Genomic DNA, 142,084 nt, shown 5'->3' with positions numbered 1-142,084 from the left:
CGAGCAAGCTTGGTTAATAAGAGATTTATTATACGACTTAAGTTCAAAGGGACACAAGTGCGGTATTATTCGGGACTATTCGGGACAGTGCCCGGTCCAATACTGAGAGCATATTCACCGGCAATAGAGCATTTTGATTGGTTGATTTTAGTTATTGGCCCTCTGACTGCCCGAGTCGTGTAGTAAAAGATGTTAAAAAAAAAGAGATCATTAACCTCAAAAAAAGCTGCCGACCTCTACATGATATGTTGGACTCACTTGACAGTAAAATTGAAAGTTTTAAGGATCTCTTGATTCGGGAGTGACGTCGCCAGTAGATAACGATTAAAACAGCTACAGTAATAAGCACGGATGCTGAAACGATTCCAGGGACGAGAGCATCATAAGTCTTCTTACCTGATGAATGACAATACGTTACAAAATTATCATATCTTATCGTCAAAGAAATCTTGAACAATACAAGTCAAGATAAACTTGACAGAAAAATTAACGATAAAACTGAGTGCTTGGAGATGGGCTTACTTCGAATTCCTCATAAACAGCAGGTTTTTAACATGAGAGATAAAAACGTTAGTCCGTAAGGAATTGTAAATAGGAGCATGTCCCTCACATTTCTCGGGGGAGGGGGGGAGTTGTAGCACGGTTAATGCTTGACGCACATATAGTTTCCAGGAGCTTAAACATTTGGTTATTTGAAAACGCATTATTTACCATTTCCAGTGGGATCGAAAAGGTATTCTTTTTCAGTAGAAAGAGTGCCCCTAGGGTCACGTGTCGAATATGACTCCTCGATCTTGTCGTGGGTGCTGTCCTGGGTAAAACCACACACTGTTCCGCTAAGGTCGCAACTGGATGGGGCTGAAAATTTGGGGAAACAATTAAGCCAAGACCAGCACTGGTAACATAAACAGATTTCATATCGACGGTTCTGAATGAAATAATAGGAAGTATTTTAAGAGAATTTCCCCTTCTCACTCAATAAGATCACAATACTGCGATGGTCCAGGTACTGAACGCATTTTACAAGCAGTGATATGCATTGTACTTACTACCTAGCAAACTGTAAATATAGAAATAGTTCTGAGGTTCCATTAAGAAAAGTGCAGGTACCCTGTTTCCCGAATTCCGTTGACTCCGATTTTTTGGATATCCCATAACTCCTGTATTAGAGATTTCACATCCCTGAAATGATAATGCTCCAGTTACACAACCGACTATGCAGGGACTGCATGGCAAGAACCGTTTGGATACCGTATCTGCCACTCAATATTGATACTTCAGTTGAGCCAATCCATTCCCTGTCGTTTCCTAACTCTTTTAAAAGAGAATCTTCGAGTAGTTTTCTAATGTAACGTAATCCCTTTGCCCCAGCATGCTCGCTCAATCGCTTCTTACCTTTAGATGGTGTAATGAGCCTTGTTGTTACATTAAGATAGGTCTCACGTTGATCAGTTCCAGCAAAGTTTTCAGCCTGACATGAATATGAACCCGTATCAGCCACAGAAAGGTTTTTCAAATTCAGGACTAACTTCCATTTTAGCCGCGAACTATCACTATTGGGCGATGTCTCCAGATGACTTTTAAACAAAGTTCGGTTGATTAAAGTGCCTTGGTTGTCTTCATCTTGAAAAAAGCTGTTGCTGAAATACCAACGGAATTTCGTCTCGATATCTTTCAGAGACAATACAGTGCAGTACAGCTGCAAATCGGTCCCAGCATAAATGGTTCCTCTCTGTTCCCAAATGATTGATATCTGGGGAACTCTGCGAATTTTCTCTAAAGAAAAAGACGCAACAGAGCGAATGTCAGATAAATGCCTCTACTCTAATAAGCGCTATGCATCACTATTTTGCGTCAGCGATGGTATTGTTAGACTTCATGTACATTAAGATCAACTGTTGTTCATCTTCTTTTAATTGTTCGCTTAAAGCTTCATTAAAAAAGCAGTAGTGTTCCTCTCATTCTCTTAACTATTATGTCCAAGTGAGTGCACAGTTTCTTCAAAAGAATGATATCGTCTAAAAATGTTTCGCGATCGCTGGGCAGGTCGTCTCTTTTAGCCAGGAATGATCCAGGGATAACAAGCCTCTCTCCCGTTTTTCTTGATCCTTCTCAATAGATATCAATATCAAATAGATGTGAATTCTGACTATTCACCTAACATCACCCCAGCAATTTAAAGTAATTACTAGTGGTTTCAACTCTATCGGAGACGTACCCATTGGCTGCCTATGTTTAGATATAAAGTGTATGTTTTCATAAAAAGAAATTTAAATTTCTTCAAAACCTATTCAAACGTAGTATATCCACGACTCATTAACAGTTTCCTTTAATTTCGTACAGACTCGCTGGGCTTGGTCTGTGCAGCTACGACCTCGGCCCATTATAGCCTGGTACGGCCCTCACGCTCTCTTAGTAAGAAGTTAATATCTACAGTTATTGTATTCTTTGTATTACCATAAGCATCTACTTTGAATGTACGGTAAATCCATCCAAATCGGTTGCTCACATTACATGAGTATGACCCGGTGTCAGACGGAACCAGGTCCTTCAATCTTAACACGGTTCTCTCACTTCTCCAACGGATTTTTTTGCCACTTTTCCTATCCTTAAACAATATTCCGTCCTTGTACCACGTCGTAGTAGGACGGGGATATCCATCGGCAGAACAGTCTAGGGTTACAGAGTTGCCAATGATCACTGCGATGGCTTTCTGTCCTGTACCATCTTGTGATACTCTAAATTGTGGAGCAGCTAAGGAGCAGAGAACAGCCACTGAATTTCAGTACTGACTCTATAAACAGCCCCACCCATCTGGCCAGTAACCAATCTATATGCATACAACTCCACATTCCAGAATTTCCGTTTTTGAGAGCTCCTTCGCCAATCCCCCCTCCTTTTTTTTTTCAGAGATATAGAGGAAGTCTTAACATAATTCTATTACAAAATATTTGTTATCCACAAGTGTCAATCACACTGAAATAAGCACCATCGCTTGCATGCTATTCGCGGGAAAGGTTACATGACATTTTTTCCAAAATAAACAAAAATTTTCCCAGTGCGTCCGGGCCCATACTGACAAAGAAATTGACCTCGTTAAACCGGACGTGAAAGTTTTAAATAAGCTTGCCGCAAAAATCAAATCACACGTTTTAAACGTGATTAAAATTAAAATTGTGATCATGCAGCTGTGAAATCCCAATCAGAAGTGAGAAACGTGCATCGGCTAATTACTCATTGTTCTGCCAATACTGAAAAATCTAAAGTCGACCGTTGTGCCGCTGTTGTTGGGTTGAATGAATGACAACAATAGGGGTCAGGTTAATAGACTGTCATGTTGCGGGTGAAATCACTTGCGAAAACAAACGAAGTGGCAAACATCACTATGTCTGAGAGACCAGCGAAACGCCAGAGAATCGAGTTATCGTTAGAGAAGAGAATTGAGTTGATCAAATGTGCGGAATCAGCACCTAAACCAACACTGAAGGCTCCAAGCGGTAAATTTAGTATCGGTAAATCTACTCTAGGTGATCATATTACCCTCTGAGTAACACTGAATTTTTTTGTAAATTAAATAAAATGGCGTTGAAAAGCTTCCTTGTGGTCCATGTTCTTTTTTCCTTTACTGATGGGCTTTATTAGTACTCGTGTACCATATACTGGTACTTAAAGTCAGACAATACGTTATGCTGCATAAAATTGCCTTATATTGGTAAAACCTCAGTACACCAGACACCCCTCTAAACCGGACATTTCCTCCAGTTCCAAGGGTGTTCGATTTAGAGGGGTTCCACTGTAAAAGCATTCCACAGTATGGATTTTATGGTGATATTTTATCCTGGTCTCCTTACCTTAAATGGATTATGAGCACACATGAAAACCATGACAAGATTCTCGATCATAATTGGTTATAACTATGCTTATTTAAGCACTAGTGGGACAGTACTTTTTTTGTACAGACCTCGCTGCACTTGGTCCGTACTGCCACGACCTCGGAGCAATATACCCCGGTAAGGCCCCAGCGCTGTCTTAGTAAGAGGTAAATCTTTACAGTTACTGTATTCTCTGTATTACCGTACATATCTACTTCGAATGCGCGGTTAATCCATCCGTTTCGGTTGCTCACAATACACGAGTATGACCCAGTGTCAGACGGAATCAGGTCCTTCAAAGTGATCGCGGTTGCCTTTCGTCTCAGATGGAATATTTTGCCACTTTTCCTATACTTGAACAATATTCCGTCTTTGTTCCACGTCGCAGTAGGACGGAGATATAATTCGGCAGAACAGTCCAGCTTTACAAAGTTGCCATTGAGTACTACGTGTACTAACGGAGTAGGGAAGGAGTAAGCAACCCTGAATCAAAAACGAGTGAACTAACCGTAATAACGAAGTGGCCGTAACGCGTAACTCTAGTGCACCAATCAACTGAACCTTTGATATTTCATAGAACATAAGGCTTACATACCTTTGACAAGGAGGAGCATTTTATAACTTTTATGTCCGCAGTTGTTCACCGCAACACAGGTGTACCAGCCTTTGTCTTCTCTCTTTACCCCTTTTATCTCGAGGGGTATTTTGCGGTTTCCCTCCACTTCACGCTGAAAAAAAGCGAACCTCTTGTAGTTCTTGAGCCAGAAATACTGAATTTTTGTGCTCTGACCACTGGTTCTGATCGGGCAACTGAGTTTCACATTCTCACCGCTGGTCACTTTGATGATCTTTCTCTTGTTTCCATCCTTTTCAAGGAGGTAAGGAGCTGAATAGGGAAAGTTATTTTTGTACATTACAGCAGTGGATCGGTCGTGGTACGTGCCATGTTATGTAATCAACCTCGTTCATATCGCTCATGAATGATAGCGGAAAATATTTAAGGTGGATTGACACTAACCTGAACACGCACGGGTTTGCCTTAAACTATCCAGAGAGCCCAGAACACCAAGAAGAAACGCTGTAATTATGAGTGAGCCGAGTTTCATGGTTGCGAGCTGATTTCTACTTTCGACTGATTCCGCTTGAACGGCTTCGATTATAATCATTGTGTAAGAATGTTATGAAATTAGTAACATATAACCGAGGAAGTTGTTGGCAAACAGGAAGATTGATACTTGAAACCGTCGACATCCATCATAAAACACCTTTGGGGGATGAAGAAAATTTCCGTTTGATACAAGGAAGCGCTCGCTGAGCGCACAGCCTGCTTTTGATCTCAGCAGGATTTTGTCAAGTCCATTTTACATTTTGCAAGCGGAGTAGTCACATAGAACAAAAAATTGATAGAGCTTTTTGCTCATGCAAAACACGTTTTGCTGTGTAAGCTCCGCATAAACTTTAACATTCACAACACCACGTTATTCGATTCGGATATTACATAGCTAAAATGCATGCTAGACCTTAACATCTCCAAAGATTTGGAATGGAACTGCTACACTGACTTTATTATCAGGATAGCCAAGAAGCCCTTGAATGTAGAGTTTATCTCAGCTTAAACGCTCTGGTCTTGGTACCTGTGAGTTAGTTCAATTTTTCTGCAATTACATTCGTCCGATCACAGAGTATACATGTCCCGTTGTCTTTCATGACGGCGGTCTCCCCATGTATCTCTCCAACGAGCTTGAACGAGTACAAAAGCGTTCTATGCGCATCATCTCATCCTTTTGCTCGTATAACAAGGCATTGCCTGAATCAAACCATAAATAAAACTTTCAAACCGCCATCAGGAACTAGTTGATAAACTGTTGGGAAACTAATTCAGAACGAACAGAACAAGCTCCATGACCTTCTTGCTACTCGTGACACATGTACTTTGAAACATACGGAAATTCTGGCTCGTCTTTAAGACAAACAGATTTCGTATCAGTTTTATCACCTTCAATACCCTTGATAAGGCCTGAAATATTTTACTAGACTTTTATATTTCTTCGACATATTTTATTTACACACATAACATATGTACAAACAGATTTTTACATTGATTTGTTTTAAACCACTAGTAGTTCTTTTATTGTATTTTTTTTAATTTATATTTTGTAGTGATCGTATCATTCAAGTTTTAGTTGCAAAATGGTTGTAAACAAACCATCTAACTATCTAACTTTTTATCTGTTATCTAAGATTTACAATTGGAGAGTCCCGGCCGATATATCGACTGGCCGCTACTCGACCGATAAATACCTAGCTTAGGTACACACGGTTACCATGCGAGACGGATACACTCTTTGGTTTGGTGTGAGACCCCATGCGGGTTTGGACCACGTCAAATTAGGTTATAAAATTCCACTCATTTTGATCATTAAATGAACAGAAACGCCAGTAAATTAACAGTTTACAACAGAATGAAAATTAAGACCAAATCAAACGGGCTTGAATATTGAGGAGGGTGGATAAGATTGCAAAGAACCGAGTATGACAGTTCAATAAAATTCGGCTTCGTTTTCCGTGACAGGGTCAAACACCACTTGGTTTAACTGATGTAAGCAAGGGTTCGAGTCCCGGCCGGACCAACACTCAAGGTCTTAAAAATTACTGAGGAAAATCTGCTACCTTTCTATGATATCAGGAACTGGATAGACATTCTAGTCTTCTCGGATAAGGACGAATAAACCGTAGGTCCCGTCTCCTGCAGGGTTAGGGGTAGGAGACGTTAATTTCCCACGCACGAGATCACTGTGTGATGGATGTCCTCCCCTGGGGTGGGATGGGTGGGTTGCAGTCCGTAATGCTCTGTTGAGAGTGAGGACTTAAACTTGTAAATAAATAAATAAATAAATAAATAAAGGAGCTACAGGAAGCTATATGGCAAGATGCAGGCGAAACGCGTAAAAGCGGGAAAGTGTATCAACGACTGACTGAAAGAAAAGCCACAGTACCATTTAATTAAGAGCCAAATAATAAAAATGGACGAAAGAGATAGAAAAAGCTGAAAACACGACAGTTTTAGGAAAAAACTTACTCACTGCTTTTTGAGGGCAGACAGTCACTTTGCTCCATGGTTAGATCGCTCCAAGTTCACTACAACCAAAAGCTAGAGCGCTCAACAACAGAAGTTAACTAGCTCTATACAAAAGTGACCTCACTCCATTTAAGAAATTAGTGAAATATTGGTGTGAAATTTTTATTATATTTGGTCGATGATCGACTGATTGAGAGAAGGCTAAATTTATATCATTTCAGCTTCCATTCGCGTTCGCTTACACTTGGTTAAACTAAATATCATTTCGTTCGATCACGCTTTGACTTTCCTTGACACGAATTCTTGTGAGTGTTAATCCCCAAAAAGCGGTGTTATTTCATTGGAGGAATACTTCAAGCGCCTTTCTTAAATCAAATTGGTATCTCGATCGACCCTATAGCTTTGCTTACGGGAGAGACGACATTATAACCTCATTTTTTTATAGCAGGGTCATATCGTATCACTTTTGCCGTGCGTGATTGGTTGAAAACTTTCCACGACAACCAACGTACACGTGCACTTCAAATTCCAGGACTTCTCAGTGACGAACTTCCTTCTTCTTTTACTGTACACAAATTCATCTTTATGAGCTATTTAATGTAAAAAGGGTGCTTTACGTAGGCGATGAAAGGCAGGTAACTGGTTTTAATGATTGAACAGTAATCGGTTGTTGAGTCACAGAGGTATTCAAGTACTAGGATTTATATTGCGGTAAATGGTTTGAACCCGGGGGTAACATGTGGAGGTGTAGTCTGATCGTCCGGGTGAGTGTAGTCCTGAGAAGGACTGTTGTCGGTGGCAGTGACTGACGTTTCGACAACCTGCGCGGAAGTCATCATCAGAGTCAAGTGAATGATTGTTGTCAGTAGAATGTTCTTATTCCAGTTCGTGTGAAATGATCGGTTGGTTTTGCCGTGATGTTATTGGCTGTAATTTGAGTCTTACAGCCAATAACATCACGGCAAAACCAACCGATCATTTCACACGAACTGGAATAAGAACATTCTACTGACAACAATCATTCACTTGACTCTGATGATGACTTCCGCACAGGTTGTCGAAACGTCAGTCACTGCCACCGACAACAGTCCTTCTCAGGACTACACTCACCTGGACGATCAGACTACACCTTCACAGGATTTATATTATAATCAAAATAAGATTCACGATATTATTTTTCTCAAAGAATAAAACTGTAAAAATCTTCAACCGTTTTTTTCTATTAAGTAATTGCTCTCATCTCTTTTGTTTGTGTGGTTCTGTTTACCCTAATTGTGTTTCCAACGCCTCAGTTAGCCGGATGTTGTTGTTTTCCATAAGCGTGTATCCCAGGGCTTGGATTTTAAGGCCCCTCCTTTTTAATGTTTCTTAACGTCTCTTCTATTTCATTAATCCTGCTACTTTAAATTGTCCAGCTATGCTGATGATAATTAAATTTATTTTAGTGATCACGATCCTGAGGTGGTTAAGTCCGAAATCAATGGCGATCTCGCTATCGCAAGTTGTATAATAATAAGCTAACGCTCAATTCCGAGATATGTAAATGCGGTATTCCTCCAAAAATCTATCCTAGTGATCTTTCCTTTAGTATTAATGATGCGCAGGTTCCAAAAGTAGATGATTTAGAACTTTTAGGGGTAACTATCGATGACTCACCCACCGCTGCATAATTATCAGGAAATTAATCTGATGAGCTGTATAATTGACTTGGCGGACTCTTTCTTGGAGAGTTTTCCGGACGGTTTGCTCGTCTGTGGAGGAGATCTTAATCAGATGGACATTAGCCGTTTTAAATCGCTCTCGGGCTGGCGTCCTTTGGTCGGTTTTCCTACAAGAGGAGAATCGAGCCTGGACAACTTTTTCACCAATAATCCAGACCTGTTCAATTTTTGCTAACCTATACAAATGCTGACGAAGACCGATCATAAGGAGGTGATATTACCACCGGGCATAAAGCTTAAGCCACTTCGATATAAATTTCAACTTAGAGATTGCAGGGAACATCGCAAGGCCAATCTTTACCCTGAACTTGACCAAGTGGATTGGGGGTTTGTACTGGAGGACAACAATGTCGAGAGCGCGGTGACAAGTCTCGAGACAAAAATTCTGGATCTTATCAACGCTTGTATGCCTTTAAGAACAGTTAAAATGTCGTCACGTGATCCTTCTTGGATGAACCCACTTATCAAATATTTGTTGAAGATCAAGGCCAAAGTAACAAGTACTCAAAAAGACCGATTGAAACTTATTAATCAGTGAATTTCTAAAGCTATCATGGATAATAGAGTCCGTTTAAATTCTTCATGTGGTACTATCGGAAGTTCTGAGTGGTGGAAAAAAACAAATACCATCTGTAGCTACAAAACTCCTTCTCGTTGCACACTAAGCGAAACAGAGATTGAGGATCTCAATTGCTTTTTCGGTCATTTGTGCACTGACAAAGACTATCACAAACCAGAGTTCATACCCATTCCATCTGACGCCGAAACACCACGCGTAAGCGAAATGCAGGTGTGGAGATCACTCTTGGGTTTAAAGAAGACCGCCACTGGCCCAGATCAGATCCCTTTCTGGATATGGAGGGACCATGCAGAAATTCTTACTCCCGTGGTAACCAAAATATGGAAGCTGTCACTTGAAACCCACGTTTGGCCGGGTTCGTGGAAGAGTGCCAATATAACCCCCATTCGCAAGATCGAAATACCCAAGGAAAATGGTGACTTTAGAGGAATAAACATAACCCCGGTTATTGCCAGAGCATTCGAAAAGGTTGTTTATAAGTCTTAAGTCAAGAACATTGTCGAGAGTAGTTTAAGCCCTACAAAGTTTGCTTATAGAGAAGGTGGCAGCTGTACTGGTGCTCTGTTAACAATGCAATATCATATTCTTAGGACTCTGGATCAAAGGAATGCGATGCAGTTAGGATGTTTGCAATGGATTTTAGTAAGGCCTTCGATACCGTCAAACATGATCTTTTATTTTGTAAACTGAAACTCTTACCACTTAATCCGTATATTTTGAATTGGTATTTAAGCTTTCTTACTGATAGGAGACAACGGGTTGTCTGCAATAGAATTGCTTGTGATTGGATCTGCGTGAACAAAGGCACTACACAAGGAAGCGTCAGTGGCCCCTATTTATTTAATATATTCATGAATGATCTGCAAACAGATCCGGACTCTGACTCCTTGTTGTTCAAGTATGCAGATGACTCCACTCTAATCATTCCGGTTTGGAAGGGTGATAGTGATGGTAATACTGCTGCTCGTGTAGTTAATAACTTTACAGAATGGTCTGAACGATAATTCCATGAAGTGTAATTTCTCTAAATGTAAAGAAATGGTTTTCCGAAAGAAGGGCTACAAAAATGTATTAGACACAGTACAGAATATCCCCCAACATTCGCATCTATGTATTTAGGGGGTTGCATTTCATGAAAATTGTAGGTTCTCTATTCACATCAAGAATAAGTTGGCCGCAGCTAATAAATGCCTATATGTTCTTAGAACTCTTAGGAGGGAGGGTTATTGTTAGGCAGAGTTGGACAAATTATTCAGCGCTCTGGTTCTGCCTAAACGGAATATCAGTATATGGTTCATCTCCACCAGAACTTACTACCATACAATGCTTCCTGGATCGTTGTTACAAACGTAGATACACGTATTTTCCGGTTTCTTTAATCAATTGCTTAGATAAATTCGATATAGGTATCTTCAAAAAATTAAGTGCGTGGGAACATCATCCATTGCACCACTCCCTTCCCAGGATTAACTCTGGTAACCGTAGGCTTAGGCAAGTTAAGCCAATATATCCACTTTGCAATACTGAGCGTTTTAAAATTCTTTTATTAATAGACTTAGTTTTAAGCATAACTTAGCTGTAAGTAATTAATACCTATTTTAGCCCATTACACTTTATATGTAACACTTGATATGTATTTTATCAGTGAAATAAAGACTATTTTTATTATTATTATTTTTTTTATTTTACTAAGAAAGTTCGAAAGCAGTTAGATATTTTAAACCGGAAAAAGAATATCCAATCAACTTCTTCAAAAATGTGCCTCTACAACTCGTTCGCAATGTCTTACACCACTTGCTGTTCTGCTATTTGGCACAACTGTAATGAGTCTGATAACCAGTCGGATTCTCTTAAGTTTTCCTACAGAAACAAGGCGGATCTACAGGGTTGAATCAGTGGGTAAAGGGACAGCTGTGCACGTCCAAGAGGCTCCTTACAGAATTCACTTTTGTATGGAGCGAAGTAACTTTTATTGGGAGCTGATCTAACTTTTGGCTGGAGCGAACTGACTTTAGCGAACTGACCTTGGAGCGAAGTGAACGGATACCCTTTCTAAGCGCACTAAAGAAACATGATTTAGAGGGTTTCAATTTAAACTTTAAGGATGAATCGTAGCTGATAGTTTTTCTTTTCAAATTAGGAGTTGGGAAGCAGTCAGTTATTATTGCCTGGGGGAGAGGTGGTTGAAGGATGTTTCATTCCGTTGTTACGTTAGTATCTCGCGCACTTTAGGACTCTTTTTCATTCGATTATTACGTTAGTTCTGGCACACTTTAGAAATCTTTTTCATTCTATTGTTGCGTTAGTATCACGCGCACTTTAAGATTGTCTTTCATTCTAGTGCTAGTTTAATATCTCGCGCACTTCAAGATTCTTTTTCATTCGATTGTTACATTATTATCTCGTGCGCTTTGGGATTCTTTTTTATTCGATTGTTACGTTAGCTTCTCGCGCACTTTTAAGATTCTCTTTAATTCAAAACTTATGTTAGTAACCCGGTTAGCTCAATTGGTTGAGCGCCGGACTGTTGTGCGGGAGGTCGAGGGTTCAAGCCCCGGCCGGACCAACACTCAGGGTCTTAAAATAACTGAGGAGAATGTGCTACTTTTCTATAACATCAAGAAATGGATAGACATTAAAGTCTTCTCGGATAAGGACGAATAAACCGGAGGTCCCGTCTCCTGCATCCATTGATTAGTTAATTTGGTCAGGCAGGGAACGTTTATTGGGAATTGGGGGGAGGGGGCATCTGTTAGATTCGCCTTTATTTGATTGTAAACTGCTTAGCAGTCTGGTAAAGTCCCCTGCACAGTGGTGTAAAGCGCCATGAGCTCAGGATATGAGCGCTATATAAATAAAAGTTATTAGTATTTTGCGCACTTTCGGCATTCTCTTTCATTCGATTATTAGGTAAGCTTTTCGCGCACTTTCAGGATTCTCTTTTATTCTATAGTATCTAGTTAGTATCTCGTGCATTTAGGTTTCTCTTTTATTTGGTTTTTACGATAGTATCTAGCGCAGTTTGGGATTATCTTGCATTCGATTATTACGATAGTATCTCGTGTACTTTAGGAATCTTTTACATTCAATTCTTACGTTAGCATCTCGCGCCTTTTAGGATTGTTTTTCATTCGATTGTTACAGTAGTATCTCGCGCACTACGGGTTTCTCTTTCATTCGATTGCTACATTAGTATCTCGTACACCTTAGGATTCTCTTTCATTCGATTGTTACGTTAGTATCTCGTGCATTTTAGGATTCTCTTTTAATCGATTGTTACGATAGTATCTTGCGAAATTTAGGATATTTTTACATTCGATTGTTACGATAGTATCCCGCGCACTTAGGATTCTTTTTCATTCTTTTGTTACATCAGTATATCGAGCACTGTAGGATTATTTGTCATTCTTTTGTTACATTAGTATATCGAGCACTGTAGGATTATTTGTCATTCTTTTGTTACATTAGTATATCGAGCACTGTAGGATTATTTGTCATTCTTTTGTTACATTAGTATATCGAGCACTGTAGGATTCTTTTCCATTCTTTTGTTACATTAGTATATCGAGCACTGTAGGATTCTTTTTCATTCTTTTGTTACATTAGTATATCGAGCACTGTAGGATTCTTTTTCATTCTTTTGTTACATTAGTATATCGAGCACTGTAGGATTATTTGTCATTCGATTGTTACATTAGTATATCGAGCACTGTAGGATTATTTGTCATTCGATTGTTACATTAGTATATCGAGCACTGTAGGATTATTTGTCATTCGATTGTTACATTAGTATATCGAGCACTGTAGGATTATTTGTCATTCGATTGTTACATTAGTATATCGAGCACTGTAGGATTATTTGTCATTCTTTTGTTACATTAGTATATCGAGCACTGTAGGATTCTTTTTCATTCTTTTGTTACATTAGTATATCGAGCACTGTAGGATTATTTGTCATTCGATTGTTACGTTACGATCTCGCGCACTTTAGGACTATTTTTCATTCGATTGTTACGTTACTATCTCGTGCACTTTAGGACTCTTTTTCATTCGACTGTTACGTTAGTATGTCTCGTACTTTTAGGCCTCTCTTTCGTTTGAAAGTTACGTTACAATAGTATTTCGCACACTTGAGGACTCTTTTTTTATTAGATTGTTACGTTATAATCGTGGACACGTATAGGATTTAGGATTCAATTGTTTTGTTAGCTTTCGCACACTTTGGGATTGTCTTTCATTAGATTGCTACATAGGCATCTCACGCAGGTTTAAACTTTTCTCCATTGGATTACTACGCTAATACCTGGCGCAATTCTAGACTTCCTTTTCATTCGAATTTTGCTTTCGCATCTCATACGCCATTAGGATTATCTTTCGTTCATTATAACATTATTCTTTCTTGCATTCTTAGGATTTTCTTTATTTGATTGTTACGTCAGCATCTCACGACCTTTTAGGATATTTTTCAAATTGAATTGTTTATGTTAGTATCGCACTTGCCCTTAGGACTCTTCTTTATGCGTTAATAGCGTTATCCCTTGGCGCCCTTTGGACTCTATTTCATGCGATTCGAACCTGTTTTCCCTACGCTCACTTTTGGGATTCCATTGTGGTCAAGTTTGATGTTTACAAACATAAATGTCAAATTCTATCACACACACGAAGTAGGCTCGCATTCCCTATAAATTTCTAATATTTGCAGAACGGTCAATTGAAGAAATTGGTCTAGTCCTAGGAAACTTCGCCAGCTAGATTAGGTTGAAATCACAGCTTGCCCAATGAAACGCCTTGAGACGCCCCCGGGGAGTGCAGGGGGCCCGGGAGGGGGGCGGGATGGGCTCCTAATCTCTCGGGCCTCCAGGATATCGCTCGTTTTTATCAATAAATGCTCCAGGATATTGGAAAGAAATGGCTCAATTAACTACCCTGGGAGCTAAATGCGTGTATTTCCTTTACCTCTGACCTGCCATCTGACAAGAAAGAACACTGAAAAATGCTGAATACTGTATGCACCTCTCTGGTTGAAAAACTTACGGTATTTGCGCGGAGACTACTCAGGCTTTTGATTCAAGTATACTTTGTAATGAAACGCATCTTACCCCAAAGGAATGCCAATACCACGCTATGAAAATTTTCATTGCCTGTGCAAAAAATGACAAGGGCATGCAGTTATAAATTAGAGGTTTTGTTCAGGAATGGGTGTAAGTGCATGTAATTTTTTGTGATGAACTGAAAATCATTGTCCAAAATGTTTCATGTTAGCTTTTCCTTACTCGGAACTCAGGCGGTGTGCGTCACAGGTGGGCATAGGATCATGGGTAAAAATGCGAATTGGCTCATTTTATCCTCGACACGGTCGCGTGGACATCCTCGAGTGTTGCATAATACACAAGAGTTAGTATGTTCCAGTAGTTTTGGAATGGGAATTAAAAGCCTTCTACCATTTTTGAAAGAGTGACAGAAGAAACAAATTTGCAGTCTTTAGATGGCCTCGTCGCCGCAGTCGAGGCCTCTTGTTGGCTTTACAAGGCAATTTCTTTGAGTTATTACAACATGGTGACGATCGACGGTCTGGACATGGCTTCTGTTGCCAAAACTGTCCGGGGTAGACCCGGGTAGACCCCAGAAATTTAAAAGGTGAAGGGTTGAATTCTTCTCTCATCCATATCAAACAGCTCAAAGTGACCAGAATAACGATCGCCGAGCGAATGAAAAGGTGTGAAATTTAGAAATATAACAACATGGCGGTTGATCCAACCACATCAACTTTGAGAGTTCGTATAACATTCACGGAGCTCCAACGCAGTAACAGCCAAAACGACGTATATGTAACTATCTTCGTTTTCCAATTGTCGATTTTCCCAAGAATCACAACACGTTGCAGGGAATAGACTTTTCTCGAGAAGTCTTCCCTCCGAAGTACACTGTTCTTTACCGCGAAGGCTATTGTTCAAATGGAGCTTACCGATTGGCCGAAATTTGTGACGCACACCGCCTGCTCGGAACTGGTAAGCTCAAATGACCATCACAAACCGCATAATATCAAGCCAAGCTTTAATAATTATTCACTCTAAAAGTAATACATTTATAGTTCGTAATCAGAGCAGACGCAAATCAAGTCTTAATCTCGTAGCTAAATTCAGAAAACTTCAATGTAAACTCACTTCTGTGGTGGGTCGTTACAACAGTCTCACTTTACAGGTTAGCAGATTCTTCAGGTAAGCGGATTTATGGACAGACCATATGAAATTACTTCTTTCTTCTTTCTTTATCTCCTTCTAAAAACTGGTTTGAAACATAATAACCTAGTGCTTTTAAATCAGTGTACAGAATTAATGTCAATCACGATTCTTGTCATCTAATAAATCTGTCCTTAAGAGGCAACGCCTATTTGATAAACAAACTGCTAGGACAACTGTGATTGAACTGAGAGATAAGAAAGAACTCACAGCTGGAATGAAATTAAGCCCCTCAGTCACATCCTTGCCTTTCTCAATATCTCTTCGAAACTTTTCGCGACCCGGCAAAGTTAAAATAAAAGTAAATTATCTTTACCATCTAGGTGTTAATTTTCTTTCTTCTGTTTTACTATCATTTCACTCCTAAAATCAGTAATTCTTAAAGAACTACAACCTGTTAGTCTCGAGCCTAAAAGCATGATGAGAACCTATCTTTGGTACAAAGAAGTTTAGGTTTTAATCCAACAATATTAAAATAGATAGGGTCTGTGCGAGGTAACCAAAAAAGCATTGGCCCTAATGAAAATTAAGAAGTTAATGACATTCTTAATATGAACACTTCGTAAAGGGTCTCATAAGATCTTAGGAATTAAAAAGTTCAAATTCACTTAGCAAACGGTTGATACATGATTAAAAAGATTCATTTCCTTCCAAGTCCCAATACAAATTCGTTACAATCATTCTCTCTTATTACAATACGAGATTCTTCAATTTTTCTACAAGACTGGTTCATAACACTTAAAATGTTAAACTTTTTACCCACTCGATGCCAAAATTATATGATTCTGGGAAGCCCAAGCGTAGGCAAGCAAGCGATGTCTCGCTTGAGAAAACAAGGAGTTGAAAGGAAAGTAATAAGCAAATTGATTCAGCGACAATAAAAAATGTCACTTATCTATTTATACACCGCCAATGTTCCGAGTAGGTGACCGCATAGACAAAGTAAGATTCTTACAAAATCTGTTCCTCTGGCTGATTGTTTGGGATCTTTAAACAATTAACCAGTTTTCTTTCCCAGTGATCCTTTTCAACATTCTTTTGATAATCTATATAGCTCCTTTTTCGCAATTCCTTAGGAAGTTTTCCTCTGTCGACGTCATCAATTATGATGACCACTACACTATCGTCTTTCCTTTCCATAAGTCGATGAAGGGCATATTCCATCTCAGAACCACAATAATTGCTATTGAAAAAGTTCTTAGACACGACAGCTATTGTTTTTCTGGACTTATAAACACTGTTGACCATATTTTCACGAAAAGGTACTCCAACAACGAAATCTCTGTAGTGTACACAACATTTAAAATGGTGTTTTTCCTCAAGAGTTGGAATTAGAGTTTTAATCACCCAATCCGAGTCTTGGGAGCTGAAAATAACGAACGCATCGTATTCAAATTCATGTTCTGAAAGAAGAAAATAAGGATATAATATTAGCATAGAGGCTCAGATTTAAAAATCATCAAAGCAACATTTTGAATCAAACTCACTGAAAACAATACCAGCATGAGGACTAGCTGGCTAGCTTATAATGACAAGAAAGGAAAAGGTTTTCTAGTTAATTTTTTCTCCCTAAAAAATGCAAGCTTTGTCTTTTTTCAATCCAAAGCAAAAGACTATAAATAACTTGGTCCAAAGCCTCTACAAAAAAAAAATGTTAAGAAAAGAGATCAAAAAAAGTCTCCCGACTTCGACATTTCAAACTAGACTTACGTGACAGTAAAACTGAAAGCTTTAAGGATCTCTTGATTCTGGACCGACGGCGCCGGCAGATAACAATTAAAACAGCTACAGTAATCAGCACGCAGGCTGAAACGATGCCAGGGATAGGAGCATTATAAGTCTTCTTCCCTGATGAACGATAATACATTACACAGTTAGAATATCTCACCATCAAAAACATCATGAACAATACAAGTCAAGATAAACCTGACAAAAAAATTAAATATAAAACTGATTGCTTGAGTTGGTGTTTTCTTAGTTCAAGAGGCGGGAGATGGGCGTACTTCGGATTCCTCGCTTCTAATCACTTGCATTATGCGTCTATTTCCCATCATTTTTGTGGCTACTGCCTCCTATATAATAGGAGGCAAGGCCACCACATTACCTGGATGAGTGTGCGAGTGAGTGAGTAAAGGACAATAACCATAAAATGCCGAACTTCACCCAATTTCGACACGATGTCACTTATTGTTTGTATCTTCGTAGTTCGACATTAGCGCTAGAGATTATTGGGCGCAGCATGAATTAAAGAAGGAAGAATGCGTTTGAAACAAATTATTTTGTGCCTAACAACACTCAAGATATGATTTCCTCAGTGGTTACCATGACGCTACATTCCAAATCATTTCATCATGGCCCCTCAACGCATAACAGAAAAAATCTGAAACTTTTCCTTGTAGAGGAAACAAGAAAATGTGACCAGCGTATCACAGCAGTTAATGCTTAACGCACAAAGAGTTTCTAGGAGCTTCAACATTTCGCTATTTGAAAACGTGTAGAGACTAAAGAAGCAGATACTCAACTTGCCCTCCCTGCAAGTGTTTTTTAAGAATTTTATCTCATGTTTATCACAGTAAGATGCACTGGAACATTCCTTACCAGTGAGAACATCAGGGCGTTCTTTGTTACAAGGAAGAGTGCCCCCTGGCTCATGTGTCCGATTTAAATCCTTCTGGGCGCTGGTGTGGGTAAAATCACACGTTACTCCGTTGGGGTCGCAACTAGAAGGGACTGAAAATTTGGGGAAATAAATAAGCCAAGACCAGCACTGATTAACATACACAGATTTCATATCCACGGTTCTGGATGAAATAATAGGTATTTTTTGAGGGAATTTGCCTTTCTTAGGCAATCCGATACTGCGATGGTCTTGGCCTAAGGGACCTCACAACTATGTAGTGGACGCAGTTTACAAGCACTGTACTCACTAACGATCTGTAACTGTACAAAAAGTTCTGAGGCTCCATAATAAAGGTGTAGGTATCTTCTCTCCCGAATTCCGTTTATTCCGTCGTTTTGGATTTCTCATAACTCTTGTATTAATGGTTTCACATCTCTAAAATAATAATTCTCCAGTTCTACAACCGACCATGCAGGAAACCATTACACGAACTGTTGGGCTACCGTATCTGCCACTGAACTTTGGTACTTCAGTTGAGTCAATCCATTCCCTGTCGCTTGCTAACACTTTTAACAGAGAATCTTCAAGTAGTTTTCTATCGTAACTTATAATCCCTTTGCCCCAGCATACTTTGCTCAATCGCTTCTTACCTGTAGGAGATGATGTAATGGGTCGTGTAGTCACATTAAGATAGGTGTGACGTTGATCAGTTTCGTCATAATTTTCAGCTTGACATGAATAGGAACCCGAATCAGCTACAGAAACGTCCTTCAAATTCAGGAATAACGTCCATTTATGCGACCAACTAGTGCTATTAGGCGATGTCTCCAGGTGACTTTTACACAAAGTTTGGTTGATGAGAGTGCCCAGTTTGTTTTCATTTTGAAAAAACCTCTCGCTGAAATACCAACGGATTTTCGGCTTGAAATCTTTCCGAGACGATACAATGCAGTACAGCCGCAAATTGGTTCCAGCATAAATGGTTCCTCTCTGTTTCCAAATATTTAATATCTGAGGAGCACTGCGAATTTTCTCTAAAGAAAAAGACACAACAGAGTAAATGTAAGGTAAACGCCCCACTCCTCAAAGCGCTAAGCACCACTATTTTGTGTGAGAGATGGCACTGTTAGAGTTCATTTATATTAAGATCAACCGTGGTTCATCTTCTTTCAATTGCTCATTTAAAGCTTCATTGAAAATTAGTAGTCTTCCTCTCACTCTCTCAATTATTATTAGTTATTATTATTATTATTATTAATTATTAGTTATTATTGCTCATTTAAAGCTTCATTGAAAATTAGTAGTCTTCCTCTCACTCTCTCAATTATTATGTCCAAGTGAGTCAGTTTCTTTAAAAGAAAATATCGTCTAAAAATGTTTCAGCGACTGCTTGCCTGGTCGTCTTTTTTAACAAGGAATGATCCAGGGACAACAATGATCCTTTTCAAATAAATATCAATACTCTGTCAGTGCACAGTTGTTTTGCTGTTTGTTAAAAAAATTAATAAACCCCCTTACTTAATAGGCGCCCTGTTTCGCATAAAGCCCCGGGCGCTAAATCGAATCATAAAGGTGAGAAATCTTCTAAAGGAACTGCGTAACTTTGATTACTGTCACAATCTAGTGTTTTATATCAAAAAGCTTTTAAAAGGTTACCTAGTCTCCTTATCATAAATGGATTATGAGGGCTCATAAAAACTATAGCAAGATTCTCCATCATAATTGGTTACAACCGGCCAGATTTGAGCACTAATAGGAGTTCATTTTTAGTCATGGGAGGCGAAGCGCTAGCGTGGGACGACCATTGTGAGGGAAAGAATATACAAATTTGTCACTCACTCGGGTGTAAGAAAATCGATAGGTCAACGTCAGACCAAATAATATTGACCTTCCGAAATTATATCGAAACGCCTAGGGCTATCAACTTTCAGAAGTAATGTTGCGACGTTAAAATATAACTCGACTTTTCTTCGAGGGAGTTTCGGTTAATACTCATCGCATTCAGCACTTGTGTAACCGAGTGAAAGCTCTTGAAAGTCTTAAGGTGTAACTAAGAGTGAAGGCGCTAAATGCAATCGCTTTTCCGCGATCATCTTTCACCGCATCGTTCGCATTATTGTGGAATATTCCTTGCTGTTCCCAGGTATATTTTGTTTTTAAACAAAGCGTTCAGGCCATAATCGTTTTTAAATACAATTCGGGCCTTCAGTCTTCTCACTGCGAGCTGTCATTATTTATATTGTTACAAGCTAAAATGAATAACTGGCGAATGTTTATAGGGGAAGGTGAAGCGTTATTTTCGTGACTAACCATTTGTTTACCTTTCTGGTGGTTTTACCTCTCCTCTGTTTGTAGACTATGCAAATATTAATACCGGTATGTGAAAATCAGTGTGTGTACACCCCTGAACGTTGAAAATATGTTGGAACAGCGTTGGTCTCGGTCCAAATTTTTGTCAAAAAAATGAAAACATACACATATCGGTTTTAAAGGTGAAGAGTACGAACAAGTACAAAAGCTGTCATTCGTTCCAGCACGTACTGAAATCTCGCGCGCGAAATGACAAGATCTAGACTATAAAGGGCTTGGAATTCTCTTCAGTTGAGAACGATTGTGGTCGCTTCGTTAAAAACTGAATACAATGGTCGCTTTTTTTAGAAAAAAGGAACTTAATTTTCTTCAAAACCCATTCAAACGTAATGTATCCACGACTCATTCACAGTTTTCTCTGATTTTGTACAGACCTCGCTGTGCTTGGTCCGTACTGCTACGAGCTCGGCCCAATATACCCCGGTAGGCCCTCACGTTCTCTTAGTAAGAAGTTAATAATATTTACAGTTACTGTGTTCTTTGTATTACCATTATCTACTTTGAATGTACGGTAAATCCATCCATATCGGTTGCTCACATTACACGAGTATGACCCAATATCAGACGCAATCAGCCTCTTCAATGTAAACCCGGTTTTCCTATCTTCCCAATCGGTTTTTTTGCCACTTTTCCTTTCCTTAAACAACTTTCCGTCCTTGTACCACGTCGTAGTAGGACGGGGATATCCATCGGCAGAACAGTTTAGGGTTACAGATTTGCCAATGATCACTGTGATGACTTTCTGTCCTGGGCTATCTTGTGATACTCTAAATTGTGGAGCAGCTAAGGAGCAGAAAACAGCCACTGAATTTCAGTACTGACCTTATCAACAGCCCCACCCATCTGGCCTGTAACCAATCTATATGCGTACAACACCACATTCCAGAATGTCCGTTTATGAGAGCCTCCCGCCTCCCCCTTTTTTTTGCTGACCATCATAACGTACATCAGAGATGTAGATGAAGTCTTTGTAACGATGTTGTGATGTCATAGGCCCTTCGGGCATGCGCGTAGAATGAAATGTATTCCGGGTTGTTGTTGTTGTTGTTGTATTACGCCTAGTAATGGCGGGCTTTTATGAGACTTATTGAAACCGTTGCGTTATCATCGTTTGCACTCGTTTGGACTACGTTACAGTCTTCACATAATTCTACTATAGGCATTCCACAGTATTGATTTTATGGTGATATTTTATCCTAATCTCCTTACCTTAAATGGATTACGAGCTCACATGAAAACCATGACAAGATTCCCGATCATAATTGGTCACGACTATTTCGATTTAAGAACGTGTCTCTGTAAGAATCAAACATCTTGGGAAATGAAAATTTTCAACCCCTTCAAATTTTGCATAAAGTTAGGCACTCCGGGGGGATGCACGAAAATGCTCTTTTTAAAGGTTGCAGCACTCTTGTTGTCATGGTAACAACGGCTGCTTGTTCGAGGTCTGGGGCCTCATTTTCAGACAAAAACGTCGCAAAAGAAGTGTTAAATGTTTATTTCTCTAGCTCAAGCTAAATACAACATTTCAGATTGGTACTTCTAGCATACATAGTCACATCATTCGTCTTTACTTTGATGCATTCAATTTTCCCTGGGAGTGAATGTGAACACACTAATAGATTATTTATCCTGGTACAGTTTCGGTCATTTTTGCTGTAGGGTAAAACTGGGAAAACGCTTGTCTAAATTTCTCCAAAAGTACACCGATTCTTGAGCTGAAACTACTCACTTAGTTGTTTATAATATTCTGGTTTTAAATATGTAAAAATCTCTGCGGCTCGGCCTCTACTTTTCCTGGTGGCAATTCGCGAACGAAGCTCAAAAACAGATATTGCATAAATTGGCAATATTTACATCTAATGTTCTCAACAAAAGACGTTTCAGACAAATGAAAAGTGCAAGACTTTGAAAGAATGTTATCTTCTAAGCAAGATCCCGAAGAGCTAAGAGAAATCTCGCCTCTAGCTTTAATATTTTAAAAAATTGTTCAACTTTCATGGAGGACTACCCGAAGTAACTACAAAAATGTACCTTAAATCGTGTGCATAACATACAGATTCCGAGTACTGTACCTTCTTTCAAGGGAATTTGAGCAATCCGAAATCATCTGACGAAACACCGTTAGACTTGTCTGTCATTTGAAACATGCTAAAGTTCGCTGATCTACACCAAACTATTGGCGTAACACCGGTCATTTGTCATAAACAGTGTATGTTATCACGATGGCGTGACGCTGGATTTCTTCATGAAGTTTCCGCTCCAAAGAAGACGAGAAATGGACTTTTCCCGAAATCTCAGCAGATTTCCGCGCATTCCGAAGTAAAAGCAACCAAGAAAAAAAAAGAGAGGAAAACCTTGATTGAACGTTCGTAAACACTGAGAGTGAGAGTATAATCGCAACTTGTCAGCGGTAGAATATTATAAACAACTAAGTACGTAGTTTCAGCTCCAGAATCGGTGTACTTTTTGAGAAATTTAGACAAACATTTTCCAGTTTTACCTTACAGTAAAAATTACCGAAACTGTACCCAGATAAATAATCTATTGGCGTGTTCACATTCCCTCCCAGGAAAAATTGGATGCATGAAAGTAAAGACGAATGATGTCACGATGTATGCTAGAAATACCAATCTGTAATGTTGTATTTATCTTGAGATAGAGAAATAAATCTTTAACACTTTTTTTTGCGATGTTTTTGTTTGAAAATGAGGCCCCAGGCCTCGAACAAGCAGCCGTTGCTACCATGACAACAAGAGTGCTGCAACCTTTAAAAAGGGCATTTTCGTGCATCCCCCTGAGTGTCTAACTGCCTGCAAAATTTGAAGGAGGGTTGAAATTTTTCATTTCTCCAGATGTTTGATTCTTACAGAGACTCGTTCTTAAGCACTAGTGGGACAGTACTTTTTTGTACAGACCTTGCTGCACTCGGTCCGTAATGCCACGACCTCGGCCCAATATAACCCGGTACGGCCCTCACACTCTCTTGGTAAGAAGTAAATCTTTACAGTTACTGTATTCTCTGTTTTACCATAAACATCTACTTAAAATGTGCGGTTAATCTATCCGTTTCGGTCGCTCACAATACACGAGTATGACCCAGTGTCAGACGGAATCAGGTCCTTCAAAATTACCACGGTTACCTTTCTTCTCCAATGGATTGTTTTGCTACTTTTCCTATCCTTGAATAATATTCCGCGCAGTAGGACAGAGACATTATTCGGCAAAACAGTCCAGCTTTACAAAGTCGCCAATAAGTACTGCATGTACTAACCGAGAGGGGAGGAGTAAGCAACCCTGAATCAAAAACGAGTCAACTAACCGTGACAACGAAGTGGCCGTAACGCGTAGCTCTAATACACCTATCAACTGAATCTTTGATATTTCATAGAATATAAAGCTTGCATACCTCTGACAAGGAGCTTCATTGAACTACGTTTTTCTCCGCAGTTGTTCCCCACAACACAGGTGTAGAGGCCGGCGTCTTTTGTCTTTACCGCTCTTATCTTAAGGAATGTGCTCATGACTTTTCTTTGTTTCTCGCCTATGAGCCAGTAATGATAAACTTTTGTGCTCTGACCACTGGTTCTGATCGGGCAACTGAGTATCACATTCTCCCCGCTAGTCATCTCAATGACCTTTGTCTTGTTACCATTCCTTCTATCCAGGTAAGGAGCTGAATAGGGAGAGTTATTTCTGTACATTACAGTTTTCCAATAATAGAAAATTTGTAAATCTTGTTGTAATTTATAAAAATTTCAATACGCGTAGGACTTATCTTTATTCCATGAGCTCGAGCAATCTCTGAACAACAGTCCCAGCTTTCATCCATTTAAAGCCTGCAAGCAGACTAAGTGATAGTTCTCACGCAATAGCTATCGTCCGCGGTGAAAATCGAGAAGTTGAGACGTACCTGCATTTTTTTTTTTTTTTGACTGACAGGAACTAGCTCACTATCCATACGCAGTTATTTAATGTCTCTTATTTGCGCTCCAATTAATCTTAAAATACTTCTCAAAAATAAGTATCTTAATTTCCAAGCTTAATATTCGTAGAACAAATCTCTTTCAGAACTCAAATCATCGGGGTATTTATTTGTAGTTGACCTCTTCTCAGCCGTTCCTGTTAAAGTTGAAAATGTCATGGTGAACTGGTTAACATTGCCCTGATGGGGAAATTTCCGACAGCAATCATGGAAATGTTGCGAGTAATCAGTTTGATTTAAGTCCAGCCACAAGCAGCCTAAGCGTATTATGTGTGAATTTGGGGTATTAAGGTCGTTAACGGGAACACCCTACATAATAAGATTATAAGCGTGTGCCGTAAAAAAAGGGAACATTCTAAAAAAAAAAAAAAAAAAAGGATATTAAAAGCGAGGAATATAACGTGTTAAGTCTGCTTACCTTTATTCCGTAGCTGCCTTGTCACTTACTGTCGTTTGAACGCTATTTTGGCGACTTTCTCAGTACTTCGTGTTGTACTATACATCTATACTTTACACTAGTAGTAGTTGTCACTAAAGCTGTCCCCTCTATTTTGATATTATACTGTGTAGAATATCTTTTGAAGTGGAACTTTGTACAGGGAAGGACCTTTTTTTCTTCAAAGCCTTGTCCTTATCTTACAGCTGGCTTATTTGAAGATATCGGGAAAGTGAAAGATGAGAAGTTTTATATCATCATATGCTATCGGCCGGTGATCTCTGTTTAGACGCACAGATATTAAGAAGCACGTAACACGTTCTATGCGATCTGATAAATTTAAATACAGTCGACCCTCTCTACAACGGCCACCCCTCCGCAACAGCCATTCTTTTTTTTGTTCCCGGGGGGCTGTCCATACATTCACCCCTACCTTTCCATAAAAGCCACCTCTCCGCAAAGGCCACTTTCTTTTGTCCTAAAGGTGGCCGCTGTGGAGAGGTTCAACTTAATCAAAGATACGTCACACTGACATGTAGGATTGCGTGACATTAGTAATGATTACTACAGTCACACAAACCTACATGTCTAAATCCCTTTTGAAATGTATTTCAGTGAGTCGATCAAGAACAAAAGTTCACCGATAATAATTTACTACGTATTGTTGTAAAAGTTCTTCGCTACGTTATCAAACTACAAAAATGTTGATAGCGCAGCATACTTCCATTGACAGAAATCTATTTTTGCGACGGTTAGTCTGATTTCGAAGGTCATTCAGTCGGTAAAAGCGATGAAATATTAGCTAATCTTCTGTTGATTGACTGTTGCCACTTACTGTAAATGTCAATCCATATGAACACGTCTGATTAAAACATAACAAGACTGGATTGACTGTGTGTAGATCGGCTGAAACAATAACAAAAAACGAAGTTCACAACCACAAATCGGTCAAAAATTTAACAGTTGTGTGGATTCAAATACCTTTTTGGTTTCGTATCGATTGTACTAGACTACAATGTTAGTGAAATTCTTCTCTTTCTCTCTCCAATTTCATGAAAGTTACAATTGAAAGTTACAATTGAAAGTTCACCGTAAAAAAATGCAGATGGTGATAAATTGTCAGTTGAATTTCCCAGCTTGCCAAACGACTAAAGAAGGTTATGTCCTCTTTCAGCTATGTTTGAATGTCACGAAGTTACACATATAGTTCCTATAGGAGGAACCGAAAGAGTCGTTTTAACCTCCGTTACAGTGTTACTGAATACTTGGAACCCTTCATCGTTATTCGGTATTTCGATGGGAATAATGCAGCGAAAACTTAAAGAAAAAATATCTAAAAGAGGAAGCAAGTTAACGGATAGAAATAAGATAATGAAATTCTACCTAAGAGACTTGTCGAAAGAGGATCCTTCACACTCACAATTATACAAAAGTTTATGCAATTGTGTTTCTTATAATTTGGTCGCATCCGGAGAGACAGATGGCTACTCTGCGGCATTCACAAAGTAAAAACTAATGATACGAGTACTTAGAGAGAAATAGAAACAAACTGACCAGCTACACAAAACAGGACTTTTCAAAGCGACCTCTGGACCTCTATAACTCTGAAAATATGCCAATATCACAACCCATGAGTTGCTAAACCAGTTCTTTGTTCTTTTTTCAACCAGTTCCAACCAGTTCTAAACTAGTTCTTTGTTCATTTCTCAACCACGGAATATACTTTTGGATTGTGGTGCGAGTCTTTCGCGTCCAATTAGGCGGTTTGATTTGTGTCTGGCAAATCCAAGTGGGACCGTGTCTTTCGGTCAAAGAGATCGATGACCAATGCGAGTTTCCTCAAAGTCCTCGCGGAGCAATGCGAGTTTCCACAATTTTGACTTTAGATCGAATAGACTTCGATGCGATCGACTAGACTTCGGATGCGATCGAACAGACTTCGAAGGACTTTGACTTTGGAAGACACTTCGTAGCGCGGCAAAGATTACGCTCCCAGATTCCTTCGCGTGTTTATTCTACCCCCAGCGAACTTTCGGCAATCCTTTGCGTACTTCTATGAAACTCATGGGGGTACAAATAGTCTTAACATGAATATAGTGACCACGCCCACTTCAACGCCCCACTCACTGATCGAGTGTTTTAACATCGTGCGCATTCTCTTCGCAAAAAGCACTCAATGCACCTCTGAAATATTAAACTATAATATTGTGGCTTTCTATTTCGCTCATTTCCTAACTTGAAGGTAAAGTTTTTCCCTCGTCATTTTTACTTTTTCTCTGAGCGGTTGCGTGAAATTAACAAGGCGTTTTTGATCAAAACCCGACCGAGCGAAGGGTCTCGGGCGATATCTCTTTTAAGCAGGCGCAAATTAAAAGTGTACCGCCAGAATCAAAAAGAGGAACAAATTACCTTTGTTTTGATATGTAAAGGGTCAACAAAAAGCAGATTTATCCTCGTCAAATGGCGTTTCAAAATAGCTGTATCTTCCTACTTTTTGTTTATATCAGGGTCCTCTCGCCGTCCAGACCAAAGCTTTTCAGTTTATTTCACGAGCAAGTTGGCCATGGAACGATTCTTTTCTATCCTCTAGAGAGTTTTCCGATGGAATAAACAGCTTTTCGCTGCGAACAAACGGAAAATATCCAGATCCTCCATCGGCCCTAAAGGGTCTCCATTCATCGAAGCATGTGCTATAGCCAACGTAATTAATTTTCAACCTCTTGCTGATTTTGTCAACCTCCCTGATCTCAATATCATACCGTTTTGTGTCTTTCTTCCGGGGATTCACCTTTCTAACTGGGGTGTATGTTGAGTATTCATTACAAAATCGCTTTGTTTTTTTTTATTTCCCTCTTTGGCCTGTCTACCATATTGAAAATTCGCAACTGAGAGCAAGCGCATTACGTGGGGTAAGTGGTAGTGTACACCTAGAACAGAGATAAACGTGGAGATGTTCGTCGCGCTTGGGAAAGAGTTTGATGTGCGGCGGCAATCTTTTGTTAGACGTGGTCTCAATAATCGAGATTTTCCCTATTACGGCGAAATTTTCCTCCCCTTATAAGCGAGGATTTCTAGGATGCCTCCTTGGGTTTTGGCCGTCTGGGGCCAAAACCTTGCGGTAGCCGAATGATTATATATTGAACAACAACAAACATATGAAACATATGAGTGAACTGCGGTTATGAGACGTATATAAGAACGATCCTTCGCAGTAGAGCACTATTTGAGCAATAGTGGAAATCAGACCTGAAAAAAATTTCAGGCCTGTACGGGATTCGAACCACTGACCTCTGCGATACTAGTGCAGCGCTGTTCGATTTATCATCTACGGGTTTATATCGAATTAATTTGATGGCCTGCTCCCAGTTGGCTTGTTAGCTCAATTGGTAGAGCGCTGCACTAGTATCGCAGAGGTCAGTGGTTCGAGTCCCGTACAGGCCTGAAATTTTTTTCAGGTCTGATTTCCACTATTGCTCAAATAGTGCTCTACTGTGATTATATATTGTAGCACACTGACGCCATACAAAGACAGTCGCGAAAATAGCGTTAAAACGACCGTAAGTGACAAAGTGGCTACGGAATAATAGTAAGGAGACTTTAAACGATATATTCCTTGCTTATATTACCCTTTTTATTTTTTTTATATATTTTTTTATAATTTTCCTTTTTTTATGGCCAATGCCTACCCCAAAATCACCCACAATACGCTTGGACCGCCTGTAGTCCAGCATGCACCGCAAAAGTGAGAATAGAGAAGAGGTTGGTTTGATTCACATACTGGTCCGCGTTTGTGGGTTCGTACTCTTTGATGTAAGTTATCTGACGTAAATATAGACTCTTTCGCGTGTTGTACCTTCTGCTTTGACGACTCGCTATAGAGAGGAAATTTCTAAGGTTACGGCTTTGCGTCTTGTTCGCAGTAACTGGATCGCGTCACGGGACATGTTATCTAATCAACCTCGTCCATTTTGCTTATAACTGATAGTGGAAAATATCTAAGGTGGATTGACACTTACCTGAACACGTACGGGTTTGACTTTCACTATCCATAGAGCCCAGAACACCAAGGAGAAACGCTGTTAATAGGAGTGAGCTGAGTATCATGGTTATGCGCTGATCTCTACTTTCGACTGATTCCACTTGGACGGCGACTTCGATTGCATTTATGACTTGGACATGGCTTCCGACATAATTGAGGAAGTTGTTAGTAAACTAACCAATTAGCCATATTCACGGTCAGATTGGATTTTACTGGTAAGGTCTAAAAATAAAAACGGTAACACGACTCTAGTTGAAATTTTCTGAAACCAGGTTACATGCAGTTTTCATGTGGGCTTCCTGTTGTTATTTTCTGCTCGGGGAACTCGTTTATCATAAAAGCTTTCAGCTTTAATTCAAAAGCTTTACTGACAGTACAATGTCTGAGCGCCATTACAAGATAATTTTGTTTTATCGACTGAGTTGATATTTTAAAATGTCCATTGTAATTCTGTAGTTGACGTTTCAAGCTTTAAGGGCCATTATTCCGTTTGCGCAATTGGAGTCAAACTCTGTGCCAGATGATTTGAAGGTGGAAGTTAAAAATTTCCGTTCAATGTTGACCCTGCCGCAGTCTACGACCCCTACAAACAGATAACGTGAAAAGATCCTTGCTCGTTCACGCAAACAATCAGATGATGATCAACCTAATAACAGCTCAACTACGGTTTGACAAGCTTTTGAATTTGTCCGCGGTGATATCTTAAAAAAAATTATGAATAAAATCCCAAAAAGTGCTTAGTGACCTTAGTGGATCGTAAACTTCAGTACAATCGAACAAATTTCCAATGGGAACACCTGACAAACCTGGCTGAGCGTGTTTGCACAAAAACAGGAAGATCGATATTTGAAACCGTCGACACCCACCACAAAATACCTCTTGAGAATGAAAAAAACTTCTGTTTGATACAAGGAAGCGCTCGCTGAGCGCACAGCCTGCTTTTGATCTCGGTAGGATTTTGCCAAGTCCATAATACATAGGACAAAAAAATGATAGAGCTTCTTGTTCGTATAAAATAGATTTTACTGTTTAAAGGCAGCTATCCTGTGTGTCCTTCCTGTGTATGGTTCTGGAGGTCAAAAGCTTGGTTTTACAATCGCGTGAGACACGTCTTCGGTCTCGTCACGATTTTTTATACAGTTTGGTCTAATATATTCAATTTTTCAAAACGGGAATAGAGGTAAAGGCAGACCTGCAAGGACTCCCCATGTGGCTTTTGTGATCGCGTCGCATAATCGCCTTCAAATTGTAATTTTTGCTCTCACAAGTGTGTCGTGCGAGACAGATACATTCTTTGGTTGGGAGACCCTATGTAGGTTCCGACCACGACTTAATTAAACGGGCTTAATGATTGGGGAGGATGAATAAGATTGCGAAAGACTCAGGATGACAGTCCAAATAATTGCACAGGAAGTCAAGTGAAAACATGAAATAAATATCATTTAGTTCGGTTACGCTTTGACTTTCCTCAAAACGAATTCTGTGCGTTTAAATCTCCCAAAAAGCCGTGTTATTTCATTGAAGGAATACTTCAAGCGTTTTTCTTTAATCAACTTGGTGTCACAATCGGCCCCATCGTATTGCTTACGAGAGAGACGACATTCTAACTTCATCATGACACGGTCACGTTGTTTCTCTTATGCTGCGCGTGATTGGTTGAAAATTTGCAAAGAAAACTAACGCACACCTACGCTTCAAATTTCAGGAATTTTACAGCCTGACAATACTAACAATGGAAGTGCCTGGGGGGAGGGGTGGTCGAAGGATTTAGGGGGTCGCATGGTTTTAAGGCGTGGTTCGGACTGGGCCTGAGATTAACGTTGACTAACGGCGCTTTTATTCAAAGGGATGATGCAGATGTTTTCTTTCACTTGTCAAAAACGGTGTCTTATGAACCGTCCCAAACGTTTTATTTACTAATGGGATAAGGAAATCTCTCACTCATGGGTAACAAAAATGACCAACGCCCTCTTCTCTCGTTTTCCTCATTTGAATTGCAGATATATCATTAGAATTAAATTATGCAGAGTTTTTCGTCAGCTTTGGAGGGTTTGAAATGACATTCAAATGGCAACATGGCCGAATGTCGTTTTCTAGTCGATCTTTGACCGGAAATTCTTAAAATAAACTACGAAGACCTTGTGAATCACCCATGCGTTTACGATAGATATTCGGTTGTGCGATGGTGGACTAAACATGCCTTGGTTTTTCCTTTGTCAGACTTGACGTCGCTTCCATGATCATGAACACGTGGATTTTCATCGTCGAGGACATGGGAAAGTTAACTCGGTACGGCCCTCAACAGGTATTTAACGACTGTTTTATTATTACTCTGTAATACGTTTGAATTATGCTTTGAAATAAATATGAAAACGATATTTTTTCTTGGGATGTCGAGTCCGTTATTTATGAAATTGAATTAAACATGGATATCGCATGTGTGATAAATTTGAATAACATGGCATTATTTCATTCGTGGTAACTGTCTGATAACGATGAAGAACAAAATTAATAATTTTTTTCACTTAATCAAGCTTTGAGAATTTTGGTTTACACAAGTATCGTCAGTACTATTTAACAATTATTCCACGAGCGCGCGCTGGATATGAGATGATAGATAGCCAACGAGGGGCGTAGCGCCGAGTTGGCTACAATCATCTCATATCCAACAAGCACGAGTGGAATAATTGTTTTATTAAAAAAAAAAAACGCCTCCAAGATATTAGACAAATCTTCTCGACTTTATTTTGCAAGAAGAAACCGAATGTTACAATGTACAGATATTAGATTATGGTATATTGGCTCATATACCATAATGGCTAAGCCAATAAAAAGTCTTGAATTGCATTACCCAATGTTCCAGTTTTTAATAATAACATTTTTGAACAAATTGTGAGATCTCTGTAGGTTGAAAGTTCGAAAAAGAATATCTTTGAATGTGATCAGAGATAACGTAAATGCTTGAGAGGAACTTTGTGAACTGACGTTTGTACCCGTGTGCAAGATTCTATGGGATTCAATACATATATATATGTACATCCAATTCTTGGATGAAAAAACTAAAGGCAAAACAACAGATTACCTTTGGGATGGGGCTATTCGGAAATCTTTCCTTAGAATGCTTACTTTCATATGATTATTTGTTGATATATGAATTCTTGTCTGTTTTTAGGCATTTTACAGCATGGGTGGGACAAGACCACAACAAAATGATCACTTATGACAGCGAGAAAACTACTCAAGGATTACATTTCGTTTGCACGAGGCGAGTTAAACTAGCCTTGATACCATTGAAACAGTCTAATTGATTTATTTCCAATAAATCAATAAACTTGGTTTGGGACTCCTTAGAATCCAGACGTTTGCTGGCCTAAGTGACTCTTTTCTATAAAATCAAAAACAATCTCATAGATCTTGAATTCCTTTCTCCTATCCAACCAGCTCCTAGACCAAGGACCCAACATGCCATGCTCCAGCCCCACTCAAGTGTTTTGGCGCACAGTTATTCTCCGTTTATACAAACTGTTCGGGTATGGAATAAACTGTCAACTCAAACAGCCCAAGCTGAGAACATTACTTCTTTTAAATCATAAGCCATAAGGGACATTCAGAACATGAAGACCCCGAACCACCTGAAAATATTTTGAACTATTTACATTTATTGTTTCTTTTAGACTTTACATATTTACTTATATATTTATTGTAGATTATTAGCATTATTAATTAGTTATTCTATATCTCCCAGCGTTAGCCCAGCTATTTGGAAGTATAAGTTCCAAGTTCCAAGTTCTAAAAACTGCTGAAAAATGTTAAAGGTACAAGCCGCATGTTGACGTTTTTGACCCAACTCCAAATTCTCCTAAGGAATCAATAAGAGATTAAATAATTTTTGCAGACTGTAGAGCCCTTCGGAGACTAATTGGTATTTAACGACTGACTTAAAAATAGAGACATTTCATATAGGATGTAGATATATTTGTACTTTCGAAATGGTCTTTAAATTTTAAAGGTTTAATTCAATAACTGGGGGAGATGTTAGTGCCACTTAAAGCAGCGTCTAACCCCTGTGTTTTACTAACAGACAACGAAAGATAAAACTGGAAACAGATTTCCAGAGATCGCCTAACAAGCCCCTTGGACAGGAAGAGAGTAAGAGATAAAGATCTTCATAAAACTTCGGGTAATTATTTTTTGTGATAAAGATTCCTTCCTGTATACTAAACGAGTTATAAATACATATAGATATTGCAGATAGATATAGTGTGGTCTGTTTTACTTTAGAAGGGAAAATACACTGGAATTATACGTCAGATGCTGAGTTTTCTCTCTGATATCAGGCAGTACAGTTTGAATCCTTTCTCCCCATCTTCTTTCCCTACAGGGAAGCGAGGGAGACTGGGGTGGTTCGTCCCCCAGGGGTAAGGTATAGGTATTTTGCTGGTACACATTACCTAATGTCATTATTATTACAAGAGTTCTTAAGTTGTATCAGAAATGTATCAGCTGGTAACGGCGAACTGTAAAAGTGTAGAGAGGGGAGTGGGGCCGGGGGGCTGGGGGGGGGGGGAAAGACGTAGTAGGGGGTAACTTGCAATGGACTTGGATAAGTAGCACCCTTAAACGCTTTACCATACTGAAACGGCGGTAACCCATGGGAGGGGGAGGGGGAGGGGGAGGGGGAAGATTTGCTGTTAATCGCTGTGTCACAGTTTTCCGAGATATGAGCCACCCGGCTGTGAGACTTTGCACCAGCCCCCTTATTTGCCCTTGTGCCCTCGTGCCCTCGTGTAAAAGTACTTACAAAATAATTTTCTTTCTCACCAGGATTAACAATTGAAGGAAGAATCACGAAAAGCTTGGCAAAGCTCAGTGAATCACAACATGGCGATATGGCTGGCTGGCTGGCTGGCTGGCTGGCTAAGGATAAATGGACAAATTCAGGATGATGGTGAGTTGATTACTTGAGGATTAACGTACTTGACAAGGCTTAGTGGGGGGGGGGGGTTGGCTTAGGGAAGTAGAATATATTACTCAAAGGCTACTCCAAGATGAGGAATTTACTTTGTTTTGCGAAGTATAATTTTTACGTTGTCCAGGGGTGTTTTTGTTCGAACAAATTTCATTTTAAAGGTGAAATGTTTGAAAACTTTCGGCACTCCTGGTATTCTGGGTTTGGCATCTTAGACCTATCGTGTAACCCTTATTCAGAAAAATGTAGTTTTGAAAAGTAAAACATTTATAATCGATCGAGTTAAACACGTGTTACCATGGAAACTACCAGGGAAGTTTGTTGTTCCCTATTGCTGACCAGTTTAAGCAGACAACTAAAGCAAAATCTTGTGAAGGTTTCTTTCGTCATGAGTTTCAATGTTAGCAAAGGTTCGCACGAAAAACATTTTGAAGTTACCGTGAGATCATGCAAAGAAATGGATCGCCTTATAGCCACATCACTGAAAACTTTTTCCATCTACCTATTAAGACTTGTTAAGCCTTACTTGATATTGAATACTTATAGCAGTCAATCTATCGTAAAGATATCTTTATTTTAGCCGAGTGAATTCAGAAAATCGAATCGGAATCTCTATATATTACATAGACAAGTCGTTGTGTTGATGTATTCAGAGTAGTTAATGTTTCTGTCTTCTAAAATATGTTAACATGCAGAAAATGTGGGTTTTCTCTAACCGGCTCTTCTACTTCGTTGACACGATCCTTTTTTATTTTCTCTAAACTTCTTTACAACTAAGCAGTCAGGAAGCCCGCTAGCTCGGATTTTTCAGGCATTAAAGTTACAGTGCCTTTAAAAGTGCCACTAGTTGGGCTGTCAATTAAATACTTTTCAGGGTAAATGACACCCAGCAAACGAATTAAATTTAACGACGTGCATTAAATCCTATTCTAAAAATATATTCCTTCGAGGTATTTGCTCTTTAGTAAACGTCTTCCTCCTCAATTTTTCGTGTAATTCTAGTCGATATTCAATTGAAATCAGCCATAGGAACCTTGTAAGGAACATGTGAGTGGACTTAAAAATGAATTCACCACAGGTTTACGAAGAAATCACCCCATAAATGTTGTAATAGAACGACAGACTCAACATAAAAGTTGGAGAAGAAAGGGCGTACCTATGGTACCACCAGTCGAGTTATGTGCTCTCCGAACTAATCCCCTTATTATATACTCAGTGCGGCAGATGAAAAACAGAAACTGTTTACAGGTACAACCACCTTGAAAGACTGAAAAAGGCTTTAAACGCGCTAAATCTGAAATTCAACATGGGATTTGTCCAAAACAAGACTAGGATGAATCGAAAGTATAAGATGGGTAATTTCTAGGAAATTACTCAATACAAAAGATTATGTGAAGATGGGGCTCGGATTTTTTCTATTACAAAAGATTATAATCTCAGAAATCAGTTTGGATCAGAAAAATTACTTTCTCCACTATGTAGTAGATTGACATTGTTTCAATAGGTATGGTTGGAATACAACTTACTAAAAGAGCAAGTTACCGTGGGAACTGAATACTTGTTTTCACGCTGAATTCACGATAGGAGAATGTCTTTCTAAGTAAAATTAATATCAGCTTATAATCAGTAATGGAAAAGCTATTTTATCACAGTCAGAGAGGCTATCAAGGAATCTAAGCTTTAAAATAAAGGCGTTCAGAGAGTAAAAGATCATCAAGTACTAGTACCTTCACATTTAGTTCAATCGCTTGTGATATATTTTATTCCCATTCATATTCCCAACAAGATAAAGAGTTAAAATGATGTTGAATGTTATATACTTTCAAATCCACCAATTTTTTTCGTTTAACGATCAGTTATAATTAATGCTGTTGGTAAAACTAAATTACACCAAACTAAATCAACTATGAACGAAACTTAAATCCCGGTCAAACGCACGCAACATTTCAATGCAACGTCTTGCAACACTGTTCTGCTTAACGTGTCACACACATTTGGCCGCCGTGTAGCAAAATGTTACAATTAACACGTGTTGTATCAAGTTTAAAATAGTCAAATTTTTGTCGCAACATTTTACGATGTTGCAAGGTGTTGCGTGCGTCTGGCCAGCTCCTTCACAACATCCACAACACGATCCAACAATGTTACCAGATGTTGCATTAAAATACTGCGTGCGTTTGGTCGGGCCTTTAGTCTGTATACCAAACAAAACCAACTGCATCACCCGATCAGAAACCTTCACCAAGCTCCCCAACCACATCAAAGTGTACTCCAAACTAGAACAGCAGACTACACCAATAGCTCTTAACTAGACCAAATACATTGTATATCAAATCCCCTCTATTAACTATGATCAAATACATTTGTTTTTTGAGATTGAGAAATTGAGAGTACATTCTTTATTTTCGTGACGAAATTTCTTTCCGTTTCTTAGACATTATTTTTTCAGCAATGAACTTCAAAGCCCACAATGACTTTTTCTGGTCATGAGGAACACTTGAATGCGAATCGTTTTTTTGTTGTTGTTGTCTTCTTCTTTCGCGCACGACATATGTGATCTGCTGTGATGCTCAGATAAGACCGTACGAAGTTTCGAAAACTAGAAGCTAAAAGACTAGAAAATGAAATAATGGAAGAAAGACAAATCCCTTATTCGATGGTTTAACATGTGATATGGGCGGACATTTTGCTCATAGCTCGTATTTTTCCTTGCCCCTTTAGGGCTCGGTAAAATACTACGTAACTCGCAAAATATCCTCATGCATTATATGTTAGACCATCGAAAAAGGTGTACATCTTCAATTTTTAGCTATTAAATTTCCGCCTTCCAAATGGAATAATTGGCCGATAATTTGTCCATTCGCCAGTTTAACGTTAATGTTCAACAAGAAACCGATGGATGCAATATACAATAAGACAAATCTGAGCGTGCAATCAGAGTAAATTTTCGGAAGTAGAGAAACCATCATCCTAATTCATAGAATTCACCCTTTTAACTCTAACGAGTGACCGAGATAGATTTTCTCCTTACAGTATCAATACAATATCAAGCAGACCAGTGATGAGAATAAAGAAAAATTTGAGATTACGAGATTGTCAGTTGACCCAATAACAAATTATCCAAACTAAAATCATAAGAACTGTTGGGCAGACAGCAAAGAGAATTGCTTAATATGATCTTTGAAGTGAAAGGGTGAGGTAATTGGTGCTGTGTCTAAAAGTTCCAATAGCTTCCATAATTTTAATAGTTTAACGTCGTCCTATTTTTGTTCGGTTGGAGTACGCTTTTTTCAAAGCTTTCTCATTGAATAACCATGTGGCACATGATTTTTCCAGTGTGTGTGTTTAATGCTCGTGACTAAGGGAAAATCTTCGATAAAAATTGTCGTTGGTGATGCACTACTGGAACGCCAAATACACTAATGAGACCACCAAAACTGACCAAGCTTTGAACAATCGACATAATGAAAATTCTTTGGAAATTCATAATGTGTTTTTCATACAAACCGAATTTCAACTGTGTTAGAGTAGCTCTGACTAAATTTTAGGTAGTGTCAGAAATTAAATTCAACTTGCTTATTAAATTATATCGAGGTGAGAGGAAATTCGCTCGATTGCAATTTCTTTGATTACCGACAAATTAGTTCGTGAAGGCAAAATGTACAGTTTCATAGCTAACATATATCCTTTTTGTGTTGACTTTTCAAGACAACATTTCATTTTTTATTTTCACGCCCATCTCAGTCTCAAAGCCAAATTTCACATCGACATCTCCGGTCACCTCACTGAGTCTCATTTGCTTTAAGTTCTTTCTCTCATCTAAACTAGTGGAGCAAATGTTTAATAATTTACCGATTTGCCTGATGGAAGGCGTTCCTGGGGTTTAAGGTCCGGTAATACGGGCAATATTTTCCTTCAACTTGTCTTGGAACATTATTGCATTGCAAGTTGAAACCTTTTGTTGCGCGTATTACCACGTTCGTGACCAACTTGTCTCGCAACAAAATATAGTGTTGCAAGTTGAGGCAACGTGTTGTGCAAAGTAGACTCGAGTTCTACTTTCTGCAACAAATTTTCAACAAAGAGTTTCAACTTGCAATGCAACAATGTTGCAAGACAAGTTGAAGAAAAATGTTGCCTGTATTAGCGGACCTATAATAGTTATTAAAAGACATTGTTAAGCTCTTCAAAGTACAGTTTGTAGCGTCCGCAATTCCTTTGTAATCAAATGACATCAATCAACTACAGGAAAACGTTCCTACAACTACTCACAACTTTCATTCTAAGTTTAAGTGAAGGAAAAACTTCTGTTTAACACCATACGATTCTAAAACAAAGTATTAGTCCCAAAAGTTATTGTCCTCTTTTTATCAAATAACTGCATGTATGATGAAATTTGGGGTGATACGGAAATCTTAAGCTTGCTGCAGAGACAAACAATTCGAATTAGACAACTTGTGTGCCAACACAGCAGTCCCGAGATATCGTTACATAGGAAATCTTTCTGCTAAGTCAAATTCACCTTAATTATGTTTCCTATCTACAAGGTTCAGGTAACTGAGCTGATAGTATGTAAAGTTTTTGAAAGGAATTGTTACCGCCGCAGAACTATGTTTTCTGAATTATTAATTATTAATTATTATTAATTATGTTTCCTATCTGCAAGGTTCATGTAACTGAGCTGATAGTATGTAAAGTTTTTGAAAGGAATTGTTACCGCCGCAGAACTATGTTTTCTGAATTATTAATTATTAATTATTATTAATTATGTTTCCTATCTGCAAGGTTCAGGTAACTGAACAGATAGTATGTAAAGTTTTTGAAAGGAATTGTTACCGCCGCAGAACTATGTTTTCTGAATTATTAATTATTAATTATTATTAATTATGTTTCCTATCTGCAAGGTTCAGGTAACTGAACTGATAGTATGTAAAGTTTTTGAAAGGAATTGTTACCGCCGCAGAACTATGTTTTCTGAATTATTAATTATTAATTATTATTAATTATGTTTCCTATCTGCAAGGTTCAGGTAACTGAGCTGATAGTATGTAAAGTTTTTGAAAGGAATTGTTACCGCCGCAGAACTATGTTTTCTGAATTTGAACGGGTTAGACATTGCGTTGTCATTATATCAAGTGCGAAGTGAAAAGTTTGGGGCTCGGATGGGAGCACATGGTTTTGAGTTAAAGTTTCGGCAACAAGAAACAGTTTAGTTTTAAGTTACTGTTGAATTTGTAACCAGTTGGTAATATGGAAAATGTGGTAGAATAAAAACAGAACGGGAATACTCACGCTTGACGGAAAATGCAAATCGTTCGCATAAAAATTTTTTTTTTCCTTTTCTTGGCGTACATTAATAATTGTTATTTATTTTTGAGTTATCAAGATATCCCTGAAAAATTTTTCTTTTGAGAGAAACGCGCGTGAAACTTATCAATTGACTGGTTTATGGTTTCCACATGAGTTTCTTGTGACGGCGCAAAGGCTGCATAAATTTGTGAGAGAAAGCACAAAGTAATATTCCCGAGTCATCTTTTGCATGTTAAATTTAAAGAAGAATATATAATTTTGTTGCAAAATTCTCAAAGATAGTACGTACACAGCCGCTAGTAGCAGTATGACAAACACAACAATTGAAAAACAACGGAACCACTATAAAAATGTTTCCTAAACAAGAACTCTTAAATGAATTTGCTAGTATTATTTGAACCATGGGGGCAAGATTTTAATTTGGACTGCACCTACAACGTAGTAAGCTTTTTTTTAATCTCAGTAATTCTAAAAGCGTTTGTACCATAAAATTTCTGATTTACCATTTCATGTTTTCTTGCAGGTCGATGCTCGCCTTTCAAGTTGAAAATTCTTCGAATCAAGAACAGGGAGGCAAGAGGGATTTTCACTCAGTTTACTAGTGAAACTTAATCGCGAATATATTTCTTAGATTTTTTTGTCAGCAGAAATGTTTTCAACTGCATGATGTTTTCTTTGAAAATTATTTGCTAGCAAATGGCGGTTCAAAACTTTTATTTTTCCCCCTAAAAAACTTAGAAAAAATACAGGGGTTTGTAACGCGCATGCTCAGTTTGTTTAATGATTGCTTCTGTTTAAAAATTGTTAAATTTTCCCGCCAAAAGACGTGGAAAAATACGCATGCGCCGTGTTTTTTTTTCTTTCAATGGGAAAGTTTATTTTAAAGATCTTTGCTTCTTGTAATTGAATAAAAGATATTTATTTTGGTTTTCTATCGTATTTTTTGTTCTGTAATCAAAATTCAATAAACAAAACATTTCTCTGTGATCTTTAATTTTCTCTCTAATGTCTCAAGCAAAGCAATATACAACAATTGTTTTTCATTTCAATAAGCTTTTATTAAATTCAAAATAGTTTAATTAGCTAAAAGGTGTCAAGAAAAACTACTTTTCGTGTATATACCAAGACTTTTAGCGGGAAAATTTGGTCCAGTTTGCACAGAGTTTCCCCTAACAATATTCTCAGCACAAATTATTAAAAGGGTCTAACTTGAAATTTTCCGCCAAAGTTCATATGAACAACACCTCGTGCATTTTTTTCCAATTTCAAATTATTTTTCTGCAATTCTTAAATTTCTTTGAAACAACATTTTGTAGGCGAAAAAATAAAACTGATTTTGTCTTTTTTTTTCTTGCACGAGACGTTGTACACATTACTTTTATAATAATAAGCAACATGGCAAGTTATACTCAATCTTCATGAAATGACATCCCAAAGCCTAAAGCACGCGATAGGAAATTCTTTTTGTAATTCCAATCCAATTCATAAGCGCAAACTGTTCCATGTGTAGCCGCAGAGGACAGACAAAACGGAAATGTTAAATTGAAGTCTTGGTATCTTTTTTTTTTTCAGAAGAAGCATTTGCATCTATAACGAAATACAGCTTAAGAATTTGTGATCGAGCAGTGAGGTCTGAACGGGGAGATAACCTTTCAAAATCGTTTTTCTTAGTGTTCCACTCCATGTAGTAGTTGACTTGCAATTAAGTATTTTCGATTAAAATGTAAGTCCAATTTTGTATGAAAAATTTTTTTTTGTCACTAATAAAATCAATGGTGAAGAAAGGTTTTGGAGCAAAAATTCTAAATTTGAGTTTTCTCAAAAGCTGAAGTCTCTTTCAATTAATCTATTCCACGTCGTTTGTTTCAAATTTGCTTAAATCAGTCAAAATCTTTACCGAAAATTAAGAACTATACTGTTAGAAAGCGTTTTATTTTTCTCTTACTGTCCTCTGATACAACGAAAGCAGGCAGAAAAGACGCTCTCTCAAAATCAAAACTAACGTCTAGATAATGCCTGACCATTGGTTTTTATTTTCAATCCACCTTTCAGTTTTAAGATTGCTTTAACTTGCCATGTTGCATTTTAAGAGAAACCTTTTAAATACTATTTTCATATGTAACACAGGAATAGATGAAACCTAAGCACTTTGAAAATTTTCTAATTGCAATTTCAGTTCCTGTTTCCAGAACAATTATTGACACTGAGAACGAAATCCGTCTGTGTCAAGAGTTCTAGTTCTGGAGCAAATCTAGCAGAATTTGGTTTAATTTAGCTACAGCAGCCAAGAATTCTCACAATTTATTCCTTGTTGCACCATGTCTTTAATCTTGGGTTAATCTAGGCTGAGCTTCAAATTTCATAACGATCTTAGTTTCTCTTTGGGAAAAAATCATCTTGTTGAAAATATAATATTAATTTGGAATAATTAATTTCATCACTTGCTTTAGCTTTAAGAGCTAAAACATCTCACAGCTTTATGGCTTATTGCTCCATAGTTTTTGTTAGCCGATTTCAGAACAGTTTTTTAACAGCTTCTCGACACTCATCATTTGACTTTTTCGCACTGTCCTGTGTTACAACGAAAGCAGGAGGAAAAAGGCGTTCTCTTAAGATAATATTACATATATACATACTTTATTTATTCCAGAAGCAGACTATGTATACACTAAGAGGAAATGGAAAATATGCTTCCAGAAAAGGAAGTTAAGAGGTTATTCCTATGTGAAAACTCCCTAAAAAATAAGTCTAGATGAAAATAAAATACTTAGTTATAATTAAATATTTAAATACAATTTAAGCTGAGATTTAAAATGCTGAAGATTATCAGCTTCCACTATGTTTCTTGGTAATTCATTCCATAATTTAACAATCCTAATGAAGAACGAATGTTTATAACAATTAAGTCTTGCTGGTTTGACGTAAAGTTTGTACTGATGATTTGCTCTCGTACATCTAGTTGTGGCAAAATCAAAAAAGTTTCCAAAATCTAAATGGTAAAAACCAAAAATAATTTTATAACACTCAATTAAAGATAGATAAGTTCTACGGTCGGAAAGAGTAGGCCATTTTAGCAATTTGCATCGGTCTTCGTAGGACATGTCTCCTTTGCGTTGATTTAAAGCAAGTCTTGAAGCTCTTCGCTGTACATTCTCAAGAGCATGGATGTCCTTGACGAGGTAAGGACACCAGACAGGTACCACATATTCCAAAATTGGCCGTACAAGAGATTTGTAGAGCATAGAAAAAATATTTGCATTAGCGGTGCCTATCGAGCGTTTAATAGAACCCAGGACTTTATTCGCTTTGTTCACAGTTATACCAATGTGGTTACTCCATGAGAGGTCCTTAGTTATTATAACACCGAGATCTTTAAATTTATCTACGTCTTTCAAGGGCTGTCCAAAGAAATAATTGGTCACTGACTTATCACGTGAATGTGTAATTCGCATAGATTCACATTTATCCGCGTTAAAACGTAGTTGCCATTTACAAGCCCATTCGCCAATATTGGTAAGATCTTCCTGAAGACGCTGACAATCTGTGATCGGGTCAATTATCTCTCTATAGATCTTCGTATCGTCTGCATATAATTTGATTGTGGACGATACACATTCTGTTATGTCATTAATATACAGCAAAAACAATAAAGGCCCAAGGATGGTCCCCTGTGGAGTGCCGGAGGTTACATACGACCAATCAGAGCAAGATCCCCTAATAACTACACGTTGTTTGCGACCAACCAGAAAATGTCTGAGCCAGTTAAGCAGACAACCGTCGATGCCATTACTTTTTAATTTTAAAAGCAGCCGCTCGTGAGGGACACTGTCAAAGGCTTTAGCAAGATCGAGAAAGACGACGTCGGTAGGAGTGGAGAGATTTCGTGATTTCGCCCAGTCATGAAACGTTGATAATAATTGAGTTGCAGTAGATCTTCCTCGCAGAAAGCCGAATTGATTGTTGTTGATAAGGTCAATTTCACGCCAGAAATTAAACATCCTGTCGAAAACAATTTTTTCACCGATCTTACAAGGGATTGAAGTAAGGGAAATTGGGCGGTAGTTTTCTCTCGAAGACTTAGGACCCTTCTTGTGTAGAGGTGTAATATCTGCGTGTTTCCATTCATCAGGTAGGAGGCCAGCAGAGAACGATTTGTTTAGCATATAGGTCAACGAAGGTGCTAATTCCGATGCACACGATTTTAAGATGCACGGCGCGATAAGGTCAGGCCCAGGGGACTTGTTGGGCTTGAGTTTTAGGAGGAGGCGGCTTACCTCATCAACACAACAATCAATGTTTGCAAGCTTCTTGTCGACAATACAATCCTGTATAGGGAAATTTACATAATCTTCAGTGGTAAATACCGAAGAGAAATATGAGTTCATGCTTTGAGCAATACCAGAGTCGTCTGTTAGAACAGATCCATCAACTTTCAAGGAGATAAGAGTGTTAGTACCTCTTCTCTTAGACTTGACAAAATTCCAGAAAGGCTTAGGGTTTTCATTTTCCTGCAGATCAAGCGCTAGTTTCTTTATATGTGACCACCGCGCTGTGTTACAAAGTCTCTTAACTGAGTTGTTGAGTTGCCGATACTTTTCCCAAATAACAATTTTGTTACTTCTGCGCGCTCTGTGATACAACGATTTCTTCTTTTTACACAAAACAATAAGCTCCTTGGTAATCCAAGGGACATTCAATCTCGTTTTGCTCTTGCGTTTGGGAATACACTCGTCGACTGCTGCGAATAATAAATCTTTCCAGCAAGCCCAGTTATGATTGATATCGCTGTCGAAGAAAGCGCAATGCCATGGAATGTAGGACAGCAATGATCTTAGGTGATCCCAGTCAGCTTTACCATAGCAATACAACAGCTTTTGTGATCTGCGCTGGATATAAGGAATACCAGATAACAAAAAAGAGATAGAATTGTGATCCGAGAAGGGTTCCCCAACTGCCAAATTGTCTACGAGGTCGGGCGAAGTAGTGAGAACTAGGTCTAGGATGTTGGACTCTCTAGTAGGTTGATTTATTAACTGTGTCAGAAAATTATCCTGGACGACGTCCATCATCAGCGTGTAAATGTCAGAGTGCCGTAAAGCTCTGTTATTCAACCAATCAATCTCCGGAAGATTAAAATCGTCAAGAAGAATCAACTCGTTTGTCGAAAGCTCTTGCAAAGCAGCTTGCAGGTCCTCTAAAGGCTTGGGATCATTATTAGGCGGTCGATAGAAAACTCCCAAGATAATTTTTCGGTTGTGCGAGAGCAGAAGATCGACGAAGATGAACTCTGAGTCCTTCGATCTGTAGAGTGTCACGAGGAACCGCTTTGATATAATCTCGCGTAGCAATCAATACCCCGCCTCCATGGCGTCCATTGAGCTTTCGGTCCCGTCTAAAAACCGTGTAATTAGCTGGAAATATTTCACCGTCTGGAATTGAGCTGTCCAGATGAGTTTCAGTTAAAACAATTATATCGTAGCCCAGAGCAGCGATGGCCAAATCAAGCTTACCCGTTTTATTTACAATGCTTCGTGCATTAGCGTAAAATGTTAGAAGACAAGTAGACTTTGGCTTTTCTATAGCATTATGCTGTTGGTTACCATTTGGACCAGGATTCGGGTTTATATCGCCGCTCAACTGGAGAAGAATTATTCGATATCTTGCAACGGAGTTAGGATAATAACTAATTCTCGACGAAGAAAAGCCCTTGCTGAGAATTGATGAAACAATATGGCGCCTATCCCAAGACGTTGTGATGAAATTAAAGTTCTTTAAAACTATAGCATCATCTTGCGGGGCCAAGACGAAGTCGTCAGCTAAATGCGAAAACACTTGGGATTGGCCTAAATCAGCCGCTATTCCGCAGTATAGGAGAAGTAAACCCAATATAAAACATGAAAGAACGGAGCGTCGAAATGGACGACCGACCGCCATGACACACATCCCAATTATTACCTCTAAATAAATACAAATAAATATAGTGAGAAAAAGTTAAGGTGGCACTGTGGTCATCACTTTAACTTTAGGATAGTTTGAATTGAAATATTTTTATGTAACTTTGGTAACAATTTGTCATGAATCCATTGGCGAAACTGCTAAAAAGGAAACTTCCAAACCATGAACATTTTAAACATTCATTTTGAAGATCTCTTAATAAACGGGAATTAAACTTGATAAAGTTGTATTTGTTTAAAATCTAACAAACGAGTTAAACAAAATTTGGAAAAAATTCACTCTAAGTAATCAGTGAAATTAAAAAAAAATGGACTCTGAAAACGTTTTTTTTATTTTTCAACAGTATTTCAAAGAAATTAATGTTACATTTCAGAATTTTATGAAATCGTATCCATTACTTCGCATTTCATTTTGATAAGAAAATGACTACTAAAACAAACGAAATAACTATAGTTGAGGTGATTCTTCAGTATTGCAAAGTTGCGCATTAAAATCACGTAATCATACTAATAAGCGCGCGTGCATTCTAAGAACGCGGTAATTAACAATTGGTTCATGCTTTGGCGTGCACTATCGAGTTATGGAGCACGCGGGAAGTTTGGAGAGCACGAAAGAAGCGTAAGAGTTGCCCGGGGCAATAGCCGAGGGCAACTCTAGCTTCTTGAGTGCTCTCCAAACTTCCCACGTGCTCCATAACTCGATAGTGCACAGCTGAAAGCATGAACTAGTTGTTTTAGAACATAGCCGGTGGAATTGTGTATCAAATCCGACGCGAAAAATGGACAAACAATATGACGTAAAGACAGCAGAGTGACAATAACTCTCAAAAAAGAAACAACAACTTTGACTTTAAAGTTACAAGACATGTCTCGACATTCTCATGTCATCTTCAATTGCAAATGAGCATTTAACTGTTGTACATTTGTATGACCCAAGATGGAAAACAATTTTTCCGCAGCAAGAAAATAAGTTTCTTGACATCCAGATGAAAACCAACCCAGGAATTATTGATCTTATATGCTCTGTCAATAAACGTTCTGACTAAACCTAATTTGTAAATCAAAGAGGCGAAGCTGAAATAATTAGTAAGAAGACCAGTAAACGTCTTCTTGCGATATACACTAGTGATGATGGATGTATGATTGTTGTCAAACAATATGTCTAGAAACGATAATTTCTTATCAATTTCCTTTTCCATTGTGAAACGAATACTAGGATGCCTGGCGTTGATAAGATCAATAATTCCAGGGTTGGTTTTCATCTGGATGTCAAGAAACTTATTTTCTTGCTGCGGAAAAATTGTTTTCCATCTTGGGTCATAGACAAGATCATTTACAGGTATCTAGCGAAGAAAAACAATCCTTCTCCAACTGGGCAGAACGCCTCTTCTAACTCCGGTAAACCTTCTGCGCACTATTATAAACTTCCCTATGTTGGTCGGTTTTCGAACATCGCTCAGACTAAGTTAAGACAACTACTCAAACGTTATTGTAGAGCTTATTTAGATGTTAAGTTAGTCTTCAGTACGTTTAAACTCAGAAACATGTTCAGTGTGAAAGATTCAGTACCGCTAGGTCTACGTTCGCGTGTCATATATAAATTTTCATGTGCTGGCTGTAATGTCAGTCATATTGGTGAGACCACTCGCCACATTTGTACACGAGTTCGTGGGCACCTCTTGTCGGACAAAACTTCGCATATTTACAAGCACCTGCAATCATCAAGGGCTTGTCTTGACTCTTGTGATACTGAATGTTTCACGATCTTAGATTCTGTCGCTTCAAAATACCAAATTAAGATCAAAGAGGCATTGCATATTAAGTGGGAAAAACCTATCCTTAATCAGCAATTGAAACATCTAGAATTGTCTCTTTCCTTTTAATTATGTTGTTCCTTGGTCTTTTATTTATTTTATTATTTATTTATTTATTTATTTATTGATCTAGTCGAGCGCGCGCTATTTACATTTTTCGCGTTTTTAACATTCAAATGTAAAGTAAGCCCGGACACGTAGTTTGTAACGTACCTTAATATAAATTCAAATGTACAACAGTTAAATGCTCATTTGCAACTGAAGATGACATGAGAATGTCGAAACATGTCTTGTAAATTTAAACTCAAAGTTTTGGTTCTTTTTTGAGAGACAAACAATATCCATTGAAGCGAATCGTGACGGCGCTGATGCCGAGTCTCCTCTTCCGTTGTTTTCTTCTTTTTCTGCCTCATTTAAGAACTCTAACCCAAGGGAAAAAGTCGAGAAATTTTCTTCGTTTTGGGACTAGTAGGCCGAGTCTCTGTTTGTACCTATTATTGTCGCGAAATATACTATTTTTCCTCGCGCTAACAATGGCCGCTAGCGCGAAAAAATAACATTTCTAGCGAAGCGTGCACTATCAGCGTGCACTATCCGGATTTTAAGTACGTTTACGTACACTGAATTGGATTGCGCAGCTTTGCTGGCTATACGATGAATATATGAAGTTCATATATTTTGAACTGCGGTTATAGATACGTATGATGCACGATCCTCGCAGTAGAGAGCGCTATTTATGCAATAGCGAAAATCAGACCTGAAAAAAATCGGGCCTGCACGGGATTCGAACCACTGACCTCTACGATACTAGTGCAGCAGCTCTCTACCAATTGAGCTAACCAGCCAACCGGGAGCAGGCCGTTAAGTTGATTCGTAATAAATCCGTGAAGATAAATCAGATACGATGAATATATGAAGTTCATATATTTTGAACTGCGGTTATAGATACGTATGATGCACGATCCTCGCAGTAGAGAGCGCTATTTATGCTCTTAAATGGTTCGAATCTCGTACGGACCTGATTTTTTTCAGGTCTGATTTTCGCTATTGCATAAATAGCACTCTCTACTGCGAGGATCGTGCATCATACGTATCTATAACCGCAGTTCAAAATATATGAACTTCATATATTCATCGTATCTGATTTATCATCACGGGTTTATTACGAATCAACTTAACGGCCTGCTCCCATTTGGCCTGTTAGCTCAATTGGTAGTACCGCAGAGGTCAGTGGTTCGAATCCTGTACAGGCCTTATTTTTTTCAGGTCTGATTTTCGCTATTGCATAAATAGCGCTCTCTACTGCGAGGATCGTGCATCATACGTATCTATAACCGCAGTTCAAAATATATGAACTTCATATATTCATCCTATCTGATTTAACATCACGGGTTTATAACGAATCAACTTAACGGCCTGCTCCCAGCTGGCTTGTTAGCTCAATTGATAGAGAGCGGAACTAGTATCGCAGAGGTCAGTTGTTTGAATCCCGTACAGGCCTGATATTTTTTCGGATCTGATTTTCGCTATTGCATAAATAGCGCTCTCTACTGCGAGGATCGTGCATCATACGTATCTGCTAGCTATGTTCTAATGTTTCTTAATCAATGGACCAGGTAGAAAGGTACGATGGTTTTTAGCTCTTGAACGAGCACGGTGACCTATAGTTTTCATTGCATAATTTTGATGTACAAATTATCTCGTTTAAATTGGAGAAATTAAAAGAATATTAATCGAAGGAAAAAAAAAGGATATGGTTAAAAGTGTGCACAAAGCTCGTTACTCGATGATGCAAATTATGACCTTGAAAGTAACGACTAGAGGAACGTTTCGAGTCGATGTCGTTTAAAATTGCGTAATGTTTTCATAAATTTAATATCAAATTTTATTACACGACTCGGGCAGTCAGAGGGCCAATAACTAAAATCAACCAATCAAAATGCTCAATTGCCGGTCCAATATTCTCTAAGTATTGGACCGGGCACTGTCCCGAATGGTCCCGAATGATACCGCACTTGTGTCCCTTTGAACTTCAGTCGTATAATAAATCTCTTATTAACCAAGCTTGCTCGGGACCGTACTAGAAGAATATCGGCCCTCGGTCTTTTTTGTACGGACCTCGCTGCGCTCGGTCCGTACTGTCAAGACCTCGGGCCGATATTCTCCCAGTAAGGCCCTCGCGCTTGGTTAATAAGATATATGTTTCATACGCTCGAGACTTCCCACCTATCAAGTTTTTTTTCAAGTGTTGATTTAAAACCCCTTGGTTCCAGCTACCGCAAAATGTACCGTCAACCGATGAAATGACGCGCGTGAGTAGGGCTAGTACAGGCATAAATGGGGCGAAATTGGCCATAATATCTCTTAAACGAGTACGGTGACCTATCTTTTTTTTATTGTATTTTTTGGAAACAGACATTGGTCGGGAACAAAGAAAAGCTTAAAAAATCTTTTCGATAGCTTTTTTTCTGAGGAATCACCTAACTTAATCTCCTGAGCGGCGCACGATTCTCTGATTTGATTTTTTTACATTCTCTAGCGCCAAAAATGAAATTTCTCAGCCTTGGTGAGAAATTTAGGGTAAATTAAACGATTTTAAGGGGAAAAGCCTATTCAAATTTTGCGAAACAGCACATTTAATTTACTTTAAAATGGAACAAGCTTTCGGTTCTGTCTTCTCGAATTTCAGTTTGTTGTTCTACAGTGCCACCTTAAAAATACCTCCTCCTTAAATTTCATTGTAGTGGTGTGGTGTTGCGACAAAATGCGTGTATACCCAAGACGACGAGCGATCAAGGAGAGAAAATGGTACCGCCCGAGTTTTTAGATTGTTCTTACGAGAATTTTATTTGCCAAATTCAATTTAATTTTGTTTCCAAATTTGACCTACTAATCTTTTCGAAAACCCGACACTGTGTTTAACTCGATCGCTCAGCGCCTACAATCCTTCTTGCAAGTCGCCTGTAATGTTTATGGGCTAGTCTAAAAAATGCTGGCTGACATCAAGTGCTTTCAAAGCTTCGTTCGGTGTCATTCATTCTTTTGTTTTTGGTCCAAAATCGATATATAAAAACAAACAATTGGAGTGAAAAAAGCCAAACTAATAAAGATCCCGTTGGAATTTAGTTCCTTTTGCAGCCAGCATTTTTATTAGGTTGTTTGAAAGAGTTTAAAGGTTCTTATCTTTGGCGACTGATGTTTTCATTCTTTACTGCTTCCAGTTTCTTCTCTTGACCATACTGTCTTGTCTCTCCTTTCTCTTCACAAAAGTAACTTTCCTGTAAATAAAGGAGAAAAATCCAAAGATCAGTAATTGAATAAATTCCATAGCTAACTAAGAGTGAACATTATGTTTACATTCTGTATAACGAGCGTTCGTTCAGCTAAAGACTGGACGCTAACGCCTCCCGGTTAGCTCAATGGATAGAGCGCTGGACTGTTGTGCGGGAGGTCGAGGGTTCGAGCCCCGGCCGGACCAACACTCAGGGTCTTAAAATGATTGAGAAGAATTTGCTGCCTTTCTATAACATCAAGAAATGGTTAGATATTCTAGTCTTCTCGGATAGGGACGAATAAATGGAGGTCCCGTCTCCTGCAGGGTTGGGGTAGGAGACGTTAATTTCCCACACACGAGATTACTGTGTGATGGATGTCCTCCCCTGGGGTGGGATGGGTGGGAGGGTGGACTAGCACGAATGGTTCCTATGTTCCTTTCTAGTCCTTCCCCACTGCAAAACTTAATGCAGTGAAAATGGACTAAATTAAAAACTAAATTAAAAAAATTAAATTAACGAATATTGTCCTAATAGTCAGAGTTTATAATTCTACTCATAGCAGGGAGGCAATTAATCGCTTTGGTAAGATAGTAACGAATGAGTAGATCTGACTAAAAAAGCTGTCGCAACGTGCACGAATTTTGCGAACTGAGTTCAAAACGTTTCGGTCAACAGTGTTTCGACATTAGTATAACTTTTAATGTAGGTTATTTTTCCTAACAAATGTAGTCTTAGGCTGGGCAATCAATTCTAATTTTGTGTGAACAATGAACTGCCCAAAGCTTGGTATGACATACGTTAACTCTTAGTCGACTGAATTCCTTCTCCAATCTCATTCAACAAACCCTTACGGCGTTCTAGACAAAATAAAAGTCACCGTTATCTTTAACGATGCTTACCTTCGGTAGTAACCGTAACTTCAAGTTTCAATCCAGAAATCCATCTTCTTGCTGAGGAGTGCATAGAAGTCTTCAGCGGCAGAAACATACGTCTCCACACAGCGACCACTAAAAGAATGGTTTGTTGTGATTTCTTGAATTTGCATATATGTGGTTCAGCAGCAACAGCCAATCAGTGAGGAATACATCACAAAATTTATTCCCGCGCTTTTAAACAAAAGAATGGCGTTGAGCATAGACCACTTTCATAAATGGCTGCCGGATTAATATTCTTTTGTTTAAAGTTAAATTAGCCCTACTGGCCTCGTTCTCCAGTACAAAATTCAAAAGAATACATTGTCTCAAGCGAAGCCAGAAGGGCTAATTCAAATTTAAACAAAAGAATATTAATATGGCAGCCATTTACGAAAGTGGTCTACGTTAGATTGCTTTTTGCGTGTGAGTTTTTATTGGAAAGATATGGTGATGTGAATTTCTTAAAAGAAAAAAAAAACAGAAAAGAATAGGTAAAAAATTAATGTAAAGTAAAAGAAGAATTGAGCCAAAGAGACTAAGAAGAGAATAAGAGCAATATCTTAAAGATGTCCAATCACTGCAAAGAGTTTCAATGTCGTGCGAAGTTATGCTAAAATCTTCAATTTTTTTTAACGAAGTTTATTCAATTCAAATTTTTATTGTCATTTTAACGGTGCAACCAAACGAACTCGAATCACCTTGGAGGCGGCAACTTTGATTCTGAATTTGTATTTCTTACAAGTTCGAAATAGTGTTGTTCAAAATCTAGGGTCACTGCAATTCCATGGATGAAATCGTCGTTTAGAACATGATCTGGTAATGGCACACAGTTCAATCGAGAAAGTGTTGCTTAAAACAACCAGACTTGGTTTTGAGATTGAGACGCAAAAATGGCATGATACAACTTTTACTAAAAATATAATCCTCAGTCAAGTGGCAACAAGAACGACATCTTTGAAGGAGCAGACTTAGAAAAGATTATTCACAAACAAATCTATAAACCAAACAAAAATTAAAGGAAAAAAAAAACTTTCAAACGTACTCCAATTCGAGACCTTCGCGATATTCTTGGTATGTTACACCCATCTGACAAGGGGAAGTTGCATTTGTCTACGTGACTACCCTTACGAAAGTTATGGTGTAAATGTTCCATAGCATTTTCGAGGGTCTCATCGTGTGACAAACGGAACATCGGTAGCTCGAAAATGAGAAAAAAAAATTAGTTGCAAAGAGGGAGCTGTGACACTCTTATTATCCCTGGGAAGTACAAGAAGACAGAGCCACTGGCTGTGTGGAGCTTGCAAGAGCTATTTGACACGATCCAGCAGGTATTGTGGAACCTTCAGTACTGACGTGTACAGGGTCGGACGGGTACGTTGTCGTAAGCGGGAAAAAGCCGTCCGACCCTGCACTCGCACAACACAGTGGTCAAACTAAGGGCATGCGTAAAGGGAACAATTTGGGTCAGCTACGGGCCAATTTCCTGCGCGAAATTTCAAAGCTAAGAAAATAGAAATAAGAAACCGCTTTATCGCCAATAAAGTGAAAAAAAAAAAAAAAAACAGTGATGCATTCGTGAAAATCTGTAAAAGGAAACAAAAGTGGGGAAAGGTAAATAAAGTACGAGACTTTTTGCACACAATTTATTTAAATACGTGTTTGCTCCTAATTTATCAATTTGCTTTGAGCCTTATCATAAACGCTAAATGGTTTTCAAACGCCGCGACTCACTCGCTGGCGAGGTTATTTGTTAGACAAGTTGGTCCCTGAAAGCGCGCGCAGATCCTCTACAAAATTCGCACATCCGCAGACGTTTCACCGCTGTATTCACTCGCACTGCTATGTTTTATTTTCAAAGAACATGAATAATATTCTTAGACTTAACCTAAAATAAAGCGGAAATGGGAAAATAACTCTTCAATGAATTTCGAATTCCTTGTGTTAACTCGGAGAAATAAACGAAAAGGTTTTTATTGTTTAATCTAAATGGCGTCTCAGTTAGGTTCAAGCACAATTTGGGGCCGAATGGTAAACGAGGGATGACCCCAAGAAAGTTAACAAACGAAACAAAGAAAAATTTCGAATTTGATTAGGTTTTGTGACTTGCATGACGAGAGAATTCTTACCTGACGCGAGTGGTTTTCGCGTACGTGGTACCAGCTGGACTATTAACACTCAGGTAACACTAGCGAAAGTGTTGTACTATTAAAAATATGAGATAAAGGCAACGATTGTAAGTAAATCAAAAGTAAATCAAAGATTTCTTCCTCTGGTTATTCTTCTGCTGTTACCGAAAAGCCAGTCTCAGGGGATTACTTAGTAAAGCCTAGCTTAAAAAGCAAACGGCACGCTAGAAACGGCGGAGTGAAAGAACGAGAGAAGTTTGGGTCGGGTCTCACAATAAACGCCGTTCTTCACGTGACCCGACCCAGGCCTCAATCGTTTTCTTACTCCACCGCTAGCGTCCTGCCGTTTATTATCGCGCTTCATCTTACTAGGTTAACACCTGCAACAGGATAGTTACCGAAATAGAAAGACTACTCTAGAGGAATCTTCAGACAAGCACAGGGCAAAAGAACATGTTTCCCTGCATGTATCAATCTGAATGAGCATGGCGAGTAATGAAAAGATACTTTTCTCATCAACAAAAAGAACTGGTTGGCTACCACGAATAAAAAGAGCTTGATGAAATTAAGTTGACGATTTCAACAAAATTCAAACTCACAAGTGAACCGGAGTGATAAACTATTGAAAAAACAAACAAAAATAAAACTAAAAGTGTTATTTCAATCTTGGAGACTTGACAACACAGTGTTCAACGCCTATTCACCAAAATCATAATTTGTGAAAATTATACCGCCTCGTTGTTTTAAGTCCTTTGTAGACTGCGAGCAATTCCTCCTTTTCGGCGAAACTCATTGCATGAGCCATAAAAATTCGTTGAAAAAAGTGAGACACATAAAAAAGGTCTCCCCTAGAATTCCGTGCGGAGCGCTAACATTAATTTTTTTTATCACTGATTTTCTTTTACTTGTGCGACGGACTTCGCCGAAAAGGATGACCTGCTCGTAGTCTTAACTCCTTGAAACAGGCGAGACAAACTAATCTCCAAAAACTAATCGAGTACACCATTCTGTCAAGATTAAATGTTTCTTTTTATGTATCCAAAATCTTTTTTGTACCTCAAAACCACGTTTCACAGCATCAAGAAACAAAACTTAACTTTCACTGCTCGTCAGAATTACACGACACACAAGAAAATAGAAAGTTGAAATGAGGTTCTTAATTCTTAAAGTTCTAAACATTAAGAAAATCTAAGAAATAGAAAAAGTTGTTCATTTAGCAGTCTTTTCAGTCAAAAAACTCGTGAGCATGCACCGTCTTTTTATGAACACGAAGAGAACTGGGTTGTGTGAAAGTCTTGTTGCACAAATCGCACACGAATGGTCTCTCTCCTGTATGTGTTCTGATGTGCGACTTCAAAGCACCGCGGTCAGCAAAGGCCGAGGGGCATGCTGGACATGGATACGGCTTCTCACCGGTGTGACATCTCACGTGACGCTTTAAACCGCTGGAATGCGTGAACTTTTTGAAGCAGTGACTACAGGAGTAAGGCCGCTGACCAGTGTGTATGCGGACGTGAACGTGAAGGCTGCTGTACGAGCTAAAGTTTTTGTGACAGTGTTTACAGAGATATTTCTTTCTTTTAGTCTTTGGGGCAGATTCTTCAGATGAGTCTGGGGTCGTTTCTTTCTTGACCTCTGTCGCAGTGTCATTGTCTTTAACGAAATTATTATCTGTGTTTTGCGGAAAATTGTTTTCTTCTGGTGTTCCGTTAGTGTTAGGTATACTATCGAGTTCAAGTGATCGATCTATACTCGGAGATCCTCCAACTTCTGAGGACTCGTTTGGCCTTGTTTCGCTACGCATCTCTTTTTCAGTCTCGGATTGTTTCGGTGAACTTTGCTCTCTTGATCCAACTCTACTACTTTGCTTAAAACTACACAAAATTCTCGCTGTATCGTGCTCCTCTAAATCCCTATCGGGTGCAACACTTGGTTGATCGACAGGTTGGGTGTCAATCTTCGTTTCAATCTCGTTCAACGGAGATGTCGTTGTCTCAACTTTTTCGCTCGTCTCCATTTGCTCGGGTTTTTCTTCGTTTGGCTCCTCGTCACTTGCCCATCCATTTTGATCTTTGTGCGTCTTCATGTGAGAGCGCAGATATCTCGTCTGAATGAATCCCTTGCCACATACTCCACACTTGTGCGGTCGGTCCTCAGTGTGGGTCATCTTGTGGTAGTAATACGAGCTGTAATAAGGAAAACACCGACCACAAAGCTCGCATTTGTGAGGCTTAAAACCCGTATGGCTCCGAGTGTGGATTTCTAGTTTGCGGTGATGATCAAACGTTTTGCTGCACAAGGAGCAGCAGTAGCGGCCTTCTTTGTCAACCACGGCGTGCGAGGAGATATGATGCTCGAGTTTCTTGCCATTACTAAACGACTGGCCACACACGAAGCAGAAATTTGCACCATCGGGTTCCTCGCCTCTCTCGCCACTGGGTTTAGCATTGTTTATACCGCGTTGATGTTTCAAGTCGTTGTTTAGCTGGTCTTGCTGATGGGAGGTTTCACGATGTAACTTCGCGACCCCCTGAGTTAATTCTTCCGGGAGGGAATGGAGAAATTCTTCTCGGATATTCCTTCCATTGGGGTTAACCCTTCGGGTTGTTTCCTTAGTCGAAGTAGTGTCCTGCGCAACTACAGTTACATTCAGCTCACGTCGAATAACAGTCTCACCCTCGTAAGAGGTAAGCGGCACGCTGTTACGGGCGGTTAACTTAAGACGTTTTCTCTGTATCGCCAACAATTCGTCTCCTCCTTCGTGAGACATCAAGTGTTCCAGAAACTCTGAGCGACTGGAAAAATTCTTTTCGCAACGAAGACACTGGAGCTCCTGCGATGAACCATGATAGCAGTCTAGATGAATCTTAAGCAGTTTCTTGTGACCGAAGTAAATGCCACAGTGATGGCACGAGAAGTCACGTGGGTGCCTTCGCCTTGGTCGATACGCTTCATTAAGCTGGCGGGAGCGCCCTGGGGAAGTGACAGGATGATCTGCATTTTCAGCTTTTGGAGAACTTTTCTTTACAAGATTTGAAATTTTTGGAGTCTCCGACATCAACTGCTGGTGTTCCTGTGGTGTCAGTTGAGTCCCAAGTTCAGGCGCACTGGCCCTTCTTTTGAGAGACAGGGAATGAAGCAGTGCCTCTTTGGTAATGTTGTTGATGCTCTCGCGAGTTGGTAGCTCTCGATGGCCCTGAGCGCTGTCTTGTAATGGGCCTGGAGGAGCTGTTCTTTCCACCGGCTCTTGTGCTCTATTAGGGGTCAACGCAGGGAAAGGTGTCCGGTGATATCCGAAGGCTGCATTAGCAGACGTTGTACGAGTAACAGGCTGATGAGCTCTCTTGAATTGGACACCTGGATGCTGGAGGGCTGAATTCAGTGACGATGTGCGAGTGACGGGCGGATGAGCCCGCCTTGCGCTTACGTCTGACTGTAGGAGGGCTGAATTAGCTGATGCTGTGCGAGACAGGGGCGGGTGAACTCTTCTAAAACTTACATCTGATGGTAGGAGGGCTGTGTTATCAGACGCTGTACGAGAAAGGGGCGGGTGAAGTCTTCTTAAGCTCACTTCTGACGGAAGAAGAGCTGAATTAGCCGAGGCTGTGCGGGAAAGGGGCTGGTGAACCCTCCTATATCCCGATTCTGACTGCCGCGAGAAATTTGACGCGAATCTTGGATGCACCACAGGGATGAGTGGTGGGGGACCCCCCATGGGCAGGCCTTCTCTCTTACCTCTGCTTAACCCCAGGAATATATTTTTGGTGAGGTCGTAGGCTCTGTTGGTCCTTTCAAACGTTGAGAAAGCGGACAACCGACTGTTTAGAGAATCTGTTTTGCGCATCCTCTCCACTGCATCGTGGTTTAGTTTTGCGGCTGTTGAGAAGGCTTCTAATTCTTTTGGAACACGTCGTTGATCGCGTAAATTTTCCTCTCGTTCCATTGTCTCGCGGGATTTCGGAAGGAAGATCCTTGTTTTCGACTCTGGACCCATTAGGAAAGGTTTTTCGTCTTCGTGCGAATCTGTTGGGGAACTAGTTTCCTTTTTGTGATGGCGAAATGGGCCTAACGTTGTGGGAAACCGTTGTTCCGCATACAAACGCAAATCATCCACTCGACTTTTCATCGAGTCTTCGTAAGAGGAAACATCTCCTTGCTGTTTTGTCTCACATTTGTCCTCCGAAACTTCACTGTTACGCCCATAGTCAGATTCCAAATGATTATCTTTTTTCGAGCGGTCTTCACAAGCAGTTTCCTCAGTAGTCACGCCACTTGGAGTTCGTCGGAGACTATTCGGTTTCCTTCGTTCGTCTTTGGAATTTACGAGTGAGGTTTCGTGTGATGTTACATGGCTAACGAATTCCGGGCGGTTGTCGAACGATTTTCCACAGTAGTAGCACTGTAGCAAGTCTAACGAACTGTGGTAAGAGTTCATGTGAATTTTCAACAAGTTCTTATGTTCAAAATGCAGTCCACATTCACTGCAATGAGGTTTCTTATGACAAGTGTTCATATGAGCTCTAAGCTCTCGCGAGTCGGGGAATTTCTCGCTACACATCGTACACGGGACGGCCACATCACGAACACAATCTTCGTCACGAGACGGACTTGTTCGATTAGATTCGGAGACGGTGTTATCGTCTGTCAAACATTTATCTTGTCGGAAACTAACGACTTCCTTATCATCTCGGACAGTGTCTCTTTTCCTTGCTTCCATTTTAATAAGCAAGCTGGATTTCAGCTTATCAACCACATGATTTTCTGAACTCGTTTTGTCGCTGTCTCCTTTTTGGTGGGAGATCAAATGATGCAAGTACTCCATTTTAGTCGAAAATTCCTCCTGGCACCGATTACACCGTAGCGTTGGGCGCTTTGTTGAGTTAGCTCTGTGAATACTTGACTCAGAGTCACCGCTCTCGTCCCCAGACAGAGTGGACGAGTACGATCCGGTGGGTGATTCTGGGCTTCCTTCGAGACCATCATCCAAATCGGGCAAGCCAGTACGTTCAGCAACATAAGACGGATCTGGTTCGACAAGAGCATCTTCAAGATCTTCCGCTTTTCGCTTTACATTTTTTTGTGGAAATGTAAAAGGTAGTGGAATACCAGAGAAGCTTTTGGTTGTAACGATGACCGAAGACCGCCTCGGTTGATTTGGCATCTGATGATAATCAACAGCTGAAGTAAACAATCCATTGACCACGTCTTTCGTGGGCGGCGAAGCTGTTCGATTTTCGGGAGAAGATGGCGGCGTTTTCTGTTGAAGCTCAGGTTGGGAGTTTTCTTGTGACACTGAAGTTTTTGTTTCTATTGCCTCAATTTCCATCGCCTTGTCGGAGTCACTGTCTCGTGTATCACTCTCTGTAATACCGTCTTCTTTTATATCATCTCTACCGAGAGAAGTTGCTTCGTCATCGCTCTCCAGACACTGGCTGTCATCCTCCCATTCATTGGCAACAAAACCATTAGTCTGTTCGTGTCCAGTCTCTACATCAGCATGCTCAGCCTCCACTGCAGTATTTTTCAATTCCATATCCGCATCCTCAACTTTCATTTCTTCATCAATCAGCTGATGAGGCGAAGTAACAGCCAACTTTGTCCCTTTGCTCTCGACCTTGTGATAATGCTCCATATGTAAGCGCAATAGTTTGTCGTGGTCGAATTTGAGCCCGCAAGCCACACAAACCGGTTCAGAGTGATGCGCTTTGATGTGAAGTTTCAAAACATTAGGGTGTTCAAATATGTCTTTGCACCTCGGACAGCGTACCTTTACATTGTGATGAACCCGCATGTGAATGTGGAGGAGGTTCGCGTGCTCGAATTCCTCGTGGCACGTGCCGCATTTGAGGACGTGGCGAGCGGCGTTTTCGTGCTGCTTGACTTCGTGGATCTTAAGAGCGCGTGACGAGGCGAAGCTCTTACTGCAGTGAGCGCACATCCACATTCTAAAGAGAAAAAGTGACAGACAAATGTGAGCACAAAATAAAGTTGTCCTATCATCTGCTAGTTGTTTTGTTGTCACTCCTCCCTCTCTCCTCCCTGTGTATTACATCCCCCCCCTCCCTGTCACCGCCTTCTCCAGGACGTTTCCTTCAAGTAGATTAACACGTAACAATCATGTAGCATTCTAACATGACATTAAACAAGTCTACACGGGTAAATTGCTCTTCTTAATAAGCAAGTTGAGTACATAAGTCACGCATAATCAATTTTTTTTTTTTCAGGCAAAGAGCACAACAATGATTGTGAATGCAGAGCAGTATGATGTGAAGGAATGATAGAATCTCAAAGTCTGAGTTTGCAACTACCACCACATTTAATCTTCACTAAACAGAACTTGATACAAAGAGTGTTTCATGAACAAATTTATCAGCCAGACATTTCAGCTATCAGCCCAGCATAGAGGGAAAAATAACATCCAACAAACAAAATATGATTTCTTTCAAGTTCACGACTGGCAGTTTTATTTTACCAAAAAATTATCACCTTCACTTTCAACAGTACTCCAAATCAGCTGAGTAATTGTTTTCTGATCAATAAAATTGCCCCAGTAACCTGCAAAATTGACTGCCTATGGTGCCTCCTAAAATCACTTGGAATTCTTAAAAAGGAGTGCTCTACTAGTTTGAGAATTGATTTCACCTGGAGTGCTTAAAATAAGGGGCAATGCTGAGTTAAAGAACACCACACTGGTCCAGTTGAAAAAGTTCCTTGATCACATAATCCATCACTGCATTTGCATAGAATGGTGGTTAAACAAAGCAAAATTAACCAGAATGTTACCTGGTTTGACTATCATGCAACATAAAATGACAAGTGAAAACATGGGAAATAACCTGGACAGCCATTTCAGAGGAACAGTTTGACTACAATCATTCTACAACTTACCGACAACATTCTGTGAAATTATGCATCTTTACATCACTCATGTTTTCCTTTTGAGCCTTTTTTCCAAAAGATTCAATATTGCTGGCCATGGTTAGAGGTTTTATACTTGCTTATTCCATATCATTGCAGGCCATTACTAAATAAGCAGATCAGTGCACCTTGACAGAGGTCCTCTCCAGTGTAAAGTAAAAATTCCTTTGAAATCAAATTACTGACAGAAATTCCTTTCTTGAAATCACTGTCCGACCACACATCAATCTTGTATCTCCCAGATTGTTGAACAGTAAGCGTTGTACGAGGCTTCTACCTGCAATATCATAAGAAACATTTAATATAGGCATAATAAATGAATCTCATTCATGTCGGCAATTAAAAACAAAAAAACTTTCCCTAAAAGTTTAAAAACTTAGAGGAATTCAGAGTCTGGCATTCTACATCAAGTTTGAAAATGACAAGACAATTTTAAACCCACCACAAAACAGGAAGAATCTAAAGTTGGTGCAAGGTGTGAATCAAAAGGATTTCTTACAAACAGAATTGCTTGAACACAATAGCAATATCATTTCTTTTATAAAACATCACGTCACATGTAGCATCACATGCAAAACCTACTAAGGCTCATATGATAGTCATCAAACCTGCAAAGTTTCGCAAGTATTTTATGCCAAAAATGCAGAGTATCAAATTAACTTGAAAACCTAGCAAATCTTAACAGTGTGCAGAGGTAAAGAGAGTGTTGAAAGATTCCATTTTAAAATAGAAATAACCACAACTTAACAATATCACACACCAGCTGTGAATATTTTGTTCTTTTGTTTCATGTATGCTCATCAGATCACATATTAATTAGTTGTCACAAGTGGGCCATAAAATATACTATTAGCAGTTTGAAATGAAAAGTATCTATCTAGTAAACACATAATAACAAAACAGAGATGTAGCTAGAAAACTAGAGAAAATACTCCAAATGAACCAAATTTTGCACCAGGTTGTTGATGGGATTCTTTGCTGACATTTTGACTTAGACTGCAATTAAGTGCATATGCCCTTCAGCATACACCTTTCTTTACACCTAAATATTCATGACATCAATAAATGAGATGATATTGAAGAACCAGGTTTATAAACAAGGCACCATTATAAATCATGTTTCCAATATAACTATTAATTATTATAATCTTTAGTTTGTATCCTTGTTGCCATGTGAACATAAATACATACATATACCTGCTCAAACTTTTCCACATCAGCACAAGTACCGATGTCGGAAGCAACTCAGTCAACTTCCCCAAACATCTCTCAAACAACAGGTTTTAGGCTTATGAAAACATTTTGTGTAAGATGTTCTGGACAGTATTTTTTACATCTTCATTCTCGCACAAATCAATCACATCTTTTTTGAAAACAGTTATGGTATGAAATATTTTGCCAATATCTAATAATTCTGTTTTCCTATATGGGGGCTTCGTTTCCATGGCACAACATTGATTCTGACATTAACCTCAGTCAACTTTCTTCTACAGAAATCTTCTAATAATAGCAATTATCTCTATTTTAATTATTTGATTTATATAATTCTAATACAAGAGCTTTGACAGTTTAAACGAACTGCTTTAGAGTTAGGTTCCACCATATTATTTGATATTAAGCAACATTAGTTCCATAAATTACAGACCGAGAACCACTTTGGCTGTCTATTTCTGCAACCCTGGTGTCTAACTTTTGTTCCGGTTCTTAAGAGGAACATGTGCTCCTTTCTCTAAACAGAGCCAGTCTTATAAAGCGATAGTGTTAGCAGATTGTATTGATTCAAAATAATAAAATTAGAAAAATGTTCAAAATGCAGCAAATTATACAGCTTACATTGAGCAACTGTGAAGGTGAGAATATTTTCACATTCCATTTCTGTATGTTGAGAACATCAGGTTTAAAAAAGTGATTCAATTCATTTATTACAATTTGATAAAATTGACACAGCTCTGTGAGTTCCTTGTTCCAGTTTGATTAATAGGAAAAGCTAAAGAGAGATATCATGCTTCACCACATAATTTTTTCCATATCAGCAACGAGCAGTTTGAATGGCTGGCAATCTTATTCTATGCAACATGTATCTCACTTTAACATATCTCTATAAAAAGGAAGATGTTTAACACTTGTGACTAACTTAGAACAAAGAAAAATATGAGTATTCCTGTAAAGCTATAAACCCCAGAGAGTCCTGATTTTTAAACTGTCTGTCTTCATGTTCAAAAGAACAAGTACCAGTTTCCTTGTTACCATTTCATACCTTTAATCTAGATACACTTCTCTCCCCTACCAATAACACATTGCCTATAATGTTAGTTCTGAGTATTTGATGTTAAATCAGCAAGTGTCCCTGTTTTGGTATTTTTCTATACTTTTCTGTTTGAAATTAAATTAATTAGGGAATGATTTTATTTCTGGTGACTTCTTGGGGTGAAAGAGTTAAAACAACAAAAAGTGACATAATTGTTTAAAATGACCATCAATTTCCTTAGGAGAAATCTTGTTTGAATCATTTAGTAAAAAAAAAATATCTTAAAGCACTGGAATTATCAGAGCATCATTGATATAGCTTTTAGAAATTTAAACTTTCATGATTTAGGTGGAGATAGATTTATCAATCTGTACAGTTAATATTGGCAAAAAAATGAAAATGGATTACCCATGTATCCCTTTCCCTTCTAAATAATATTATGAAGAATATCGTTCACGAAAAAACATATACCATGTTTACCTCCCTAGAGCAATCACAAGTTTTTCTAAATGGAAAATTTCAATGCTGTTTTTTAATAACCTTATATTTTTATGGAAATCCCCATTTCATGACAATTTGAAAAAAGTTTTAAAGGAATCAAAGATACATTCCTACATCTGTTATTCGCATTGGACAATGACATCAACACTCAAGTAACCATTGAATGAGAACTGCTTTTTTCAAATTGTATTGATGAAGGTAAATAATTTTTTTTCGTGAGGAAATAGAGTACAACATGTATGGCTTGTATTAAAAGCTGCAGATTTCTAAAATGCATGGCCATGGGACTCACGCTTTTGAAAAGAATCATTTAGATCTGTAAAAAGATTAATGGAAAACTAAATGTTTCACCCAAAACATATTTTCATCATAACAGGAAGCAGTCCAACGGAATGGAGAATTAGCTAACAACAAAATTTAAATATTAAAACATGATGTAAGTATACATTTTAATCATCACTTCAAAGCACTTGTCTAAAATTAGTCGTTCCACTCGAGAAATGTTCGAAGCACTTTTAGTAACTGAATCACCATATCAAAAGTAGCCCTAATCCTCGCCTCTAACAGTTATTTGATATTTTCTCTATGCAAATCGTTCAATATTGAATCAGACAAAAATATATTCTTCGCATGGTAAACAAGCCTGAGGGAAAACTATCGGCCTTTTGTCAAAAACTGATTGACTCCGAGTTTTCTGGAGGGGAGCGATTGCCAACATTCGCTGAGCAAAACATTCGAACGGATCCTCACAAGCAAAGCAAATATTAATAACCACAAGTCAAGAACTCGTCTGCGATATCTAAAATGATTTTCGCTACCAGAGGTTGACAAAATCACTTAAGCATGCACTTGGCTTACGCGAAAGCAGTCATGGAAGATCGAATTTAATGCCGTAACTCCGTAGGCTTACACCTACAGTAATACCTTTGGACAGTAACACGAGTTTTGTGATTAGATTTCAATTAGGAGAATTATAAATGCTTATGCAACGCGTTCTGTTTATTCTAATGAGCGTCAGCTATTACGTACAGGCTGCAATAACTCTCGAGCCGTCTCAGAATATCAAAGGTCGCAGATCTTCGGTTTTAATATTCTCAGTTGTTTGTTAAAAGCCTCAATGGATTTTACAAAATTATCGTCACGCTAACGAACAAAGCTTTCCTTTAATCCAGTCAAATAAGTAGCCTATAAAGCCATCTTCTATTCTTTAAAAGAACAGACTTTGCGTCAACCAGTAAAACGACGGAACTTTTCTTAGACCGTACAAAAGCTCAAGGATGCGCCTATAATTTCCTCTCTCTGCAAGTTAGAAACAATTGCTCGGTCTCTCAAACGGAGCTTAAAGACACTCTTTAGAAAAATCCGCTGCCTTTCTAGTCCAAGAAAACACATATGTGAAAATGGAGTAACAAATTTACCGGAGGTCACAGATTCAATTCAGCGAGGGAAATGACATCACCTACAACATCGATCCTTCACTATTACACATATAAAATGGCGCGTTGAACTCGAGAACGATATCAGTTAAACTTACCGAGCAATCCTTCCCTTTAGACCATAACCACTATTGATGGTAACCACTTTTAGGGCGGCTAGCAATTCGTATGTTGATTAAAACAGACAGAGCGAAAGAAAACCGTTCACCAGTGTCCAAACCTATTGAATTACGAAAACTGTGACTTCATCAAATGTAAATGAGGCTGTGATGACGTGTTTCATGTGGAATCTAGGCGTCAAAATTATTTTGGTGGTTTCAATTTACTGCGATCGTGACGGAAGTGAACGGCGTAATGATTAAGCAGTTACAGAAAGCTCTCTTTAACCACACAGGATGCTAGACCCGAGCTACTTAAATAAGAAATATCCTGAATAAGGCCTGAGAGCAAAACATCAGCTTTCTTTGCCTTCAATTTATCAACCAGAACGAAAATTTCTAGACCAGTCTAGACTACGAAATCGTGCACTGAATAAATGTGCTAAATTTAAATCATGGTGTGAGACAAAGGAAAAATATCACAACGTATGACGAAAAAGGCATCTAAAAGAGTACTCCCTCTTTAGAATAGTGATGTGAAGCTGCGATTACTGATAGAAGTTCGCTCGAAGAAATTAGATAGTAATATTTTGCACCGACGTTTACTTTAGAATTATTTCGCAGATAGAAATAAAGAAACTTTGCACCTTTGGGATAAGAATTTCGTCCAAAACTAGGTCACGCTCACATTAAATGTGGTCAAACCCTTCCGAGTTTTCCCCGTAGCGGACTCGTCGCGAAATTTTCGCCCCTCACCCAGAACCGTAAATAATGCGCGTAGAAGTTTCGCGAAAACCGGAAGTTATCATTTCCATTCAATGTTGACATTTTTTAGAATTTTTAAGTGATGCCGAAGTTAGAATTATGATGCAATGAAAATAATAAAAAAAAACCCCTTGCTCATCGTTTCGATCAGGATACGGATGTTAACCGGATGGTTTCGATATCAGAACTAACCTATTTGTCAGTGTCCTCAGGAAATCAGATTTCACGGACTAGTAAATTGAGAAGGCGTAAAAACCGCCACGGATTTCCTTTGTGCCTGAATATGGGCATTTATCAATGACCTGAGATCAGTGAACACCCCCACAAAAATATTATTAGGGCAGCATAAAACTGAATTTAATCGTTTCCCAGGAGGAAATTGTATTTTTTGTTCTACTTGTTGTCGTTCCTCCATCCAAGATCCTGGTTAAAAGACATGATTTCGTGCAAGAAAAAGATCTTCGTGAAGAAAATCATAATTCTGCCCACCATAACACTTCAAAGATCGTATATATGCACTTTAGTCAATTGAGAGAGACTGTTCTTTTAACAGCATCGCATTGAGGTGTTTCCAAAAAAAGGTACCGCCCAAAATATCTAATGGTAATTGCATAGCCTGCAGCACAAAATAGAAAATACCAGATCTTCGACAACAATCAAGTCTTCTAACAGTACACAGAAAGTAAAGTTTAAAAGAAATTATTCATGTAATAAACGTAGATATAGGACAGGAAGAGATATTACAGATGAGTTTAAAAGGAAATTGCCTCTTCGGCTTTTCAGCGCTTTCAAATGCTCAGAACACTTAAAATACGTGAGTTATCGCTAGTAATAATTTGTGAAGTGGTTCTAGAATCACCCATTACTACCCATCAAAGGGGACAACTTCCATGAAGGGGGTGGGGTAGATGTTGGAATTCAAAAGAGATTTTTAAGTAAGCAGGAAATTTTTTCATTTATAGGGATATGGAGAAGGTAAACTTTTTGGGACAATTAACACAAAATATCAACCATTTCAAGGGAAATCCCTTTTGATCAGTTATCTTCTGCAAATAACTTTTTTCTCTAAGGAGGTAACTATATACACAGACAGGGGCAATGAAAATTAATTGACAGCATTTGATCATAATCATTGCTTGATGATCATTGATTTATTACTTTTCTGTACTTTTTTTGAAGGAGCCAGAAACCTTCTTTAAGTAATACGATTGGTCTCAGCTTTGAATCAAGTTTGAGCAGCCCCTAACAGGACTAATAGAAATGACCAAGATTTAATATTGAATATGTATTATTTTAATTTGGATCTGTGGAAGCCCTGGAAATGCCTGTTTCACTGCCATTTTTGAGATTTCTTTGAAGTGAGCATTATTGTTTGACACTCCAAAATTTTGATAAACCACCAATAATATAACACTCTCTCAAGTCCAGTTTCAACAGATTTAAACAATAAAGCTTTAAAGAGCTCTATGTATGCTGAGGTCTAAGCATCACGAAAAATTTAGCCTATAATTTTTCAATTCATTCATTTACAGAGTGAGTCAGTCTTTTCTGTCTGTAACCTGATCCTTAATTCTTCTGATTTACATTGTAACTCTTTAGTGATATTTGGTGAACTCAGAGTTTCTTTCTATTTTTTTAAACATTTCTCTGTGAAAATGAAAATTGCCAGCCAAGAGTTATCAATGGGAAATGCAAAAACAGAAGAAAAGTGTAGAGTAACAGAGGGGTATATGTTGTGTATAATTTAGGGTTCAGCCTTCCTCATCGCCAGTTGTTGTGTATTAGTGTTTAAACAGACCAATCACAACCAACTTACATCACTTGAGTCTTACAGCCACTAACATGACGGCAAAAGCAACCAATCATTTCACACGAACTGGAATAAGAACATTCTACTGACAACAATCATTCACTTGACTCTGATGATGACTTTTGCACAGGTCAGTCACTACCACTGACAACAGTCCTTCTCAGGACTACACTCACCTGGACAATCAGACTACACCTTCACATGTTACCCCCGGGTTCAAACCATTTACTGCATATATTACAATAGAGTATTGCATGAAACAGACCAAGTGCTCTACACAACTTCTTTATTGGAATACAATGAGCTTAATTATATACAATGATATACAAGGATAATCACATGAATGTGGTTAAGGGGTGCTAACCAATAAAATACAGATTATCTAATAGCTGAGGTATCTATCCAAATAGAAACAGACACTTTAACTATAGTACACTGTAGAACAGATCCATGACTGAAAAAAAACTAGCTCAGAGAATTCTCTGATCTCTGCTGCCTGCGGAACACCCTGAACCACTAAAACTATTGTCGCACAGCTCTCATAGCCTAATATGAAACAAGGCTCAAAAGAGCATTTCTTTCTTGCAAGGACACATGCCTGACCAAGTCTCCCTTTAGCTGGAGCAAAAACAAATATAGTTATGCATTTTTAAGTACAGTTTGTTCTTTTCAAATCAATATTTTTTTTTTGTTCCTGGGAAATGGTTTTTTTTTGTCTGAGCTGATCTCCATTTGACTTATTAGCTGGTAAACATTTACCTAGACATAAAGTTAGACATTGTCTGTTGACTAAAAGTTATTTACATGGCAAGGAGAAGAGAAATAACTCCTCAGCTGGGATTGAGTCTGTAAACGGTGCAAGAAAATTTCCTTGAACAGTTGTTATAGTCCTTGATGATGTGAACTATAGTGTCTTTTTCCATCATTATCGAATGATCAGCATCTTGTATCCAGTTACTAATGGTTGTTTCATGAATTAGTAATCCTGTTTGATTATCAAAGAGTCCTATCACTCCACAGGGTGTATCGCTGGACACATCTGTGGAGAGGACAACCAAAATATCAAGTTCATCTTCATAATCCACATCTAAAATTGTTTCAAAGCCAGGATTGTTGAAAACTTGATCTGTTCTGGCTTTAATCTCCCGACCAGAAGAAGTGAACCTGGGTCCTTCATTGGAGCCTGTCTCCTTCTTTAGATCAAGCACAAAACAGTGTCTGAGTTCAAATCCTGATGTCACAGACTCTGTTTGGCATAGTTTCAGACACCTGTGACAAATAACAACAACAAAAAAAAATTACTTTGTCAATTTATTTGCAGTATTTAGATGGGCTGTCACAGTTCAGCCTAAAGTTGGTTTAAATGAGGGCCTGTATAAATGTTAACAAAGCCAGACCACAACAGTGGGAGCTATTTTCCCTGCTTTTCGTGAGAAGTGCATGGGTCCTTCAATGTCCCCTGCTAACCAGCACAGAGAAGATGCATGAGACAGGACCTATGCTTTACTGTCCTTATCTGAGATGACTAGAATGTCTTACCACTTGCAGATGTCATAGCAAAGGCAGTGCATTCTCCCCAGTTATTTTTAAGACCCAAGTGTTGGTTTGGTCTGAGGCTTAAACCCTCAACCTCCTGCAAGGCAATCTAATGTTATACAACATGAGGCAACAATTTGAAACATGCTTGCAAGTTTTCAACTAAAAAAAAGAAAATGTCATGCTCATATCTGTCTAAAATCAATCTGTCTATTCCATATACTGTTCTCTATGTATTGGCAAAATTTAAGAGAATTTGTTTTAATTAATGCATACATACATACATACATACATACATACATACATACATACATACATACATACATACTTTATTTAAGGTATCAAAGAATAAACAACACAAATAATACCCTAAAAAGGAAGTTTAAGAGGTTAACCCTATGTAAATAAACTTCGAAAGAAATAAAATTTAAAAATGTATGCTTAATTAATAAAATCTAAGATGGATTAAAATTGAAAAATGTCTGCTTATAATAAAATCTAAGATGGATAAAAACCTAAGAAATATGCATGTATAATTTAAGAGCTGTTTTGAAACGTGTTAAGTTACCTAAAAGTATCTCAACGACATTGGCAGCCAGGTCATTCCATTCACGAATGATTTTAACAAAAAAAGAGTATTTATAACAATTACATTTTGCCAATTTAACCTGCAGTTTGTAATATTATTGTGGTTGGACCTGGTACGTTTTGAAGCAAACTTAAAAAAAATCCAAAAATTGAAGGCAACTCAGCCTGAATGCAATCAAGCATCAAGAGCATCTTGAGTTGGTGATCATTTCCTATGTTCTCATGACTTCAGAAGTTTGATTCAGCTGTGATGCTGTTAGGAGAAATAAGATGCTAGTCATTCTTAGTTGGGGAGGGGGTTAAGAAAAAACCTTTGGGTTGAAAGACAAACCTTGGACTCACCTCCCAGAAAATTTTAGAGTGTGGAGCACTTATAATTATAGTGACCTCAAAGTAGTAGTCTGTGGTAAATTCACCAGACTGTGGACTCTTCATTGATCTGAAAAAAGCCTTTGATACTGTTGATCACTCAATTCTTCAAAAGCTTGATTTTTATGACATCAGAGGCACCATTAATGACTGGTTCCATTCTTATTTAACTCAAAGGAAACAAACCACTGCAAATGGCTCTTACACCTCTGATAGTGAAACAACTCTGTGTGGCATTCCACAGGGCTCTGTCCTGGGCCCACTTTTATTCTTATTGTATGTGAATGATATAGCTAATTCTTCAAAGCAATTTTCCTTCTATTTATTTGCTGATGATACAAGTATTATTTACGCAAACCAGAATCTTTATAACCTTGAACAGGTAGTTAATTCTGAACTATGTAATATCAGTGACTGGCTTCTAGCTAACAAGCTAACCCTTAATTTAAAAAAAACCCAACTACCGTATTTACCCGTGTATAAGTCGACTCGATGTATAAGTCGACCCCCGAAAATCCTGAGAAATTGCCAATTTTATCGTATATCCTTTGTATAAGTCGACCCTAATTTTTTTGAATTATCAAGTATCTTTTAGGATGAAATGTGAGCGAAAGTCAAGGCTGAGAGAGGAAAAAACAGCAAAGATTCTTCACTTGTTATCGAGCGTGCCGCCATTTTGTTTGCTGAGCAACCTCCCCTGCTTCTCATTCCAGGCACTGGAATGTTCATATTCTTGGCAATTGACAGGGCACGCAGACGAATCATGTTTCTTGTAACAATGTAACCAGACTTTCGTTGATCTTCTATCCAGGTGACTAGTTCGTTTTCCAGCTCTGGCCACTGACAGGTTTTCCCTCGATCAGCACATTTTGACTTCGGCATTTGAGATAGCTTATCAGCATTCTTTCTCCAGTCTCTAACCAGCTTCTCGTTCACATTATACTTCCTGGCGGCCGCACAGTTGTTCGTTTCTTCAGCAAATTTGATGACTAAAAGCTTGTACTTAGCGGAGTATTTCATTCGTTTAGGCATGTTGAGAATCGTTTGAAGAGATATAACTTAGATATAAGATATAAATTGTTGCGAGTTGCTCGTAGTTCTGAAAATTGTTTATAAAGCCGCTCTATTGAATCTGACAACATTAGACCAGAAAGGTGTGATATCACACCTATTGAAAGCAATTGAATGGACTTGTGATATTTTAGCGTCAATAAGCAACGCGTAAACAATCAATTGAAGTTGATTTTTATACCCGGTGTATAAGTCGAGGTCGAATTTTTAGGGTGTAAATTTGGTCAAAAAAGGTCGACTTATACACGGGTAAATACGGTACGTGCTTTTCCATCCCAGGCAGAAATGTTTAACATATACCAGGGTAATCCCTCCATCAAAGTTTACAATCCAGCTCAAAACACATCATGTACCTTGGAAAAGAGAGATTTTGTCAAATATCTTAGTGATTGATTATATCTTATCTGATTGATTATGAACTTTCCTGTAAAAGCCATATTGAACTAATCTGTTTAAAGATCAGTAGAACTGTGGAAATTCTTGCAAGGCTTAGACATACTATTCCATTGCATCCCCTTTTAAATATCTATCAAAGTAGTCTTTATCTTTATTATGGCATCTGTGCTTGGGGCTCTGCATCCAAATCTTATTTAAATAAGTTACTTTTAATTCAAAAGTGAGCTCTATGCCTGATTTACTTTAAGGACTATAAGCAACATGTTGTTCCACTTTTCCTGAAATTGAATGTCTTTCCCCTTTCCTTTAGTTACTTTGATCGTCTTCATATCATGTGGGACATTGCTAACAATCATGCTCCTGAACCATTTACTAGAATTTCTGAGGTGCACTCATATTCTACCCAATCTTCTGTTAATGATAATTTTTATACCGAACACTCAAGGCTTGAAAAAATGTGTTGTCTTTCCTAAGAATTAGTAAAAAAATCTGGAATTCTCTACCCTCAGATATGAGAAAATTGCCAAAATCCACCTTCTGGCAAAAGTTAAGGAATAGACTCTCTGAAGTTTTATTGAAATGTGATGACTACCTTGATATAACCGAAATTATGCACCAATTAACTAAAATTTAGATAGCTCTGAAACATGACTTGACTTTTATTTTCTGTGTAAGTCATGTTGCCATTTCTGTATCTTAATAATAATTTTAACTGATACCATAATTTCATTTTGTGACAGCTGGTACTGTTTGTAAAATATTTTTTGTCTTTTCCTCTCTATAACCTTGTGTGTCTCTTCCCCTACCTTGATTAGGCTCTTCTATAAGTGGGTGGAAGCTAACATGAAATTATAATTTGTGAATTAATGAATAAAGTTTGTTGTTGTTGTTGTTGTAGACACACAGTACCCCTCAGATATACAGCAACTGCACAGATGCATGTTCTATGCACAATGCAGGTTATAAGATGCACATATATACTGCTAAAATTTTCCTTTGTGTTACAATGTTGTGTAAAGAAATTAACTTCTGCGTCGGAAAAAGTGAAGAGTAGACAATAGAAAATTTATATATTGAAAAAAAAAAGTATCATGATACAAACACACACACACCTTGCATTTCTTCTTGTAGTTAATTGATAAAGAACAGTAGCAGCAGATTTGCTTGATTTAACTATATTGCTAAGTCAGGGGGGAAAAGAAAATGTTGCCCAAAAAAAGGCTTTTAAACATGTGCATTATTTAATGAATTGAGAAGCAAATACTCACTAACTTGCTTTGCAAAAGGTTTGTTAGGTTTCGGTTTATGCATATCTTACTCCAAAACTGCCTTTTACCAATTGGAAACCAACAACAAGGTATAATTTCTTACAACTGTATTGACTCTTTCCATCTTCAGTCATCAAAAATGAATTTCTCTTCAAATTGTCTAACACTTTAAGACAGAAGGGCAAGGAGAGGTAACAATAATATCAACTAGAGGATATCCTTTTAAAACCAAATTCTCTGATCTGAAGTCACCAGAATTATAAATGATACATAGCATGGGGAAATTTAACTCAAATATTGGTGAAAAAAGGACTAACGCATTTGAAATTAAAATTGTGAGAGCAAAATAATAGTCTGTAAAAGTTGTAGTTCAGAAGTCAAAGGTCACCTCATCTCCTTTTCTTCTCTCTCCTCTTAACCAATGGAAAGGCAATGAACAGTCTTCAATGGTCAGTTAACTGTTTGACCCCTTAGAGTAACTAGCATCTAATTTCTCCTTACAACATCACCCCTGAATGAAACATTAAGGTCATGAGAACAAAGGAAATGATCGCTAACTAAAGCTCTTGATTTGTAAATAAATTCTCCTTGTCAGCACTTCAAGAAATGTAAAGTCTGAACAACATTCAGAATATGCATACAGCATACTGCTATTTTAGTGTGAGGCGTGGTGGCCTCGTGGTTAGTGTCCTCGACTCCAGATCAATTGGGTCCGGGTTCATTTATTCATTTAATTTATTTATTTAATCACTTTCACCAGAGTGTGGTGAGGGTCGCACAACAGAGCGAGGCTCCAAATTAAGTGCGCCCAATATCCCACCCATCCCACCCCAGGGGAGGACATCCATCACACAGTAATCTCGTGTGTGGGAAATTAACGTCTCCTACCCCAACCCTGCAGGAGACGGGACCTCCATTTATTCGTCCCTATCCGAGAAGACTAGAAAATCTAACCATTTCTTGATGTTATAGAAAGGCAGCAAATTCTTCTCAATTATTTTAAGACCCTGAGTGTTGGTCTGGCCGGGGCTCGAACCCTCGACCTCCCCCTCAACAGTCCAGCGCTCTATCCATTGAGCTAACCGGGAGGCGGTTCATGCCCTGGCTGAGGACATTGTGTTATTGGGCGAGACACTTTATTCTCACAACGCCCCTCTTCATCCAGGTGTTTAAATTAAGAAATGGTTAGCATGCAGCGTGCAACCATTGAGTTATGGATGCACGCGGGAGGTTGCTAGGCACGAAAGAAGTGCAAGAGTCGCACGAGGCTATCGCCTTATACTGCTGTTTGGATATAAAGGGTTAAGAAGGTTACCAGGCCCTCTCCTCTTACCTTATTTCATGGGGACCAATGTGAAGAATACGTCCACTGTTATCAGCATGAAAGTATGCCTGGTCTGGTTCAACTGATAAAAAATCCATTTCCAATATTCCTTTCTTTGCAAGTTTCAAATCTCTCACTGAACAAACATGAAATACACTGCTGTTAGGCTGAGGGCAAGAAATACAATGCCATGGATATCCTCCAAATGAGATAACATGCTGATCGCTAGAAATTTCAAACAAGACCACTGGCTTTGAAGTAAATGAAACATTGACAGGGATACCATCTGGATATTCTCCAACAATAGATGATCCTTCTGATGAAAAAATAGTTTCACCCAGTTTTGTAGCAAAACTGTAGTTTTTTATGACCTCTAGCATACTGTAAAATCTTATTCTGTTTGAATGATGCATGACCACCAAAAATCCATTACTTGCTGCTGCACCATCAATATCCTGACCAAAGATAGATTTTTCAACAGGAATGAGAGCCTGGAATTCTAAAGGAGCAACAGAAAAAATCGACAAAAACATTACAGGTCTTCCCTGAAAGGTAAAGTGGACTGATTTGAGCACAACTCGCTGCAAATCAGACTCCCAAAGTAGATGTTTTAGTCTATAGTTTTTTGACAAATAAACTTTCTGTAAAACTTCTCCGGTTTTTAAATCATGACGGACTAACCAGCCGTCTGCAGTAACAGCTAACAAGCAAGGCTTATACCCCTGATATTTCGTGCAGTTCTGATACGAGTGCTGATCAACAGGGCTTTCAAATATAAGCGCAGACTCGATCTTCTTAGAAGTGTCACAAGCAGTGAGTTTGTAAAGCAACTCAGGTTTTCCTTCTGAACCAAATATGGTGTAGCACGTCCTAAATTTGTCGAAGAACAAATGTTGACTGTCGAATCCAACAGGATGCTTAGTATTATTTCTCCAGACTTCAATAAATTTAGAGCCTTCCTTCTGCACCATAGATCGAACAATTTTGAGATCTCTTCGAACGGAGGACCCTTTCACATGTAAAGATCTACGAAGAACTTGATAACATATGTTGTTTCTCTTCACGTTTTTACGACAAAAAGGTAGGTTCTGATAAACACCAAATGACACATCCATCATAAACCATTAATAAGCTGGACGTCAATCCAAAAACAAATAGATAAAAACTACGGCTTGATTTGAAATACTCCTGAGACGTTGTGACTCCTTCTAACTGCAAACTGTTACTTTCGGAGTAATTACATGACATACGCGCTCAGACTGACAAATACCGCAACACATTGAACCTATCGGCTCAAGAAAGTCTGTAAACGTTCTTCAAGGAGAAAGGGTAGCGGGTTAGTCGTCAAAATCGCTTCAATCAGCCATGAGTAAGACGCATCCACCAGAATTGAAGAAGTAAGTATGTTTTTGTATTATTTTTCTTGTGTATCTGGGAGTTATTTGGCTCAGAAAATTTCAGAAATCGTGACAAAGTGTCGACGAGGTATGGACAACAGAGTTGTTGCCAGGTGCAGGTTGACGGCGTCGATTGCCTCTGATCTCTCGTTGAAAATTGCAGTAATATCTTGTGGAGAATTTTTCATGATTATAGTTGTAATACATGCCTTAAAATAAACATCTTGCTTTTGTTCTTTTGGAAGCGATTGGGATTTGAGATTTGTCACAAGCTGCTTACTTTTTTAAGTTTGACATGTGAGGTGATCAGTGCATGTTGCCGAGTCTGTGACCAACGAATCTCATCTGCTTTTTTTCAGATACATGGACAAAAGACTATCTTGTAAGTAAAATAATTTCAATCAACTCACTCACTGTAGTCTGTGCATATCAGAACCGTTGCTGGCTCAGGCTAGACCACAGGTAACCCAGGCTCACTGTTTGTGTCAAGGTAGGAGGCTGATGGCAGCGTCGGGGACCGATCGACCCTCAATCCAGCACATTTTTTTTGTGAAAATCCAATCCAGTCGCTAAATAAACACACTGGGCTTGTACAACAAAAATAACTCTAAACCATGAATCCACTTGAGCAGCTCCAGCTTGAAATGTGAAGCCAGCTGGCTCTGTAAAACTTGTATGTTAACCCACTAGAATGGCGGCCCAAAACCGTTGGAATCACAACTGGTCCAATTTAAACTGGCACTGAGCTCAGGGCACCAGATGACAAGTATGATAAGTCCCCACGGAGTGAGCGGAGTCCCAGATTGCTCAAAGGTAAAACTCACTGTCCGACTACACCCTCGGGATTATTGGCCGGAATCCATTCTTTCCCAACAGCCAATCACGCACCAAGATGAAAAGAAAAAATTGAATCCACCTATTCCTGAGGCTTTGCGTTTCAAGCTGGAGCTGCTTTAGTGGATTCAGGGTTTAGAGTTATTCTTGTTTTACGAGCCCGGCTCGTTTATTTGGTGACTGGATTGGATTTTCGCAAAAAAAAAAAATGTGCTGGATTGAGGGTCGATCGGTCCCCGACACTGCCATCAGCCTCCTACCTTGTCTCTCTACTATGAAGGGAAGGTGAAGAAGAGTATTTTTCCTAAAACTTTGTGTACATACTAAGGACAACAACAAATTGCCACCTGGTAAGTTTCATTGATTTTTATTTCCATTTTCAAGCAAATTTCCAGACCTTAACTTCACCCCATATGTTCTCTATTTAACCACGTGTACACGACACAAACAGTGAGCCTAGGTTACCTGTGGCTAGACAAGCAATGGGAAGCCTGTTATTTATACATGTATATATTTACATACAGTGAAACAGTCTCTGGCATTTGTAAAAGAAAGAGGAGAAAAATGAAAAGATGGATTGAATCATTTCCAGTCTGCAGAGTATGGTACAAGCTTTCTTGAGTTGCTTTGCTTGCTCAAGTGCTTATTGTGAAAGCATTCTATGCTACAGTAGGTAAAAGAGGGGCAGTATTAGTACAGCCATGCACAGAACAAGTTCTTGATCTCCTGCTGTAGTCAAGTGCATTTGGTTGGTACAGATGTAAAGGGACCAAAGAAGAGCTTTGGAGAAATAGGCTGCTTCATACCTTAACAACCCAGTGCACTCATCTACTTTGAAGCAGCAGCCACCTAATGATTGTTTCACAAATAAACGAATATTTAATAAAAATTAGTGGAGGACACACAGCAGACGCCAGGGTGGCAAATTCCTAATCTGCCCTAACTAGAGAATGAGAGTTTCTGTTGACTCTCAAGGAAGTAGAACAGGTTTAGATGTGACATTTAAACAAAATGTTTTAATTTTTAGTGAAAATCAATGGTGGCAGACATGTAACTGGAGTACTGAGAGGATTTGATCCTTTTATGAACCTTGTGTTGGATGAAGCAGTGGAGGAAGTATCAGCACAGGAAAAACATAACATTGGAATGGTGGTAAGTGATGAATAACTAAAGTTAAAGCCAAAATCAGTCAATATTTTAACACAGTGAAGCATTGTTTTCTTGTCAATGGCAAAATAAAGGAATGCAAATTTGGCCATTCAGTAGACAAAAAACACAAATGTTGTGCAGAGGTTTCACCAAGAGCTGGTTACTGGTCATCTAACACAGTCTACAAAACCTCTTACCACCTCTTATAAATTTGGTCGTAAGCTCTTGTATTTGGATCTCACCTTATAGACCCTTTTCTGGGGACAACTGCTTAATATATTATCCACAGCTACTCATGGAAAAAGTTAATGAAACCCCTGGTTATGTGGCACAATAATGTGGTGTTATCAAGTGGCCACAGTAGAGTTTCTTAAGTTGACATTTCCAGTTATAGCCCTTTGCCAGAGTGAAAAAGGCTATCAACACCTGTCAGTCAATTCACAATACTAGAACTGAAGTTCATATCTGTGATGAACACTGTACTTATCTTCCTTAAGGTACAAGTAATCTTAGTTTGTATCATCAAGCTTATTGCTACATCAAAGATATTTTTTAATTGCACCTTTATGTTATCAAATACTCTATTTAGGTTGTATGTTATGTGATGTTAACCATTAAATGTTTGAGTTTCTCTCTCTCCAGGTAATCAGAGGAAACAGTATTGTGATAATGGAAGCATTGGATAGAATATCTTGAAAATACTTAAACTACCAGACCAGCTCTCTCTAACTTTGTTTTTATAAATATACTAACCATTTTTCCTTGTAAATATCTATGTGAGTGTGTGTGCAAGTTGTTGCATAAATGTTTTATTGTTGCAGAAAAATATTGTTTATGGCTCTCATTCAGAAGTTTGTTATAAAGCTCTTACACAGAAAAAAAGATTAATGTCATTAGTACAAATCTGGTATTGTTACACAACATTTAATCTGTTTTTGTAATATTTAAATGATTAAAAAGGAAGCTTTGGTTGTATTCAATGGGTTTTATTTGTGGAAAAATTCTAAAGGTTCTAAGGTGGAATTTTCAAAACCCTTGTGTCAATGCATCATTTAAATCTTTGACTCCCAGGAGTGAACAAGACAGAATATCTTCTTACAGTATCAATACAAAAGCAATGAGATAAGTGATGAGAGTAAAGAAAACTGTAAACAATGGGAATATTAGTTGATCCAATTATGAATTCTCCAAACTAACATCATAAAAATTGTATGGCAGAAAGTATGGAGAGTTACTATTTAGATCTTGGGAGTTAAAGGGTAACAATCACACTTCCTCGAACTTTCCTGGTCCGAGGTTAAAAAAAATTCTGACAATACAACAACTTTAACACCTTTTTCCTCAATAATTTATTTTGTTTGATTAAAAATATAATTTACATGGTACAACTGACATGGCAAGGAAGTCCTTTAAAACATTCTTAGTTTACAAACACTAATGAAAAATGTGGTTGGGAGACTTTTGATCTCATCAACATCAGTCTCCCCATATGTCAGCCATTCGCATCTTTTCTTCTTGTCTTTTGGCTGGGGAATATGAAAGAAAAATCCAGTTATGAAGTAGTCATGGTGTTAGGTAAAACAACTTGCTGTATTAGCAGCAGTTGTTTCACCAAAAGATCTACAAAGTGTGAAAACTGAGAGTTTGACAGAGTTAATGGTTTATTAAAACAGTAATTTCCAGAGTCCTTTCTACCCCTTTGCACAAAACAATTATCCCAGAGAAGTCCCCCATATGTCAAATGTTGACTTACTTTTTGCTTCCTTGAGTTTTTCTCTCTCCTTAGCCCTCTCCTCTCTGGTCATCTTTGACTTTATTCCAAGTGCTCCTGTAACCATCCTATCAGCAAGGAGCTTACTAGTCTGTGGTCTTTCCTTGTATGGCTGCAGCAGGTCTGAAAGATTTGTCATTTATTCCCAGAAATTAGTAAAATGTATTTTTAGTGTGAGGGTTAGAGTCTATGGACAAAGTGGCAGTTTGTTCCTTGTTAGTTCTGGACAGAATAAGGAGAAAGTTATTGTAATGACATCACTTAATGGAGGTTTCGCCCCATTCACATTCACTGTCTACTACTTTTCTCCTGCTGAAGCAAATCAAGTTTGCCCCACCTTAAATAGTTTGCTTTGGAATGTTTCAACCTGTTTCCTTGCCACAGAGCAAATTCCTTTTCTGTTGAAAGCACAATATACTGTGACTTACCTGAGCACCAGCTAGCTTTTTTCTTTGATTCTGTTGTTCCTTCACTAACAGGTCGCAGTTTCATAAGTGGACCTGAGCATAACTTTATGGCATCTTGAGCTATAATAACAATTTGATAATTAGATAAAGATTTATTCATTAAAGATTAGATATCAATTGTATTAACAATGTACATGGATTGAGTAGCATCAACAACAAAAAAAGGGAAGTGTCACCATCTTTCATCCTAAGAGGCCAAAACAAGATGAACAACTTCACATTTACTTGAAATTTCAATTCTCTTTGACTTCTTTAAAAAATGTAATTTTCCCTGACTTAAATTGAAATTCCCTTACTTTTTCCCTGATTTTAGAGAATTTTATTTTTCCCTGGCTCTTTCCTGACCTTGAGACAACAACACATTAAAATTTTCCATATTAATTTTGCTTAAAAAAAAAAAAAACTGAACACATAGCCCAACCCCAGGAGCTTGGTAAAATTTTGATGATGATAGCAAAACAAATTCAGGTAAGGACCCGAGTTTACATTAAGAAAATTGTCTGTTGGAGAGAAGGTGGTTATCCTGATACAGTTTTGATCAGAAGAAGGGCACCAATAGACTAGCCAAGAAATTACATTTGGGAAATGCATAGCAAGTTACACTAATTTGCAGGTGTAGACATGGTGTAGATCAATCTAACCTGTATGCCGACTTGAAAACACAGCTAGAGCATGTGTGTCATCCACCCATTTTATGTCAAATCCTTTGCTTCTAAAAATGAGGATTAGTTAAGTACTCCAAAACTTAAAATTATAGATAACTAATTGGGTTTATTCTGTACCAATAACAGTACAAATTTGAGATGTTCTGAATTATTTGAACTAGATATGTTTTTGGAGGCAACCCCATCATGTTAAACAATTTCATTCACTTTCATTGATTATTCTGAATTCTAGTAGATATACATTGTAAGTGGCTAATCATTTGTACTGTTCGGTGAAAAATTAAAGCACAGAAAAAGGTACAAGGTTCCGTAACTTACATTGTGGACCAAGGAAGAAATTTTATATGTGATACATATCTGGGTTCAAATAGAGAGGGAAGATTTCAAATCAAACAATTTTTTTACTTTAGCTAGTTGTACAGTGTTATACAGCCTGCTAAATTGACCAATGGGGCTTGTCTTTGGCTTTACCAAGTTGGCGAGTGAGTCAGAAAAAACTGTTTGCTTTGCAGAGAAACTTTCCCACCCTAAAGGCTTGATATGGTTTCTATTTGAGCCTAAAAGGTGGAATAACTGATGAAATTAATTGCCAAGATGTATTTTCTCTTGGCTCTTAAAGCCATGGTTAAATTACATGTAGATCCCTAGATCTATGCAAATTACCTGAAAGAACTCAGAGCTTGCATCAGGTCTTGAGTCTTTAAATCAGCGGAAAAGTTGTAGATTTCCACTATGTGTCCAAATTCTGAGAAACATTTGATCAAAGTTAAAAGAAATAGAAAAAAATTACACATAGAAATGACAGGTGTTAATGCCATGTGAAATAGCTCTACACTGTGTTACAATCCATGAGATTAGTGATGAAATGACTAATGACTGGTTTGCTTTGGTTCTGACATTAGGTCTGGCTTCAAGTTTTTGCTGAGTCATGGTTTCTTGATCTTGAGCAAGACATTAATTTAGTTGTCACCATGCTTCACTGCACCCAAACATTTTGACAAGAAAACTGATGGATTGCTGGGAGGTAACCTTTTGATGGACTGCTACTGAAACTGGCATGAATGTGGCAAGATGAGCCTTGTGTCGGCCTTGTGGCTTATAAGCTGACTTTTCACCTTTGCCATGTGATGAGAGAAGCCACATCATGGTTCAAATAATTTAGTGTCAACACTCATCCTACTAATTAATACGAATAGAAGTAAAAAAGCGCAAACCTTCATCATCTAGTTCAACTTCCTTTGGCACAAAGGAGTAAAAATCAAACTGAGTCTTATGAACCTCAAGATCAGCTTTTCCAGTCAATCTTGTTAGCTAATTGATGGACAAAATAGGTTGAAAGAAATTATTATTAAACACTTGATATAAATACCAGTAACAATGAAAATAACCTAATAGTATTTAAGTGTGAGATTAGGTTTAACGGATATATCAAGCATGTCAATCTAGGGCTTGCCATCTGTGCAAAATTCGTAAATGATAAATGAATTAAGGGCCTGTGCTCTGACACGTGCTATAGGATAAATTACAACAAATAGTAGTTAAGATTAATAGAACTTTGGCACACCAAATCCTACTACAAATAAATCTTACATGTAGCTACAAGCTACAAATTTAAAGCCTATGCAGTAATTGTAACTTCATTGATCAAGCAAGTACTGCTCAGGAACTACCTTTTCAAAAAGTATTTCTTAAAATTCAACAAAGTCAAAAGTTATGTTTTAACTCAACTGTAAAGTGCCATGTTCTTCCACTTCTAACCAATGAGGTTCATGAATACATACCTCTTCAAGGTGCTCTGGATTGAGACAATCTCCACTCTCATTAAAATTTGATTCCCAGTCGTCATCATCATCATCTTCACTATCATTGTCATGCTTTTTTATGGATGATCCTGTTTGAAGCTTACTTTGAGTAGATGATTCTCTCTCAATAATCTTACCACAGGTGTTAAGATCTTCTGTATCCCCTTGTTTTGAGGATTGCTCCTTGTTTTTTGATTTTTTATGCTTTTTCTCCTTTTGTTTGGAATCTAAATTTTCATCTTTATCACTCTTTTCTTTTGAATTTTTCTTGTCTTTTCTTTTTGTTTTTTCACCCTTGTCCTTGGATTTTGATTTCTCTTCCTTACCATCCTTATCCTTCTTTTGTTTCTTCTTCTTTGTTGTCTTATCATGCTCCATCTCCAGTTCACCAACATTTTCCTTCAACTCTGCCACTGATAAATTTGAAACACTATGTTTTTCTTCAAGTACCTCCTGAGCTTTTTCGCCTGTATTTTCAGTTTGAGCATGCAACTCTTCAGTGCACTCACTTAAATGTCCTACATCTGAATTAAATCTTTGTGAAGCTAAATCCTTTTCAAGGACCAAAGAGGTTGGACTAACATCCAAAGTGCATGATGGGTGATTCCCACAATTTTCAGCATGTTCATGCACTGATTTTGAAGTCATTTCCATTGATCTTATCCCTGCTTTGTCAGTGATGTCCTCCTTACTCATACTCAATTGACTACAAACCAATTCTTTTTGTGTACCATCTTCACCTTGTTTTACAGTATGCTTTTTAACAGACAGACTTTGGTGATCAAATTGAACATTCATTGCATGCATTTGTAGACTAGGTTTTGCCACAGGCACATCAGTCATTGCACCACAAGGCTGTAAAAATGCTTCATCAACAACAGAACTGGATTCCACACCCTTCAAGGTTGCTTCTGATTGACTTCGATCATCCAAACATCCTTTGTTTTGTACTTTTTCCTCTTGTTGATCACCACCTGGATCTGTTAAAATCCTATAGCTTTCTTTTTTAACAGAATCATCAAGATCTATAATTATATCACTTCCATTATGAAGTGCAGCTGTTTCACTCCTTGCTTCATTTGCATTCTCATATCTGCTCAAAACAGATATTGTAGGCTGGTCATCAACTGGTAAATCTAAGTCAGTGGGACTTTCCATAAGTCCACCTTTGGTCTCTGCTTTTTGTTTGTCGAAGGGAGGATCATTAACATTTCCTATAGAAATGGAATCATCCTTGTGTGATTGAGTTTCAGTTTTCAGTGGGTTTGAATTGTTTGAATCATTTTCTCTTGAGTCAATAATGCCTTGATTTTGCTCTGAATATACAATTTTCTTGTTCATTTGAACACAACTGTCATTTTCAGTGTCTACTGTAACAGTGCACTTGTCCATTTTTTCTTTGCAAGTTGTTCCATTACCTGTTGTCACGAATGTCTGCCAAAGATCATTTTCCAAAGCAACATCTTTGTCACAACAATTTTCCTGACCAAAAGACGTACTCTGGCTGGAGGTATCTGATGTTTGATCTCTTTCATTGATTACTTTTGCCAGTGAACCATCTGATTCTTCATCAAGTGCTCCATTGGAGCTCTTAGGAAATTTTATCTTGTTATCACTGTTGGGCAGACTTAATTTGTTTGCTTCATCCCCCATACCTCCAATTTGCAATGTTTCATTTACAAACAAATCCGATGACACATTTGTAGATGCGTGTTGCATATTACCCTCCAAATATGTCCTTTTTATTCCTGCTACAATGTCATCCACCAGTCCTTCATTACTAAGAGGTATATCCTGCTGTAGCGTATTGTTCAGTTCGGATCCATACCTTTGACTGCACTGTTTTTTCTTGTTGGGGTCATCTTTTGTTGCAACGATTACACCATTGTTGATGCTACTATTACTCTTAGAAATTTCTTCATTTTCTGTGATGTTGGTCGAAGATTCTAAAGTAGCACTCTCCTTTGTCTTGTCATTCTTTGCTTTTCTCAGTGCTCCTGGTACATACAGCGCCTGATCTGGCTTCTTTGTACGCCTACAAAAATAATGTCAAGCACAAGAATGACACATGTATATTTGTATTGGCTGGTTTCCAAACAAATGAAATGTCTTTAAAGTCATGGACATATAAAAAAATCTACACTGAACGTCCTTAAACAGGCAGAAGAATCTTTTTATCAACTGGCTGTATCAATTTTCAAGTACTTGCTAAGAACTTCTGGGCTGGGAGAAGGATATCAAATAAATGCTTTTTTCCAATTTCTAATTACCTGCCTCTGCCTCTCCCAAAGAAGGTCTTTTCTGCACTTGACTGGGATTGAGTCATCTTGTGAGAATCTCTATAAACCAAATAAAAAATAGTTTGCAAGGCTCAATAGTACCATGCTTATCATAACCTCATAATTGGTCTCTCCAGTTGTGTAATGTGTAGTTAAAGGAACACAATGCCCCAGAGTGCTATGAGGCTGTTTCCATTGTCACATAATCCAGTGTGCTGAAGAGTTCTAAAATACTGAGAATGTCTGCAACATTTTTCTAAATGTCATTGTCAGAGTTATAAGGTGAACCTGGAAGGATGGGAAAATTCATGTAATTTTACACTGTCAGTTTTTAACCAGATAACTCAGACATAATTTATAAGTTCATTCAAGTAAATCAACAAGGCCCTCAAAACCCAGAGGAGATGGATGAAACAAGAATATACAAATGGAAAGTGGTTAATTTTCCCCATAGCAAGTTCACCCCTGATCACCATTGCAAGTTTGCCTCCTCAATTAAACCCAGAATATTTCCTTGTACACATGTGCAAGTCTTGAAATACAAAATACATACATGTATCAATATGAAAAAAGATGAAACTATTAACTTAACTCAGTCAAGTGGCTAGCCTCATGAGGGTCTAAGTACATAGAAACCTACAATAATAGTGTCTGCAAAGACTGTTTTTATGTAATGCTGTTGAAGTTTTAGGTCTGTTCAAAGTTCAAAGGTACAGTGTAAGCTGAAATAACTAGTTCTTAGTTCTTAGAAATTGCTGTGAAAAGAATCACAAAATGTGTCAAACCTTTCAGATTAAGACTGGAGAAAAGTAGGGGCTTTGCATCACTCCTGCATTTAGTTGTGTGTTTTTAAACATGAAGGCGCGCTATAAAAGGAGCCTTAGGTCCCACTGGACCATTTGTCAATCAACTGTCGTGTGATGTAGAACTCTTAGAGTCAAGTCAGCTTGAGCTACAGCTACTCCAAAGCAATGAACAGCAGGCGCATTCCTCAAATTGTTTTTGTCTTCATCACAATACAAGAAATTTTGAGATTTGTATTTCCTTTCTCCAATGGAAACTGTCTTTATTTGTGGCGATAAATTTGAGATCAAAGTAGGTGGTTCACATGCCCGGGTTGGGGGGGGGTACTGGGGGGGTACTGCCATATATGGGCTATATAGGTATGTGCCGCTGTGAAGGGTATGGTTTTCAAGCAGTTTACTCTAGGATAGGGTATATAAATCAGAGCATTTGGGTTTAGAATAGGGTATCGTTTTTCAGGAAACTGATCAGTTGGTTGAAGATTTTATCTAGACTAGGGAAACCGGGAATTGCCACTCAAACATATAAAAAATCAAATCGACAAGTTGAAATTTACGCAACTCAGCCCCGGGAGTAAAAGCAAAGAAAGTGTCAATAGATGGCTATCATAAAACAGTACTGGACATTATTAACTGTCAAAAATCGGGATTCAGATGGAAGTTGGTGGTTTTAATACTGGTTGAAACTAAACAATTTATTGTTCCTTATAATGGTGTACGTGCGTGCTTGGCATAGCTCAGCCCCAGAGCTCAGCATGTAACTAGCAACGCGACCAAGTTGAATACGGGGTTGAAAATCGAAAACCTGTATCCAAAACCCGTCCCAAATTAGGACTCATTTAGGACTAATCTTCGAGACTATACAAGGAAGGTGGACTAGCTTTTTTGTAACTTAGAGAAAGAAGGTAAATGCTTCTTTTTTTTAGCTGGAAAACAGCTACTCTAGGATAGGGGGGTTTGGGGAGTTTACTCTAGTATAGGGTAGCAAAATTCAGCTGAACTACCTCTAGTATAGGTTAAGGGTTCCAGGGTCCCAGCAGCACATCCCCGCGCCCAGAAATCCTAAAGTACCCCCCCCACCCGGGTTTGCACATTACCTCATTGCCCCCATGCTGGTGGAAGTAAACAATAGATATCTCATTAGCTCCTTTTGTTCGTCTACCAGCATTTAAATTTGATCCGCACACGTCAACGGTGAGTGACAAATGAGCCTAGGTCTTCCCAGGGAAGACTTCCTTATATAAAGCGCCTTTGTGTTTAGCACAGCTTGGAATTTGCATGTTGATCAAATTTTGTTACAAGTCAAAAGATTTGAAGGCAAACTGGTGAAGGTGGGGTGAACTTGTTAAATGTTAAGGGGGCAAAGTCACTGAGGTGTTATGGGGCAAACTTGTAATAGGACAGATTCACCATGAACTTAATATAGAAATATATACCCTTATATACATTCAAAAACTGATGGGGGATCAGAAAAATGACAAAAAAACTTTGTTCACTTGGTAGATAACTGTTGATTCACAATATACCACTAGCATAGTGGCTTATTTGAAACTTGTTCCTTCAACTCTAAAGATCTTATGGACAAGAATATCCTCTTCTCTCTTTCAGTTGCAGTAAAGTTCTCAAATATCAATTTTGAGAATTTGGTTCAATATCAAGATAACACCCTCCAGCTAAAGGGCACAAATTTTACAAACACATACCAGTAGGCTACTAATTACAAGGAGGACATACCAATTCCACAAAAGACATGATCTGTTAAAATCTCACCACAGTTCGTGCCTTTGTTTGATTATTTGCTCTCACTGGTAAATTACCCTATCTGGGGTGAACTTCCAATGACAATTAACAAATGGTAAACACTACAGCGTACACTATTGAGTTATGGATGCACGCGGGAGGTGTGTTCGGCATGAAAGAAGCGTAAGAGTCGCGCGAGGTGATAGCCGAGAGCGACTCTAGCTTCTTGAGTGCTTAGCAAACCTCCAAAGTGCATCCATAACTCAATAGTGTACACTGTGGTGTTTACCATTTGTTTTATAACATAACATTGATACATTGAAGCTAACGAGTTCCCTTTTATTTAACAAATCTTACGTGACCAGAAAAAACAAGCACGCGTGGAAAAATAGTCTTTGCATTTGCTCACGTCAGCAGCGTACACCTATGGGCAAATGAGGGATGCTAAATTGACCAATCAGAGCGCGCGCTTAACTTTGGTTATGTTATAATTAGGGATAAAGGGCCGGGTTAGTTACCATCTGAAAAGGAGAACATTGAGAATACCTTTCAGAAGTGAAGTAAACTACAGTCCTTCTCTGTCTTCCTTGCCCAACTGACACTGTCTGAAGTCTGGAACTTTCTCCTATAAGCTGATGAACGAGGAAGCGATAGTGAGGATCCAATGGAGGAAAAACAAGAACAGCGTTATCTCCACAAGAGTTCCAAAATGTTGTTATTTCTTCCTCTACTTGCTCCAGGAATTTTAGCTCAATGGCTGATCTGTACCGTCCATTAAAGTGGCACACCATTAGACATACTAACCTCTCATTTTTCTAGAAAGTAGATTTAAGTATTTCATTGAAAGCTACAGATACAATTTCTTAAAAAATTATCTCTCCTTAACAATTCGTTCATGCTTTAGCGTGCACTATCGAGTTATGGAGCACGCGGGAAGTTTGGAGAGCATGAACGAAGTGTAAGAGTTGCCCAAGGCGATAGCCGAGGGCGACTCTAGCTTCTTGAGTGCTCTCCAAACTTCCCACGTGCTCCATAACTCGATACTGCACAGCTGAAAGCATGAACCAATTGTTTTAGAACATAGCCAGTGGAATTGTGCATCAAAATCCGACGCGAAAAACGGACAACAATATCAGTTGAAGCGAATCGTGACGGCGCTGATGCAGAGTCTCCTTTTCCTTTGTTTTTCTCTTTTTCTGCCTCATTTAAGAACTCTAGCCCAAGGGAAAAGGTCGAAACATTGTCTTCGTTTTCGGACTAGTAGGCCGAGTTTCTGTTTGTATCCATTATTGTCGCGAAATCTATTATTTTTCCCCGCGCTAGCAATGGCCGCCCACGCGAAAAAAAAAATTTCTGGCGAAGTCGGATTTGCTGACGCTATCAACGTGCACTATCGGGATTTTGAGCACACTTACGTACAATGAATTTGATTGCGCGACTCTGCTAGCTATGTTCTAATTATAATTTTGGAGCCTGATTGTTCCTCCAATGACCAGTAAAAGCAAAATAATTTCCTAGTCTAACAGTATAATATTATCTCAAGAGGTCAAGCCATGTGGCTCACATCTACTCATTCCAAGACCAAAGACTGCCACCCTTCAAAAAGTTTCAGCACAGAGATGCTCTTTAACCTGGGACAGTCTGTCAAACGAGGCTGAGCAGGTCACTAGTTTAAACAATTTTCATTCAATAATGAATTGAATAGGATCTATTGTAAATATATATGTAAATGTGTTGGTCAAATTAACTCTTTATTAAGTAATGATAGTTATAGTGCTATTTCATTAATCGTAGTTGGAGTGCACGACTCCTTGGGAGAGCACCGCCTAGTGATGATGGATACCTTAAGTAAATAATTAATTAAAAGTTTTCATTCAACCCAGTCAATCATTCATAATGATCGATCGCATTGCTCTTTATGTTACTTTTTATATTACTCGCAATCTCAGCAAAATCCTCACATATCCACGAGAAAAATTCAAACAAATTCCCACCCAAAACAATCCAGCGACTGGTGTTAAATGTCACAACGCGCTTTGAGGTCAATGCTAGCAATTTAACTAAATGATGTCAGCTTCCGGAGATGGTTGCAGCAACTGCCATCTTCATTGCTTGTAAAATTCGCGAGACTTATCACTGTTGAAAACCTTCCTCACCTCATTTTACTTCTGATCTCCAAAACTGATCAACACCTGGTTAAGCGACGAAGCACTCTTAAATTAAGCGAGATACTCTTGTTGTCGTTTTGATTTTAGGGACAACAAAGCGGCCGCCATTTTGGATGGAGTTTTCTATATATATGTACGTCATATATGTCACATTATATGGGTACCAATGCTAATAAGCCTCTTCATCCAGGTGGGGTGAGATCATTAATTTTGCACTTGTACATGTTAAATATGATTAGAAGGCTGCTTTCTGGGGCTTAATGAGACTGTCAGTGACTAAAGCCATAGTCCAGTCCTACAACTCTCTCTGCAGTACCCTCCACATCTGTCAATGTTGGTCAAAAAGTTTTTGTTAACCCCCTAGGTAAATACTTGGGAGTGTAAGAGAATGGGCATGTTTCAATCTTAATTTTGACCCCATTTGATTATAAATCAGGCAGTGGAGTCAATAGTTGTTTGACTGGAGGACTAGGAAACACGGTAAAATGTTACATACATACATACGTTGATTGACCACTCCCCATAGGGGCTTTTCAGGGCCAATTCCCACCCCAGGGGAGGACATCCATCACACAGTAATCTCGTGCGTGGGAAATTGACGTCTCCTACCCCTAACCCTGCAGGAGACAGGACCTCCATTTATTCATCCCTATCCGGGAAGACTAGAGTATCTAACCATTTCTTGGTATAGAAAGGTAGCATATTCTTCTCACTCGTTTTAAGACCTCGAGTGTTGGTCCGGCCAGGGCTCAAACCATCGACCTCCTGCACAGCAGTCCAGCGCTCTATCCATTGAGCTAACTGGGTGGCGGTTAATGTTCCAAAGTTCTTTGGTGAAAGGTCATAGTTAACAAGATATTGGAGTCATGGATTGAAATATTGGTCAAGAGTAGACCAACTGAATCCTTTTTTTCACTCATATTCCGATTTCCCTTCCTTAGCAAAGCCTTCACTCCAAATTCCAACATATCCCAAAACAACAAAATGCACCCTGCTAAAGATTGCATGTGCCAAAATCCAATTATGATAATTTTCTTAATTGAAGGGCACCCTGAAGATTTGCTGTTTCTGACTAAATAGAAGTCAAATAATCCTTCCGATCTCATCTTTGGTGTTTTTTTTTTTTGATAAACTTGGAAAATAGACAGTACTACAACAGACAATCTACAGGATGAAAAAAAAATACTGATTAAAAAAAGACATGAAACAACAAGAGAGACAGTCTGTTCAAAACTATCGATGGATCAAACAAAGCAAAGACAGATATAACTTTATTTTCAGTCATATATAATTGTCAACATCCTGACTTAAAATTAAACATACAATCCATTTTAGAGGACTTGACTGAAATAGTCAATAATGGTTTCATCCTGGAAAATAAATAGGTTAATACGCTACTTACATAAAATATAAATTTACTTATCGTATCATGAACTTCAAGTCGAATTACCTGATCATCGCTTAAATCTATGATGCAACTTCACAACAGATAGCTGTAGTCAGGCTCTTGGCGACTGCATAATTTTGCTTTATCATGTGGGTTTATTATGAAATTGGCCACTGCAGATAGTTCTTGAAGCTGGCATTTTGTGCATTAGCCCCTTGTCAGAATGAATAGAGGAAGAGCTAACACTTGAAATGTCAGTTCTAGAAACTCTCTACCATGGCAAATTTACATTTTAGAAATTCAGTTGGTAAAACAAAATTATCTTGTAAACTACCCACCAATACAGCACTACAATTTTCTTAAAAAAAAGTGACCCCTTTATCTTAGTAACTGCAGCCAACTTAAAAAGAGGGCAAGAAAAAAAGCCAGGATCTGATTTGGAAATGGCTTCTTCATCCAGCCCACTTGCAAAAGGAAAAACCAGTTGTTGCACTAAAATACATGCTTAAATAAACCTCTTGCCAATCAAGTAGATCAGGAGCTTGCGTGCCTTTAAAAACTCTTACATCTCAAGTTTTTCTCACTTTTTTTCCACACCCTGGTTTTTTTTTTTCTTGCCAACTTTTTTATTTATCTCAGTTAATTGTGAGCTTAACATGTGCTAGACAACATGACCACTAAATGTTTCCATCTGCTAGCTGACAATAGATACATCTAACATACAGACTGAAGAAATTTAAAAGTGTTTCTTTAAACTATAGTCACAAGACTACTAAGCATGCAACTCTCTCATCGAATAACAGACTACAAAGTGTCTACTGCAAGGACTACGAAGAGACTACAAAGTATCTACTATCTACAGACTACAAAGTATCTACTGCGAGGATCGTGCACCATATGTAGACCACAAAGTCTTTAAGAAGCTAGTTTTCTTTCAGAAAAGTTTTTCTTCTGCATAAGGATAACTGGTATAATTATGGTTGCCTGAGCAGCAATCATTTCTGTTATTTCAAATGAAATTTGTTAAAACGGAAACTAGTAACAGTAAAAAGTGGAGTCCTGCCTTTCCATGATTCCTCTTGTGAATACTTAACCCATCCCTAAGTGCCTGGCATCTAACTTCTTACTACATCACCCCTGAATCAAACATAAAGATTGCAAGAAATGAAATGATCACCAACTAAAGAAGCTCTTGATTGCTAAACAACTTCTTCCTGTCAGCACCTTAGGAAATGTATAGAGAACAGTATGGAGAATATGCATACTGACATTAGGGTGTAAACGGTTAGCACAAGTGACTTTTGTTTCATTTCTCCTGAAAGTAGTACTGCAGAATGAAACATAGAACTTGAGAATAAAGAAAACGACCACTAACTGAAGAGGCGCTTCATTTTTAAACCATACTCACCTTGTTAGTTTTATTAAGAAATGTTTCGAGAGCAGTTTGGAGAATATGCGGGCTGATGTCAGAGTGTAAAGGTTGAACATTACAGTATCAGGCCCCAGTTGTTCTAAGGTGGGATAGTGCTATCCATCGGATAAAACTATATCTGGTGGATGATGCTATACGTTTTGCTATCACTTATCCATCAGATAGCAATTTATCCATTGGATAGCAATTTACCCATTGGACAGCATTATCTGCCCATCGTACAACTGGGCCCTGATGTATAGGATGCTCATCTCTTAAAAGCTGTCACAAAAGAAAGAAAAGTTAAGTAGGAACACAGAGAACTAACAGGTAATTAATTAAAAAGGACAACACAAAAATCCGTGCTTGGAGAGCCATGTGATATTTATTTGATAATGATTTTGGTGGACTTGATGAACTAAATTTCACGTGTATTCTGTTTCTTTTTACACACTAAGGGTATTGTTCTACATTTTACTATAAGCCAGGATATTTTAAACAGGCTTTTATCTACCCTATTTGACATGGTTTTACCTACCCCATTTGCTGTTAGTGACACAGTTGCTGCAAAGTGCAACAATTATATCTATCTTCCCACTTTTGTCACCTGCTTGCAGTGTATTGATATTGTAAAGAAAAATTACAAGTCATTCGCCTCGGGGGGTTGAAAGGTTGCAGGTTTATTCACACCTTAAAGAACTTATTGACATCAGTAACCACTCCTGTCTAACTTTAAGCTGAGTTTAGTTCATACTTAATGATGTTTTAAGTCTTACATTATATATCAACTGATAGCTACAGGCTTAAGCGTATTTACATTCCTGAAAAATCAGGGTCTCTTAAATGACACTCAACTGTACATCAAATCAACCATAAAACTAGCATCTGGTACTCTGTACAGTGAAAGAAAACAACATCTGTAAAAAGAAAACAAAAAAATAATTTTCACAGTTGAGTCAAAATGGCAGGAAGGTTGTCATTACATTACCAGTTACATTTAATGTGCCTAAAAATGGGTAAACAAAACATACTAGCTAAAGAGGTCCTATAAAATACAATGTATATCACCATGCAGTCAATATGAGTTCTTTTTTCACTAACTTCTTGTACTATTCTTCTTTGTTTTTGCAATAAGAAATGTGAAAACAGTTTCCTCAAGGATAATTGATGACATGATTCTGAGAGGGAAAATTAAAGTTTATATGGAATAATCACCTTATTCTGTTTGCTCAGGGCCTTGGGCAGTCATCTGTACTCTGTTTGATTCAGGAGCAGGAACAACATTACTGTATGCATGTTCTTGGGCACCGTGCTCCTGTGTTGGAACCATCCCTTCCTGGAAAACCTGATTTTCTCCATTGTCCTCCTCTTGAACGATCGTGCCATCCTCATTTGTTTTTGTTATAAATCTACCACCATTGCTGCGACGTCTTCGGCATGCATGCTGATGTCTTGACTCATGGAGATATTTCTAACAAATACATGTAACTCTTGAAGATAAATAACATAACACTGCTTTTTATCTTAGTTTACAGTTTATTTGTGGTCCTAAAGATACCACATTCAATTGTAAAGTTCTTTCAAATTAACTACAATTTTTTTATTTTGATAGCTCACAAGGTAATTCAGCAACAGACCTAGATCAATCTAACCTTTCGAGTTTTGGGTATTTTTCCTTCAGCTTCAAGCTTTGCTCTTGCTTGCCGTCTTTTTATTATTCTATGGTACTGCTTTGCATTGACATATAGTGGTTCATCCAAAGTTTCCATGGCAACTGGAAGCCTCTGAGCTCCTACAGCCTGGCCATTCATCTGTTACAATAAAAATAATGAGAAGTTTGAAAAATAAGTTGAGGGAAATCTCAATCCAGAGATTTATGGTTCTTCATGCTGCTTCATAGCTGGAAAATTTCATAGTCAGTATAGGGTTATTTCAGAAATATGTGAACACTCATACATGCTCTCTTGAAATTTCAAAGTTTAATGTGCCTGACATCATCAGGGCTCAACCCTAACCGTAGCCAACTAGCCACAGACTAGTAGAAATTCAGTTTTAACTAGTGGTTTTCGATTTCCACTTGCCAGTTTGGTTGGTAAACAAACTGAAATTGTTGTAACATTTGAGCTGTCACTTGCCACTTGGCTAGTAAGTTGAAAAGTTAGTGTAGAGCCCTGATCATCATTCTTTGCCATCCACTATTTCAGTGAACATTCCAAAAAGACACCAAATCTTTCAGTCCTAGTAAGGTCACTAACAAATTATTCCAGGCACCGGTCTGCAGTGTACCTTTAGCAACACAAAAATTAAAATAAGCTAAAGGAAAAAATCAAATGGAGAGCTTATCCTTATTCATTGTCCACTTCCTATCAGTTTAAAAGCTTAACCATCCACTCGTAATGTTGGTCGAAAGCAAACTGTTTTTGAACTGCTTACCAATTCCAATTCCAATTCTTTATTTCACACTAAAAATGACTTTTACAGGGTTTATATTAAAGATAAGAGAAAGAGAATAAAATGAAGGTAGATTTATTGATTGATTTATTTATTTAGCTTTGCCAACCGGCAGGGACACCGCAACAGCTTGCACCAATTACTGCGGGCCCGGTAAACCCACCCATCCCACCCCAGGGTAGGACATCCATCACACAGTAATCTCATGCGTGGGAAATCAACGTCTCCTGCCCCCAACCCTACAGGAGACGGAACCTCCATTTATTCGTCCCTATCTGAATGCCCTATCCTATCCGTGCCCTATTATAGGGCGTATATTTAAGGTAATATTTGGCCATAAAAATAAGGTTGAGATGTGCACGGTGTCCAAGGTAACAACGAGCTTCCTAGTTAGACACCATAATGGTCATAGAAATAACAGCCTATACTAAGAATAAATCAGCAGTAAACTAAAGTAAAGCAAAATAATCAAGTTTGATTATAAGCAAAAGTTGGCATTTCCATTCTTTCTTAAAGGTATTATAGGGCATATATTTAAGACTGGTGGGTATGCTTTTAACAGATCTTTGAACCAGAGAAATTGAATGATGATTTTCCCATGTTAGTGGATACTCTTGGTTTGAAAGAATTGAAATTACTAGCAAATCTTGTATTATAATTATGTTTTTTACATGCTAGGGTCAGGAAATCAAGGAAGACATCTGAAATGCTATCAGTTCTATTCTTAATCTTATGTGCAAGGTAGCATATTCTGAATTTATATATACCATCTAATTTTAAAATTCCTACCAGTTTATAATAGGGACTAGCACTCACTAGCATGTGCAAAGAAGATGTTACGGAGACATTTGTTCTGCTTAATACAAAGACAATTTAGTTTAGTTTTGGTGGCACAGCCCCAGGAAATAATACCATAGCTTAAATAGGGTTAGATCAAAGCACAGTATATTTGTTTTAGCATATTAAAATCTACCTTCCACTGATACATGTAGCTGACAAACTTCATCATATTTTCCCCACATTTATTTAAGCAATAGAACACATAAAGCCATGTAGGATGCTGGGAGAACATGAGGAAAGCTAAAAAACATGAGCAGAAAGGGAGTGATTCATAAGCTTTCTGAGTGTTCTTTCAATACTCCAAGTGGCTTTGTCACAAATTTAAACAAAATACTATTAATCCAGCAGCCATTTATGAAAGTGGTCTATCGAGCCCAAAAAAATGCGTTCCTTTGCTTTTATGACATAACTAGTTACTTGTGGGCTTGATAACATGATAAAACATCTTCTTGGAAATTGAACTGACCAAAGACAAAGCATATATACTATGTCCATTATGTTACAAGACAGCATAAAAGTGATAGAAAGTTCTGCGTACTGCCTCATTCCAATTGTACTAATTCTTCTTCATTTGGTACTGACTTCAGTATGTCAGGAATGAATAAAATACTGGGCTATGTTCACTGTTAAGCTGTTGTTATATATAAAAAATAAATCATATTTTTAATTTTTACTGGAGGGCACACTTCTTGGAAGTTGTTGATTATTCTTGTTATTCAAGATTATTCAACGTATTCAAATTAACTTTTACAATGCAAACCAGTGATTTAAAAAAGCGAGGCAGCCTTAGGAAAGCGAAAATATCAGAGACGTTGCCTGTAAACCTTCTGTGACAAAACAGATGTTAAGATATAGTCACAGTTTTCAGTTTAATTTTTCGATAACTCTCTCGATGGAAAAGGCGGAAAACTTAAAACGTATTTTAAACACAAGAAAAGTAATCTACGTTATTTAATCAATCGTTATGCGAAAAAGAGCGATGAATTGGGATTACTTTCAAACAAAAATACACACATTGCTGACATCAGAAAACAGCTGTTACGTTCATTAACATTCAAGGCACAAAAACTACGGTTATCGAAAAATAAGAGGGCAGCTTTTAAGAAAAACAGGCCGCTTTGAAAATCTCTTTTCCCTTGATACAACAAAATCTCTGACATTTGATTATTATGTAAAAATACATCGATATAAGTTCCTTTTCAAATGCGTGTTCACTCATTTCAATACAAACAAAGGTCCAGTCATGCACATTGCCAAAGCTTAGACCAATAGGGACGCAGTTCCAGCGATATTTCTCGATTGGACGGTTTTAAATTCACGACTTACAGCGACGGGTTCAATTTCTAGAGACCTGGTAAATTCTAAAGTTCATAAAAATCAACGATGTGATGGTTTTTATTCGTGGCCTATGCGAAATTTCAGTACGTTTGGCCCTCAAAATGGCGCATAACAATAGCGAATGGACCGCGTCTTTGGAAGAGAGATCGAACACGAGTCGACAATATCTCTCACTAATTCCGAATACAACATGATTTCTATTGGACTAAAATTCTTGTTGAGTGTGAAAAGCTATTTAACAGTACTTACCATGGTTATTTGTCCATTTCCATTAGAAACAGCAGTTGTGGTTATTGTTCCGGCCGCAGGATTAAATTCAACAGGGTTCGCCATAAACGTTCTCTGATCAGGACTTCCGAACATTTGTAAGGCATGTTGCTGCGAAGGATCGACGATGTAGAGACCTTTTCCCTGATCAGGCTGTATGAGATTTACTGTAGTATGCGATGCAGGGACCGTGTGAGTGACTGTCGCAGTATTCTGCGCAGCGTAGTTTGTCAGTTGTGGGGAAGTTGGAGCTGCTTCCATCGCCATTTTTGAAGTTTCTCCTAGCCAAACTCATGAATATTTGATTGCTAACCAATGAAATATGATAAGAGACTGGGAACTAAGTCCTAGATTCTTCTATTTCACCTCTCAGTATCGTTTCTGTTTCCTTGCACAAATACGGTGGAAAAAAAAATTATATTACTTAATGACGAAAACATTAACCTAGAAAATCTGTAAGAGTTAGGGTCTTATTTCGACAGACATTCTCACTTTGACATAGCTGGCACACATACCACAATCACAATTCATCACAAATGCAAGTTTTCTGTAGTGTGGGGATCCTCCTTTCGCAACCATTACCTTCTTTGTTATTTACAAACACAAAATTTTTAACAGGTATTTCCGTATTTTTTTTAATCATTACTAAACTTAGGTTGTCATTGTGAAAGTAAATTAAATGACCAGCCCTTATTCTTCCTTGAAAGCTACCATCAGTGCATGTCAACATTAAATTTTTTCAGGAGCTTTTTTTTATCATACTTGTATATAGGATAAATTTTTACTCCAACTCCTTTACCCTTTATTCCAAACCATTAACTACCAGTACATGTGACCAATCTCTCTGAGAAAAGTGACATGTTCTTAATTAAAAAACAACTAATTTCAAATGATAAGGTAAATTAAGAAATGTCATGCATCAAAGTTAAACAATTTAAAATAAAATTTTCAGGAGTGGCGACACTGCTGGTAAACCACGACAGAAATTAACTGTCAACCTCTGCAACTCCTCCACTGTTTGGAACAGCTGCAAAGACCAGAAATCCTTAGACACCAGAGCTATTTCTGGATTGATGTTATGTGGGTAAGGGGCCAATAAGATCCAAGATGGCAAAACTATAAGGTTCTATAAGACAGTAACTATGCTATATCATTTGTGGTTTCTGAAATTTACTGATTTCCAATGTAATTGGCAATGATGGTAATCATAATGTCTTGGGTGTTGACATTATTCTGAGTTTCAACAGTAAATGTTTCACATCTAACTTACCTTTTTTCAAAATTGACCCAACAACAGAGACATGACCAGGGAATCAGAGCTTGCAGAAGTGCTTTATTTGTTTGTATTTCAAAATAACATACAGTTGTATACAATGCTGGCTTTGAAAAAAATTTATGACAAGGAGATCAGGCACGTATATCACAAAAGAAAAAGTAGTCACAAGTACCACAGTTTGAAACAGAAACAACAACAAAAAAACTGGATTTTGAAATACAGCAAATGGAAAGGGTAGAATATCAACCTCTTAACTACACAAACCTGACTACACCTACTACCTCTCTCTTTCAATTAGTCAGGAAAGTTGCAGTTTGGCTGACAGGTTTGTCTCTTTTTCTCTACCTGCTTCTTCCATAACACATTGGAATTTGGAAGAAACTCTGGAGAGTTTAAGGAGTTAAAATATTTTGAAAAGGTGATACAAAACATATTCAACAAACAAGGAGGATTGAAAATATTTTGTCTTAGGTTTCTGTTAGAACTTAACTACAGCATCTGGCCAAAAGAAAAATTTGGATGAAACTCATGACAGACTCACTTACTAAATGCCCTAAGAAAATTGAATGTACAAAATAACAAGGACTATCTAGTTAACATAGTCTAGTGGTCTGTTGAACCCTCCTCTTCTGTTCATATATTGTCTATTGAAGAAAAAACAACACAAAATGAATATCACTGACACAACTTTCTGAGAGGTACAAAGAAAAATCTGCTCATCAGAATTCTCCTTGGAGCGAAATATTTGATTTGCAGTAAATCCCATCTTCTTACAAGGGGAATATAGTAGAAAGATGTTTTCTTCGTCTAGTCATGAGTGTAGGAGAAAGAAAAAATTCTGAGTCCCCATGAGGAATCAAACCTCAGACCTAAGGATTCTGCATTTTAATGCCCTACCACTGAGCCACAAGACTCTATGGTGAGCAAGGCCCATTACAAAGTTTACATATGACACCTGTTGTAATATTGCCGTTCTGTATGTTAAGACTGGGCTTCCTGTGCCCTGCCCGCATTTTGCATGGCCAGTGATTTCACTTTATGGCTATTTATTACTGTGACCGCCATTTTGTATTTAGTCTTGGTTATGTTCTAAGTGAAGTAAGGCCTATTTAAGGCTCTATTTCAACAACACCCATCTTGCATACTGCTAAGATTGGCAAAGGGAATGTTAATGATTCAAACCCTGAGGGCCACCAACATCTAATTTACACTTACAGTTATACTAATACTACTTCCTCCTTTTATTAAATCATTCATAAAGATCATGAGAATATAGGAAATGATGGCCAACCTAAGAAGCTTAGATTGTTACACAAATTCCCTCTGCCAGTTCCCAAGAAATGTATTGAGCAGAGCATGGAGAATATGGATGCTGATATTAAGGTGAAAAGGGTTTATTGTAACTCCATCAATTTGACTTGTGATTCTTCCTTCAACTTGCAACCTAATCATGGTACAGTATATCAAGGGTAAAATTCTCTTGCCAATATAAACTTCAGAACTCCTATCACCTGTTCCCAGGAAAATGAGCTGATAGCATAAGGAGAAATTGCATGTTGAACACACAGGAGTTAAGGGTTAAATTTGTACTAAAAAGAAGTAGACATAATTATTAAGACTTAAACTTATAGGCAGTTACCTGTATTTGTTAGCTTTTTTTACACTGGTATAGCTTGAATTACATGCTCCAGCCACATGCTTACCCTGGAAAGGATATGTATAAAAATTATGTATATACTAAGCATTTAGCTTGTCATTCAGCAAACAAATGCTTCTATTTACAGTCAAACCTACCTGGTCACATTGTCTACCAACAATTAGATTCATATTTTCAATTATGATCCATCAAATATTTTTGCCTGTGTGCAATTGGTCTTAACACATCATGTGACTAAATATTCCCTAGCTAAACCTGAGGACTGTCCAAGGATGTCACCCATTCCAAAAGTGATATTCAAGATGAGAAAATCTTTTGTGGTTGTTACAGAAGAAGGGAAATATTTTTTTGGCTCATAAAATCATACCAGAGAACACCCAAAAGAAAACATTCCACACAGCAAACAATAAGCTGTTTGCAAACATTTTTTCACATCCATTGCAAAGTATTTGAAGAAAAATTAACACAATAGTCTCTATTTTGTGCAAATATGGTTACAAGTATATTTTTCCTTAGATGTTATCTGTTCCTTGAAGCACACAGTTTCTCTCAAACTTTGTTCTCAGAAAACTGTTCACATCTTGGAACAGATAATGTCCATGGACAAATGTCTGTACCTATTTTTCATGCCAAAAAGAGGATATTGTTAATTTATCCAGACTTTCCATTATCCTAACTATCAAGCCGGGTCCCCATGAGTGCAGATAATTGTGGTTTGACCATATTAGGTACTAAGTGAACACAACTGGTGCATGAAGATCACAATAACCTTAGTTGAATCAAAATTGGAGAATCCCATCATTTTCATCATGGCCTCCTCATCTTCATTAGGAATCTCTACACCATCTGAGAAAGGGAAGAATTACAAAATACCCAAATTATGTAATGTCTTAATTAAATTTAATAATAATGTTATCGAATAACACAGGGTTGTCATTGAAAAATCTATGATCTGAGCTGAGTAGGTGGCTAATTTGAATTATGCTTGTGTGGCATGCATGCATGTTAAAAAGCAAAATGCCCTTGGGGGGGTCTGGAAAATTATGAAATTTAAAACTCTCTGAAATGTGATTTCTTGCATTCTGAGACATATTTGAGTAACTTTTATTAGCCAGACACTGGTGTAAGAATCAGTTACTTATTTTCTGTCTTTGATCACAATTCACAAAGTGGCTGGTGTACAGCAGCTGTTTCTGCCACCTACTAGCTTCTAATGACAACTCTGTGACACCTTCACTCCAAGGAGAGTTCAGTGATTAAATTACTAATTTCAAAATACTGTAAAAGAGACAGGTAATGAGAATTAAGGAAAGCATCAACTCAGGGAAATTGTTTGGATTTAATACCAAATTCTCAGCACTGGCCAAAAAAGAAATTATATATCAACATGAGTTGAGAGAATCTGCATTCTGATGTCAGAGGTTTAAAGTCTAAGAGTATGTCCATACCTACTGCGGCTTCTGTTCCATTGTCACCTTCTGTTGAGATATCATTTTTATCTGTTTTCCTTTTATCTGGAGACCTGACCATAATAGAAACAATTACCCAATTTAGAATCACTGACTACTTTAGCCATTCTTAGATAAGGGAAACAAAGCTTAGGTAAGGAGATCACAATATGAAGGAAATTGGCTTTTGCTCATTAGGAGGTTGAAATCCACTCACTATGAATTAATGGGTTTCAAAGAAATTTTCTTTCAATACCCAGAGTCCAGTACACGAACTGTTGACAATTTCACTCCCAAGATCTCATTACTAATCCTCCATACTGTCTTCTATACAATTCTCATGATGTTAGTTTGGAGAATTTGGTATTGTATCAACTGATAATCCCCTAATTAAGGGATTTCATTAAGGGCAGGCACTGGGGAAATGAGCAGTTGTGAGGACGGTTCTGCCCACCTGGTTTGACGATCTAGAGGAGAGTTTATCTTAATATAAAAAGTTCACTTCAAAAAGTTTTGCCTACTTGTGAAAACCAGTTGCCCTCCTGCTGAAAGCATTAAATGACACCCCTGTAATTGATATTTTTTTTATTTACTCATCACTTGTCTACTTGATTCTGTACGGAGAAATTCTGTCTTGGTCAATCAAGGGAGTTAGAGGGTTAAACCACCAGTTCTCCACTAAACATATTAGGTATGTAAATATCATCTTGACAATTATACAAAAATATTTATCTTATAGGGGCTTTTAAAGCACTAGGAACAAACACTGGTCAAACACTTACCTTGAACGTGATCTTTTGGAGCGTCTAGGTGATGACGACCTAACAGAATCATAAAACAACAACTTACAAACAGAACAAGTATAAATGAGTCACAACTAGAGTTTAAAGAATTGTTGTTTGAAATATTCTTCTCAAAGATGAACATTGTTCTCCTATGGTTGATAACTTGAGTTTCAAGTGGTTCCACTGCATGATAAAATGAAAATATAGTCATAATTGGCAAATATAAAGTTCACATATATCAAAATCAGTGTAAAATATCTTTGTGTATGTCCCTATAATGGCTAAGGGCATCCTTCACTCTTGACTTATCAAGGCTCTTTCTATTGGATTCAGGATATGATGATTGGTTTGAGTGTTTTGCATTACCTGGACCTTCTCCTCCTCGGAGATTGTGATCTGCAAATAAGATAACAAATATTTAGTAATCAACTTATACCACTAGCCATGATTACTTTGATCAAATACTTTGTGTATACAGTTGTAACATTGGTGGGTTTTAGTCTTACTCAACTGCTGGTCTGGAGCTCAACCTAGTTTTGAAAGCACAAAGTACTAACTAAGACCATTATTACTTCAACTAAATAAAATATCACACCATTTCAGGGAACTGGTCATTAAAAGAAATTTTTAAGTTTCCCAAACGATTTAAATATCTGGTTTCTACTTATATACTCCTTGGGGGACTACAAAGTAAATCACATAGTCAGAGCTTGAAAGTAAATCTCTAAAAGCTGTGTCTAGCTTGTTAGCCACATGCATGGCCATGTTTTCCAAGTGTGAAGCTAAAATTATTCAAAAGGGGGCTGCAATCATGCTGCAAGAAGGACAAGTTTTCAATGCACAGCTTTATCTAGCGTTTGGAAAAGTTAAAGCTATCTTCATCTGATTCCCCTGTTTTCTCAAACCAGAATCATGTGTTTTAATATGGTATTAACTTCGCCACAACTTATTCTTCAAAGAGGAGTAATGGGCAACCCAGGTAGCCTCCTCTCTCACCCTCATGAACCCCTCTGTGTTGACTCAACTAGTGGATAATTTGAAAAAAATCAAAAATATAAATTTATAGAAGCTACTTATACGGAGTAAAAAAAAAAACAATCAAAATAATAATATTAAGGAAAGTGGTCAAGGACCAGGTGCACACTAGATACCTCATGATACATATTAAGACTGCATTTAGAGATACCAAACTTATAATAGGGCATAAAGTAAGAGAGATGATGGATTTGCAAGGTTGTCTACCTCTCTCTTTCATGGTTTGGGTTCAACACATTCACTTCTGAATTACACACAATCTTTGTTGTTATCCTTGTAGTAAGGATTTTCCCTAGAATCTCCAGTTTCACTCCATTCAAGACATAAAGGAAAGATTCACATAGAAAGAGATTCTAGACAGTTCTGCTGCTGTAAAATCATGTTCAACTCTAGATTACAATGTTTTTTACCTTCTGTGTCTTCTTGGGGAAGGGGATCTGAAACAAAAGGGGAATAACATTTAATTTCAATAAAAATACAATCAAACCTTTCTACTCTACCACTTTTACAGTTGAATTCCTCCTGAAATCCACCTTGTTTCCTAATCACAAAATTTTACATGTGAATACACTGTGTTGATAAACTCCCATGAAATACCCCCCCCCCCCCCCTCAGAGATGAAAATGACTGTGATCTTTCGTTTGCACTAATAACCAAGCTTTTTCAATAAAGATGGATCTAAACTAAAGATGACAGGATGTTTGCCTTTTTGGTTTCCACATTAATACAAATCATTGATGACACTATTAGCCCAGGTCCATTTAAATCCAAAAATAAAGAGAGAGAGAGAGAATGATGCCTTCATCCAAAACTATTTATCACTAAAGCTTGGTGAATAGTCAGATTATTATTTTTTTGAAAGGCCAAAAATATTTCACCACAGAATTGCCAATTACAAAAATAATATCATTGAGGTTCTCTCCCTTAGAATTGAGTGGTACCTAATGTATCATTCATGGTACCTAGAAAAAGAGCGGTGTCTTCGTCGCTTTGGTGACCTGGATCTACTCCGTCTGCGATCTACTAAATGAAAATGGTTAAATAGAAGCATGGTGAATTAAAATAATGTCAAAAAACAATACAACTTTTTCAAGTCATTGTATCTACATGTCTGGCAGCCAAACAGGTTTTTAAAAATACCAGTATTTCATGTCCAGCAACCAGAAATTTATACAGAAACACTCTTGTTTATGTTCTTTCAAGTGTCTCAAGAGTATTAGAACTTTATTTCTAAAAATGCCAAGCACTTCCAAAATTATGATGCCTTTTTAGTGGAAAAATGTACAAGCTTGTGCCTACCACAAAATTATGTGTAATTAAAAGCTCAGAAACTATTGGTCCACTAAAAAAACCAAAATAATTTTTGAAAGAGCTTGACATTTGTAAACAAACATCTGATACCCATGTAACAATTTATGACAGCCAGACACAGAGTATTTTAATAAGATATTTCACAGAGTAGACTTTTTGCATTATTTTAAAAAGACACAGAGTATTTTAAAGACACTTCACTTCTAAATCTCACTCTAGAATAAGATTTTTGTCTTTCAAGGAAGGAATTTCCTTTTTCAATTCTTGCATCAGGGGTCCTTGTTTCTTGTTTAAAATTTCTTGATCAAAGAAATACATTTAAAAAAATAAGTTTTATTTCTCATTTCAAGAAATACTGCACATCATAAATAAATACTGAGATTTCTTGTTTTCAAAATCATTCTCTTTTACTTAACCCTTTGCACCCTATCATCAGTATGCATATTCTCCATATTGTTCTCTATACATTTCCTTTGGTACCAACAAGGAGAATTCCTTCAACAATCAAAGCTTCTAAGGTCAGCGATCATTTCCTTTATTCTTGTGATTTCAATGTCTGATTCAGCAGTATAAATTGTAAGAAGAAATTAGATGCTGGGCTGACTCTTACAGTTCAAAGGGTTAAGAATTTTTGCATTATTTTGTGCCCTTGTTTCTAAGGACACAATTCTTCCTTTTAATTTCAAAAGGAAGATCACATTTCTAAATTTTAGAAGAAAAAAGAACCTAATTCAAGGGCGACACTTTTAAGTTTAAAAATCTTGATTTTGATGGTCAGAAAGAGTACCATATAACCCCATACATTAATTATGCATTTCACTTTGTTGTCTTTCACAACAAAACTTTAAAAACAAAGTCTACTGGTCTGAATGCATAATTAATGTATGGGGTTATATGGTACTCTTGCCTTGATGGTCTATCGAACCGATCTAAAGCATAATTATCCCACTTTACCTTGAACCTCCTATGAGTGACCAAGACAGAATTCCTCGTTACATAATCAGTACGATATCGAGTAGACAAGTGTGGAGAGTAAAGAAAGATATCAAGTAGGGGACTAAAGGTTGATCTAATAACAAATTCTATGAACATCACATGCGCAAACAGCAAGCTCAAGGAAAATTGCTAAATTTAAAGAGATCTTGGGAGTTAATGTATTAATTGCATGTACATACTTACCATCTTTTCTTCTTTCTTTTGACCGTGACCGACTACGTCTACGTTCTGTAAAAACTTCCAAAATAAAAAGTGAAAGCATAACCCTGAGACGAGCCTCAATACCTTTAATTAAGATAAATAATTCTCCTACTCAGCTGTGAAACAAACAAGTAGTAGATGTTATTCAAGACTTACCTCTGCCGCGGGGAGAGCGGCTACGACTTCTACTCCGCGGCATACCTTGGATAATATACTTAGCTAACTGTAATTAAGCGTAACGTAATCAAAACTGCGATTATTGGGAGGTTTTTTAATTATAAAATATCAAAGAGTCATGCAGACATCGACATCGACCACATCGAGGATATACAAACTGAAGGCTCACATGTGGACTAGCGGTTACTTACCTCAATGTATGAGTGCGCAATATCTAAAGTATTGCGGGCTCATATAGAGGTATCAATGGCTGGTCGCTGGCATGGTGAGAGTCTTTTATTTGGTCAGATGCGCTTAGATTGGTACAATGCTAGGGCGCGACCAGAGCTGAAAAGTGGAGAACACAATCAAGTCACAATTTTCGTTACCTACCTCCAACTTATAAAGCTGTCCCCTGCGAATCTTCCTACAAGTAAATTAGAGTTGACCATGTGGCCTTACAAGACAGAGCTGAATAACGTAGACACATGCGCTAGATTTTGCCGCGGAAGCACGGATTTTGAGTCGTTCGCATGAATGATTTCCTATTCTGTTGCTTCGAGGTGTCGTTTTCCTTGCCGCTTTTCTTTTACAGAACAACCTCCAAAGACTTGGTACACCGTACACCCCCTAAAAATTTTCAAAAATCAATTTTCTCCTTAAAGCCTCTGGAAATAGGAAAATACCTTCGACAAAAACAGAGTTCCTCGGTTTTAAAAGTCAGCCCTTATCATTTAGACCTTGGACACTTGAGCCCGCATCGTTGACCGCAACCCTCTGACGTAGAATTTCATTATTCAGCTCTGTCGGCTTACAATGGAACTAAATGCCACCAAACGAGTTTGGTTCAAGTCGTCTTTAATCTTTAATCTTTAATAAGTATCTTAAATAAGTAAAGATTAAAGATTAAAGATTAAAACTACCAAACGAGTTTGGTTCCAGTCCTCTAGCCAAGATGGTAGTCACATGGCCTGGGACGATGATAGGAGTGAGGAATGCGATGGACACCAGGCCAGTCCTTGTATATGATGGACAAACCATAAGCTACAAATGAAAACGGAAGATTTTAAACTGTCTGTGAAGGTATTTCTGAACTTTAGTCTAATACATTACCCGTTGTCATGGCAATAAAATTTTTCTTTCATTCATTCGTGCCAGTCCGTTAATCAGTAGAGGCTTTCTTAAAATTTTGAGCTGAGTTTGTTGTACAAACTTTATAGAATAAATCTTGTAACGTTCTACTACAGATGCTGCAATCTGATGGCTAAGTCATATGCATTCTGTTAAAAATAGTGATTGTAAACACAATATGATAGAAACACGAACCTGTCTTTTTGTTGACTGTTGAATGACTAGTAGATTTCTTTCGAAACAATTAGTTTATTCTTTCTTGATTTTTTTGCGTGATGTTTCATATTTGATTCGGGCATCGCCCTTTTCAAGTATCACGCGAATCTATCGCATAATCTAATTGCTGATTAGTTTTACTTTAAAGTTGTGAGTGACAGTTTTGAATAGAATCTTTTAAAAGTAAATATGGAACATTTTACGAAAAAAAAATTGTTCGTACAGCTGTCAATACTGATACGGTGCCCTTTTTTCCCCTACTTTGGGGTCATTGCAGTTTTTCAATCACTTGTCACGGTCTGACTTCATTCAAAACACGGATCATTGCCTAGGCTCCACGATGTCGCTCAGAGGTAATTACTACCCCGGGGCAATACTTGTCAGAGTTAATGCGACTTCAAGTTTTCCTTCTCTTTTGCACGGAAACACCTCACGCAGTTGGAGTTACTTCTTTTTTCTTATTAACAGCTAACTCCTCTGAGAAAAGCCAAGTCACATGCCAAGCTCGAGGTGATAAAAGGTAACTAATCCCTTGGTTGAGGTCCAAGATGTAAAATCAATTCGATTTTATAGCATTGAAACGCACCTTTAAGCGATTATATTTTCTCTCCCTTACACGTTTTCTTGGTACCCCTCCAAATATGACTTCGAAGTTGCCTCTCCGCAGCTCAGGTTAATTTAAATAAGGAAGTTTAGTTAAGGTAAAACTTATACATACAAAGGAAGGATTTGTTTTTGCAAAACAGCGATCACATTTCACACAGCTAGGTAGATTTGTTAAGTATGGTTTGTTTTACCAAGAGATTAACTTAATTCCCTTAGTATGTCAATGAACTGAATCGCTCCCTGCTGCGTTAGAAAATGAAATGTTCTCCAGACAACGAGGTGTTATATTCCAATCTCGTGAGAAAACTTGAAGTGTCTCGATTGAATTTTGTCTTCCAGGGCAACGGTGGACTAATTTACGTGTATAACTGTTCTAAAACCAGACTGTATCAGATAGCGGATCTGACCTTCCCTCAATAATGGAAAAACTCCATTGGCTGCTTTGGAATGTGGCAATTTTTTTATTAATCCTTTTCAGAGGTAAGATTGCTGAAAACTGTTTCGCTCAGTTAAAGTCCAGAAAGAGAACTACTGTGTTGATTACATAAGGATGTTTTTAAGTCGTTTAACAAATGCAAAGGGAATTCAGCCAGCAGTTCTAAATAACCAGTTAAGGAGCTTTATGAGTCAAGTAAGTAAGCTAGACCAAAAGGTCTCTCGTCGACACAATTTCCTATAAATAAGAGGAAATATAGCCATGGTCGAGCTGGTCGGGCTCACAACTAGACCCATTGCAACAATAAAAAGAATCAAATAAAATCGAAATGATTAATTGTTAGGATGAAAGTTTTACCTTGACTGAACCAAAATTCGGGTTCTACTTGATGACTAAAATTCTGTGTCGTGGTTTAATGGAATACTACTAAATTCAGACGCTAGCTGTGAAAATATTTTTACTGAGTCATTGATTTACAGACTTGTTCACTAATTCGTTCAGCTGAGAAAGCCATGCCAAACCCTTTCAAGTCAGTGAGTTGCACGTCGCAAGCAATGAATCCTTGCTCTATAGTCGCGATGAAAATAGTACTTTATTTTTTTTTTTGTCTAGGACGCTAATTAAGTGTCTGATGAATCAACTTTTTATAGGGAAAACTAGTTCGAAATTTCACACATACAGTCTGTCTTAGATACATACAGAGCAGAATCTGGCTTAATGACAAAAATTCAGTGAGAGAAACGCGTGGGAATCGCAGGATTCGTAACTAAGATGTACTTGATCGAAGAACTTGGGCGAACGTCTCATAAAAACCAGACAAGACAAATATAATCGCGTGTCGGCTAATTCCTTTTTCATTCAATCATGGAAATACAAGTAACCACAGGGGCTCTGTCTGCAAAGATTCATATATAGAAACGAATCAATTCGTTGGCGAGACAGAATCAAAATATTCCGCAATTACCGGCTACTAATGCTTACATAGTACAGGATTTAGAACAATCGCGACTTGTTCAAGGAGCTTATGATGCAAATTAATCGCCACTTGACAACAGCTCATTCATATGTTCTGCACGGTAATTATAGGTTGTTTGCACTTTATGTCATCGCCGCCATGTTGGTGAACGTAAACAATAGACATCTTATTAGCTCCTTTTGTTCGTCCACTAGCATTTGTTCCTTTCACCGTTGTTACCTGTGCAAACCACCTATAGTAGGGTCACATAAAAAAGAAGCGGGAACGTTCTCTTACAAGTTAGGATTACCACTTTTGATCACAAAAAGACAGAAAGACAAAGATTGCCATCCGGTTGTACATTATTGAATGATTTTGTTTGATTTCATGAAATTAATTCAATATGAAAACCGATTTACCAATTGATGCTGTTCTTTTACGTAGGAGTCACAGCCTTTGGTCGAGAAGGTTCGTTGGTTTCCTATTCTCATCTTGTCTTAATTGAATCCAAAAGTGGACAGCTCGGAAAATATAGTCAGATACAATCCACAAGCCAATTAACTCGTTCAAGCACGCCATCTCCTCCGCCTGACCATAGTGAAGAACTCATGTTTGTCTCGTCGGCTTTTAGATCTTCGTCAGTAAAAACGACAAATTTTGACAACGATGGCTTCATTCCAAAATCGAGTTTGACTGCACGACCAATAAAAGGCTATGAATTATTTGCGACTAGCAGATCAACGCAGATAAATCAAATTGAATCTTTAGCCAAAAAAAGTGACTGGCAAACTAGTGGGACAACATCTGCTGAAGTTAAAGCCACCTATCCCTCCTTTATTTTTACCTCCTCCTCTTCTTTGTCTTCCTCTTCAACACCCAAGCTGCTATCCTCGTCCTCACTCTCTCCTTTACGCTCCTTTTTATTCACCAACCCAGTCTCATCCTCTTCATCAGCATCGTCTTTATCCACGTCTCTCTCGTCATCTCCATCCTCCTTGTCATCAATATTTTTGTCTTCGTCCTCTTCATTCTCGCGGCCATCCTTCCCTTTCTATTTCTCCTCGGTCTCCTCTGATACCTCCTTATCATCAACCTTATCTTCTTCCCTCTCACCATCACCCTCGTCTTCCCATCCGTCAACCTCCCTCAAGCCGTCATCCTCATTTTCTTCATTGGTTTCTTCGTCTACATCGTCTAGATCGTCTTCATCGTCTCCATCTCCCTTACCCTCATTATCATTAACAACTCCTTCCTTCTCCTCATCAACAATTTTTTCATCGACGCCAGCTTCTTCGTTATTCTTATTTTCCAACTCATCGTCAACATCCTCCTCGTCATCATCACCTTTACCATTCTTGGCTTTGTCCTTGTCGCCATCCCTGTCTTTGTACTCCACCCGAACCTCTTCGTCGTCATCATTATCCTTTGACTCGTTTTCATCCTCATCCCTGTCTTCCTCTTCAACATTCTCTTCCTCCTCCTCGTTCGGCCCCTTATCACCATTATCTTCCTTGTCTCCGTCCCTCTCGCCTTCCTTGTCCTCCTATTCATTATCTTTCCCCTCCTTATCCTCGTCATTCTTACCTTCGTCCTCGACGCTATCCTCATATTTCTCTTCGCCATTCTTCTTCTCATCATCGTCCTCCTTCTCATTATTATTGTTTCCGTCTTCCTCACCTTCATCACCTTCCCTCTCATCCTACTCCCCCTCCTCCTCAACATCATCTTCATCATCGTCCCTCTCAACCTCTTCCTCCTCCTCCTTCTCAACCTCGTCTTCATCATCCTCCCTCTCCTCCTCCTCCTCCTCCTCATCCCCATCTTCGTCATTCTCCCTGTCATCCTACTTCTCCTTCTCCTCAACCTCATCTTCATCATCCTCCCTCTCCTCCTCCTCCTCCTCCTCCTCATCCTCAACCCCATCTTCATCATCCTCTCTCTCAACCTACTCCTCTTCCTCCTCCTCGTCCTACTCAGCCTCGTCGTCATTATCATTTTCATCCATCTACTCTTCTTCCTCTTCTTTGTCATCATCATCACTATCGTTGTCTTCAACCTCGTCGCAATCGTTATCCTCATCTTTGCCATCCTTCTCATCTTTATTCTTATTATTACCGCCGTCATCATCATTTTCTTCATCTTCATTGTCATCATCGGCTTCCTCGTCATCCTCCTCCTATTCTTCCTCTTCGTCTCTCTCATTATCCCTCGCATTATCATCATCAACATCACTATCTTTGTCTTCATCCTCATCGTCACTTTTATCTTCGTCTTTGCCTTACTCCTCCTCGTCATCATCATCGTTATCAATGTCCTCGTCACTACCTATTTCCTCGTCGTCGCCATCTTCCTCCTCCTCCTCCTCCCCCTCATCATCATCATCATCATCATCATCATCGCTGTCAGCATCACCATCATCTATAATGTCGATTTCTGCTCGGTCGTCTTTCTCATCGTCATCATCGTTGCCCCTCTCACTCCTACAACCTCTTCCCACTTCAGCTCGATCCTCATCCTCCTCGACAGCACCGCTAACGAAGTTTGTATCATCTTCTTCACTGTCGTCTACTACATCGATGTACCTTGAATCAACCAAAAAAGTGATCCCTACCAGTGGTCCAGAAAAACCTACCAGTCCAACACCCGGTAAAACCTGGAGAGCGACGCTTACTATCCAAAACATGGAATTTACTGAAGGATTAACCGATCCTTCATCGGAAGAGTTTATGAAATTAGCAAATGAATTGGAGGATGTCTTGGATGATATTTTTAAGCCTGAAATATCTGGTTTTCTTTCCGTGGAAGTTGTTAACTTCAAGAAAGGAAGCATTGTGTGCGATTTCCTTATTTACACGGAGTTAGAATCTTCAGCCACGGCTGACAATTTTAGTGATGTCTTGTCAGCTGCCATTAATAAAGGAGAAGCTAAAAAGTTTAAGATCACATACTTCACAATAGAGGAAGAGGAAGAAGAGGAAGAAGAGGAAGAGGAAGAAGAGGAAGAAGAGGAAGAAGAGGAAGAAGAGGAAGAAGAGGAAGAAGAGGAAGAAGACGTCGACGTAAAGAGTGTTATAGGGACAAAGGAACGAAAGAACGAGTTTCCTCTCAAAGTGTTTGCCGCGGCAGCGTTTGGAGCATTGGTGGTTTTGGTCATAGGCTTCGTACTTTACAAGGTTAGTACTTGGAAATGTTTCTTTGACCATAAGATTCTCAAAGAGGCAAATGGGACAAGAGAGATATGACGAGTTAGCTTAGACTAAAACCGTGGATTGCGTCGAAGGCGTGCTCTGATTGGCTACTCAAATTCCGAATATTGCTTTTCTAATGTTCTGATTAGTTCACTCAACTCTGGTTATATGAGCTCGTATTCCGAATCATCTTATAGGGAAAAACATTGCGCTAATTGTTGCGGGGAAAAAGCTCCAGATATCCAAACGTTCAGGATTCGATAAAATTTGATGAAACGGTGATTCCATTCGCTTAATAATTGGTAACTATTCACCACTAAGCAACGCCCGAAAATATCCTAATCGTTGTAGGAATAAATGAGTTATAATCATCTTTTTGTGTTATATCATCTCACTGTTTTTAGCATGTACTAGAACAAGTATTCTCTTCAGTGACGGTGGCTAACGGTGGAATTTATCTCAGTCGCCGCTTCGCGCCTCCGCAAATATTTACAACAGTGTTAGTCACCTGCACTTAAGTGAATAGTTGTTAATCAAATAAAGTCTTGATAAAAATTAGGTTTTTTCTATATAGAAAGAGAGAGCCAATTTGATCTTGGGTCGTACATCTGCGTTGTCCTACTAAAATTACCATTCAATGCAAATTTTAGTTCGTGCATATCAACGAAAACAAATTTTGATAAAGGGAGGACAAATTACCGTGGACAGAAATGATCCAAGTACGCAGATCATGATGATGCAGTTTTTCCCTTAAATCTGACGTATAAGCGTTGCTAGTATAAAATTTTGCATGCTTGAATTTATGAAGTCCATAAACGTTGATGAAGAACAGTCAAGAACGGTCATCTCTTTCGAGGAGGGGTGTGTACTCTGTTTACGTAATGATAACAACATATTACGTAGAAGAACATGCTATCAATACATATCTCTTTCCATTCTTTGTAAATTACTAGAGAGTCAGCCGAAAAAGGAGAGAGCGTGAGGGCTTTAAAAATACCAGGGATATCATTCCGTTGAACGACTTCAATTCACCAAATAATAATGAAGAAGGAGAAGGAGAGCTTGCCTCACAGAAAATACGAATCAGTAATTACGAAGACAAAGAAGAAGATGAAGACGAAGTAACACCATTTTGCAAACCGGGCGTCAAAAAAATGAGTCCTGTGTGACGTTAATTAGTTAATAATAATATTTAAGCAATTTGACAATCAAAATTTTCCCTTCTTGGTTTCATTCAGTAAGCCAATGATGTTGCTTTTGTTATCAGCTTTAAAAAAAAACAAAACAAAAGCGCCTGCCTTTGACCCGCTAAATTGTAACCAACCAGGTGCAAGATTTTCCCGCGCTTAGGGATAATGAAATTTATTGGCTGTGCTTTTGCGCTTTTGCTTTTTTTTTTAAGCAGAACTGTCTTATTGGAGCACAAGACGTGAACATTCATCTGCGTTAACCGAAGGATACAGAAAAAGAGTTGCGCGGCAACTGATCACCATCGATCGATGGAAAGTGTTCTTTATGACTAGCTAGGAAGTAATCGTTTTTTATGTTTTCAGAGGGCAACATAAACGTTTTAGCTTTTGTTGTCCTTTTTAATGTAGTTCTAGATAAGTTACTTGTTAAACTTTGTTCCTGGAGTGAGCAGATAACGTTTTCAGAAGGTGATAGGGTTCTCAGTCGTATACAGAACCTTCATATGGAAATTTTAGGGAGCCAGGGGCGCAGCCTCATAGAAGCATAACAGCGTGTGGGTAGACTTAAAGCATAATTATAGATAATGAAAATAAAATGAAAAAGATTTATAAAGTGGAGTTCCTTTAACCAGTAATTAAATATTAAGAATCAACGCAAAGTATAGCTCAACTTGAGCTCGCCAGTCATTTTGCGGTAAAAAGCATACATTGTGTAAACGGTGACACACAAGTCATTTCTTACACCAAACTGGTTCCTGTCTTGGGTGGTGAACGTCTGAACTGAGAGAGAGCGTGCCTTAGACAGGGCCGTAGCTAGCATGAGGCAAGACGAGGCAATTGCCTTGTCTTGATTTTGGCCTTTTTTTACAAATTTTTTCTCGAAGATTGACTTTTCTGAAGAAAAATGCCACGAAAAATTCTTAAAAGAGCATTTCTGAACCTCTAGATCTCAAAATTTCCTGGGGGGGGGGGCATGCCCTCAGACCCCCCCTAGCGGCTCGCGCCTTCGGCGCTTGAAAACTGCCTCGTCTTGTCCTGAAGTCTGGCTACAGCCTTGCTCAAGATTTCTCAAGATGTTCACGCCCTTTAGGTTCTCACTAAGGAAAGATCTAGCAACGCCCCTGGTGACAAATTCTCTTTATTCCGTCTCGTTTATGCAATATGGGGAGGGAATTTTTCGGAATCTGAGTGCAGGTACCAAAGAAGCTGTTCGTTTAGTCATGGCTACCCATCAGTAATTCGCTTAGAGTCACCAATTGTGTGTGTGTGTGTGTGTGTGTGTGTGTGTGTGTGTGTGTGTGTGTGTGTGTGTGTGTGTGTGTGTGTGTGTGTGTGTGTGTGTGTGTGTGGGGGGGGGGGGTATTATCTAGCCGAGGAGCAGAACATCAAATCCACAGATTGCGACTGTCCGAGAGGAAAGTTCAAACGTAGCCATCCTACTGCATTGTCCATACATGGTTTCTACAACCTAAATAGAACAGACGTGGAGTGTCGTTGGAGGAAACGGTAAGCCACCAACACATTGCTCCCATCAGGTCCTAACATGTTTCCCCAGCAAAGCCAGGCTACACTGCTCTTCTTAGAGAACCAACTCGTGAGGATCGAAATAAACTTTTTCAGATCCTTCAAAGCTATGGAAAGTTTACAGGACTGAATTGGATCATGAGCCCTGAACCTCTGAACCAGTCTATGCCCCTGCCTGTTGTTACTATCGACGAGATGATTTTCTCTGAAGAATTTCCGCAACTACCAGACACCCAAAGGCAGCGTCAGTATTTGGAGAATAAAGCCAAACTGGATTGGCCAACAATTAAAGAAGTTAGCCACCTAACTGCAGGACAGAGAGAATCCTTCCTGGCCAATGATCAAAATGCCCTCAGACCCCCCTAGCGGGGGGTCTGAGGACATGCCTCCCCCAAAAATTTTGAAATCTAGAGGTTCAGAAATGCTCTTTTAAATAACATATTATTTATAGGCACATTGTGCACCATCTTGAGGACAATGACATCTTATTTGCGAACCAACATGGATTTCGAAAAAATCATTCATGTGAATCTCAATTGATTCTGGCTGTTGAAGACCTGGCCAAGAACTTAGGTCATGGAGATCAAATGGATATGATCATTCTGGATTTCAGTAAAGCCTTTGACAAAGTTCCCCATCAACCCCTCATCAGCAAATTGCAGTTTTATGGCATTCAGGGAAGCGCCTTTACTTGGGTTAAATCTTGGCTCACTAGTAGATCTCAAAGTGTCATAATTGATGGCGTGAGTTCAAAATCTGTTGATGTGACTTCAGGGGTACCTCAAGGCACGGTACTTGGTCCATTAATGTTTTTATTATTCATTAACGATATGCAAAATGGGCTAGGATGTACACGAAGATTGTTTGCTGATGATGCTTTATTGTATCATAAAATCACTCATCATGATGACACCTTGGCTTTACAGCGAGACCTAAACAAGCTAGGCCAAAGGGCTAATAGGTGGCAGATGCTGTTCAATCCTTCTAAATGCTACAAAATGTCTGTTTTCCGTAGTAGATCCCCGTTTGTTAAAAGCTACACTCTTTACAACCAAACCCTGGTATCTGTTCGACAACATCATTATTTAGGTGTTTTGCTGTCTAGTGATCTGCGGTGGAACACTCATGTGGTCAAGATTGCTAAAAAGGGGAACTCTTCACTTGCGTTTGTGAAAAGGAACTTGTATGCCTGCTCTGAAGAAACTAAACGTGCAGCTTATGTTTCACTTGTCAGGCCACATCTAGAGTATGCGTCTGCAGTATGGGATCCTTATAGACAGAATCAAGTGGAGAAACTAGAAGCTATCCAAAGTCGCGCTGTGAGATTTATTAAACATGATTATAGTTATAACACAAGCGTGTCCAATTTGAAGAAATCCCTATCTTTGGATTTACTAAGCGAGAGAAGAAAATCCCATCGTTTACAAATTTTCCATAAATCTGTGAACAATAGTATTGCTTTGCCTATCCCGTCTTATTATCAATTGTCTATTAGGAAAACTAGAAATTACTCGACGAATTCATTTATTCAACCACCTGTACATCATGACTACTACAAGTATAGTTTCTTTCCGAGAACTATAAGGGACTGGAACTGTTTATCACCTGGAACTAGATCGCTTAATTATTCAGCTTTTTGCAGTACCAAATTTTTCTAAGTTTAAGCATAGCTATACTGTTAATTACATATTTTATTTATTTATTATTTTTATTAGCTATGTTTATATTTTTATATTTTTATTCTTTTATCTCTTCTTGATGTGCAATAGCGTTGAAGGGTAATAAAGTAGATGTAGATGTAGGGGTTTACTGACAGCCAAGTAATTTTGGGTGTGTTTTAATTCTAAACGAGTGACACCCTGTCGCTTTCCCAGCACAGCAGACGCGGGGTGCAGCGTAATTGGGTTCGCCAGGTTAACACAGTGAAGTACAGGGCGGGCAGGAGACTCTTACACACGTTTATTGGACTAAATCATGTAAACAGGCTAGCCGACTTGTTACAACACTTGCGGTGAAAACTAAAAGGAAAGCACGATTTGTTTACGTAAGGGAAACGAGCTAAATTGCAAATCTGAAGACAGGAAACACAACTAAAAACTAATAGAAACTTAACGATCGTGACTTACGTCTGATCTTGACTCCGGGCATAAGAAAACTCCAAGCTGTGAAAAAACTCCGAAAGACTCCTATAAAACTCCTCTTTGCTCCAGGGACAACTCCTTAAAACTAAAACGTTCGCGTAAAAAAAGGCCTAATATATTTCTATGACGTAAAGGAAACTAAACTGAAACAACTCTTTGTGCGGCTAGCCAAAATGGATATTTATAATCACGCAACTTGATCAAAACGAAACAAGGCTACATTTTAAGAAAACAGAAAGTAATATAATGTTCTAAAGTGTTCTTTGTACAGCAACGTGACACACCCTCTCTTCTCAAACGGCTTCTTGGTGACTATGACTTATTACGAGTGAAAGCTGTACAGTGGGGTTACAAATGAGCCAGAAGCCCTGAAAGCACTCACATCAAAAACTGGCCTGCGGGTGGTGGAGACTGGGGTTTGGCTAGACGAGTCGGGACTCCCTGGAGCTTCTCCAGACCGCCTGGTGGAAGATGACAGTGTTTTGGGGGCAAAGTGCCCACACACCCAAAGAAACTTAACAATTGAGGGGGCCTGAGAAGAAGATACTTCTGCCTGGAAAAGAAGGATGGAAAAATTCAACTAAAAGAAGACTATGTGTACTAGCACCACTCCCAAGGCCATATGTTCTTTACGAAACGAAATAAATGCTACTTTGTAGTTTGGACATCTAAGGACTTTGTTATTTTGGAGATCCAACGGGAAGATTCTTGGGTGGAGAAAGTTCAGCAACTTAGAGATTTTTACTTAAAGGAACTCTTTCTAAAAATAACTGAAGGCGAATTTTAAACACATTCTGTTAAAAACAACTTGTTTTTACTTTATTTGATTCTGAATGCTCAAAATCTGTTCCATCACATCCCTCTTTAAAAAAAGGAATAGCAAGTTCACAAATCTGTTTGTAAACTAAAACATTTTGTCCATCTAACATCATTCAAGTAATTCACTTAAGAAAAAGAATAAGAATGTTCACTCTTTTACCTCAGTTCATAATAATTGCTAACCCTGATTAGTCAAAATGTGTTCCCTCACATCCTTCCTTTAATTAAAGGGTACTGCAAGTTCACAAGAGCTGCGCATAACTGAAACACTTAATCCAAATAACACCTTAAAGAAAGGGGGGGGGGGGGAAACTGAGAATTTTAAAATCTTTGAGTCAAGCATTAGCCCTCTCAACATGAATGCAACACCTGGCAATTGATTTAGTCACCTTTGCTTCACTTTTGGTAAACTTGCCGTTTTCAAGAAAGGGTGGTGTGTTCCCACTTATACCCTTGGGAACAATATCATGAACGAGAAATCCCTCATCTGCCAAGATTAGGTCACCAGGAATAAAATGCCTCAGAATACCAGACTTTCACACAATTTCCTTACCAGAGATTGAAACATGGTAGAGATTGCTAACATAGGTCAGTACTCCATTTGGTGCTACTCCTGTTGAAACTTTAAATGAGTTCATCCCTTGGTAACTTGAGTAGGTTGCATTTTGCTGACACATAAGGCTGGGTGTTGCTACTTTGATGTCAGTACAGTCAATGATAATTCTGCAACTTGAGTAGGCGGAAAATGATGATGGTGAACACAACTTGTCTTTGCTTCTTGAAGGGATTGTTTTCATTAAATCATCAAAAAGCAGACCATGGAGGACATGTATGAATGTTGTGGCAATGTTAGAAATTGTTGCAATGCTGCTACAAGAAAATAGTTGAGCCAGGTGCAGATTGGTGTAGTTTGACACAACTTCATAAGTGTTAGAAAGATTTGATTGTCAAATACCATTGACTTGACTTTCCACCCAGCATAGTAAGAAATTGATTCCTTAAACTGAGCTGTATATTCCACTAAAATGGTAAACACCTCCTTGGTAGGGAGCCCTGTTTCCACTCTAATGACTTCTGAACTCAAACTTGAAACAGAATAGTGTGTCCTCTAATACTGCTTAGTCTCTTGATGAGAATATAGCTCTTGTTGAGTCAACTCCAGTTCAGCCTCCAGTATTACTAGATCAGTGGAGTTGCTCTCATTTGCATTTGCTCTGTCATTTTTTCTCCCTCAGTAGTTGCCAAGTCACAGAATGCAGATACACCAGGCTTTGAATCAAGTTTCCTTTTTTTTTTTAGTAGGATTTCCCTGTGCAGGAAACAGTTTGTGAGCATTTCGCTCAAAAAACTTCAGGTCTCGCCGATTTTAATCCATCTCTGAAGTGGAAGCTACATACCTTAGAATGCTGGCTTGGTTCTCTATCAGCTCTCCAATAAAAGCAGACAGTGAAAAATAGTGAAACCTTCCTGCATACCACACAAAAGATCTACAGGTTTTCATGAAAACATTTTAGGTTTTAAGTCCATTATGTTAACATTTCTCAAATGCATTTCTGAAATTTTCAGAGATCCTAGAGGGTTTTGAGTGCATGCATGAACTTGAATTCTTCAATGTCAAATAAAAGATCAGATTAAGCATTGTTTCATACCTCAACAAGTGAACCCAGCTGTTGCTTCAATTTTCCAGCAGTTAGATTTTTGTTATTGAGCATACATTTCCTAGGAGCAATTTAGGCCTTTCCTAATAGAATCTTCATCTACAACTTTTTCGTTTTGAAGAATATATCTTCAACACATCTAGCAGTCCTTTGATCTGATGATCACAATTCTGATTTACAAATGTCACTATAGTACATACTAACCAATAATTTGCTTTTTATTATCACTTTGTGGTTGTCCTAGAAATATCCCTGGATACGCCAATTCTTCATAATGTGCATCCTTACTATACTAAGAGGTGTATTACCTTCTCCATGAGGAGCAACATTTAAAATATTTTTAAGATCTGTGTAATCCAGAAATCAGAAGCTGTTAAAAAAGTATTCGAAACTCCTTAAGGTATTTCTACATCATCTTTACTCCAGTCATCTTCATTTTCACCTTCACTTTCTATTAAATTTTCATTTCTGTTTGTGAATAAACTAGCATCATCATCAGAATCTCCTTGATCTTGTTCAGTATCAGTTTCATGCAAAGAGTTATGGTACCACTCTGACTTAGTGTCATTCTCTCTCTTTTATATAAAATGCTATTATCTTTAGGCTATTTGGATGCTTGAATAAACAAATGAGGTCTTACTTTCAAAGACAAGGCAGAGCTCTATACTATAGACTTCTTTTACTTCACTTTAATTAAGCTCATTTCATTTGGTAACCTGGATAACATGTTTACAGTATTATTAACATCTGTAGTTTCACTGACAATATTTCAACTGATTTTCAGCTGTTTTCCTCTCAGTGCCTGCATCACCTTCTGAAACACAAGCCTTGGTGCTAACAATCTATATTCTAACTTGTTTAAGTTAAAAAAATTATGGATTTTCTGGAAATTGTAATCCATTTATTGCTGCAGATGGGGGAAGTTAACTTTTTTAAAGTAGCTGTAACATGTTAGACACAGCAATCCTAAATATCCTAAATGCTAGTTTTGTTCAGTAAATACTTGGTTATTTCTGGGGACAATAACTGATTCAGCAAGACAGACACTGTGTCTATAAATTAGCAACTGATCACAACAAGTGCAAAATTAGAAAGGACCTTTAAAAAAAATATCATGAAACTCGCAAATTAAACTTTGTACAGTATCTGTGTTACATTTCTTACTCTTAATTTTTCCTTATTCTTTGGACTCATTATTTTGGTATCAAGTTCTACTGCAGCATCTTGCTTTTAACTCTGGGCTCAACACTAACTTTTCAACCTACAAGTCAAGTGGCTAGTGACAACATGTTATAACAATTTCAGTTTGTTTACTAGCCAAACTGGCCAATGGGAACCCAAAACCACTAGCCAAAACTGAAATTATACTAGCCCATGGCTAGTTGGCTACTGTTAGAGTCAAGCCCTGTAACTGTGTGTGGTTTTCACAGCATTACTCTTTTTCTTCATTAATTCTCTCAAATAGTATATTATACATATTTTTTTTTTTTTTTTGTGAGCTCCACTTGCCATACATTTTCAACATTCTGAGGTTCCAGATTATCAGAATGTTTAGCAATAGTAATTTCTTCACCATAAATCATTAATGTGATATCTCCTTGTTCATTAGTATGGTTTTGTTTACTGGTAATTGCCTCTTCATTGACATAATGCCTTGTTAATGACTGAGCACTTCCTAATTTGTTCTCTTCATATTTCATATGCTTTGCTAATAATCTTGCCTCTCTGGATTCATCAGACTCATTTGTTTTTCTTTTGTTATCATATTCTTTCCCGGCAGCTTGTCTTAACTTTTTTTGTATGGCATCTTCGTTACTAGAGCTCTGACTTGTTTCAATGCTGCAGACATTTTTTACACCATTTCCCCCTTGTCTCGTCAAATGTTGCAGGTAGGTGTTATAATTTTCTAAGGAAATGGCACACGTCTGTTGTTTTCTCACTTCCCTTGAGTGTGCACGTGCTGTCTTCCCAGTTACATAATCATCAAATGCCTTAGCGTTTAATGAACTATCACGAAACATTTGTTCAGTATTAGGTACTTCAAGAACTGCTGATACATAGCGAAATTCATTAACATGACCAATAAAAAGATTTGTTTCAATTTGACATGTAACTGCGTTAATAATTGTTGTGTTGGCAAAGTTACTATGAGATTCAGTTATATAAATTCTCACAAGGAGAGAATCTGCAGTTGAATGTATTCCAAGGACATACGCCCAAGTCCCTTGTCTGGACATATTTTTCAAGTACTTTATCCATGAGTTTTCAGTATTACTTTCGATGAACTGTTCCGTATGACTCCTCATTTACTCAACTGAATGTGCATTTGGTAATCAGGAACACCAAACATTTCATGTAAAATTGCTCTGAAGAAACAGTTACTGACACCACCTACATCTAATGGACACAGTCCAAGTTGATGTATTCTTACTGCCATTATGAGCCTGGAGAACATTCTCTAATGGCACTATTCCTGTATATGGCTGAGGACCTGGGTTAAATTCAATGTTGCCTGATGATAGCAACTTTCTTTTAACAACAAAAAACTGCTCCACCTTCAATTAGTGTTCTGAATCTGAAATTTTGGGCGTATATCTAATTGTTAAAAGATTCTCTGCTTTATTTTGTACACCAGCAGAAGTTTTTGTGCCTGGCTTTTAAGAAGGGCACTCTCTTTCACAGTCACTAGACAGACATTAATCATGAATCCATTCAGACCAACAATTTTTAAGGCAAATGCATTGTGCAATATTTAACATTTTTCACAGAATCACAAAAATATTTGTTAATGAAACTGTTGCTTCTCCCTATGTGAATAACTATAGCCATGCCTAAAAATTCTTTGAAATGTTAACAAGGTTTGATGTGTTAAGAATTGACCTCTATAGGAGATAATTTACCTTTCTTCCTCACTGAACTTTTTCTCAAATTAGCAAACACTTTGTTGACGTTTACTGGTTCTCTGTCATTTCTCTTTCTCTTTCAAAACTTTGTGGTCCTTGAAAGTTGCCTGACTGTTGATCTCACTGAAGAACATTTCAACTTTAACTTAACTTTAACACAGCTGTGAGCTCTATTTTTGACGTGTTCGACTCACTTAGTTTCACAACGTACACAGGACAGTGGTAAAACAAGCTTTCACTCTTACTTAGAACAGCCTCCGAGAACTGAGTAATATGATGGTAATCACTGCAGCCCGAACGTTCTTGCAATCGACAAATCTATCAGAACATGATTCTGACGAGGTCGGAGGTAAATAATTTCCACCTTCACGAGTAACACTGAATAATTTCACCTCCAAAAAGAGTTTCAAATTCAGTCATACAATCCTCGAAAACTACACAAGTTTAACCCATCTGGTTAGTAATGAAAACATTACAAAAACTGTAGCTTACCTGCCGCTGGGTGGACGCGATTCAAAAATAGCAACGATCGACACGCACAGTGATTCCGACTACGCAACGATTAAGCGATGAACTTTCCAAAATTAATTAAACCGGACATGATGCTCGGTCTCTCCGGTTACTGATCGTTCGCGTGATTGCGTGTAATCGAGAAAAAGCGACCAATTGATCTCAAGATACGGAAATTGACATTTAATCGGGGACCCGCTGCTGTAACACATACAAAGAGAAAAAAATTAAAAATAAACTCCTGGTGGTCACGTGGTCGTACCGAGGACACCAAATATGTAATGTAACGATTATACAGACATTAAGAAACGAAATTCAGAATAAAACTTCAAAGAAAGGCGAAAATGTTTTCTCAAGCGAACGCGTTGGAAAGTCTTTTACTGTATGGTGCCTTCTGTTTGTCGGCGATTACATCGAAAGGTATGTTTTTTGTACTTGAATGATGCACTCGTTTATGTTCCAGCAGCGGTCAATTTAGTTCTCTATCAAGGAGCGTGTGAACAAGTTAACAAGCAATCTCGTGATTTTTAAGGAACTTTAGCACTTCTCGAAACACAAATCGCACTTGCATTACGGGCACGGATAATCTTCGTTTATTAATAACGAAAATTGAAGGTGGAACCGATAATCTATCCGTTTAATTTGAAACTGACATAAAATATTTTACGCACACGCGCATCACTTAGTACATGTATGGCTTACTGTATTTTGCGAAACGAAACGAAACGAAACGAAACGAAACGAAACGAGTAAACCCGTACTGTATTTTGCGAAACCAGCTCTTCGAAGACTCTAGCGATATATAACTTATTTCTTCCGATTCGTAAACACAATTCGTAGATACAACTCGATGCAGTGATGATTTATAAATAAAGACTTTGAGCCAAAAGGTCAGAAGTGCGCCGTTTCGCAAATTACAGATATGTAAATCTGTAATTTGCGAAACGAGCTCTTTGAAGACTCTAATGATATGTAACTTATTTCTTCCGATTCTATAACACTTTTCGTAGATACAACTCGATGCAGTGATGATTTTTTAATAAAGAGTTTGAGCAAAAAGGCCAGAAGTGCGCCGTTTCGCAAATTACAGATATGTAAATCTGTAATTTGCGAAACGAGCTCTTTGAAGACTCTAACGATATATAACTTATTTCTTCCGATTCGTAAACTCAATTCGTAGATACAACTCGATGCAGTGATGATTTATAAATAAAGACTTTGAGCCAAAAGGTCAGAAGTGCGCCGTTTCGCAAATTACAGATATGTAAATCTGTAATTTGCGAAACGAGCTCTTTGAAGACTCTAATGATATGTAACTTATTTCTTCCGATTCTATAACACTTTTCGTAGATACAACTCGATGCAGTGATGATTTTTTAATAAAGAGTTTGAGCAAAAAGGCCAGAAGTGCGCCGTTTCGCAAATTACAGATATGTAAATCTGTAATTTGCCAAACGAGCTCTTTGAAGACTCTAACGATATATAACTTATTTCTTCCGATTCGTAAACTCAATTCGTAGATACAACTCGATGCAGTGATGATTTATAAATAAAGACTTTGAGCCAAAAGGTCAGAAGTGCGCCGTTTCGCAAATTACAGATATGTAAATCTGTAATTTGCGAAACGAGCTCTTTGAAGACTCTAATGATATGTAACTTATTTCTTCCGATTCTATAACACTTTTCGTAGATACAACTCGATGCAGTGATGATTTTTTAATAAAGAGTTTGAGCAAAAAGGCCAGAAGTGCGCCGTTTCGCAAATTACAGATATGTAAATCTGTAATTTGCGAAACGAGCTCTTTGAAGACTCTAATGATATGTAACTTATTTCTTCCGATTCTATAACACTTTTCGTAGATACAACTCGATGCAGTGATGATTTTTTAATAAAGAGTTTGAGCAAAAAGGCCAGAAGTGCGCCGTTTCGCAAATTACAGATATGTAAATCTGTAATTTGCGAAACGAGCTCTTTGAAGACTCTAATGATATGTAACTTATTTCTTCCGATTCTATAACACTTTTCGTAGATACAACTCGATGCAGTGATGATTTTTTAATAAAGAGTTTGAGCAAAAAGGCGAGAAGTGCGCCGTTTCGCAAATTACAGATATGTAAATCTGTAATTTGCGAAACGAGCTCTTTGAAGACTCTAATGATATGTAACTTATTTCTTCCGATTCTATAACGCTTTTCGTAGATACAACTCGATGCAGTGATGATTTTTTAATAAAGAGTTTGAGCAAAAAGGCCAGAAGTGCGCCGTTTCGCAAATTACAGATATGTAAATCTGTAATTTGCGAAACGAGTTTCCCACCAAATCTCACACGTGTCACGCATTCTATTGCGTAAGAATGAGAAATAACTAGATTCTATAACACTTTTCGTAGATACAACTCGATGCAGTGATGACTTTTAAATGAAGAGTTTGAGCCAAAAGGTCAGAAGTGCGCCGTTTCGCAAATAACATATATGTAAATCCGTAATTTGCGAAACGAGCTCTTTGAAGGCTCTAATAGCATTTGGTTAGTACCAGATAAAAACCAGGTCAAAATTGGAATTCTGCCCTTTGACATTGCTGTAGCATGTGTTAGAAACCTTGCGCGTACCGCAATGTATGTTTGTACATTTATTAAAATCTACAACAATTTTGTTATTTTTTACCGGCCGCCTAGTCCAGTTGATAGTTTATGAACAGAAAGCAATTTATCTTTAGGGACTTCTTTCCTGTCCGCTACCTTTTTTTAATTACCATATTAGTCTTTCCGAAACATTTCCATATCAGGTTACTAGTTATTTCTCATTCTTACGCAATAGAATGCGTGACACGTGTGAGATTTGGTGGGAAACTCGTTTCGCAAATTACAGATTTACATATCTGTAATTTGCGAAACGGCGCACTTCTGACCTTTTGGCTCGAGCTCTTTATTAAAAAATCATCACTGCATCGAGTTGTATCTACGAAAAGTGTTGTAGAATCGGAAGAAATAAGTTACATATCATTAGAGTCTTCAAAGAGCTCGTTTCGCAAATTACAGATTTACATATCTGTAATTTGCGAAACGGCGCACTTCTGGCCTTTTTGCTCAAACTCTTTATTAAAAAATCATCACTGCATCGAGTTGTATCTACGAAAAGTGTTATAGAATCGGAAGAAATAAGTTACAAATCATTAGAGTCTTCAAAGAGCTCGTTTCGCAAATTACAGATTTACATATTTTTAATTTGCGAAACGGCGCACTTCTGACCTTTTGGCTCGAGCTCTTTATTAAAAAATCATCACTGCATCGAGTTGTATCTACGAATTGTGTTTACGAATCGGAAGAAATAAGTTATATATCGCTAGAGTCTTCGAAGAGCTGGTTTCGCAAAATACAGTACGGGTTTACTCGTTTCGTTTCGTTTCGTTTCGTTTCGTTTCGTTTCGTTTCGCAAAATACAGTAAGCCACATGTATGACAATAGTCACTGAATTTGCATTTTGTGAACATTAGAGATGAAAATTTGGAGATTTTACGCCGTTAACTAACGGCGAAATTTCTTTCAGTCGGTGCTATATATATTTGGAGATTTTAGGCCGTCAACTAACGACGTAATTTCTTTCAGTCCGTGTTAAAATATTTTCCAGTTAATTGATCAGCCAACCAGAGGGAACAATACACTTGATTTGCTATAGTCTTCTCTTGTCGAGGGAGTGGCTAATGTCTGTAACGTACAAATATCTGACTCTGATGGTGTTGCTTTATCTTCTGATCACAAAGCGCTAAAGTTCGACCTGCATACAAGTTATAAATTCTTATCCTATAATAAACAGCCTACCTATAACTTCAAAAAAGCTGACTTTAATGCTTTACGCTCCAAGTTACGCGAATTCTCCTCTACCTGTTGAATTTAGCGAAGATCAAATCACAGACATCAATTCAATCTGGTGCTATTGGAAAAATCCACTGTCAGCCAATGTTGACGCCTTTATTCCTAAGCGGAAACAGAAAAAATTCCTCTCTCCACCTTGGATTGATGGGGAGGCAATCCACGCCATTCGCAAAAAAAACTTCACAAGGAAGAAAGCTCTCCGCAAAAATAGTGATGGGCTTTGGCAAAAGTACCGTCAGTTACGTAGAGATGTCAAGTATATGATATGCTTTAAGAGGACCGCCTACATGAAGGATATATCTGACAACTCATCTTTTCAGCCCAAACGATTTTGGAATTTTTTGAACCGACTGACCAATCGTCGTCCTTCCATTCCTGATTCAGTCACCATTGACGACAAAGTACTCACCACACCTTGTACTAAGGCTGAAGCTTTCAATCATTATTTCGCCTCTGGCTTCAACACAGGTACAGTCCTTCCTACAGATATCGGCACCACACCATACTCGCTCATCAATATCAATGAAATCATCTTGGATCAAAAAGACGTTCCTAATGCCTCACTGAAGCTTGATCCGAGTAAGTCTCCTCGACCTGATTTCATTCATCCGAATATTCTAAAAAAGTGTGCCTCCGAGCTAGCACCATCTCTTTGTGCTCTGTTTGATCTATCACTACGGTTGGGTAAGCTGTCACTGGACTGGAAAAGGTCTAATGTTGTACCGGTCCTCAAAAAGGGAGATAAATCAGTGATATTTAACTACAGGCCTATATCCCTTCTCTCGGTCGTCAGCAAGCTGCGTGAACGTTGTATACTTGATAAGCTCATACCCAAGCTCCTTGAGCTCCTGTCACTAAAGCAGCAAGGCTTTGTTCCGAGGAAATCCTGTGTCACACATTTACTTAGGGTACTTCACGATCTGGGTAAAACTCTCGACGCTAGATAAGAGTCGGATGTTCTTTATCTCGATTTCATTAAGGCGTTTGATTCTGTGCCGCACAACCTTCTCCTGCACAAGTTATCATTATATGGCATCGATGGTCCATTGTACAGTTGGTTCTCCGACTACCTTCATTCCAGATATCAGAGGGTGCACATAGAAGGTTCCTTCTCCAATAGGCCTTTTGCAGCTAGAAATCACGTGCTCAGATACCGCATGGAAACGCCATACTAGAGAGCAAGCACTCCAGTGATCTCAGACAGTATAGAGGTCACAGGGGTCTGCATTCAAACAAAGAATACAGCGGATAACAGGTCAAAAGGTATCCCAATTCGACAAATCCAGTAAGAAGTAATCAACAGCTTCCCCGGAGTGTATCAGCAGCAAAATCACACCAAAATTCGTTTTTTGCCGATACACTTCAAGGAAGCTGTTGATTAAAACTTACAATATTTCTCAAATTGGGATACCCTTTAACTTGTTGTCCGCTGTATTCTTTGTTTGAATGCAGACCTCTGTGATCTCTATTTTGTCTGAGATCATTGGAGTAATGCGGTATCTAAGCACGTGATCTTTAACTGCAAAAGGCCTATTTGGTCAATGTGTCATCTGGTGTCCCTCAGGGGAGTCTAATGGGCCCATTCTTGTTCGTTATCTTCATCAACGACCTACCAGACTTTAAATGATGGAACAGCAATTGCTCTGTTTGCTGATGATGCCAAATGTTACAGATCAGCTAATGACCCTAGTGGTTGTACTAATTTTCAACATGATATTAACAAGCTTTATGACTGGTCCCTTAGATGGGGTTTAGCTTACAATCTAGATAAATGTGTAGGTATGAGAATAACTAGGAAACGCAACAGCTCTATACCGTCTCTTGTTGATAGTCCTTATGAAGCCGGAGAACATGCCCTTGCGGTCGTTTCCTCACAAAGGGATCTCGGAGTTATCGTCACAGACAAACTTATAAGGAACTCTCACATTGAATGCGTTGTAGCCAAAACCAACCGGATGTTGGGTTTTCTCTGTCGGAACTGTGCTGACATTAGGACTGATAGCAGGAGAACGCCATATCTTTCTTTTGTGCGTTCCCACTTAGACTACGCTAGCGAGGTTTGGGCCCCTCAATCTGCTGTCCATCATTTACGTATTCTAGAGGGTGTTCAACGTCGGGCAAATCGTTTCATTTTGAACTATAGTTATAAGGTATCGGAAAGACCTGACTATAAGTCCCGCTTGAAAAGTGCTAAAACTGTTACCATTATGTTATTGGTACGAACTACGAGGCATCTGCTTCTTGTACAAGTGTATGCATAAGTACTACAATATTAATGTCAATGAATATATCAACTTGATCACTGGCCGTACTAGGAATGCCGACAACTTTAATTTGTGACCAAATCGTGTTCGTACTTCCTTTTTTCGTGATTCATTTTTTAATCGCATTGTTTCCTTATGGAACAATTTTCCGTTAGATATTGGTGAAACTATAGCTCTCTCTACCTTTAAAGACCGTCTATTTAACTATTTCTTTAACAAATTTATCGCTAATTTTGACACATCTAGAATTCAGACATGGAAAACAGTCTCCCCACACTGCCGCTCAATTAATAGAAAGAACTGTTGTTGATTATTGTTTTTGTTTACATATGTTTTAGTATAAAACTAGTATATAAGTATATTAGTATATAATTATGGGTAGTATAAAAGTATAAAACTAGCATATAGTATATAAGTATATAATTATGGGGGCTGACCTCCCTGGGACTTCGAGTCCGTGCGCTAGTCCCTCATTTAGTACCCATTTTTTAGTCTTTTTATCATTATTCTTTGTCACTAAATGGAAGTTACTATAAATAATTAAATAGATAAATAAATATTATATATTGGGAGATTTTACAGCGTTGACTAACGGCGTCATTTCCTTCAGTCGGTGTTATATGAATTGGGAGACTTTACAGCGTTAACTAACGGCGTCGAATTTCTTTCAGTCTGTGTCGTATATAATAGGAGATTTTACGCCGTTGACTAACGGCGTAATTTCCTTTAGTCGGTGTTTACATTTTTTTTATCAATTTTATCATTATCTATAAATTTGTGAGTTCAGTGTAATTTCCAACTGTGGATCACACCTTTTTAGAAACCTTTAGCAAGGCTAATTACCACGTTCCACATGCTGTCTTCGAAGTTTAGCAAAGTTATACCTCTTGCCGTGAAATTCTAAAATGTCCTGAAAGTTTTCTTGGCTTTGCAAATGGCTGTGAATGGAATACAAGATGTAACTTACATGATGTTGCGCATAAAAAGATGAAAATCATGACCATAAAGTTTTGAATTGGACTGCAGATACCCTATACGTTGGCATCATAAGTGGAGTTTTGCTCTGCTTACAGTTTCTGACCCTTTCCAAATGTTGGTTCCCTTTGCTAAGATACCAAGATGCCATTGAGTATTTTCTTGTAATATCCATTACTGTCTTTGCCATTAACGCACATTCCTTCTGTTCCATAGGTTCATCTGTGTCTAAGTACCAGATTGTAGCGACGCCATTCCAAGAAAACGTGAAACTACATTGCACTCCACCATCAAGTTTACCTGGTTTCCGTGATTTGTCATGGTTCCTCTGTCCAGACCTTAAACTATGCTTGTCAAGCAAAGAAAAAGAACAACCCATTGCTGAGATTACAAATAAAACAAGCGTCAGGGTTCACTTTTCACAAATATTTCAAATAGACATTAACGGAACCCTAACAATTGATTGGGCGTTACCAGCATTTGATGGTATAGCTTTTCTCTGCTGGGTTCACTTTCACAGTATTGGGAAAAGAAAGACAATAATACATCTGAAAATACGAGGTAGGAGCATACACTGACTCAATATTGAGCATCCACATTCCTTTTTCAGAAAAAAAAAACAACGGTTGATGGTTTTGCCACATGTTAGTGCACCGTATTCCGTGTTTTCTGAACATTTCCCTGGTAATATCCGGGGTTGCAGGCACTTTAAATTACATGTATGTCAAAAAGTGCGCACCCCTATATGTATAGCGATTTCAGGCCATTTTATCGAGTTTTAGCTGAAACCTCATCCCACTTCAGGTAGTATACGAAGTGGGATGCGAGATATCGGCTAAAACTCGACGAAACGGCCATAATTCGCTTCCATTGTATCATTAACACAATCACTGTCATGGCCATTATCGTTTCGTTTAATCTTTATTATTTTCATTATTATTAATAAATTTCTTTGTCCTTTGAACTTTTAGAATCACCACGGGTAGAGATTAAAAGTCCAGAAACTGTCTACGTGCCCGAAGGAACGAACCTCTCTTTGGTATGTTTGGCTGTTGGTTGGCCTAGGCCTCAGTTGACTTGGACTCGTGGAGATGAAGTCCTCTTAAACCAGACAAGTAACGGAACGTATATCCAGCAAAACGTCACATTGGAGGATGGTGGAATATACACCTGCAGTGCCAAAAATCAGTTCGGAATTGAATACCGTTCTGTAAAAGTGATTGTTTTGGGTGAGTTTTTAAAGATTCGGCCTTACGTCAGTATGACTGGTAATCAGTTCATTCACGAAATAAGCTGAAAATCCAGCCTATATTTAACAATTATTCGCCGAGGGCGAGCTGAATATCGTCAAATAATCCCCGAGACGAAGTCGAGGGGATTATTCGACAATATTCACATAACGTGAAGCGAATAATTGTTTTAGTATAATTTCAGAGCTGAACAACAGAGAAATTTCTAAAATCATAACATTTTAGTAACATTTATTAACATTTTATTTTAACATTTTATATAAACCGCGTGGAGCGGTTTATATAGCGTAAAATAAGGAACTGCTCGACCAATCAGATTGCTGGAAACTCTTTGCTCAGCTCTGAAATTATACTAAATATATATATATATATATATATATATATATATATATATATTTATTAAAAACTGGATCATTGGATAATGCAATTCAAGACTTTTTATTGGCATAGCCATTATGGTATATCAGCCAATAGACCATAATTTACAAATATGGTAAGCGTACGCGTCAGCTTAAAATCAAAAGGGAGCTAAAAAATCCAGTTTCTTCTTTCAAAATAATAATTTCTTGAGGGCGTTTTTAATAAAACAATTATTCCACTCGCGCTTGTTGGATATGAGATGATTATAGCCAACTCGGCGCTACGCGCCTCGTTGGCTATCTATCATCTCATATCCAACGCGCGCTCGTGGAATAATTGTTAAATATGTATATATAGATATATATAATAACAAGTTAAAAGGCCTCGAGCCAACAGTGACGCCGCGCCAGAAGGATCCAAAGGGATTCACAGTCAAAACCTCGATAAATAGTAGGAAAAATATTGTAGCTAGTACACGAGGACGGACAACTTCGAGCTAAGAAAGACATATACTCAAATAAAAAGTCTAAGAAAGTTTAATAAAATACGTTTCGGTCCGAGACCTTCATCAGTTGTCTGATCAACTGATGAAGGTCTCGGATCGAAACTTATTTTATTAAACTTTCTTAGACTTTTTATTTGAGTATATGTCTTTCTTAGCTCGAAGTTGTCCCTCCTCGTGTTCTACAATATATTTATATATATTTTTCCTCTCATAATATATATATATATATATATATATATATATATATACATATATACTTTTTCTATGGAAACGCATACGAAGTTAAATAAAGTTTGGCATTTACTACAATAACAATAGTATCTTCAGTATTCCGTTGTAACTTGGCAAGGGTCATTGTTTGTTTGGATCTTCTTTATTGTTTGTGATCGTAGCTTTTTTGTTAATTGCTTGTGCTGCCATGGGAAATTTTATAATGGTCGTGTTATATAACTGAACCTTGAAAATCTGATATTTTACACAGGTATCCCAGGCTCCGCGCCATCACCTCCCCCAGGTATGTATACCGTTGTTGCTTGGCGAGGGCCACCGTTTGGGCTGTGGCTGAAATTTCTACTTTTGTGTCTTGGTTTTCTATCCGCTGAGATGCGATAAAAAATTACTTTATTCCAAGATATGACAGATATAGGAAAGGTACATAACCGTAAGCATTCGGAAAGTAAACTGTTGGTGGCATTGCTTATTTTTTTTTCTTTTTTTTCACGTTAATATGAACTATGCCTGGTGATTTCTGAGATCCCAAGCATTAAAGATTGCATGCATTATAATTTATGACTGAAAAGAAAAAACATGGTCTGTTCATTCCTAGGTGAAAGCAAGGAAGAAGTGAGTTTTGCGAGAGCCGTCCTTAAGGTTCTCCCTCTAATAATCACATTGCTCTTTATTTTTCTGGTGATAATTATTTTGCTGGTTATAAAGATCAAGAGGCCTGATCTGTTCGATCAGAATCGAGTATGACCTTAAGGTTCGTAATGATAATTACACTCTGTGAGTCACAACATTATTAACGAATATCGTTGACAATAAGAGTAGACTACGCTAAACTACTGTGGATTTGTCAATATTTTCTTTGCAATAGCAAAAGACAAAAATGAAAAAACAAAACAAAACACAAATCTACGATAGAGAAAAAAAAATGAACAAATCATTGAATTTTTTTTTTTAGTTGTTTGCTTTTGAATTTTGTAACAGAGTGCAAGGATTTTTCTGAGACATTACAATGAATTTGTAACGAATTTTTTGAGGGAATGTAAATAAATGAACTTTTTTAAAGAATGTAGTCAAATAATTTCTTGCAATTGTGTTGTATGTTTACTACGTGTATCTTAACTTGAGGATTTGTAATTTGAGCTTTACTGCCAATAGGTGGCCTTTAATAGCTTTTCGTTTACCTATCATCGTGCAAGAACGATTTTGGACGTTAAATCTATTATGCAATTATCAACAGTCAGAAGTGGGTTAAGATAGAGACTGCAGCGGGCTTAAATAAGTTTACAATGGATAATTACAGTTACTATACTGTTTATAGGAGTCGCTCCTAAGTAAGAATATTTCAATTCATAGGATTGTAGTGCATTTCTGTCGGTTGAATTATACCGTAACAGTTCCCATTCAAGCAACCGCTAGTCTCTTTCACAGCCGATCACCTTTGTTACACTCCTCATTGCGTGAAGAACCTATAGGGCCGCAGATAAGAGAAAGATGACGTTTTAATTCTAACGATATGTGTGCGTTATTAACCAAGCGTGAGTTCAAGATGTATGGATATTGGCCGAGTTCTTTCTTTGTGATTTTATGGACAGAGAAGAAAATTTTCTAAGTATCTGCACAAAGGAGACGTTAGATGGATGTATTCCACGCTGAATGCTTAGTGATTCTACCATGCATTCCCGCATTTTTGGCGACTTTGAATTAAATTTTTTTAAATTTGGTTTTTTCGCAAAGGACTTCTCAAATGCAGGCGCGTAGCGTCCTATACGCATATACGCACGTGCGTTCTTGAAGTTACAGAAAATTTTGAAAACAATGTTGTGTTTGCGCCAAGTTTGCTCAAAATAAGGGCAAGACGCTTTGTTCTTTGCTTGTATTGTCACAACTATTTCGAACAAGAAATAAAGAATGTGGTATTTTTCGCTCAGTTTACTTAGGTTTCTAGATCATATGTACTTGTGCGTACTTGAAAAAATGACCACGCGACGCGCCTGAAATGCCGAACATCACCCACCACCAGGTTTCTTCTGGTGTTTTACTGCAAGGAAAATGGCGTCACAATATATTTCGTCTCTTGGATGTTTTAAAAATATTACGAAGTTTATTTTGGGACTGAGTGAGAGAACTTTAACTCAGTTTGGGTGATTTTACTGGTTTATGTCTTTAACCACCAAAATATAATCAAAAATTGAATTTCACGCCTATCAACCAAACACTAGTGAAAAGCAAAATCATTGGTCGAAACGAGTCGCATCTGTATAGCCATAAATGTCTGCGCAAATTGTGTATCGGAGATTCTTCGGCATTGGAACGAAATGACCCACTTTTCTCTATAAACCTTTATCGTGGAGGCTCATAATAATTATGTTATTTACTTTGTCAAAGTGGTAATTTATTATGCATTTCCAGAATATTCGCAATCTTTCATGATTTCTTAACAGACAAAATCTCTTTGAATTCAGTCCACATTCTAGTTCCAGAGGCAGATAATTTAGTTTCTACTGCATAAATAAGAAACTGAGTCACTATCTGGCAGATAAGTGTAAAAAAATTGTTTTGGGTTACCAACTAGAATGGTTTTATCCAGTAGACAGGGGCATAGCCAGGATTTTTCAAAGGGGGGTCACAGAGGCTACTCACCATTTACACCACTGCTCTCCTGCGTGTATCAGAGGGCTCAGTCATGTTATCGCGGCATGAAGGCCCATATCAATGGCTTTTACAGCCAAGATATTGTCATGGAGTTTTCGCCGCCTGAATATTGTAGGTTGTTTGCTGTAAAGAAGACCTACCAAGGGGGGGTCATGGGCACCCCAGGACCCCCCCTGGCTACGCCCTTGGTAGATGAGGTTATCCACACTGAACAACTGGGACCTGAGTTATGAAGTTTGCATATTCTTCACTCACAAGGGGAGGGGGTTGGGGAAGGGTGGTATAGGCACCACTGGACCCCCCTTGAATTGCTTTGTCCCTTAGCATACACCGTTCATATTCTCCCAGTTTTAACAGCAAACAAGACAAAACCTTGCCACTTTACTGGATCTCACAGATCCATCACTTTTTAATGGTTATATTCTGCAAAACTTTACCATCACTCTTTCACACTTGCATTTACTTTTTTCTATCAAGCAGACACTCCTAAGTTACCAGCAGACTCTTAAGAGCTTTCTTTTTTATATGAATTAAGTCATGAAACCTAGGCATAGGATAGAAATGAAAACTTACAGTCCTTTAACAGGCACTAAATGTGATTTCCACAAAAGACTTCCCAGTCAAGGTTTAAACATTAAGTTAACAGGACATAAAAAAAAAACATGTATAAGCTTCCAAAATGATCTCCTCACTGCATAAATTTCTCAAAAAGGTAGCTTACTCAAAAAGGTTTCTTACCAACAAATGAATACAAGATAAGGTTTAAAATGGTGCACTACTACCTGTTTGACATGTAGGCATTGATCTATTCAGTTATCACTGTAACAGTAAAATAAATTAGAATCATTTAAAGCTTATTTGACACTGTTCCATTGGTTTTGCTGACAACACCTCATCACATTATATATTATGATATTAATATTATGACATATATTAATAATGATTGTAATGATTAGTTGACCTATGGGGAAAGAGACAAATTGGCCAGGCCAGTGGTTAACACATTCAAAGTTAATAGACTGAGGGGAAATGCCAACCATGTTTGAACCAATACCCTGTCAAAGGGTTTACAACTGATTCCTGGGGCCAGATGTTTCTTGAAAGTCCCTGTAAATTTTCTGGGACTTTGACTTCAATTTATATTTAATCATAGCTACTACATGACTCAACACATATTAGTTAATCCTGGTATTAAATCAATACTAACAGTAAATGAAAATCATAATTCATTATCATTACCATGTACCTGGCAGGCTGACTTTCTCTGAGTCAATCTGTGATGCATGAGGTTTTTTTTAAGGAAATGAGTTCATTTCTTGAGACATGAATGCATGCATGCATGCTCTCTTATAAATCAGATTGATTCAGTTTAATCCAAAGAAGTCAGCTGACTGTGGGTTGATGTAGGGGCGAATGGGAGGATGTATTCCCCCCCAATGATCCATCTCATGTGAACGTTGATTGTAGATCACAAGTTGTTTCGAGTCCAAATCAAGGTAAAACAAGAACAAATCCCCACTCTGCCAGTTGCTGATTGTGCTAACAATTGCTGAAGAATTTGGGTAGTACTTCATACCATCACTCCAGCGCCAAGTACGATGACCATCGGTGACCCCCACTTCAAAGGCATGGTGTTCAGAAGATCTTTTGAGCTTGTCGGGCGTAAGAATTCGCACTTGCCAGGAATGCCAACCACATTTGAACCAATATCCAGTCATGGACTCCTTGTCCTGGTCATAAACCTCAGGTGGGAGAGTGGCACATGTTGGATCAAGAATGTAGAATGAAGATTCCACCTTCCACTTAACTGGTTCATCAGTGATGCAATAACCAGCCACATACACATGTATAGTGTGGGTTCCCATCACACTAGGGCAATAAGAGAAGGTGTGACTTTCAGCTTTACTTCCCATGATGGCATTCTGCAACTCATCGTCTCCTGGTGGTTTTATCTTCACCTTAACCTGGTTTACTCCAACTTTTTTATCCCTTCCTTGGCTATCCTTGATGGATACAATGAAAAAGGCATTCTGATGACATCTGGAAGAAAACATCTGTCCATTCTTCCCTCCAAGCATGCTGAGAATATACTGATCATGCTGTTGACTACTATCCTTGTCCCTAACACAAGCTATCTTGTCGACAATGAGGTCAACCGCCAAGGATTTATCCACCTCTATGCCAAAATTACTGGTGTGACATGGCTCCCATTGCAAGGCAACCTCTTTGAAATCAGGTAGACCAGACAGCTTACTCCTGCTGGTTAGTAACTCCACATCAGACATTTGGCTAAGAGCATGTTCAGCATGTTCCACTCCTCTGCTGATTTCCTCAAAAGCAAGACTCAATGTCTCCTTTTGATTTAGAAGCTGCTGGACTTTTTTATCACGCAACACAGTAATATCACTCTTCAACTGAGCTCGTTTACGTTCCAAGGTTGCTATGTTTTCATTGATGAGGTAATCAATCTCTCTTTCTGACTCCAAGGCCCTCATCTCTACTTGCTTCTTCACTTCTGACACCCAGAGAATTGAATTATGAAGACCAGATAGTTTCTTCTTTGTGTCTTCAAGGATTTGTTGGACTGCTTCCCTCTCCTTAGTACTTGCATTTTGAATGGACATGTACTTGTGGTTTCTGTGACCTTCTCTAACAACACAGTTTCTACACACAACATCGTTACAGGTTTGGCACAAGAATTTAGCAAGTTCCACAGGATGGTCCTTACAGGAAGGTCCACTTCCTGAAGCCATACAGTGTCAGATTATTGGTTTTATCGCACCATAAAGTCCTTTCAAATTTCCTCGTCAGCGACTTGTTTTACCGCATGTATTATACCTGTCTAGACAAAACAAAATAGAAGATATTGGTTGCTAGTACTTCTATCAATTTCTGGCACACTAGCTTAAAATAAAGGTCTTATAATTAGAAATTATCTGGTCTATGGATGATTTTAAGAAATACCTCTCAATGGCAGTTAACCTGATTTCACATTCTAAGAGGACGTCTACAGTAGCCGTATTACATGTTGATAACTTTCAAGGCAATTTCTGGTACTTTTGACAAGATATAAACATAACCACTTAACAGATTAAATCCCAAAGCTACAAATATTTTACTTTGCCGCTCTGTAAGATGGAGTTAAAGAGATAGGATTTTCTTTCGATCTTCCAACTGAGGCCCGGATTTGAGTTTGTACTGGTGAAAAGGTAGAAACTTTCAAAAACCTGTAAAATACTGAATAATGTTGCCAAACTAATTATGGCAAATATTACCTAACATCCTGTTTTCAAAGCGTGAATTACACTGATTACAAAACAAATGATTGATCCTATTTTATCGAAGCACTGCGTATGGAAAAAAATTTGTTAAACTTATGCGAGCATAAAGTTATTTGGAAACCAATATGGCCGAATGAGACTCTTGCAGATAACAATTTCTTCATCGCAAACAATATACTGGCACTGATACGGGTAATTTTAAATTGTGCGGATCGCCTCAAAATATTAAAGAAAAAGCGCCAAAATTAAATGCGGAAGGGTTGAAGAAGGAGTTCTGTTGTCCTCGAAAGATAATAAAAACTAACGCAGAAAGGGAAACAATCAACTTGTGGGATTGTTGGGGGTGTGTTCATCAATTGTAAACAACATTCTTTGACGGACGGAGGAGTTGAAAATTTGTTGTTATTGCAGCTGTAATTAAGTCGCCTATTTTTGGTCTTGACAACTACCTATAAGCATGGCGAAGGACAAAGATAAAAGGAAGATTTCTTTCGAAGAAACTAAGCTTTAGCGCCTCGTGGGGAAATTTGGAATCGTTACGAAATTCAAATTAAAAATATTCAAACGAGACAAAGAAGATGATGCAATGTCGCAAACGATAGAATTTCCTTCATTTAGCAAAACTCTGTACATAATTCGAAGCCCAAAGTCCAACGAAGGTATTACATTTAAAATTTTGGAAACCGAAACTCGCTCGCTTCAGTAAACACTTTAGAACATGAAAAATGCAAGTTAATCACTTTATCACGCAAAGACATCAAATTCGTCTGACGCTCTACCGTCTGGAAACCTGTTTGTTCACTAAAAAGCAAATTTCAGCGTACACTTCTCCAAAAATCTTACTAAATTTGTACTTGCTAGTCTCTGGCACCGTGGCAAACAGGTAATCTTCGCTTGGCCATCGAAACCGAAGCAATGGAAGAAATTCACAATACAGCCCTAAGCAACACGGGTCACGTACTGAGGCAGACGAACTTCAAAGATGATTTCAAAAGCAGAACGCAGCTAACACTGGGGGAAAATGGTGACATTAACCTTAAACTTACCTTATATCTGGCGTAGCTGAAGTTACGTTTCCCTTTTTCTTTCTCACGAGTCAACAATAGCAGCTGAAAAGGATTACTAACATCTATTTGTGATCTTTTACATTAGCGTAAGGGGACTGGGATTGAGTGGTAGATGCTGAAAAACATTTATGCTTATCAGTAGAATATTTTTTCTTCAGCAGTTTTTGTCTAGCTATGAATTCGTGTGGTCGTTCTAAAAAACAACGAATGAGGACTTCGTTTAAAAAGAAAAAGGGAAAAAGTCAGATTAACTAGAGCAAGCTGGGGAAAAATTAGGGGCGATAAAAGCTGTACCCGGAAGCAGACAGTCAAATGCTCACTAAGAAAGGAATATAGACAAGGATCCGAAATTTTTTAAATTGTAACTTCAGGCGTTAATAGAGAGACCCTGGCTCTAAACTCATGTGTGCAACAGCTTCTGTATAGAAAAAACTAGTGGCCATAACTCAAGGACTGGCTTCAACTGAACCGTGTTAAGTTGTTCCCTTAATTAACTCCAGGACTGGCATCAACTTAACTTGTAAAGTTGTTTAGAGACGCAAAGAGAATACAATGATGCAGAATTAAATAATGACAGGAAAATAACGAAAACACAATAATGAATCGCTTCAAAAAAGAATCGTTAGCTTCACGCTTGCTTGGAGTACAATATGACAAATACTGATTCACTATATGGAAAAAGCGTTCGTTATGAAATCCTGAATTTTCTCTTCGCTACATTTGGTTAACTGCGCGAGATTGTGCAGTCCAAAATCTTTGTAATGTGGCTCCATTTTCGCCATGAATATGACAGGACTTTAAGTGGTACTCTTCAATACACATTTCACAGAATTCGCACAAACAACTGTGCAAACATTATCAATAACGAAACTAAAATTTACCTCCAAATTACAGCTCAATGTAGGTTTCCCTTTCTTTATCTAATCTTTTTAACTGCCAGGCATCGAACGAATTCAGCGGTTTCAGATAATCATGATATTTGTCATAACACGGTTTGAGGGTAGTTGACGGACAGTCGACGACTAAAAAGTGAAACCTTTAATTCGTTAACGCGGTACACCGAGTATGTTAATTGGCTCGCTTGTTTTGGTTATTCGGTTTGGACGCTTAGTTTGAGGAAATGTAAACACCGTGTCGTCTATTTTTAATGACTTTTTCGACACGGGAACTCAGCAATTGAATTTCAATTCTTTTTGGTATGTCGGGTCACTGCTGAGTTAGGCCGAGTTAATTACAAAAAGTTAACAAAAACTTGCCAATACCATACAAATTCAAGGCTAACAAGTTTTTACGCGCTGTAAATTTTTATGACAGTCGTTAACAGACCGATTCTTTCAATAAAGGATTGTTTATCAGTAATTGTCTGAGTAGCAGCTCGTCTGCCGGTAAGAGCAGCCCTGGAGAAGACTGTTTTCACGGTCTGATATCTGGGTTGGGGGAGGGGGTTCCACTTAGATCAATTTTTTCTCGGTTCTGTAAATTCCTAAAGTAAGCCCCTCCGTGTATAAGCCCCTCCGTGTATAAGCCCCTCCGTGTATAAGCCCCTCCGTATAGAAGCCCCCCAAATCTGAAACGCAAGAATACCTTCTATATTAAGCCCCTCTGAATATAAGCCGTCGGGGACTTGAATTTGGAAATTAATTATTAACTCTATCGAAAATGCAATCCCAAAGATATTTTAATAGGTTAAAACCTATTCGTAAGAATGCGACCCCATCTAGCGGGACATCCCTATTAGACTATAACTAGGGAGTGCACCCCGATCTTTCTGGCAACTTAGAATGCGACCCCATCCAGTGGCACATCCCTACAAGACTATAACCAGGGAGTACATCCCGGTCTTTTGGGCAACCTAGGTAAAAGTCATCATTTTAAGAGTCGATTACCTTATCCATGCGCCTAGTGTGTCTGAGCCTGTCCGAGGTCATCTACACAAAACTGACCTAATCGATTTGAGGAAACACGCAATCACTTCCTTTTATTACACGACTCGGGCAGTCAGAGGGCCAATAACTAAAATCAACCAATCAAAATGCTCTATTGCCGGTCAATATTCTCTCAGTATTGGACCGGGCACTATCCCGAATGGTCCCGAATGATACCGCACTTGTGTCCCTTTGAACTTCAGTTGTATAATAAATCTCTTCGTAACCAAGCTTGCTCGGGACCGCACTGGAAGAATATCGGCCCTCGGTCTTTTTTGTACGGACCTCGCTGCGCTCGGTCCGTACTGTCAAGAACTCGGGCCGATATTCTCCCAGTACGGCCCTCGCGCTTGGTTAATAAGATATATATATTTCATCATGACTTTCTTCTTTTCTCAAGCAATGATCAACAGAAGTGAACTTTATTAAAGCTACAGTCCTTTTCCACTTCGCCAAGCACATTGCTAGTAAAATCTCGCAGATGACAGACATAGTGGCCGAGGCAAGACATTACTTAACCTCTAAAACATTGCTAACTTTATATCATACTATGATTTATCCCTACTTGAATTTTTGTAACATCATTTGGGGGAGTACTTATCCGACTAGACTTCTCTCAATCTTCAAGATGCAGAAGGAAATTGTAAGGATCATGACCTTCTTAAATTATAATGAAGATACAAGACCTTTGTTTGAGTCCTTAGAAATACTGTTTCGTTTAGTAAATAGGCGTTGCCTTTGATGACAGATATATTTTAATTAACACAACTCGTGATTGACATTAATTCCTTACAATGATTTAAAAGTGTTGGCTTGTCGTGTTTTAAACCAGTTTTTTCAGAAGAATCAGTAAGAGAGAGAACTCGGTTTTTATATCTGTTCGCTTACCCGAATCTGCTAACCTAAAGTGAGAAACCTGTTTTTACGACCCGCCACAGAAGTAAGTTTCCAATCATGTTTTTCTTGAATTTTGCTACGAGATTAAGACTGAATTTGTGTTTTACTGATTTCCAGTTACAAATGTATTTCTCTTAGATCGGATAATTATTAAAGCTTGGATAATATTATACGGTTTGTGGTGGTTGTCTGAGCTAGCCAGTTCCGAGTAAGGAAACAAATACTGAAAATCTATGAACTAAACACATACCTGACAGCAGTTTTCA

General features: G+C 38.2%; 11 protein-coding genes and 3 long non-coding RNA genes across 23 annotated transcripts in view; 5 read left to right on the top strand and 9 right to left on the bottom strand.

Moving 5' to 3' along the window:
* LOC111331810 (fibroblast growth factor receptor-like 1) overlaps positions 1-29,025 on the bottom strand; it is a 30,710-nt gene extending 1,685 nt beyond the window's left edge. The window contains exons 1-6 of one of the 2 annotated variants that reach the window (XM_088748948.1): positions 4,891-5,051; positions 4,468-4,758; positions 2,458-2,754; positions 1,396-1,776; positions 712-858; positions 259-396 (exon numbers count right to left, since the gene is read on the bottom strand). In XM_088748948.1, the coding sequence (XP_088605074.1) occupies positions 259-396; positions 712-858; positions 1,396-1,776; positions 2,458-2,754; positions 4,468-4,758; positions 4,891-5,038 (1,402 nt within the window). In that variant the 5' untranslated portion in view covers positions 5,039-5,051. Of the gene's footprint in view, positions 1-258; positions 397-711; positions 859-1,395; positions 1,777-2,457; positions 2,755-4,467; positions 4,759-4,890; positions 5,052-28,918 lie in introns of those variants that run through there. The other variant, XM_088748953.1, reaches the window with a different exon arrangement.
* Positions 15,290-26,940, bottom strand: LOC111331795 (fibroblast growth factor receptor-like 1). 2 transcript variants are annotated; one of them, XM_088748959.1, is made up of 7 exons: positions 26,457-26,940; positions 23,891-25,808; positions 20,971-21,264; positions 18,762-19,145; positions 18,090-18,221; positions 17,202-17,339; positions 15,290-16,894 (listed from the first exon to the last, which is right to left on the bottom strand). In XM_088748959.1, exons 2-7 carry the CDS (start codon positions 24,183-24,185, stop codon positions 16,443-16,445), a joined length of 1,695 nt encoding a protein of 564 aa, XP_088605085.1. In that variant the 5' UTR covers positions 24,186-25,808; positions 26,457-26,940; the 3' UTR covers positions 15,290-16,442. The 2 variants fall into 2 exon arrangements, with proteins under 2 accessions (XP_088605085.1, XP_088605087.1); XM_088748961.1 differs by lacking the exon at positions 26,457-26,940 and having other exon boundaries at positions 23,891-25,876.
* Positions 29,022-40,146, top strand: LOC148742081 (uncharacterized). Its single transcript, XR_015996714.1, has 6 exons — positions 29,022-29,156; positions 31,162-31,246; positions 32,114-32,206; positions 33,023-33,121; positions 33,766-33,889; positions 39,744-40,146. It is a non-coding gene; the product is annotated as an uncharacterized LOC148742081 (long non-coding RNA).
* A 13,798-nt stretch (positions 40,147-53,944) lies between these two features.
* On the bottom strand, positions 53,945-64,660 carry LOC111331775 (uncharacterized). Its single transcript, XM_022936949.2, has 3 exons — positions 64,505-64,660; positions 60,192-60,498; positions 53,945-59,248 (listed from the first exon to the last, which is right to left on the bottom strand). Exons 2-3 carry the CDS (start codon positions 60,278-60,280, stop codon positions 54,529-54,531), a joined length of 4,809 nt encoding a protein of 1,602 aa, XP_022792684.2. The 5' UTR covers positions 60,281-60,498; positions 64,505-64,660; the 3' UTR covers positions 53,945-54,528.
* Positions 64,661-67,348: 2,688 nt separating this feature from the next.
* Positions 67,349-74,870, bottom strand: LOC111331776 (DDB1- and CUL4-associated factor 17). The gene is made up of 2 exons (XM_022936952.2): positions 73,641-74,870; positions 67,349-68,348 (listed from the first exon to the last, which is right to left on the bottom strand). Exons 1-2 carry the CDS (start codon positions 74,747-74,749, stop codon positions 67,910-67,912), a joined length of 1,548 nt encoding a protein of 515 aa, XP_022792687.2. The 5' UTR covers positions 74,750-74,870; the 3' UTR covers positions 67,349-67,909.
* Positions 74,871-74,892: 22 nt separating this feature from the next.
* Positions 74,893-77,986, top strand: LOC111331790 (small nuclear ribonucleoprotein G). The gene is made up of 4 exons (XM_022936976.2): positions 74,893-75,028; positions 75,388-75,410; positions 76,890-77,014; positions 77,654-77,986. The coding sequence occupies exons 1-4, from the start codon at positions 74,997-74,999 to the stop codon at positions 77,705-77,707; spliced, it is 234 nt and encodes a 77-aa protein (XP_022792711.2). The 5' UTR covers positions 74,893-74,996; the 3' UTR covers positions 77,708-77,986.
* On the bottom strand, positions 77,547-88,862 carry LOC111331787 (uncharacterized). Of its 5 annotated transcripts, XM_088748529.1 has the most exons (11): positions 88,695-88,860; positions 87,085-87,353; positions 83,987-84,055; positions 81,696-83,751; positions 81,129-81,225; positions 80,578-80,659; positions 79,891-79,961; positions 79,211-79,309; positions 78,765-78,905; positions 78,480-78,537; positions 77,547-78,284 (listed from the first exon to the last, which is right to left on the bottom strand). In XM_088748529.1, the coding sequence occupies exons 2-10, from the start codon at positions 87,327-87,329 to the stop codon at positions 78,488-78,490; spliced, it is 2,910 nt and encodes a 969-aa protein (XP_088604655.1). In that variant the 5' UTR covers positions 87,330-87,353; positions 88,695-88,860; the 3' UTR covers positions 77,547-78,284; positions 78,480-78,487. The 5 variants fall into 5 exon arrangements, with proteins under 5 accessions (XP_088604655.1, XP_088604663.1, XP_088604647.1 ...); XM_088748537.1 differs by lacking the exon at positions 77,547-78,284 and having other exon boundaries at positions 78,333-78,537; positions 79,891-79,958; positions 88,695-88,862; XM_088748521.1 differs by lacking the exon at positions 77,547-78,284 and having other exon boundaries at positions 78,333-78,537; positions 88,695-88,859.
* A 1,088-nt stretch (positions 88,863-89,950) lies between these two features.
* Positions 89,951-97,369, bottom strand: LOC111331792 (nuclear transcription factor Y subunit alpha). The gene is made up of 4 exons (XM_022936977.2): positions 96,383-97,369; positions 93,157-93,315; positions 92,720-92,975; positions 89,951-92,421 (listed from the first exon to the last, which is right to left on the bottom strand). The coding sequence occupies exons 1-3, from the start codon at positions 96,665-96,667 to the stop codon at positions 92,721-92,723; spliced, it is 699 nt and encodes a 232-aa protein (XP_022792712.1). The 5' UTR covers positions 96,668-97,369; the 3' UTR covers positions 89,951-92,421; position 92,720.
* A 344-nt stretch (positions 97,370-97,713) lies between these two features.
* On the bottom strand, positions 97,714-107,325 carry LOC111331803 (uncharacterized). Of its 2 annotated transcripts, none has more exons than XM_022936993.2 (11): positions 107,199-107,325; positions 105,266-106,309; positions 105,092-105,145; positions 103,564-103,621; positions 103,012-103,038; positions 101,933-101,962; positions 101,564-101,602; positions 100,782-100,855; positions 100,103-100,179; positions 99,316-99,380; positions 97,714-98,320 (listed from the first exon to the last, which is right to left on the bottom strand). In XM_022936993.2, exons 2-11 carry the CDS (start codon positions 105,306-105,308, stop codon positions 98,266-98,268), a joined length of 522 nt encoding a protein of 173 aa, XP_022792728.1. In that variant the 5' UTR covers positions 105,309-106,309; positions 107,199-107,325; the 3' UTR covers positions 97,714-98,265. The 2 variants fall into 2 exon arrangements, with proteins under 2 accessions (XP_022792728.1, XP_022792727.1); XM_022936992.2 differs by having other exon boundaries at positions 103,564-103,624; positions 107,199-107,321.
* LOC148742080 (uncharacterized) lies at positions 98,319-102,207 on the top strand. The gene is made up of 2 exons (XR_015996574.1): positions 98,319-99,059; positions 101,521-102,207. It is a non-coding gene; the product is annotated as an uncharacterized LOC148742080 (long non-coding RNA).
* On the top strand, positions 106,994-113,646 carry LOC111331801 (uncharacterized). The gene is made up of 4 exons (XM_022936987.2): positions 106,994-107,132; positions 107,558-107,698; positions 109,054-111,782; positions 112,751-113,646. Exons 2-4 carry the CDS (start codon positions 107,638-107,640, stop codon positions 112,964-112,966), a joined length of 3,006 nt encoding a protein of 1,001 aa, XP_022792722.2. The 5' UTR covers positions 106,994-107,132; positions 107,558-107,637; the 3' UTR covers positions 112,967-113,646.
* A 2,809-nt stretch (positions 113,647-116,455) lies between these two features.
* LOC111331796 (uncharacterized) lies at positions 116,456-122,518 on the bottom strand. The gene is made up of 2 exons (XR_002694952.2): positions 118,025-122,518; positions 116,456-117,205 (listed from the first exon to the last, which is right to left on the bottom strand). It is a non-coding gene; the product is annotated as an uncharacterized LOC111331796 (long non-coding RNA).
* Positions 122,519-122,817: 299 nt separating this feature from the next.
* On the top strand, positions 122,818-133,928 carry LOC111331804 (muscle, skeletal receptor tyrosine-protein kinase). The gene is made up of 5 exons (XM_022936994.2): positions 122,818-122,962; positions 129,870-130,214; positions 130,625-130,882; positions 132,250-132,282; positions 132,595-133,928. Exons 1-5 carry the CDS (start codon positions 122,887-122,889, stop codon positions 132,741-132,743), a joined length of 861 nt encoding a protein of 286 aa, XP_022792729.1. The 5' UTR covers positions 122,818-122,886; the 3' UTR covers positions 132,744-133,928.
* A 1,093-nt stretch (positions 133,929-135,021) lies between these two features.
* LOC111331799 (E3 ubiquitin-protein ligase TRIM45) lies at positions 135,022-140,064 on the bottom strand. 3 transcript variants are annotated; one of them, XM_022936985.2, is made up of 3 exons: positions 139,878-140,064; positions 138,976-139,038; positions 135,022-137,490 (listed from the first exon to the last, which is right to left on the bottom strand). In XM_022936985.2, exon 3 carries the CDS (start codon positions 137,399-137,401, stop codon positions 136,013-136,015), a length of 1,389 nt encoding a protein of 462 aa, XP_022792720.1. In that variant the 5' UTR covers positions 137,402-137,490; positions 138,976-139,038; positions 139,878-140,064; the 3' UTR covers positions 135,022-136,012. The 3 variants fall into 3 exon arrangements, with proteins under 3 accessions (XP_022792720.1, XP_022792721.1, XP_022792719.1); XM_022936986.2 differs by having other exon boundaries at positions 135,022-137,486; XM_022936984.1 differs by lacking the exon at positions 139,878-140,064 and having other exon boundaries at positions 138,976-139,111.
* Between the last annotated feature and the right edge of the window lie 2,020 nt (positions 140,065-142,084).

This window comes from Stylophora pistillata, chromosome 1, assembly GCF_964205215.1.
Source record: "Stylophora pistillata chromosome 1, jaStyPist1.2, whole genome shotgun sequence".
In the NCBI taxonomy this organism is placed as follows: domain Eukaryota; kingdom Metazoa; phylum Cnidaria; class Anthozoa; order Scleractinia; family Pocilloporidae; genus Stylophora; species Stylophora pistillata.
The sequence above is the reverse complement of the archived record's forward strand: the minus strand, read 5'-3'. Positions and strand labels throughout refer to the sequence as shown.

Bases quoted from the DNA above. Each gene is read 5' to 3' on its own strand.
- LOC111331792 (XM_022936977.2), bottom strand. From the start codon at position 96,667: ATGGCGATGGAAGCAGCTCCAACTTCCCCACAACTGACAAACTACGCT. The intron at 93,316-96,382 runs GTAAGTACTGTT...TTATTGTAACAG, and splicing joins GAAATGGACAAATAACCATG to ATGAATGGCCAGGCTGTAGG. The intron at 92,976-93,156 runs GTTAGATTGATC...TGTATTTGTTAG, and splicing joins AAATACCCAAAACTCGAAAG to AAATATCTCCATGAGTCAAG.
- LOC111331775 (XM_022936949.2), bottom strand. From the start codon at position 60,280: ATGGCCAGCAATATTGAATCTTTTGGAAAAAAGGCTCAAAAGGAAAAC. The intron at 59,249-60,191 runs GTAAGTTGTAGA...TTTTCTCTTTAG, and splicing joins AATTTCACAGAATGTTGTCG to AATGTGGATGTGCGCTCACT.
- LOC111331799 (XM_022936985.2), bottom strand. From the start codon at position 137,401: ATGGCTTCAGGAAGTGGACCTTCCTGTAAGGACCATCCTGTGGAACTT.
- LOC111331804 (XM_022936994.2), top strand. From the start codon at position 122,887: ATGTTTTCTCAAGCGAACGCGTTGGAAAGTCTTTTACTGTATGGTGCC. The intron at 122,963-129,869 runs GTATGTTTTTTG...TCTGTTCCATAG, and splicing joins GTCGGCGATTACATCGAAAG to GTTCATCTGTGTCTAAGTAC. The intron at 130,215-130,624 runs GTAGGAGCATAC...TTGAACTTTTAG, and splicing joins AATACATCTGAAAATACGAG to AATCACCACGGGTAGAGATT.
- LOC111331776 (XM_022936952.2), bottom strand. From the start codon at position 74,749: ATGATGGATGTGTCATTTGGTGTTTATCAGAACCTACCTTTTTGTCGT. The intron at 68,349-73,640 runs GTAAGAGGAGAG...TATTTGTCACAG, and splicing joins ATTGGTCCCCATGAAATAAG to GTGTCTGAAACTATGCCAAA.
- LOC111331801 (XM_022936987.2), top strand. From the start codon at position 107,638: ATGGAAAAACTCCATTGGCTGCTTTGGAATGTGGCAATTTTTTTATTA. The intron at 107,699-109,053 runs GTAAGATTGCTG...TCTTTTACGTAG, and splicing joins TTTATTAATCCTTTTCAGAG to GAGTCACAGCCTTTGGTCGA. The intron at 111,783-112,750 runs GTTAGTACTTGG...GTAAATTACTAG, and splicing joins TAGGCTTCGTACTTTACAAG to AGAGTCAGCCGAAAAAGGAG.
- LOC111331795 (XM_088748959.1), bottom strand. From the start codon at position 24,185: ATGTACAGAAATAACTCTCCCTATTCAGCTCCTTACCTGGATAGAAGG. The intron at 21,265-23,890 runs GTATGCAAGCTT...TCTGCTCCTTAG, and splicing joins AATGAAGCTCCTTGTCAGAG to CTGCTCCACAATTTAGAGTA. The intron at 19,146-20,970 runs GTAATACAAAGA...CTTTTTCTTTAG, and splicing joins TACATTCAAAGTAGATAATG to AGAAAATTCGCAGTGCTCCT.
- LOC111331787 (XM_088748529.1), bottom strand. From the start codon at position 87,329: ATGGTGTGCCACTTTAATGGACGGTACAGATCAGCCATTGAGCTAAAA. The intron at 78,906-79,210 runs GTAAGTCACAGT...CAAATCTTTCAG, and splicing joins AAAAGCTAGCTGGTGCTCAG to ACCTGCTGCAGCCATACAAG. The intron at 78,538-78,764 runs GTAAGTCAACAT...CATATTCCCCAG, and splicing joins AAAACTCAAGGAAGCAAAAA to CCAAAAGACAAGAAGAAAAG.
- LOC111331790 (XM_022936976.2), top strand. From the start codon at position 74,997: ATGAGTAAGACGCATCCACCAGAATTGAAGAA. The intron at 75,029-75,387 runs GTAAGTATGTTT...GCTTTTTTTCAG, and splicing joins CATCCACCAGAATTGAAGAA to ATACATGGACAAAAGACTAT. The intron at 75,411-76,889 runs GTAAGTAAAATA...TTTAATTTTTAG, and splicing joins CATGGACAAAAGACTATCTT to TGAAAATCAATGGTGGCAGA.
- LOC111331803 (XM_022936992.2), bottom strand. From the start codon at position 105,308: ATGCCGCGGAGTAGAAGTCGTAGCCGCTCTCCCCGCGGCAGAG. The intron at 101,963-103,011 runs GTAAAAAACATT...TCTTATTTGCAG, and splicing joins TCCCCAAGAAGACACAGAAG to ATCACAATCTCCGAGGAGGA. The intron at 98,321-99,315 runs GTAACTGCCTAT...TTTCTTCAATAG, and splicing joins AAAAAAGCTAACAAATACAG to ACAATATATGAACAGAAGAG.